This window comes from Lycium barbarum, chromosome 10 (assembly GCF_019175385.1).
Source record: "Lycium barbarum isolate Lr01 chromosome 10, ASM1917538v2, whole genome shotgun sequence".
Classification (NCBI taxonomy): Eukaryota; Viridiplantae; Streptophyta; class Magnoliopsida; order Solanales; family Solanaceae; genus Lycium; species Lycium barbarum.
This window is the reverse complement of record NC_083346.1, coordinates 8,046,886-8,164,544: the sequence shown is the minus strand read 5'-3', so window position 1 is coordinate 8,164,544 and position 117,659 is coordinate 8,046,886. Positions and strand designations below refer to the sequence as shown.

Below are 117,659 nucleotides of genomic sequence, written 5' to 3'. Positions count from 1 at the left end.
ATTTTGATTTCCCACCTCATGTTCAGTATTGTACCCTTGACCAATGCGGATTTGCGTTGCCTAAGGCGCATTTAAAGGTAAATGCTCCTAACCAGGATTTTTTTTCATACACAAGGCTCGAACCCGAGACCTCTAATCAAGTATAGAGGGATCCTATTCATGTAATAACAACTCTTGGTGTTAAGTCTAATTTTTTGCTAGTGAGAAAAGAAAGAACAAAGAAAAGGCTACTGAAGTAAAGAGAGAAGAAACTTGTGTGTTAGGACTGGATTTTTATTTTCTTTTTCAAAAGTTAGAAGACCTGGAATTTAATGATTCTTTTCAACTAAACAAAATTTTCCTGCATTTGTTTTATTTTGGTGCTTTCTTAGAATTTCATTGGACTATTTTAAATACAATTGTACTTAGAATTGGATATATGTATAGTGCTAATAAACGGATTACTTGTACGTGAAGGTTTCTTCAAATTAATTATTTATTAATTCTAATTTTCATTCATTGGACAATTCAGAAGAATTTGATGTGCATCCCTTTATGCAGCAGTTTAATGTTTACCTTACAAAATCTCAAACGAAAACTTTGACTTGATGATAATGGAGTGGTTTCTTAAATTTTTGCTCTAATAATCCAAATAAGAAGCACTAAAATTTGATCTATTGCTGATTTTTGTTTGTATAATGTATAAACATGTATTCAAACTTGGTTTCAGCTGGCAAGTAAGTACTCCAATCTTGGAAGTGCACGTAGAGATACCTCAACTACGAATTAAAATGTCTAGATGTGCATTCTCAAAGTTAGAGTGTTTAGTTACCATCTGAGGCTAAATTTGAGTGTCTATTTAGGTATCATGCCTTTTTCATTCTTTGACAGAAACCTCTACAGTTAAAGTACTTTCGAATATTATATGAGCATTTTTATTACTTTATCAAAACGTGAATTGTTAATTTTAAAGTAACAAAAAGAAGTCACTTTAGTTGTAATTTAGGGTGTGTTCGGTATGGAGGAAAATGTGTTCTTGAAAAATAAATGAATTACTAATTATTTTCTCATGCTCGGTTGAGTAGTGAAAAATAAATGAGTTTCTTATTTATTTTCTCATGTTCGGTTGGTTAGTAGAAAACATTTTTCGAAAAATATCACCCTAACCCCTGTTGCACCCTATTTTTACCAAAGGCTAAACAAAGCACAACTTATGGAGATCTGAAATAATTAATTATGTACAGAGTCGCCACCTAGCATTTAAGGTATACTAGGGTACCTATAAATTATTAATATATGCAGCTTAACATGGTCTACGAAAATAAGTGAGATTCTAGGTAAGGGTTCAAATTATTCCGAAGGGAAGGTGTTAGGCATCCTTCAGAATCCACAAATGTGGTTCCCGGCTTGACCAATTTAACTATACGAGGGATGTGTAAAAAGGCTTGATTATTATTTACAAAAATTAGTAGAATTTAGACTGAAGAATAACTAATATGACTATTCACATAAATAATCGTGCAATACGTATTTTATACATATGTGATATAATAATTATTTTAAAAAAAGTTATGTGCAACTTAGAAGCTTGGGTATGTGAAAAGGGTATAAGGAATGGACATGAAGTTATTTTGCACTCAAGGTGAGTTAACTAATTTAACTAGCTAAGTATGTACGCCTGATCAATTGATTATGAGAGTATATTCTAAAGCCTAAATATTGAGGCAAATCACCCTATTTATTCACTTAAGTGTGCTAAGCTATTGAATTAAAACTCTAGCGAAACATGATAACTATAAGAATTTTAGCTACAAAAATAATAACTGCCTAAAATTAATTTGTCTAAAACACATAAAATTTAAATCACCTAAGTAGATCATAAATAAATACAACCAACCTACACCCTAAAAAGTAAAGTTTCACTATATTTTATGCTTGCATAATTTAAGAATGTAAAAGAAAATATAAACAAAGAATTTAAAAAGCTATTTGAACTTCTTTTGAGTGTCATCTTCAAAAAGTAACTCCAGATACCTGCATGAGACTTAATAAAAATGTTAGTAAGAGAATAAATAATTATCGGATGAATTAAAAAAATAATGAATAAACTTAAAATAAAAACCCGTCTTTGTACATGGAAGGCCTTGGAAATCGACGAAAATTTCTTCATCGGCCAATTGGGTGTAGTATTTTCCCAAATGAATTTAAATAAATGCGATAAAAAGGGATAAAAGTATTTTATCGCCACCAAACGTATTTTCCGTGCACAAAATGAACAATTATTTAGTAAAATATTATGTCAAAGTAGTCCGTAGAGTAGCAAAACAGGGCAACAATAGTAAGTGTTGCGTTAGTAACTAATGGTCACAAGAACCCACCCCACAATAACAAATGTTAGCAAAAGTAAAAAATATTAGATAAAATGTACTGTAACTTATAACAAAACTGCAGCAAAGTAATAGAAGCAACATAGTATTTAGCGAGCAAGATATGCCGTAGGCGGAGCTCCGACAATATCAAAATTAGCATAGGGATGCCGGAGAATGGCAGCGCATAGCCTGATTTTCATGTTTTCCGACGAGAAATAAAGCAACGAGAGGAAGATGAGGGCATTGGAATAGAAGAAGGGCTGTACAGTGGTGTTTTGTTTTTGAAGGTGTCACTGAGGTGGTGACTGGCCGGATCCTACTCAGTTCGCCGGTGGTGGCGCTGAGTTAGTGACGAGGTGAAGAGGAAGTTGTGTGGCGGAAAGAGAGAGAGGACTGCGGGCGTGTGGTGGAGCGGAGTGGGAGCTGTTGTTGGCTGCTCCGGTTCACCGGAGATGGAGCTCCTCGCCGGAGCAGCGGGAGGGGGAAGAAGGGAGTGTCGTGGTTCGTGTTCGCCGGAGCTCCGAGCTCCGGCGTGAAGGGATGGTTTTGTGGTGGTGGGCAGCGGCAGCTGTGGAAAAAAAAAATATGAGAGGAGGGAAAATGTTTAGGGTTTCTTTTGTTGGAAGAGAGTTAAAAATCTGAAAATTAAGTGTGTATTATGTAGAAGATGAATACCCCTCCTTTTCTTATAATGCAAAATGGCCCCTGTTTTGTCCAAAGAATAGAAGATTGCACCCTTTTGTCTCCTCAATGCTTACCTTAATCCCCTTTTTTTTAAAAAAAAAATGATGAAACCTTGACTTGATCAGATTTTACTTTGCGTTGAAAAAAATTAATTACTCCGATTTTCTCTGCACTGTCAGACTGTACTAACATATAATTAATTAATACATGTATAAATAATAACGCAAGTATAAAATATAAACCTTAATGTCTATGATATGAAAATGTATTGCTATAAAATTAAGAAACAATTATTAATTGCACAAAAATGATAATATTACGCTGTACATGTGCAAAATAATGATTCTTGAAAAAATGACAATAAATTGAGAAAATTCCTAAAATAAGGATAATCATCAATAAATTGTTGAAAAAAATGTAAAAATGTGTAAAAAAATGTATTTTGTGCTCTTTAACGAATCAGGGCCCCCCAAAACGTTAATTTTAAGCACGTCGAGCCAAAATTAGGTGTCAACAACTTGTCCCTCTTCGACCGGAGACGATGAAAGAGTTTTCGGACGAAGACGTTGACATGTAGCCTATTTTGGCTCGACAAAGAATTGTTAAAAGAATATGTACGGAGAAAGAGGCCAGACGTTGGTAGAGCTTTGACAATACTCTCAGTCTGTAGGTAGGGTTGCAATGAATAGATAAATGATAAAACGGAAAGGATTGTTCAGGGCCGAAAAAAAATGTTCGCATACCCTCGTCGTCGCTTCCAAAATTGCCCCCAGTATCGAGCTACGAGATACTGGGACGGTGCAAGATTGCATACTTGCTGGGGAAAGAATGATTCTCGTCCCGATGTGACCGAACTCTGCATAGAACTTCCTACATATCTCGTCAATCACGAGAATTAGGTTAATGTAGTTCGAAAGGTGATAACTAATGGATGCTGTGGAAAATTTTGATCGTCCAATCAAAATTTTGCCCCAGTGTTGTTAGAATGGTCCTAGCAAGTGTAGGATGAAGAACGGTCGTGCTATGTAACGCCTTTGCTTCGGCGAAGCATGCAGGTTCAGTGCAATGCGGCTGCGAGCATACGCAGGGGCATTTGAAAACAATAAAGAAATGCAGGTGCGGTGCAATGCGGCTGCGAGCATACGCAGGGGCATTAAGAAAACAATAATAAAACAAGGCAGATGCGGTGCGATGTCTTATGCAGAAATTTTCAAAGGGCGGTGCGCGGCCCGTGCAACATATGAAAGGCGGTGCTCAGCCTTATGCAGAAATTACAAAGGGCGGTGCATGGCCCATGTAACATATGAAAGCGATGCGAAGGGCGGTGCGCAGCCCGTGCATCGTATGAAAGGCGGTGCTCAGCCTTATGCAGAAATTACAAAGGGCAGTGCATGACCCATGTAACATATGAAAGCGATGCGAAGGGCGGTGCGCAGCCCGTGCATCGTATGAAAGGCGGTGCTCAGCCTTATGCAGAAATTACAAAGGGCGGTGCATGGCCCATGTAATATATGAAAGCGATGCAAAGGGCGGTGCGCAGCCCATGCATCATATGAAAGGCGGTGCACAGCCTTATGCAGAAATTACAAAGGGCGGTGCATGGCCCATGTAACATATGAAAGCGATGCAAAGGGCGATGCGCAGCCCATGCATCATATGAAAGGCGGTGCTCAGCCTTATGCAGAAATTACAAAGGGCGGTGCATGGCCCATGCAACATATGAAAGCGATGCAAAGGGCGGTGCGCAGCCCATGCATCATATGAAAGGCGGTGCTCAGCCTTATGCAGAAATTACAAAGGGCGGTGCATGGCCCATGTAATATATGAAAGCGATGCAAAGGGCGGTGCGCAGCCCATGCATCATATGAAAGGCGGTGCACAGCCTTATGCAGAAATTACAAAGGGCGGTGCATGGCCCATGTAACATATGAAAGCGATGCAAAGGGCGGTGCGCAGCCCATGCATCATATGAAAGGCGGTGCTCAGCCTTATGCAGAAATTACAAAGGGCGGTGCATGGCCCATGTAACACATGAAAGGCGGTGCGCAGCCTTATGCAGATGCAGTGCAATGCGGCCGCGAGCATACGCAGGGGCATTTGAAAAATAAATAAAGCAATGCAGGTGTGGAAGATAACGCCTTTGCTTCGGCGCGAACGAAATGCAGAAGGTAAGGTCCTTGGGCCATGAAATGGTGTCTTTAGGCGATAAGAATGATGTCTTTAGACTATGACGCCCTCGATGTCCTATTGTGGGGCTGGACGAGCCAATGCAGTGTCCTACTGTGGGGTCGGATGAGCCCGTGCCTTTTCTCTCAAAATGTGCCATTGGTGGAATTTTTTAGGGCCCCCTCAAAAATTCTGTCCCAGTTTAAACAAACAAAAATTCGCATACTTCCAGCGGAAAGTGATGTGCACTTGTTTTTTTTTTTTTTGTTTTTTTTTTAAGCTACTAAAAAATGTTCTCCCAATTTCATGCTTCAGCGGAGAAATACGAGGATCTTTCATGGTAAGACCAGATGTCGATACCTCGTAGAGTTAGTAACAACACAACAACATTGAACTATATTTACTGTGCAACGATAAAAAACAAAATTAAGAAAAAAAATAACAAAATCCCGAAAGCAAAATCCAGCAAAATTGTGTTTTTTTTTTTAATAATAACAATGATTGATATAACATGCCCCGACTTCAGTTGGTACCAACAATTAGTATTGTGCATAAGAATTCACCATTATTTATCGTCCAACAAACCAAGATCGACTTATTGGTAATTCCTATAGCTTCAAGTGGTACCTCAGACATACCTAAAGATCGACAAGATTGGTTCATTTTGCTTCAAACAAGGATTATGAACTATACTTATCCTCATGTTTCAAGTGCCCTCACCAGAAAGAAAGTCCCTTTTTCACACATATTCAGTATTTTTGAACTTTGAGACATCTAGAGAAGTACACTCAAGCTCAGAAAGATGTTCAATGCTTGCAATTGTAATACCATAAGCTTGGCCATCATGTAAGTATCCACTAATGAGAGAAACATTAGCATAGAATCACGTAGGGCTTGTTATGGTGTTGTAATGTAGGCTTGGGAAAAGGGTAGGATATTATTTGGGTAAGGAGTGACTAATCCTTCCCTAAGCGTTGCACTATGTCTGTGCTTAGTATTTGTGTGCTCTGACGCTGATCTACTTTGTTTTATTGTCCCTTTCTTTTGTACTTGTGCGACCTCTTTTGCAAGTTAAAGCCTTTTTTTTTTTTTGAGTTTAGGGTTGCATGCCCGAGACTCTGTGGGGATTAAGAGAATTGACCTGGGTTGTATGCCCGAGGTCTTGATACTAATTCCGAGTTGTATGCCTGAGTGTGAAAAATAAAAAGGAATAACGGGTTGTATGTCCAAGATCCCGAATGACTGAGGTTTTTTTTTTTTTGTGTTTTTTTTTGTGTGGGCTCCTTCTTGCTTTGGAGGTCGTTCTTAGCCTTTGTTTTTCTGGGACGGTCGAATCCCTTTTTTTTTTTAAGCTTCAGCTCAAATCTCTATCCGCGGTTGCACGTTTTTAGTGCGCTCAGGGAGGTTGGGCCAAGAGAGAGATAGTGCATGTAAGCACTCAGAAATGGTATAGGCTTATGATGTGGTTGTCAAAGAAAAGGCTTTAGGCTCAAAGGGGGAATGCTAGGGATAACGTCATTTGGTAGGCTAGAAAGGCTCAAACGGGTCAAAGAAGGCCTACGATCCTTTTCTATGCTGAGTGTTACTCATAATTTCGCCTCAACAGACATTCAGGCCAAGTTCTAGATTACAATGCAATGCAATTGAACGTTGTCTAAAGCTCACCACACAATGCACATGAAACAATGAGATTGGTTTTGTTCTTGTCTTACAAGCATGCAAGAGAATTTTTCAAGTGTCACTTAAAGTGTGAATGAGAGGTACCAAAAAAATCTATAGTTTACCACGAAGTCAGTCCTCCCCATCATATTGATTGTTACTTGTTTCTTTCCTATGCACATTCCTAACTGTGTTGGTACCAACCAAGTCAAAGATATGAATCTAAAAAATATTTTTGTATTTTTTGAATAGGGGTACCGAACCCGAAAAGGGTTGCCTACGTATCTCATCTTTGATGAGAATCAGGTGCGCGTAGTTCGTTCAGATAAGATAGAAAGAAAGAAATAAAAAAAATATTTTTGTGATTTTTCAAAAATAAAGTTTTTTTTTTTTGTGATTTTTTGAATTATGATTGTTTTTGTGATTTTTTGAATAATGAATACCGAACCCAAAAGGGCTGCCTACGTATCTCATCAAAGAAGAGAATCAGGTGTGCGTAGTTCTTGCAAATATGATAGAAAGAAATAAAATATTTTTGTGATTTTTTAAAATAAAGGATTTTGTTTTTGAATTTTTGAATAATGAATACCGAACCCAAAAGGGCTGCCTACGTATCTCATCAAAGAAGAGAATCAGGTGTGCGTAGTTCTTGCAAATATGATAGAAAGAAATAAAATATTTTTGTGATTTTTTAAAATAAAGGATTTTGTTTTTGAATTTTTGAATAATGAATACCGAACCCAAAAGGGCTGCCTACGTATCTCATCAAAGAAGAGAATCAGGTGTGCGTAGTTCTTGCAGATAGGGTATAAAATGCATGATTGATTTTTTTTTTTTTTTTTTTTTTTTTTTTTTTTACAAAATGCAGGGTTCAACACGAGTCTAACTAAAAATAATTAGATAAAGTGCTAAGGCAGTGCAAAGCAAATAACACAATATTTATTTAAAAACAAACATGTAACAAATAAAGAGTATGTGAAAAATGAAAAGAATGTTCGAAATAAAGGATAAAATTCAACCTAGCTAAAAACAACTGCAAAATGGAATGTACAGTAACCTAGGAATTCTAAGAGTTGGTTTTCCTATGACACAAGGCTCCCGAGCGGACTACTCGAGTGAGAAGGCTACGCGGTCCCCGTTACTCGGGCAACCCGCGCATACGCCAACTCTCCTAAAATTTGAATTTTACGAAAAAAAAATTCACGGGTGCGCAAAACACACCTCGCGTGTACGTGTGATAGTGTGAGTTTTCCAGAAGTGGAGGAAATATGAACGGAATGCCAATTTATATAAACCGATAACACGTATGAATATTAATATAAAACCACAAAAGATAGCAATTAAAGAGAAACAGTAAAAGCAATATGCATAATTTACAATAAAGTAAAAAATGAGTATGGTAAATAAAACTTGCTAGTAAAAAAAAGCAATAATACAGTGTATGAAATTAAACGCAGATATGTACGTAAACAAATAAGCGAACAAGGGAAAGTATATACATGACGAATAAATACAGGCAAGTAAAATTCAAATAAAGATAACATACCTCGAATAACAAATTGAGTCCATATGGTTAGAACCTAAGTGTCCCCAGCAGAGTCGCCATGTTGTTGCACCCTATTTTTACCAAAGGCTAAACAAAGCACAACTTATGGAGATCTGAAATAATTAATTATGTACAGAGTCGCCACCTAGCATTTAAGGTATACTAGGGTACCTATAAATTATTAATATATGCAGCTTAACATGGTCTACGAAAATAAGTGAGATTCTAGGTAAGGGTTCAAATTATTCCGAAGGGAAGGTGTTAGGCATCCTTCAGAATCCACAAATGTGGTTCCCGGCTTGACCAATTTAACTATACGAGGGATGTGTAAAAAGGCTTGATTATTATTTACAAAAATTAGTAGAATTTAGACTGAAGAATAACTAATATGACTATTCACATAAATAATCGTGCAATACGTATTTTATACATATGTGATATAATAATTATTTTAAAAAAAGTTATGTGCAACTTAGAAGCTTGGGTATGTGAAAAGGGTATAAGGAATGGACATGAAGTTATTTTGCACTCAAGGTGAGTTAACTAATTTAACTAGCTAAGTATGTACGCCTGATCAATTGATTATGAGAGTATATTCTATAGCCTAAATATTGAGGCAAATCACCCTATTTATTCACTTAAGTGTGCTAAGCTATTGAATTAAAACTCTAGCGAAACATGATAACTATAAGAATTTTAGCTACAAAAATAATAACTGCCTAAAATTAATTTGTCTAAAACACATAAAATTTAAATCACCTAAGTAGATCATAAATAAATACAACCAACCTACACCCTAAAAAGTAAAGTTTCACTATATTTTATGCTTGCATAATTTAAGAATGTAAAAGAAAATATAAACAAAGAATTTAAAAAGCTATTTGAACTTCTTTTGAGTGTCATCTTCAAAAAGTAACTCCAGATACCTGCATGAGACTTAATAAAAATGTTAGTAAGAGAATAAATAATTATCGGATGAATTAAAAAAATAATGAATAAACTTAAAATAAAAACCCGTCTTTGTACATGGAAGGCCTTGGAAATCGACGAAAATTTCTTCATCGGCCAATTGGGTGTAGTATTTTCCCAAATGAATTTAAATAAATGCGATAAAAAGGGATAAAAGTATTTTATCGCCACCAAACGTATTTTCCGTGCACAAAATGAACAATTATTTAGTAAAATATTATGTCAAAGTAGTCCGTAGAGTAGCAAAACAGGGCAACAATAGTAAGTGTTGCGTTAGTAACTAATGGTCACAAGAACCCACCCCACAATAACAAATGTTAGCAAAAGTAAAAAATATTAGATAAAATGTACTGTAACTTATAACAAAACTGCAGCAAAGTAATAGAAGCAACATAGTATTTAGCGAGGAAGATATGCCGTAGGCGGAGCTCCGACAATATCAAAATTAGCATAGGGATGCCGGAGAATGGCAGCGCATAGCCTGATTTTCATGTTTTCCGATGAGAAATAAAGCAACGAGAGGAAGATGAGGGCATTGGAATAGAAGAAGGGTTGTACAGTGGTGTTTTGTTTTTGAAGGTGTCACTGAGGTGGTGACTGGCCGGATCCTACTCAGTTCGCCGGTGGTGGCGCTGAGTTAGTGACGAGGTGAAGAGGAAGTTGTGGGGCGGAAAGAGAGAGAGGACTGCGGGCGTGTGGTGGAGCGGAGTGGGAGCTGTTGTTGGCTGCTCCGGTTCACCGGAGATGGAGCTCCTCGCCGGAGCAGCGGGAGGGGGAAGAAGGGAGTGTCGTGGTTCGTGTTCGCCGGAGCTCCGAGCTCCGGCGTGAAGGGATGGTTTTGTGGTGGTGGGCAGCGGCAGCTGTGGAAAAAAAAAATATGAGAGGAGGGAAAATGTTTAGGGTTTCTTTTGTTGGAAGAGAGTTAAAAATCTGAAAATTAAGTGTGTATTATGTAGAAGATGAATACCCCTCCTTTTCTTATAATGCAAAATGGCCCCTGTTTTGTCCAAAGAATAGAAGATTGCACCCTTTTGTCTCCTCAATGCTTACCTTAATCCCCTTTTTTTAAAAAAAAAAATGATGAAACCTTGACTTGATCGGATTTTACTTTGCGTTGAAAAAAATTAATTACTCCGATTTTCTCTGCACTGTCAGACTGTACTAACATATAATTAATTAATACATGTATAAATAATAACGCAAGTATAAAATATAAACCTTAATGTCTATGATATGAAAATGTATTGCTATAAAATTAAGAAACAATTATTAATTGCACAAAAATGATAATATTACGCTGTACATGTGCAAAATAATGATTCTTGAAAAAATGACAATAAATTGAGAAAATTCCTAAAATAAGGATAATCATCAATAAATTGTTGAAAAAAATGTAAAAATGTGTAAAAAAATGTATTTTGTGCTCTTTAACGAATCAGGGCCCCCCAAAACGTTAATTTTAAGCACGTCGAGCCAAAATTAGGTGTCAACAACCCCCACCATCCCATACCACACCAACCCCCACACCCACTCCACCCCACCCTGCACCACCCCCATCCAAATCTCACCCCTAACCAATCACCAGCCTCTAACCACTTCATCTACACCCACCCCTATTCCACACCACCACCCACAGCCCTCCACTCTATCCAACCCTCCCACCCATCCACCCCTTCCCAAACTTTGTATTTCATATATTTTACTTAACTTTATGAATAATGGAAATTTTTTTCTTATCCACCCCACCACCATCCACCCCCTACCCCCAACTACAACCCACCACCCACCTCACACCAAATTTAACCACGCAAACTTTTCATTTTTATAATTTTTTATAAAGGTAAAATTAAATATGAGGTAGAAAATTTGGAAAGGGGTAAGGGGTGTGGGGGGGTTTGTAGAAAACCAATTTTTTTTAAAAAAAAAAACTTTTCAAAACTTTCTTTTGAATTTTTTTTTAAGGGGTGATGGTGTTGGGGGACGGGGTGAGGGGAGGTGTCGTGTGTAATACCTCGTATCTTTAGACTAAGCTACGTTCATGATTCAAGACTTAAGAAACCAAGACGGGGAGGGTTAGGATTAAAATTCGTTTCAGTTTAGCGATCCCAGTTTTACGGACCGTAAATGGTTTACGGCTCGTAAAACGGACCGTAGATGGATGCTGAAAAACCTAGCTCACTGTAATTGATTTATGATAGGGTTTTACGGTCTGTATAATTTTTACGGACCGTACTTTTGTACCGTAAATATGGAGGAGAATTACTAAGTTTTTGTAACCGATTTACGATCACCTTTCACGGACCGTAAAAGGTACTGTATATCGACCCGATGACTGAACAGTATATGAACGCGTTTTCAATTCTTTTTCCATATTTTCATTCTCTCCAAGCCCTATAATGACCCTAAAAGGTACTGTATATCGGCCCGACGACTGAACAGTATATGAACGCATTTTCAATTCTTTTTCCATGTTTTTCATTCTCTCCAAGCCCTAGAACGAAGGTTTCTCTTCTCCTCATCCTATTACATCAAGGTAAGTTCATTCCAAGCCCTTTTAATGAATTCTAACATGTATCCATGATTCCTAAATAAGAATTCATTATTGCTAAACTAGAGTTTCAAGAAAACCCATCTAAAGGATTCAAGATTTAAAGCTTTTGGAATTCTTCTTCAAGTTCAGGCCCTTTCTACAAGTTTTGGAGTATTAACAGGTATGCAGAGTTTCTATCTACGTGTGGGAACATCATTGTTCTTCCGGATCCCCACACCACGTTCTTGCATAATTATATGAAATTCCACTAAAACTAGGGTTTCCAGCCATGTTCATGATAACTCTAAGTGCATGTACTATGATATACCCTGTTGTATCATTACTTCGTTATTGTGTTCTTAATAGTCCACTTTGGTTATTGAGAATCTGTCTGTAGTCCATAAAAACTCATACTTTGCATTCCCTGGTTCTTAAATGCAAGATATGAACTTTTATGTTTATTTACATGAACTTCTACATGCTTTCACACAAGTTATACTATATGTCTATCTTCATGTTGTAATACAATCGTGAATTATGTTTACAATCATGTTTATATAATTCATGGGCTGCTAAGCCAATTATATCCATGTTCATATTTTGGGAGTTGCACAAATTACCGAGAAGGCTCAGACAACCTGAAACTACGTATGCAAGCGTAGGATAAGGATCGTTCCACCTAGTTAGGACGATAACTTCGTGTTTACCCATTACGGGTTATTGGATCCACTCATGTTCATGTTTATGTCTTGTACCCGGCAAGGTACATGATGGCTTAGCTGATAGGGCAGAGATCAAACGCCACGTGCTCACGTGGTAGTTACATATCGGTTATACTAAGGCTCTCCCACTCAAAATGTTTTACTCATGTTATATATATATATATATATATATATATATACATGTCAGATGATACTCATGTTCATGTTCAGCTTACAGATACAGTTTCAGTTCTATTATTTCATGTGTCATGCTTTATTTCATTCAGTTGCTTTACATACCAGTACAATTCGAATATACTGACGTCCCCTTTTATTTGCCTAGGGTCCTGTATTTCACGATGCAGATTTACAGGACGACAGATCAGCTCGTTAGGACTCGCTCGTATCAGCTATTGGTGAGCCCCCGGTGTTATTTTTATTTACTTCATGTTAATTATGCAGTTAAGGTATGCCGGGGGCCTTGTCCCAGTAAACAGTTAAGTAGTCAGACTCCTGTCAGAGGTTTCATAGACTAGTCAGTTATGTTACGTTAGATGCTCAGAGTCGTATAGCCATTGTTGGCTCAGTATTTATCATGTTTATTCAGACTACTTCCGCATCATGTTTTAAACTAGTATTTTCATTACTATTATGAGATTTCATGCTTACTTAGATCATTGTTTTATATTATATTCCACATCAGCTCATGCCCCATGTTGATTCTGCAAGCCATGTGGTTCTCTCGGTCACATGCAGCAAGACACCGAGTGCCGTGTTATGCTCAAGTTCATACAAGTCATTGAAGGTACCTTGCACGAATTTTGTTGTTGAAATCTTTGATTTCTTCTCCATTCGAATCAGTCTTCTCGGCATGCTTCTTCATGTATTCGCTACTTTTGCTTAGGGTTTTGGCATCAACGTTTGGAAGCGGGATATGGCTGAAATCTTCCTCCACCATGTTTTTGATGGTCCCGCATTGAACGGCGATGGATTCCTCGCCGTCGGAGGATTTCAATATCAACATTTTTTTCCCTGCTCCGTTGTTGTTGATGATGATGCCATTGATTGACTGTGACTTTAAGGGGAATCAAGAGGAAGAAATTAAAAACCTAGAAAAAAACACCTAAAGACAGAATATGTGTAAACAGGCGAAGTAGTGTATTTATAGTGATTGATTTTTTTCTTTTCCCGTTTCCACTTTCCCTTGTCTATATTGGTTTATGAATATGAATTAGATCCATAGACGGAAAAGGAAAATTTTGGTTTTCTTTCCCATGTCTAGAAACTTATCAGGACGTTGGAGAAAAGAAACTTAGTAAACAAGTTTATCAAAACTTGAATAGTTGATTTTTAAAGTTAAAAAAAGAAGTCACTTTAGTTGTAATTTAATCTGTGAAGTACAACATGCATGATTCTGGACTGGACTAAATGGTGGGAAGAAAGTCCGACTCCCACGTGACAAAAATCAGAGACTATTTTCTTTTTATCATTTACTCGCTTGATTAATATGAATTCTCATTGCATAATTAGGGTCTATTAAAAAGGAAGCTCTTTTTACTCGACTTCCTTCGATTTCCCAACTCGAAGCCAAGATCTCTTATTAAAAATGAAAGAGACTCATTCTTTTGCAAATATCACATGGAGTGTACTATACTTTTTCAGGGCTGGCTCAAGCAGTGGCCGAACCAGGAATTTAGTAAAGGGTGTGCAATCTTTTTTCTCACTTGTATTAAGGATGTGCAACATTAAATATATACTCATAATAGCTAATATTTAACCTATGTACACCGCATAATTTTCTGACGAAGGGTGTGCACCAGACTACCCTTCACCTAAGGTGGTTCCGCCCATGGTCTCAAGGCTAAAGCCACTAAGAACAATGACTTTCCGCCCCCAAATTTTTGTGGCCCCATTTTATATTAAAATTTTACGGCTAATTTGCTTAAAACATTATGGGAAAATGACATAAGATACCTACTTTAGACTTTTTATTACAAAACATAAAGACAGTTTTCCTTGGTTACATAACAACAAATTTACAGAATATAACGGATTCTCATTTTCTATACTTTTTTAATTTATATATTATTATTATTTTTCGCTCAAAATCTAAAAAATGCATTCAAACTTTTGTATATGAAAACTGTATGAAATGTGTATATGTGAGCAAAATGTTTAATACAGTTTCATACACAAAATTTTGAGCGAACTCTTTAAGCCTTGAGCGAGATATACACAAAATTTTGGGCCAGTTTTTTAAGCCTTAAATATTGTATGAAAGTTTTAACATTTTTGTTGTAGTTGTCTTAATTTTATGGAAACACAACTTGAACTCTATACACGAAAGATATGAGCGAAATTCTAAGCCTCGAGCGAGATATACATATTTCATACCGTTTTCATACACAATTTTGAGCAATTTTTTTAAGCCTTGAACCAGATATACATATTTGATACATTTTCATACACAATTTTGAGCAAACTTTTTAAGCTTGGAGCGAGATATACACATTTCATATATTTTTCATATACTAAATTTTGAGTGATTTTTTTTAGCTATAAAAAAAATTAAAGTAATTTAAAAATATTTTAAATAGAGCTAAAATTATATATTTTGTAAGAAATATACTTTTATGTTTTGTAAACTGAAAAGTTCTGTTATATTTTGTAAATACTTTTTTTCATTATGTATATATAAGTTAATCGCCCAAAATTTATTGAGACTTATAGTATTTTTATGTAGTTTCTAGCTATGTGAATTATTTTTCAAAAAACTTTGTTATGTCCAAATTCACGATAAATATAAAGAAGTTTTACTCCCAAAATTCAGATTGTGTAACATAAGTTGAGATAGAGGAGAGGAGTGCACAATTTTATAAAAAAAGAGAAGAAATTGTTTTAGTCACATGATTGATTAGATATATTGTTAGTTGAAAAAGATATAGAATAAATTGATTTCAAAAAATTGTTAACCACTTTGCATTGTTCTTGATGATTATAAAATAGTAATTAATAATTTCGCATCTAAAAAAATTAGAAAATAGATTTTAAATAAAATATGTGACGATCTTTCCTTTTTTCTAAAAATAAATAAATAGGGTCTCACTCTGAAGTTTTGCTCCAATCTTGTTGAGACGATCCCGTACGTTTTATGTATTATGTTGTAAAATAATGAGATTCCCATTTTCTCCAAAAGGTTTTCTCGAGAAGATAGGAGAAAAGCATCACATCTCCTTCTTCGTGTATTTACTTTTTGGATCATAATATTAGAGCTGTCATCGTCAGTCTAATCCGCTATAAACTACAAAGATCACATCTTTTCCAATTTTTCTTGTGTTCCAATAAGCCTTATATGCTAGTACCATTGTGTAGTTTCATCAATGATTTTCGCTTGTTCTGAAAAGCAAAGAAAAAAGGCAAATTCCACATTAAATGAATTTGAAAATTAATTTAGTTATAGGGAAACAAACTATCCTTGTTTATATATCCCTTGATATAAGATGGCACGAATATATTTCATGTATATCAATTCTAACTATTGCCCTATTTTTCTTAAAGCTATTGTGTTCAGGTTGAAAGATAGATGAAAAAATATATCATCTAACCTTTTTGTGTGTGTCACTTTCCGCTCATATTCGTTAATTGATGCTAGTTCACACTTTGATTGTCTTAATTCTCTTACTATTCGTCAAATTATATTTCAAAAGAAACAAACAAAAATAAAAAAGATTATTCAATTCATATTCATTAACCATTTGTGCGTTTGACCTTCGGTCAATAGTTATATTCCATAAAAACAAGCAAATTTAAAAGATTATCCAATTTCAATTGGGGAAAAAAAAAACACAACATAAAACCCAACTCATGCATCAATTAAACAGTACCAGTTTTAAGTTTCCAAGAATCCATAACTGCTCTATATTCTGTAAATGTACTACTTCATAAAACTTGAATCCAGGAGTCAATCTATATAATATTAAGCAATTAAAAACCATAATAAGCATAGAAGTTTCGAGAAACTAATTAAAAACCCTAATTATTGAAACCTAGAAACATAAACACAAATTAATCTAATCAAGAGATTCGTCAAATTCTCCTTCTTCATGCGCCCATAGATGTTCCTTACGAACCTCTGCTTCTTCCTTTGGTGTGTAATCACTAGTGACATTGAATATCTCCCGAACAGCTTTTACCGACTTGTCCTTAATTCTATCGGCAATCGACCGGCACAACAGATCCATCAAACCACTATTGTGAAGGTAATTTGCTGCCAGTACAAGTTCAAACAAGTCGTTGATGGTACCTTGCACGAATTTCTTGTCAAAATCTTTGATTTCTTCTTCGTTCGAATCAGTCTCGGCGTGCTTCTTCATGTATTCCATAATTTTGCTTAGGGTTTTGGCATCAACGTTTGGAAGCGGGATATGGCTGAAATCTTCCTCCACCATGTTTTTGATGGTTCCACATTGAACGGCGACGGATTCTTCCAATTCAAATTCTTCGCCGTCGGAGGATTTCAATATCAACATTTTTTTCTGCTCCGTTGCTGCTGATGATGATGCCATTGATTGACTGTGACTTTAAGGGAAATCGAGAGGAAGAAATTAAAAACTCTAGAAAAAAAACACCTAAAGACAGAATATGTGTAAACAGGTGAAGTAGTGTATTTATAGTGATTGATTTTTTTCTTTTCTCGTTTTCCACTTTCCCTTGTCTATATTGGTTTATGAAAAGGAATTAGATCCATAGACGGAAAAGGAAAATTTTGGTTTTCTTTCCCATGTCTAGAAACTTCTTAGGACGTTGGAGAAAAGAAACTAGTAAACAAGTTGTTCCGAAATTAATAATGATGGACTATAATATTAGGATTAACAAAAACAGGATTATTCGGTGGACATATTTTTTATTATTTGTAGCTAAATGTTTGATTTATTAAATTAAAAATTGTGTATATATGATATATAATATAGAATGTGTGTTTGATTTAAATTAGATAAAGTGGATAAATTTTTATCTTCATGTTTAATCTAGAAATATATCACTTTAATGTTTAAGTTCACGATTGTTATGATCACACATAAAGTGTGAGATAAAAATAATAATGTAATTGTAGTATAAATAAAGTACCTATTACTAATATATGTGTTCTTGTTTCAAATATTATCTCGCATAAAATAACACATTAAATCTCAAATACCTTAATGCATGTGTTTATTAAGATCGCCAAATAAACGCTACATAAGATTACGTATGAATTATTATTTTCTTATCCGGCCAATCAAACACTACATAAATTAGGAGAGATTATTTTCTTAGTCCATCTCTAACCAATATTGATATTATTTTGTGCTTGCTTTATTCGGGTGCATCCCTCGTCATAAGTGTCAAAATTTATTTTATTTTTTATTTATCGCTCAAAGTTTCATTGTTGTGAAAGGATTACAGGGTGAAGTTTATCCCGAATTAATTATTTATTCTAAACAATTATATACCCAAACCAATGGGTAGATGTAATGTCTTTTCAGTACGTAGCCAAAGTTATTCCTTGTCTTCACACACTAAAAAAAATCCATATTTTGCAATTTCTCAAAGTGGGTAAATATTTATACACCTTATAACAAGGTCAAATCTATTGAACACCAGATGATAAATTTAAACTTTAGTTATTGAACATGAGATAAAGAAATAGCTAAAGAAATGAAACGTGTGTATACGCAGGTCTCACTAGGCAAATCAGCCCATGAACCTGTGATAATAATTTACCCACTTTAGCCATTCAATTTCACATTTATACTGTTGACTCATATTATTATACACCCCCATGAACCTGAACTATTCCAAGAAGATCAAACTCATCACAAACTACTTAATCTCAATCTTGAGTCTTGACCCCTGTGAATACATGTAATATGATATGTTCTATTCTGTCATGCTAGCTCATCTCCTCGATGACTGAATGGGGTGAGGAGTTTGATGGGAATTATCGTGACTTGTCCTCCATCATATGATTGTTAAGTGCGGGAATTTGTTGATCATGAGTCTAACAAGGGTTGCAAGAAGTTGAGGTGCTCGTTGGCGTAATTAACTGTGGCCGTTTCCTATCAGTAAGTCATCAATGGAGTTGCTAAAGAGAATGGACGTTGATGCAAGTATGATGAATGAGGAGGACTGCATGCGTGATCTGTTTAGAACAGCTTGGAGTACAGGAGCACAGAGAGTTGTTGTGCATGCCTTGCTCACACATCTTATGTAAAGCTCAAATCTGTTGAATGATAATTTAAAATTTAGCTATTGAACATGAGATAAAGAAATAGTTAAAGAAATGAAATGTGTGTATACGCAGGTCTCACTAGGCAAATCAGCCAATAAAACAATGGCGTGGGGCTTTTAATGCAAACACAAAAATTTGAACCACAAAAAAAAAATAAAAAAAAAAATAATAATAATAATAATAATAATAAGAAAAAAATAAATAAACTGACACTCATTCCTCCTCCGTATGAATTTACCTGCACCCGATATTTATATTACAAGACAGAAGATCCGTTGATGTGGTTTTTAACCGAATGGGGTCGGGGTAGCTGTCGAATCTTCTTCTGCCACATAGATAGTTATGTGGACCGATAGACTTAGCAACCTTGATTGTTATAAAAGATGATAAAATTATCATCAAAAGACTCAAATAAAGTTAATGATTTCTTGAGGCATCTTCGCTCCCTGAGCTCAACCAGTATTTAAGCCTGAATGAAATCTGCAAGCTGCCAAAAAATTCGAAAACTAGAAGAAACACTACGGGGACTATGCCAGGAGTAGCAAGCAGGCACGATCGTGGAGACAATTTTCCTTTTTTCGATTTCGAGGGAGAGGGTGGGGGGAAGGGGGGGGGGGGGTTGTTACACCTCGTAGTCGCGTACGTGGAATCTATTGGGCATTAGTTGGTTAAGTCTAGACGTGGCGCATTCATCTCATGGTTACGCGGGTTTGAGTTCATATAATAATCTAGGGAAGACTCAGGGACCAAGCAAATCAAGGAATATTAAATGTGTCGAAAAAATTTGAAACAGGATTTTTAGTCAATTTGGAGGGGTATATCTCCATGAATATTAGGAGTTTTAAGGTGTTTCAAAATTCTAAGATGAATTACGTCGAGTCTAGTTTATAATGCAACAAACCGCTTGTCGATCGGATATCGGAGTAGAGAATTATAGACATTACAAACTGAGCCCACAAACAGAAACAGTACTGTAGCTACAGTGCTGCGACCAGCCCTTATAAAAAGGGTCAAACCCTCATTTATTCATCCAAAAACACTCTAAAATATTCCAGAAATTTCAGCTCCAAAAAGGCTCTTAAATATTACATAGAAGTGAAGATTTGAGCAAAATTCTAAGCTATAAAGTACTAATCGAAGTCCGGACAGCGTATAGTCGCGAGTGTCATATCGTTTTGTGTTGAAGATAGATTGGAAACAAGTGGGTATTGAAGATCTTCCCACCTTGGTGAAAAATAAGGTATGAATCATTGAATCTTTTTCTTATTAACTTTGATTAAGGAATAGTTACAAGAATAAGAGTTGTAGTTTGTTGTATTGATGTTGTTGGCTTATGGATTGAGGTTTGAAGAAGATTTTGAGTGAAAATACATATATTTGTCTTGTAGAATGTTAAGAATGTGTTGTTGATGTTGTTGGTATTGTTTGGGAGTTGTATTGGGTATTTGGAAGAAGTCGACGATATAGGGGAAATGCTGCCCAAATTTTTGTAACCCAAATTGGACTTCCATAAATTGGTGCTCATGAGTTGATGGAAATATGCAAAATTAATTTTCCACAATTAATACTTATAAGTTGATGGATTTATGATGAAGGTGTGATTAATGATATCGTTCTCGATATATAGGCTCGGGTGAAGGGCAAGCGACGATATAAGGAATTCTTTAAGGGGTGGCTCGACGGATAAGGTATGTAAGGTGTTCGTTTCCCTCTTTCTTTGGCACGAATCCAATTGGTACATAAACACGAGCGTTCCATAACAAATGTCACTTCATTCCTATGCTTGTAATTTCAATCTTAAGGTCTTGTTGTTTGATTGGTTTGAAGACATTATTTCGCTCATCGTCATCGATTATCCCTTCGGACTCGAGATGAATTCCATAAAATATTCGGGGGTTAACGACCTTATGTCACCCCGAAAGGCCAAGAATCAGACCCTTGATTTCTCATTCAAAACCAGCCTCAGAACAGTGCTACGGAAGGAAAACAGAGTTCTGTGCAGAGAGCTTCAGGCATTTGCGCTTTTTTTTTTAGTCCAGCCCAATAATGGTATATACCTATATATATATGTATTGCACTATTTTACTACACCGTGCCGCGCTATAGTCGGCCGGGCATGGCGCGTAGATGCGCACACACTGCAGTGGGCATGTTATGATATTGCCCCAGACGCGGGCTAATGATGATAACACCGAGCCTTAAGGGCCGGGCATGATTTTACATATATGACACCGAGCCTTACGGACGGGCATGGATACTATTTATTATATACAAATATATATATATAAGCATACAAATGATTTTATCATGCATTGCATTTTGTGCTACTTTCAGATGTTCGGTTTTTCTTTTGCCTATACTAATGTCCCATTTTATCTTAATTGAGTTGTTGCCCTCCTGCCTTACATATTCAGTAATTTTATCCGTACTGACGTCCCTTTGCGCGGGATGCTGCATTTCGTGCTGCAGGCCCTGATAGATTTGTTGAAGAGCAACCACAGTAGGACTTCCCAGCTTCAGCGGTGCTAGCAAGTACCTCTACTCCGGGCTTGCTATCTTTTGGTATTTTTATTTTGGTGTAATATATGTTCATAGGTATACTCCTAGAGGCTCATGGACATTGTGGGATATGTAAATATTATGTATGGCCTTGTCGGCCTTGTTTTGGTTTCTTGATATGTTTTGATTGCCTTGTCGGCTTTGAAATGTACTTGATGTTGTAGCGACCTTGTCGGTCCGCATGTGTATATATATGTGTTGATTTATCGAATACCTTAATTTTGGTCCCTTTTTTCGCGAGCAGACTTTCTTGAGTCATGGTATGTGATTTCCAAGTAATAGTTAAGTCATGTGACTTCGGCTTACGAGTCGGAGCCGGTCATACTCCTCGTCGGGGTGTGACAGGGGTGTTCCAATATGATGAGATTGGAATCGAGGGATCATTTTAATAACTAAATTAAAGAAATAAGTTCTAGCTTTTCTTTTGCTTAAGGTGTTTTCCTAGTAAGGCGGCTCGTCAAAATGTCTAAAATCACATCGGGTGGGGCCATTCTCTCAAAGCAAAACTTGATGTAAGGCTTAGAATTTTAGGTGGGAACCTCTATAAATAGAGCTAAAGTAGTCATTCGTAATTCACCCTCAATATATTAAGGAGACCGACTGATTTAACTACAGAACAAATCTATATATTCATGTAAAGCGGGGACATAAGCCCACCTACGTGACGCTTTAAAAAAGCGGAAATCATATTTATCTTTTTTTTACAGTTTTTTGCATCTTTGCCAAGGAAAAAAAAGCCCTAAGGACACCAAAAAGAAACGTTTCGACATTCATCCGTCTCTCTCACCGATTCCAAACAATGCTTACAGAGCCCAACCAAATAAAAAACCTCTCTTCCCTCTCTCTCCGGGTATTATCTCTATATTCTCCCTCTAATTTACTAACTTGGAATAAGCCTAGAAAATCTTTGGCTCTTTAACCCAACGGTTCATACGAACGGGTGTTCCTCTTCCAAAATGTGGATTCCCAACACAAAAAAGATCATTGGGCTCTGTTTTAAAAGGTACGTAATATAAACTGGCAAAGCTCAGTCATGGTTTCATACCTAGTATACCGAGTCCGGAGCCTAAAGGGTATAAAAATACACGGTATAAACCAAAAGGGGATAGTCAAAAATTTACATACCAAAACTGGTATAACATGGACTGATCCACGTTATACCCCAAAAATAAATTTCCACTGTCAGAGCCGATCACCGGAAAATTAAAAAAAAAATTGAAACGTATAACGTGGACTGATCCACGTTATACAAAATTATTTGTATAACGTGGATCCGTCCACATTATACGTTTCAATTTTTTTTCCCCGGCGTTTTACAAATACTTTGTAAGACGTTGCCTCTATTTAAATCATGTTCGGCTGTGTTTTTAATAAAAAAAATTATTGATTTTTTTAATTTTTAAAGCATATAGTTAATTTCAGTGATTAACTCAAATAAATATTTTAACACATGCAATAATTAAATATGTGTTATATATGCGAACAGAAATAAAAAAATAAAACATAAGTTAAATAAACGTCACACATTAACTGAGTAGTAAATGTTAAATTACATACTAACTATTAAACGGCACAAGACATGTTATATATTCTTGGAAGATTACATAAGGAAACAACAATCGTACAACTTAAGAAAAAACAAAAAAACCAACAAGCTACAACAACTACTGATTTCTGTTGGGGCAGCGATTTTTGTTATGACTTGTTTGCTTGCACGTACTACACTTTCTAGCCATGCGAGCTGGAGTTATCTCCATTCATTCCTCCTTCTAGTTGTAGTCCGCGCTCCTGAAGTTCGCTCGTATTCAATGTTTGCAATTAAACTGAAGGGCGAAGGTGGCCAATATGCCTCATCACCCAACGATTAAAATTTTCCACTGTACGTTTTCTTGTAAAACTTGCAACTGTAGTACTTGCTAACAAAATTTAATTGCATGTGAACATGGCATATGGTAGTTTCTCCACTTCCAACACGAACACTTTTTCTCTTCGGCAGAGACTTTATGGATATTTCCGCCCTTACCTTCGTGTGCAAATGTCAGAATCTCAAAGACCCCTTCAGTTGCATTGTATTACTGCATGTCAGTATGCTTTACGGGACCTCTCCCAGTATTCGTCAAACTTCTTTTCAACAGCGCGCGGCCAAAACGTTTTATCCGCAATCAGCAAATCAGCAAGGGTGCTTCTCTCAACAAACCGATCAACAAGATTTTTAAACGTATAACGGACCATGACAGTAACGGGCAATCCACGAGATTTCTTCAATAAACCGTTGTAAGACTCGCAGACATTCGTTGTCATAGCCCCCCACCTATGACCGTTGTCCTTATGCAATGTCCATTTCTCCTCCAGAAGAGCTTTTAACCACAGATGCACTGGAGGTGACATTCTTTTGATTTTTTCCATCCTCATTTTATATTTCTTCTTCTGCTGCTCTGTAGCCGCCAACCACATTAGCTTCTCAAGGTCACTGCTGAGGAACTTTTTATTGAAGTTGCTTTTCAAATGCCGAACGCAAAACCTATGGTGTGTGGATAGTGGTTGTAACCAATCATATGTTTGGACACATTGCAAGATGCCCTAATGACGGTCAGAAATAAGTCCAATTCCTTGTCTCTCACGAACAATATGTCTCCACAACAACACAAGGAACCATGTCCAGGACTCAAATCTCTCACGTGCAACAATAGCATATGCAAGTGGAAAAGTGTTATTGTTCGCATCAATTCCAACAGCAATTAGCAGTTTCATCTCATACTTACCGTACAGATGAGTACCGTCTATTGAGATGACAGGCCTGCAACTTTTGAATCCATCGATGCTTGGTTTATAAGCCCAGAACAGAAACTTGAAGATGTGCTCACCTTGCATTGTAGTTGATTGGTGCTCCCACTCAACAACGGTCCTCGAATTGAAATATTTTAAGGCAGCCATGTATCGGGGCAATGTCTTGAAAGAGGTTTCAAAATCACCAAATACCATTTCTATAGCTTTCTATAACTAGGAGTAAACGTATGCAATCCTTTTATTTTTTGCTGAACTGACTTAATGCTGATGTATGGATCGACCATAATATATGGTATCAACGTAGTAGCAATTAGGTGACTGCTCAAATTGGAATGATCCTTTCTGTAATCATCCGTGAGACAACTGTGGTGGAGAACCGCTTTGCCTGCCTTCCACATACCACTTGAAATTTCTCTAAAACGGATCATCCACTCACATCCCAACATATGACGCTTGCAAATAACCCTCCAAAATTTATCTTTGGACTGATCACAAATGAACTCTTTCTTTTCTATGAGACAATATTGTATCACTGCGCCTTTCATTTCCTGCTTGTTCTGAAATAACATACCTAATTGCATAATACAAGGAAAATTATCAACCCCTTAAAAATGGGCCAACAAATAAAAAGAATATTCATTGCCACCATACTAACCTGATCTGATAAATTCAGGTTCTTTACAATCCCAAAGTGCAGATCGAACTGGACCGTCATCTCTCATGAAGGCAAAATTATCCGGGCCTTCTTCTGTGTTATCCAAATATGGAATCGCATTAGAATGGTAGCTAACGTTACCATCACTTCGAGTAGTAATGTCTTCATAAGAATAACCATCATCATCAGATGAGTGATCATCGTCTGTTTCTGTGTGATCTAATGGGATATCGCTATTTGACTCATTGGAGTGATCATTAGCTACATCATTATTTCTCACAATTTGTGTGAGCTGAGTTAATACGGGGTTTTCTTCAAAATCGTTACACCTACAAAAATAGGAAAATTCAAGGGGTTCAAATCTCAGAAACAATTAGTTAAAAGTCTCCTAGTTTAAGCGAAAAAAAACATCGCTATATTTACCTTTCTGTAAATGACTCCACTTGTGTAGGGCGATATCGAACTATACTCCCGCCACCTAATTCACTTGTATCTGGAGCACTACTCGGTCCAGGAATATCACAGCTCTGCATAGTCCAACAAAGTTATGTGACTGGCTACCAACTCCTACCATTGTTTCTTGTTGAAGTGTACTTCTTTGAAGCCCAATATTCATAGCGGGAAGATACGTAGTACCCCGAATATCAAACTCATCGTCAGTGGGTGCTTCAACATTAGTAGAGCGTTCAACAGTTGCATACATGTCAAGTGTCGCTATACTGATAAGATTGCTAAATATATCAGGACTTCGAAGAAATAACGATAAGGAGTCATCGTCCGAAATAAGAGTTTCCTCGTAAATGGGAAATCCCCTAGCCGTAATTGATGTTGGATATCGTCCGGTGATAACCACTGAAAGGTTAGGATCAGATATTGCCATTTTGCTTGTGAAAACACGTTGTAGACGATCGTATTTGAGGGAAATTGGAAACCTTTGTACGGCTCCCGGACGACGGTTATATCTCACTGAACCTTCTTCGTACACAACTTCACCACCCCAATATAAATTAACTCTTACACAATTTTCCGCCATATTATGTTCAACAGAATACAAAAGTAAAACTTAATGGAGAATGCAAGAGATAAGTTGAGAATTCGTCAAAAATGAAGTCTACAAGAGAGAAGAAGAGAATTTAGGGAGATATGCAGAATACAAATCTTAACTGGTATATAAAACAAATGATTCACGGACCTTTGAATGTCATAATGTTGATGTTGAAAAAATATATTTACTGTTTGATTTTACGAATGCACGCTTGATTTGACGATTGCATGGCAGATTCGACGACTGCATGCATTCTGCGCTTTAACACCAAAAATTTTACAACTTCTTGAGTAGAAAATATTTAGAGAAGTTCAGATAGAATTGTCAGAAAAATAGTTGGACTCAAACAGTAAAGTGCCAATCAAATAGGACAATTGCTATAGTTCTTTTGACTTAATTCGTTGCATCCAACAGTAGTTCCTTGGACTTTTACCATGCCAATCAACAATATAACATGTGGCATGCTTTTCTTTTCTCACGATTTGTACACTTGGGACATAAAGCCTTTGTTTTGTTACATATAAAACAAGTGATTGACGGACCTTTGAATGTCATAATGCTGATGTTGAAAAAATATATTTATCGGTTTTTCTTTTACAGCTGCATGCGTGATTTGATGACTGCAACGATTCTCTGGCGTAAAAAAATTTTCAAGAATCAATTATTTCAAGAATCAATTACCAATCAACAAAATGAATTGTTGCAAAATGTTGGCCTGCCAACGTTTTGCAACAAAACATTTTGGAGCAAAAACGTTGGCAGCCAACGTTTTACAACAAAATGTTTTGTTGCAAAAACGTTGGCTGCCAAAGTTTTTTGTTCCAAAATGTTTTGTTGTAAAACGTTGGCAGTTTTGCAGTAACTGATGCATGAAACTTTTTTTATGCACGTTTTAGCTGAGAATCCATGCAGTCGTTAAATCTGCCATGTAGTCGTAACATCAACAATGCAATTGTTTTTGTTGTAAAAAATTGTCAAGCATTCAAATCTAACCTTTATTTATTCTTGAAAGATTACATAACTATTGAGATTTGAGATAAATTTAATAATTAATAAAAAATTAATTTTTGTAGTGTCCCTTTCTCCCCCCCCCCCCCCTCCCCGTGCCACACCGAGTTTGCCGGCGCTCTCGTTTTGATCTACGTTGGTGAACCTCCTCTTGTATCACACCCGCATCCTGTAAATTCCATAAAAAATAGAAGTTATTTTTGTATGATAAATTTTCTTAGCAATTACTTTGATTGTCTACATAAAATCGGGCAGCATCTCCCCTGTAACAAGGACTTCCTCCAATACCATATACCAACACAAACAACCAAAGCAACCAAGACAAAACACCACATAACAACCACAAGTCTCCAAAAACTTTGAATTAAAAGCTAACTTGTGGCTCTAAAGACTGTACATCCGGCACAGGAATGTGTGAGGATCCAACATCAAATTTCATGGGAGACTATGCAAAATAAATAATATAGATACATAAGGTAGCCATTACATTAATGAAATTAAACAAGATACAAGCTATTTGAGTGGTTAGAATACTCACGTCGGTAAAACTCAGTCTCCTCCCAATTGAAGAGCTCTGTCTAGTGAATGCAGGTAAAGGCCCCTCAGTCATCCCATAAGAGCTGCTTATCTGAACACCAAACTGTTGGGCCATAACTGCGAGGCTAATAGGCTCAGACGATGCGAATGCCTGAAAAGGCCCCTCACTTCTGATTACCGCTGGTGATTGAACCTCGGGAGCAGACGTCGATGAACTGGACATAAAATCTATTATTGGGTAATATGCATCATCAGCTACAGGCATCGTTGAGCTGGGCATATCTTGATCAAAACGAACCTCTTCCTCATCAACCAACTGGTGATCCACGGGACCTCGACCCCGTTTGTTACCTGATTGGCGTCCTCTACCACGCGCCGCAGGTCTTGGTACGTTAGGACATTGATGACGAGGCACTTGTATAGTAGGCGGCTAAACATACTCTGCCGGTGGTGTATAATTGGGAGCGAAACTCAACATCTTCCCCAGAGAGGCAGCAGCCATGGACTCTATATTAATGTGGCTAAACATCTCTGCTATTTCCTTCACTTCATTAGACTTGGTTGGATCTTGGATAGTCTGCTGAGCCAACCTGTACGATTCTTGATGTCCTAAAGCCTAAAAAAAAATTACAAGATTTGATAGTGGTCTAAGACACATATAAAGACATCAAACATCTAATGGAATGTAATTTACGTACCAGTGCCTCATGCCTGCCTGACATGTGTTGGTATCCTCTATCCACTTTATGCGCAGGATTTCCTATGAAAGTGCGCGAGTGACGTCGATATCAACAAAAATACTCTGATAATGACTGTGGGTCTTGAGTTTCATACTCGGCCAGAATTACCCTTTGTCGACGATTCAAAAAGTCCGTTTGTGCAAAATTTTGTTGATCCTCAACTGTTATAGCATACCGCTTGTCACGTTTGTAATGAAAAGGATCAATCTCAGCACATGGTCCCGGAATATGTTGCTTCCTACCGAATTGTCTGAGAACGCGGTCTACCATGTGCCGCTCTCGATAGATCCCACAAATAAGGTGAACCTGCGCCATCCAAATAACTCGGCCACGCCGACACCACTCAGGGAGTCCATTAATGATGGCCTCTGAATAAGGCTGCCACACAAACTACGATAGAAAGAACATAAAATTACATGATAATAAAATAAATAAATTACACATAAGCGTAACTATTATATCAAAATGCCATTAACAACCATAATTATGATACAATACCTGACCATCTGTTAGGTTGTCCAATACATCCCTACATATGGGTAGCACAACACGTGCCTCATTTTCGCGAGCTTTACGATGAGTCCACTTTCGTGCAAGAGCCGTGTGTGGCTGAAGGGCCCTGGGTGGTGGCTGCATCGGTATAATTCTCTCCCAAGCCCAAACCTATATTAAAAATTTAAAATAAATACATAAAAACCTTATAACTATCAAATAGGACAACCAAATAAAATTATATAATTTTAAAGGTCACGTACCTGCAATAAGGAAATGAATCCGCACACATCCTTGGCTTTCCTCAACGAAGCGCGGCATAAACAAGTATGCAAATATGACAATGCAGCCACTCCCCAAGCTTGTCTACTCATTGCTCTAAGGTCACGCATGTCAAGCAAATAGTCTAAATTAAGTAAGTCACCGGACTTATCCGGAAATATCGTGCCGCCACAAAGCCATAGCAAGTACAACCTAACCCGCTGTTGCACATCAATTTCTGGGGTCTGATCTGTAATGTCATCTAAGCCTCTAATATATTCAATTAATTTATTTACTTCTAACCTACTAACACCATTAAAACAATCCAGACCGGGTGCCCAACCAATAAGCTCATGGATCAATTGTTGCCACCCAACAATACCTATATTTCTATCATTAAGATCATTCAAGGGATTACCATTAACAACCAAGACAAACATAAGCTCAATATCTTGTAATGTGATAGTCGCCTCACCTGTACGCAGACGAAAGGTGTGCGTCTCAGGACGCCATCTCTCTATATGTGAAGTGATGACTGCCCAATCATAAGATACACATCCTACCTCTACTACTCCCCTAAATCCACACAGGTCAAAGTAGTCAAGGATGCGAGGATGAAAAGAATAACGCCTCACGTGCTTTCAAAATTCGGTATCAGCGCGGCGAGGAAACAGGCATCCGGTCGGTCCTCTCAAGGCACCATCCCACACAGCCAGGGGCGGATATATGTGGAGGGCTGGGGATGCCACGCCACCCGGACACTTCGGTAGAAATTTCATTTATGTATGTGCATATGTATATAAAATTCAATATATATTGATCTTGCCACCCATACTAACAAAACAGGGAATGGTGCCACTGGCGAAGGGCATACCATACCACACAATTGACTGAGTTCGTGTCACGCCTCGAACCATGGCCTGGGCATAACACGGCACTCAGTGTCATACTGCATGTGACCGAGCGAACCACATGTTTGTTGAATCATCATGAGGCATACATGAGCGGAAATATAGCATGAACGTGATGAGCTTTTATAAAACATGAGATGTCATAATAATTTAATGAAATACTTGTTTAAATCATAAATGCGGAAATAGCATGAGTTGAGCCAAAGATGGCTAAACACCTTGCATGTCTAACATAACTAAACTGACTAGTCTATGAAACCTCTAATTGTGAATCTTGACTGGAAAACGTACTTGCTGGGACAAGGGCTGGGGCATACCTTTAAATGCATGACTAGTAAAATAAAGATAACTGACTAAACCCCGAATGAGATGGGGCTCACCAATGAGCTGATACGAGCAAATCCTACCGAGAAGATGCGGCGTCCTGTAAATACGTACCTGCATCGTGAAATGCAGGCCCCGGGCAATAAAAGGGGACGTCAGCACATTGAATGTACTTGTATGTAAAGCAACTGAAAGAAATAACATGGGACATGGAATAACATGATAAGAACTGAAACTGAAAACCTGGACATGAACATGACCATGAGCATGGGTACATATATATATATATATGATATAAGCAAAACATGATAAGTAGGGAGAGCATTTCATAAACCGACATGTGATATCACCACGTGGGTACGTGGATTCTGGTACCTCGCCGGACCAGCAGAGCCCTCATACCTTGCCAGGGTATAAGGTGGTAACGTGCCTGATGGATCCATTCAGTGTAAAATTAAGGTATCGGCTTATCTCGGCGGAGCAATCCTTGTTCTACGGTGGCTACGTAGTTTCAGGCTATCTGAGCCTTCTCGGTAATTTGTGCAACTCCCAAAAACATAAACATAATATAATTGGCTAAGAAGCCCATGATTTTCGTGAATTAACTTGTACTTGTCTTGAAATCATGATTTCACGAAATAACTTGTAAAACGGTTTCATGAAATAACTTGTAAATATGGTTTCATGAAATAACTTATATTTAGTATGTATGTATGTATCTTGTATCATAGCACGAAAGTAATTATATAATACAGTTGCATGAAAACTTGTAGACATATAGGATATTCATGAAATAATCATTCTTAGTCAAAAAACATGCATGCAAGGACCCATGGAATACAAAATATGGGTTTTCATGGATTACGGACAGATTCTCAATAATCATAATGAGTATCAAGAGCACAATGATAGAATAATAGTAATTCAAACATAATATAGTCATAGACATGGGCTTAGGGTTAACCTGAGCATAGTATAGAATAGAAACCCTAGTTTGTAAAGTTTCATACATAATATAATCATGGACATGGACTTAGGGTTATCATGAGCATGGTATAGAAACCCTAGTTTTAGTAGAGACTCATAATATTATGGATTATGAGGCGTGGGGAGGAACAATGATGTTCCCACACGTAGATAGTAACTCTACATACCTTAATCGCTCCAAAACTTGAAGAAAAGTCTGAATCTTTGAACAAGAATTCCAAAGTTTTGAATTCTTGAAACTTGGGATGGGTTTTCTTGAAAACCCTAGTTTAGGAACAATGATTTCTTGCTTAGATTATTAGAGTATATATTAGAATTGAGTTGGAAAGGTTTACTCAAGTTAGAAAGGGATTAGGAACTTGAATTCAACCTAGAATCATGATAAAACTTACCTTGAAAGGTTCTTAGGGCTTGAGACTTGTTCTTCCTGACTTTAGGGTAATTGTTTTGTGACTAGGGGTGTTAGGAAAATAAACCACAAGTCTTAAATATAACTTAAAACGCGTAAACCCGACTTTTGACCCGAAACTAGACATGTTATGCGATGGGCTCGCGCCACACAAGCAGTGCACGACCCCCATGCAGGTCGATATTCAGAGAGGGGGTTTTTGTGCCATCGGTCCACGACGCATGGCCATCGCACGCGTCCTCACGCGCTTGAAGAAGTGACGGGTGTCGGTTTCGCACAGTGTTCGGTAAAATGGACATAACTCCTTGTACACAGCTCTGTTTGAGACCCATAATATACCGTTGGAAATCTATTTCGAAGGGCTACAACTTTCATTGAGGAAGTTTTCACAAATTCCCAAATAATAAAGGGGTTATGGTCGCTGGAAGTAAGACCTTCTACAAAGTCACTTGAAAACATCCCCCGTAGAAAGGCTTCTGACTTTGCTTTGTCCACAGACTATTCTTATGACTTAATTTGTTTTCAAATTACTTCATAAAATCCTCATATTGGTTTCATTATATTATTATCTTATGAGTCAAATCTTCACCCGAAGCTACGAGGTGTTACAGTTCGAATCTCGTGCAGTACATATTTTTTGGCTTGCTCTTTTGCTTGCTGCTAATTACACGCATCAGCTCTATCCTTTTTCATTTTTTTTCTTCAATTCTTCTTTACTTGCTTTAATTAACTCTTGACCTTTTTTTTCCTCCCTCTTTCTCAAGTATTAATCTCTTGATATACGCGTTGCGTGCATATCCCATATCAATGAGTACTAAATTTTAAAATATCATATAAATATTAAGTAATGAAGATAAATAATATTATGATAAAATTTAAAGGATATTGTGATCTTTCACCGATGTTTGCGCTAAGTGAAGATGATTGAGTTAAAGCTACAATTCTTGATTCTTTCTCAACTTTGTATCTGCAACAACACACAAAGTCATTAGAGGATGAAGATATTGAGGTAACGATATTATATGGTTTATACAGGTAAGGATTTTAAAGTGGAAAATCTGTTTCTCTGTAAGTTTTATAGAATAAGGCATCCTGTTCCTACAATTTTTTTTAGACTGCTTAGATTTCTTTAATCTCAGAATATCTAGAAGAGAACACTACTAAATAAATTGAAAAAGATAAATAACCTGAACCGTAACCCAAAATCGAACAAACCGACCCGTTTATCCTATTTGGATGGTGTGGCACCCGAAACCTCCAAATCATGGATCCGCCTCTGCACACAGCCTGTGATCGATGCTTCTCCTGGAGTGTTAACACATCATATACTTCTGGCCCCGGACGTACGCATACCCGTAGAAACTCCATACCTTATATAAAAAAAAATGAAGTCCAGATCAAGCTATTTGGAGTAACTCACTATTAAAATATATATATATATATATTATTCCAATTTTAACAGAACAAATATGCACTGGCTAGATAAAGCCAACTTCCATACGCTTATTTAGAAACCACTGATAGTGGACTACATTAATACCTATAAGGTATAGACAAAATAATTGTCCACCCACTTAGACTTAGGTCCCATATAATAAAGCATTATCATGACATTTTAAGTATCCTTTTTTTGGGCTACTGAGGCATCAATTAAGTTTCACTTTTCTGGCTATATAAATATCACATTAAAGGTACAATGAAAAATAATTAGTTATTCAGATCTTTTATATAACAATCCACAAAAATAACAGTAACATAACAACAAATTTCTTCAAAAGTGCTACTAAACAAATCGGACCTTTTATATAATAATGCTTCTAACAATCATATCTTAAGTTCAAGTTAAAATAACACAAACATATATCTTATTAAAATAACATAAACGTATTAAAATAACACAAACGTATTAAAATAACACAAATAAAAAATAACAATTAAGATATATAAGACAAACAGATATCTACATCTACTATAAATATACAACATTATATGAGTTAGAAAAAATACCTTAATTTAAATAGCAACAAAAGATAAAGATGAAGAAGTTGCTCCAAAAATTAGACTGTAATGCAAGGTTTAAAAAGAAAATAAATGGAGGAGAAGGAAAAGGAGAATGAGATGGAGAGGTTCTGTAACTTCAAAAATGGAGGAAGAGGCGGAGAAAAAGAGCTGAAAATTTAGGGCAACAAAAATGAGTCGTTGAACTGTCCACGTTTTACAAATATATATTGTATAACGTGGATCCGTCCACGTTATACATTTCAATTTTATTTTTATTTTAATTTTCCGGTGACCGGCTCTGACAGTTGAAAAAAAAAATTGGGGTATAACGTGGATCAGTCCACGTTATACCCGTTTTGGTATGTAAATTTTTGGATATCCCCTTTTGATTTATACCGTGTAAATTTTTGGATATCCCCTTTTGGACGGATAGACTTAGCAACCTTGATTGTTATAAAAGATGATAAAATTATCATCAAAAGACTCAAATAAAGTTAATGATTTCTTGAGGCATCTTCGCTCCCTGAACCCAACCAGTATTTAAGCCTGAATGAAATCCGCAAGCTGCCAAAAAATTCAAAAACTAGAAGAAACACTACGGGGACTATGCCAGGAGTAGCAAGCAGGCACGATCGTGGAGACAATTTTCCTTTTTTCGATTTCGAGAGAGAGGATGGGGGAAGGGGGGGGGGGGGGGGTTGTTCCAATATGATGAGATTGGAATCGAGGGATCATTTTAATAACTAAATTAAAGAAATAAGTTCTAGCTTTTCTTTTGCTTAAGGTGTTTTCCTAGAAAGGCGGCTCGTCAAAATGTCTAAAATCACATCGGGTGGGGCCATTCTCTCAAAGCAAAACTTGATGTAAGGCTTAGAATTTTAGGTGGGAACCTCTGTAAATAGAGCTAAAGTAGTCATTCGTAATCCACCCTCAATATATTAAGGAGACCGACTGATTCAACTACAGAACAAATCTATATATTCATGTAAAGCGGGGACATAGGCCCACCTACGTGACGCTCTAAAAAAGCGGAAATCATATTTATCTTTTTTTACAGTTTTTTGCATCTTTGCCAAGGAAAAAAAAAGCCCTAAGGACACCAAAAAGAAACATTTCGACTTTCATCCGTCTCTCTCACCGATTCCAAACAATGCTTACAGAACCCAACCAAATAAAAAACCTCTCTTCCCTCTCTCTCCGGGTATTCTCTCTATATTCTCCCTCCAATTCACTAACTTGGAATAAGCCTAGAAAATGTTTGGCTCTTTAACGCAACGGTTCATACGAACGGGTGTTCCTCTTCCAAAATGTGGATTCCCAACACAAAAAAGATCATTAGGCTCTGTTTTAAAAGGTACGTAATATAAACTGGCAAAGCTCAGTCATGGTTTCATACCTCGTATACCTAACCCTCACTATAGAAATCGAGAAATTGCTCTAGAGCGTACGTAGCCGGGAAACGATGGCAGAGAACGGCGATGACGTTGAACAAGTTCTTGCGTCGTGTGCATCCAAAGTCATCAGTTCGTCTTAAATAATTTTCTCCAAACTGGTCGGCTTTTTGTCCCTTCAAAAGTTGTTTTAGTTCTTGGGTTTTTCCATTATCACACTATTTATTTATTTTATCAAGTTTATTGAATAGATTTTTTCTTTGTACTTCTCTATTAGTTGAATTCAAAAGCATTGTCAAGAGGATAAACGCACTTTTTAAGTACATATAGGTAAAATCCATCAATAGAAAAGAGTATATGCTCTGAAACAGTTGTAGTAATAAATTGTTTGTACTTTGTAAGGTTGTATACTGTAAGTGCCATTCCATATTCTTTATATGTTTTATTTACTTTTTATTCTGTTTAGTAAGTGCATCTTATCATCTGATATTTTTCATATCCCTGCTTTTCTAATGAATTTTTTTTGTGGAGATTGTCTACAGAGATAGAATCAGTCTAATGGTAAAAATATTGAACAATCTTAATCAGAAGACTTGCTTCAATTTCTCTCTATGCACGCGATCAATTTGGTATTTAAATTCTATTAATGTGTAATGTAGGTATTTTTTTATATTTAACTTGAACTTTCTTTATCTGCGTTTTCTTCAATATCCAAAATTTCGTTCACCGTTTGTATCGTAGTTTTTAACAAGTATATACCAACCTTCAGCTTCAAATCCCTGCACGTATTATTTGTCACCAACAAATGCACTAGAAATCTTACCTATTGTTACACTTCTTGAATAGTTCAAGAATGACAACATTTAATTCTCATAAATAGGATTCCCACACAACTAGCTTAATCTTTTCCCTTGAACAGTCCATTACGTGACAAAATCCTAATGCCCACAAATTTACAACACCTTATCAGACTACTTCACATGGCACCAAAATCCAACAAAAATTCCAGCCTCAATATTTTCTTTATTTTATACTACCTACGTTTATGAAAAATCCTCATTAATGTCAAGGAATTTTCTCTTTTCCAATATTGACTTTAACCAACCAGTGTTTATTTATTGGCGTCTCTTGGTGCAACAAAAAGTTGAATAGTCAACTTTTGCCAATAGATGAACTCTTATTTCATATTGGCCGTTAGTTGTGTTTTTTATTTTTATTTTGTATTTTCTAGAAAGTAGGTAATCGTCTTAGAAGATCTTTTCAATCTTTTTTCCACGTAAAGAGCAACATAACTAAGAAGAACCTAAACGTGCAAAAGGTCAAAAATGTTACATTACGCAAGAAATGAAGTAGAACTTTGTCCAACAACACGCATGAATAATTGTTTTCCTTTTGCACTGTTATTTTGGCTATTAATCTATTTTCTAAACTTATAGCTTTCGTAATTAAATCTGAATCCATCAGTTATTCTTCCACAATCTCAACTTATTATGACTTGAATGATTTACGTTTTTTATTAACTTTTGGAGAACTGAACTAGTTGTATCAGATTAGGAAGAAAATGAAATTGGTTTCGGATTCACAGCTTTTTCAGAGGGAGAGAATGAAATTGGTTTCGATTTTCGAATACTAAGCTTGTATATGTAGCCACTTCTATATTATCTGATATGTGTTTTATTTTTTTACCTTGAATAAGCTGAACTCTTTACTTATACCTCCTCCCAGCCCGTCATTTATGAATCTACTTATTCAGGCTAGAAAAGCTTTAAGAAGTGCAAACAAATAGCGTATTGCATTTACCCCCGAAGGTTATTTTAACATTGGAAAAACACGCTTAATCGAATTCATCTTGGGATAAGTTTGTTTCTAATTTATGGTTTTATTATACCAGTTGATTATTCTTTTTCGCTTGATCGAATTCATCTTGGGAAAGTTTGCTTCTATTCTATGATTTTATTATACCGGCTGATTTTCCTTTTTCTCTTTTACTAACCATCAAGTATCTATTGAATTATGGAGAATTCATCTGTCAATTAGAGGTCAAATATGATAATCTTTTAGTTGGCATTTTTTTTATTATTATTTTCCTTAATGACCGCGCGAAACATGGGCGGATTTCCTAATAAAACATAAACTTAAAAAAATACTATATAAAGAGCCCGCTCTAAAAAGCTGCCCTCCAATATTCATCCTTCAAACTGCCCATCAATCATCCAACATAAAAGAGAAATAAATTAATAGAAATGGATCTCTGAATGAAACAAAGTAATAAAAGTACTGGAACGAGCGAGGATCGTTATCTGTAAAATGAGATTAACTCAATGCGTGGCAAAAAGATTGGCCTTAGAAAGTACTCCCTCCGTTCATATTTAACTTGACACACTTTTTAAGAAGCAATAAATAAAATACAGTAGTAATTTTACTATATCACCCTTAGTTATGAAAAGTCATCGTCCAAAGTGTTGGGAAATGAATTGAAAATAATCTTTAGTATACAGTCAAACCACGTTACAATGGCAGTGCTAGTCTGAAAATTTCATGGCTACTCTAGTGAAGTGTTGTTGTATATGTATACTAGTAAACTTACTCGGAAGTGTTGTTGTATATGTATACTAGTAAACTTACTCGCGCTTCGCACGCTCATAAAAAATAATAATATATTTCTTTTTACAAATTTAATTGAGATTGAATTTGATAAAATATATACATATAAAAATTAGTTTAGTTCTTATTTCATATTTTTAATATATAAAAATAAAAAACTCCGTCTAACACCATTAGAGTTGACATTATTGTCAAGAGGAGCAAAAAGTGTATAACAATATTGAATATTCAACAGCTTAAATTTTCAAACATGCTAGAGGAAAAAATATTGAAAAGGAAAAAGAAAATGCATTCTTTCACATATTCCAAATAAATATAGCACTAATCCTTCTTCACAGGTCTTGCACGATCAAATTCAGCTATTTGTATTACATTTGTGCATCGCAGTATTCGGAGAACAACTATATCTTGATTGATTTCTCCATTGCGACATTATTTTCTGGAGTACTTCGTTAAATGTTTTTATCATCAATAACTGTAGTGTGAGCATATTTCCTTAGTGAATGAAGTTCACAATTCACAAATACATGAATAATGCTTCAATATAACTAAAAAATGGACAAAGATCGAATTTCACCTTCTTCAACGTACTCTATAACAAATTAAACTCTTGCCGCTTGATATCTTTATGTTCCACAATCCTGGAGTCACATTTTTCAGTCTGCAAACTTAATATTAAATTACATGTAGACAAACTTAATATAAAGACGACGAATGGAGATATTGGTTAACACAAAGAAAAACAAAGAACAAAAGTAAATTGGCAAATGAAACAAAAATGTAGAAATGGACATGGATTAACACAGAAGAGAAAGAATAAAACAAAATAAATTGGGAAATGAAAATGGAACTCTTACCAGAAATTTACTACATTGATGAGATAAATGTGATACGTTGTTGTCATGCATTAGACTTAGAATCCACAAAAGAAATTTCCAGCACCTGCACAATTGATTTAAAAATTTATGATTTGTTCACTTTTCAGATGAACATAAGGTAAAGGAGAAAGTGAAAATGTTACATCTTCTATTTTCTATTAAGATCGGTTACTAACACAAAGTGAATCCAAATTTGGGACATCTAAAGACCTTACAAGGAGAAAGAAAATGAACCATCCACTTAAAGGTTATTTAAGAGCTATTAAAATATAATTAATGTTATAGAAACTTCCCAAAATGAAACAGGTATAATGGGATGCAATAACTGGGGGGGGGGGGGGGGGGGGGGGGGGGGGAAACGAAGGGAAAATATGTACTAATATAACAATAAATACTCATTTAATTTGGAGCACCCATTTACCTAACACATAAATGACTTTTGAACTTTTTAATATAGCACATAAATAGAAAAAAATAGAAAAAAGACAAAAAAAAGGGAAAAAAAAAATGCCAATGGAGGTCATAGAGAGGTGCCACATTCGATTGTCTATGCCTAACTATATATTATATATTGATTGATTAGCATTTGACATTTAGATTTCATTTAGCTGTTATAAACAAAAGTACGCAAACAAATTATTTTTCTGTATTTTTTTATGTTATAAACGAAAACATAATATTTGTTAAATTTCAAATCTCAATTGAATTTCATATTTCATTAACTAAAAATTGAAAAGATTAATACATTACTAATAAATACATAACTAGTGGTACCATACCGACAAATAATTAAAATCTAATGAACATATGCATTTAAAATTAATAATTTTGTGTACCAAAAAAAAAAAGGAATGTATTTGTTAACCAATTTAACCAAAAAATAAATAAAAAGAGTATGAATGTGCAAAAAAGCATAAACGCAAAAACAATTCAAAATAAACATACGGAGTTGCATGCAGGGGGCAAAAAGTTACATTGGATATATAAGGTAGATTTTCTGTGTTTATCTACATATATTAACTTTTGAATACCTTGAATAAATGCAAAAGGTTAGCTCAAGCGGTTCAGGGTATTCAAAATGATCTCTAACATCCTAGGTTTGATTCCTAGGGACGACATTATTTTTATATTTTGGTTTTGTTATTTTTCCGAACCCCTTGAGTGAAAATCCTGGATCGGTCATTGCTGGCATGCCATACACAAAACAAGCACATTTTTTGCGAATCCTGGTGAAGTTATAACCATAACTGATGGGCAACATTTAAAAATAATTTTCCTTTTGATATTTGTACTTGAAATTTGTTATGTGCATGACATTAACGACGATTACCATAAAGATTTTAAAATTTATTTTTATAGATAATATATTTCTTACAAAATATTACTACACAATATTTGAGTTGGTTGTTATATAGAGATGTAATTTTACAAAGAATATACTTCTATAACGAATGTGACTACTGTTATATGTCGTGTTAAAGAAAAGTAAAATATAATATAAAAAAATTGATTTGGAGAAAATCAGGTCGTTATAGTGAAATGCTGTTATAACGAATGAATGTTTAAAAGAGGTTTGACTGTACTTAATAATAAAGGTAAAACAGATACAAAATAGTAAATTATCTCTTGATTTTTAAACTGGACAATAAAAGTGAACATCTATATAAAATATTATGAACAAATAAAAGTGGATGGAGAAAGTACCAAATCGTAGAAAAGTGATAGTCCCAGATACCCAAATATTTTCGGTGTCGTTCGTATTTAGTGTTCTATTACTTTAATTAGAATTAAAAAAACTATAAATTAATGACTCGAATAATCTCAGAAGGATATTGTTCACGATTTAATCAAATGGAAATTTTACTTTTCTTCCTTTCATGTCACTCATCAAATCGCATGCCCTTTTTAATGTAATGTATAATAAAAGTTGTGTTCAGGTTAATTTATGCATTTCTCGATGATAAAGCTAACACCAAATAGAAAAAAAATCACGTAACTCTTTTGCCTCAACTTGAGTATAAGGCTAATTACACTACTAAAAAACAGGCAAAATTCGATGGCCAAAATTGATGAACTGCGTCGGTTTTTCAGTGAAAACCGATAGGAAATCGACTCAACACAGTCTGTCGGTTTACATTACATCGGTTTTGTAAAAATAAAATTAAAAAAATTAAAGAATGAAATGTAGGAACTTGGAATCGAACCCGAGTATGTTCCTTGGCATTAAAGGGCTCTACTACTAGACCACTAATATTCTTTGTTCATATACTTATATTGATTTAATTTATACTGTTGTTTTTACTCTAAAAACCGATGGAATCCACCAATTTTTTAATAAAAAAAATAAAAATAAAAAACCGACGGACTTCATCGGTTTATTTTATAAAATAATATGAAAAATAATTATATTTTTTCGCGAATTTTTGCACAAAAAATAACCGACGTAGTCCGTCGATTTTCTTAAAAAAAGAAAACATTTTAAAAAATTATTGAAAAACCCGACGGAATCTGTCACTTTTTTCCATCGGTTTTTTTTTTTTTCTGTCGGTTTTTGCTAGTTTTTTTAGTAGTGTAACACCTCATAATTCTCCTTTCTCTTCATCAAATTCTGATATCTTTAAGGTTATTTTATTTTAATGGGTAGTACCACCTTTTTATTTTCAATCACACAATTAGATTGAAACTGATTGTATATAAATTAGAATTTTAATATATCAATCTCTAAAATTGAACACCAAATAATTAATAAGAATCCAGAAACTAATAAAAACTAAAGACCAAAGAGAAAAACTAAAAACAGAAATTTATCTAATCAAGAGATTCATCAATTTCTCCTCCTTCATGCGCCCACAGATGTTCCATACGAACCTTTGCTTCTTCCTCTGGTGTGTAATCATTAGTGACATTGAATATCTCCCGAACAGCTTTTACCGACTTGTCCTTAATTCTATCGGCAATCGACTGGCACAAGAGATCCATCAAACCACTATTGTGAAGGTAATTTGCTGCATGTAAAAGTTCATACACGTCGTTGAAGGTACCTTGCACGAATTTCTCGTCGAAATCTTTGATTTCTTCTTCGTTCGAATCATTCTTCTGAGCGTGCTTCTTCATGTATTCGATAATTTTTCTTAGGGTTTTGGCATCAACGTTTGGGAGCGGGATATGGCTGAAATCGTCCTCCACCAAGTTTTTGATGGTTCCACATTGAACGGCGATGGATTCTTCCAATTCAAAATATTCGCCGTCGGAGGATTTCAATATCAACATCTTTTTCTGCTCTGTTACTAATGATGATGACTCCATTGGATTGATGATAAATTTGGAAGAGATTAAGAGGAAATAAAAACCCTAGAGAAACCCAAAAGGCCGTGTGTGTTGAGAGAGGGAATACGGAGGAGTATTTATAGGCCTTGGTTTTATTTTATTTCCTTGTTCTTTTTGGTATATGAAAAGGGATTCTTGAGGGATAAGGAAAAAGAGAGTTGCTAAATGGCCACACGAATTTGATTCAAATTTGACCACATTTATGTAAAAATTACCATAACCTTTATTGTATAATTTTAAATTAAGATAAAATTTGAGAAGAAAAGATAGAAATGACATTAAGTAAACATAAATTATTAAATTTGACCTAAATAATCATATGAATTTAATCCATTTGGGCCATTGTGGCCAAAATAGTGTGACCAAAAGACCTTTTTGAAGGAAAAATATTTACTACTCCCTATACTTCCGGCCTTCTAACGACAACAATTATAATGTTCTTAATTTTCTGATTCTTAGGACATTAAATATTATGGTTGATCTAAATATTTTTAAAGTAACCCCCAACTCTCACACACATCTCCATGCTTTTTAAAAAAAAAAAAAAAATTCAAGTACTTATTTCTGATATAAGTTTAACCCGATGTAAGAAGAAATGACTATTAGAAGGTATAATATTTAGAGAAAGTAATACATCAGTTCTGCTGTTATTCGTTTGTCACTTTTTTCTTTAAATTATGTTTCCTCTTTCAAGATAAAAAGTTCAAAGTAAGAGAGAACTAATCATAACAATGTGAAAATGCATATTTTTTATTGTCCACACGAAGGAAATCGAACAAGATAAATATTCAAATAAGCATCTCTAGTTATAGATAGATATTTAAAGTTGATATTAATTGCTAGATAGACATTTTAATTATATTAATGATCAAATAAGCATCTCTAGTTATTAAAAATGCCTCTCAAATCCTCATACACTTACATGACGAGATGTATGTTTTTCACTCAATTTAAGTGTGTGAAAGCGCTTTAATCTTTTTGTTTTGTTAATTATATTTGCTCCATGTACCCTCCTCATACCCAATGGCGGAGCCACATAGAGCTGAGGGTGTTCATCCGAACCCCCTCGGCGGAAAAAAACACTATTTTTACAAGGTTAAAATTATTTTTTATGTATATATAGTAGATGTTGAACTCCCTTAGGCTTCTTCGTATATTTACTTTTTTATATTTTGAACCCCCTCGACGGAAATCCTGGCTCCACCACTGCTCATACCAATTCTTCCTCATTTTTAAGATGACCGTCTTAGGCAAAGAACAACAAATATCTTCAGAAAATTAAATCGAAAAAAATTAAATGAATACCGTAACTTTAACCCTGAAAGAATAACAACAGAAGAAACAACACAGATGATTAATTGATCCCTATGCTAGTAAGCTCCTTTTATGAACTCACTGCATAATCATCAAAGGTTGTGGTGGGATGGCGATGACAGTTCGTTAACAAAACCTCAAAGTTATAGATTTCAAAAATCTTGATCTAACATGCTGTTAGAGAAATTGCATGCAGAATATGGAGAAGAAATAAATCAATGTTCCTAGCGTATTCATCATCCTTAAGAAAATTAAGCTTCCCATTTCATTGTTGTGGGAATCATGGCGGAGTTTCTGTAAAATTTTACAAAGCCAACAAAATTCATGTTTAGACTCGAATTTCTCACAAAAATAGAGTTTGCGATTGTAGAAAGTAGACAGAGAAAGTGATAGAATCCTAATATGTTCTATTTTTAGGAGAAATATTCATTTATGATACCTTTCATGATTGTTACAATTAACTCATAAATCATTTCATAACACATATCTTTCAAAACTCAATAGCTATCTTGTTTAAATTTACAATTTGTTAAAAAAAATAAAACAAAATTTTTGCTGTTAAAATAAAATACTAAATTAGAAAGGGAAAAAGACATATAATGGCCAACAGGCCAAAGTAATCCCACGTTGGCCCACATTTGGGCCTAATATAGTGAGCTGGCCGGCCGGCCCAAACTATTCCAAGCGCTGGCCGGTCCAGTAGCCCAAACACCTTTTAAAAAAAGCTGACTTTCTGTGGCGACTTTAGTCTCCACTAAAAGTCTGCTACAAAAAAAAAAAAAAAAAAAAAAAGGGAAAGTCGCCACTAAAGATCAACTTTTTTTTTTTTAAGTGGCAATTAAAAAAGTCTCCACTAAAGGTTAAAATTCATATTGAGCCTTCAACAAATGTTTCAAAACATGTATAATATGTGTATACTTATACAGTGATTAAACTCTAAAAAAATATTCCAAAACATGGATACATTTTCTATACATATACAGTAGGGATACATATTCTATATAACAATGATACAGTTTATATACTAAAGTAATCATCATCGAAAACTTAACAAACTAAAATATATCAACTACAAACTAATAAAATTAGTAAGTATACATTAATTATACATTTATTAAGCATAAATTTTACGTTAATTATACATAAATTATACGTTAATTATACATTTATTAACACATATTATACGATAATGATACAATTTCTTTAAATTTTCTATACATATACAGTAGTGATATATATTTTATACAAAAATGATACGGTTTCTATACGTATATGTATGATATATTTTTTATATGTATGATACACTTTATATACAAGAATCATACAGTTTATTTACATATGCTGGAATTATATATACACTTTCTATACAAGAATGATACAGTTTATAAAGACTTTCTATACAAGAATGATACAGTTTATAAACACTTTCTATACAAGAATGATACAGTTTATATATCATATATGTATGATACATTATCTAGACGTATGATACACTTTCTATACAAGAATGATACAGTTTATACATAAATTATACAACAATGATACGTTTTCTATACTTGTGTATGGAATATGTATAATATGTGAATCATTAGTGTATAATAAATGTATAACTAATGTTTAATATATGTATGATTAGTGAGTAGATGTTGATGATACATTTATTAGACACAAATTACACAACAATGATACAAACCTATGATACATTTTCTATAGATATACGGTAGGTATATATATTCTATACAACAATGATACTTTTTTATACGTATGACACATTTTCTATACATAGTTGATTTTTTGTGGCTTTTATGGAAAAAAAAACTTAATCTTTAGTGGCGACTTAATAGTCCTCTTTTTTTTTTTTTTCTTTTTTTCCTTTTTTTGCAGCATACTTTTAGTGGCGACTAAAAGGTCGCACTAGCTACACTTTGAGTTGGAGAAACATGGGCCATCCGGTGGGAATAGTTTGGGCCGGATGGCCCTTTATGTCCTTTTCCCAATTAGAAACTATGATCGAATAAATAATTTCGGGCTACCGAACCAAGTGGCCCAAATGACCAAATGCACATCTTTAATTATTTAACTATGTTGTTAAACTTTAATTTTCCTCCAAAAGTTTCCTCAAAATTATTCAGACCAAATATGATTTAAAAAAAAAAAAAAAAAAACACGTCCACCTTCTATTATATTACTTGCGTCTACAAAGGCTCGCTGCTGTGAGACTTCCAGTGGCTCGAATGTCTTTCTTCAATGTCATTGGCTTTAAGGACTATAGTATTTTAAGTTTAAACTATGAGAAATGAACTGATGAAGAAAATGGTGGTCAGATTCCGGTGATCTGAAGATATAGGGGTCCACTACTAGAAATAGAGGCCCACCAACGTTCAGTGAGAAATTTATACTATAAAATATGATTTTCCCACCAAACTAGATCACTGGAAAACGCATGGTGGAAAATAGATTCCTATTGAAACGTTGGGAAATTTTCTAATTTTTCTAATGTAAAAACACTATTTTGTTAATTTTTTCCTCTAACATTCAGTGGAAAAATAGAAATTTTCCAGTATTGCTCGTTGGATAACGAGGGCTTTGGGGCTGTGATGGACGGCTGGGTAACACTGAAGAATCTGTCGAACAGTTCGGGCCAAATTATGAACAAAACTAAAAGGTACTATTTGATGAGCATGTGTAGTACTAGGTAGTTGGTCAGAGAAAAGTTCACCAAGCCAATTATTCTTTTTGGATTACCACTTTTTTAAGCAAGGTGAGGGGTGTTTATTACTGTTCTTTATAAAATTAAAAGTTTCTTTTTTCTCTTTTTCAAATGACGACACACTATCATTTTTCATTCATTCATTTGTTACAGGGGTGCACAAAATTCGATTTAATAGACAAACTGAACAAACAAAAAAATGTTATTGATTTATCGGCATCGTATTATTGGGTTAATGAGTTTTAAATGATTTTGAAATTCTTTTATCGGACTATCAGTTCGATTTTTTATTTTTAGGTTTAATTAACGGTTAAACCGATAACCTAATAAGGTCCTATTAAATTGCTTTTTTATCCATAATTATATTAAAGTGGCATTAGAGAGATGATGCCATGATGATTGTATTTTTGTTGCGAGACAGTGTGCTTCAAAGGTTTGTATGCTCTATTTGGTTTTGTTTCTGAGACAAGAAACTAGTATGTTTTCACATTAAACTTTGGACTTAAGACTCTTCACTTTTGCTGGTTTCACAGCATAGTTAGAGCATTATAATCTGTTTTTTGTCAGTTTAATTTGTGGTTCTTTTCTTGATACTTTTGATCATTTTAACCTGTATTTCTCTGGACAGCTTTTTGATCACAGAGGAAACAGAGAAACAGGAAAATGCTTCATATTTGTTATTGATTTTTTCTTTTGTTGTCTTTCTTGAAATCTTTTGTGGATTTGAGATCAGCAAATGAATGTGTGAAATAATGTTTGTGTGCTATTGTAGTTTGTCACGCTCATTTGGAGCTTGTTCATTATATGCTCAATGGTAGTCAGTTTTGGGGTTTTATGCAGAGGCGTGAATGAGAAATGATCCTTTGTATCTTTTCATGGAAAAGGCTTTACACCTTTTCACTCCTTTACTTTGTTGGATATAAATACTTAGTCATTTCCATCAGGTTTTCAATACGAAAATACTGAAATACTCTCCTCTCTTTATATGCATTATTTTCAAATAAAAGACAGTCAATATCGTGTGATTTTGCTGACGTCTGAAAGTTCGCTGCACACCGGCGTTTGACTTACCGCTACACTGGTGATGGTAATTCGTTCCATATTGGGAGGAAATAATTTGTGACCTCAGGTACTTGAGGTTATTAAGTTTCTTAAGGACACGCCGTGAATTCGGTGGGCTCGTATTTATCCATCGTTCATCTTATTCATTTTATTTCTGTATTTTCTATTTCAGATTATATGTGTGAAATCACTTAATCTGCGATGGTTGGAGTCTTGAGAAGACAACGAAACCAATTGCATTGATCAATATTCATACATGGGATTTTGTTTAGTAATTAATATGCATTTTCAATTTGCTAAAGGGGCAACTGACCTAAAGTCAGTGGTTTTGTGATGCCTGCAACAGCTTATGCGGTTATGCATCCTTTGGATTGAACTTTGTTCTCTCCATCTTCTGTTGTGGTCTTAGCATTAATTATCCTAGGAAATTCATGCACATATGGAAAGAGATGAACAGATATAGAAAATTTTCCTCGTTCTTGTCTGGTTGAAACAGAATCACACAAGGATATGGGACCATATTTAATAAAAATGCAAAAGTTATTATAGGAAGAAAACAGTGGTTTTGTTTTCCTTTCTCAATCGAATATTCAATATTTGTGATTTTGGTGATTTCTAATTTCATAAATGTTAAGTAAAGAACGGACCGATGATTTTGAAATGCATTTCATAATCATTCCAATAAAATGTAGTGATAATTTGTAATGGATGTGTCTCTTCATTAAGAGCCACCTTTTTGAAGAACTGGTCATGTGACGCTCCATTGATTTTCAAGAAAATTAGTGTCTACTATTGGGAAACTTATTCACCTAAGATTCCCATGGTTTAATCTGGTGAAAAATTGTCATCATCATTGTCACATGAAGGAAAAACTACATCAGAAAAGGAGAAAGTTTGTGACTTTCTACTCGTTTTGTACTCGGCTTGAAGATATAAAAACTTCACCGAGTAAATTTTTCTGATTTGTAATTCAATTTGAAGATATAAAAACTTCGTCGTTTTATTAAAATCTGGTTAATAAAACAGGCACAAATAAAAACTGTTCTGCGACAAAACAGTTAATATCGTTCTGGTTTCTTCACCGCTGCTATTACTACATATGTTGGTGTGGTGGATCGTAACGTTGAATTTTTTGGTGACACTAAAGTCTTCGACGACGACCAAGATTGTTGTGGATGCAGATCAGAGACTTTGTGTGAGCCAAGCGTTTCTCAAGTATCTTTGCTTGTCACTGCAATTTAGTTTCCGTTGATAACTCAAACATGAAGATAACAATGGAATTTATCAAATTAGTTGTCTCAAATTGTTGAGGAAGGCGAACGAAGTGACTAAACACATGTTTTGCAGTATAAAGGCACAATTTACTATGGGGCAGTTGCTTTATTATTCACAGCTTTGACCAGGGGAGGATCTAGGGCCCGGGTAGGGTGTTCACCACCCTCGGCAAAAAATTACACTGTATATACAAGTTTTTTTTTTCTATGTACATATAAATTTCTTGAATACCCTAAACCCAAGATAAAGAGGTTGGTTCAGTGGTTTAGGAAGTTCAAAATTCACCTTGAGGTTCCAAATTCCAAAATATGTTTCAGGCTTTGGCAATTACAAGGTTGAACTTGTTTCCATGGACTTCACTTCAAAGATGCCATCTCGTATTTGTGACGTCTTCAAATCATTGGGATGTTTACAGCCAGCAATTCTCACTTTAAAGCAATTACAAAGATGACAATGATAGTTATAGATTAGTTCAGAGTAGTGTGATTGACTGATTAAGAAAAGGAAAATGAAGGACACTTGCAGTTGTGGTGGTTATCTGAAGAAATTGTATCTCAATTGGAGGAGCGCGCTGTTATTTTCGGATACACCACTATATAAAGATATCTTCACTTCGTCACGTAAAATGGCGTTCAAGTTTGATTGGATTGCTGATAGAAAATTCTGAGTAAATTTATGGTATTTTGCAAGCCGTCATGCTTCATGCGGCGATCTATGTGAATAATATGGTTAAGCTCTCGTTCAAGTATAATGGAGATTGACTGTTATTATGGTGGTTACATTAAGTTACACCAAGAAATAATGCCCATTTTCACTACTAACTCATAAACTTTCACAAGTTGAAGTAAGCTTTTAGTCCCCTCAGTTCTCACAGTTATATATAGCAGGACGCCTCGTGGAAGAGTATCGCGATTACAAGATCAGAATAATCGTAATAAGAGAGCATAAAGAAGAGAACGAGAACGACTTCATATACATAGTATTACAAGCATTTGGAGCTATCATCATTGATAGTCAAGCAGCAGACGGGCGTGGCAATCTCTTGGCAATTTCCTGCAGGTAAAGCCATCATCAAGTGAATATTACCCAATATTTGTGTTAAAATACAGGCCAAGAGAAAAATAAGGCATAGTGAAAGATAAGGACCTACCACAAAAGGATGTGGTGCAGCGGATGGAATTGCTCCTCCCTTAATCAGACTGCTCAGGTTTGAGCCCTGTGAATGAAAAAATCCTTCATAGATAGCGCTTCCCCCTAATGGGCCCTACGCGGCGCGAATCCGGAATAGTTGGGCTCCAATGCGAATACCGGATAGGAAACTAAAAAAAAAAAGGCATATAAGGATCTATATATGCGGCTACGTACTAGTATGTTATCTTTAGGTTCTATGTTTTTTAGGAGTCTTTGAAGTCCTGTCAAAGATTTATATGCCATTAAGAAATATAGAGAACTTCGGGTACTTTTTCTTTTTATTTTGTATCATATTGATATGAGATTAGTAATAAGTTAAACAAAACTAATCTCGGGGAACTCTCTTACACATACTTAATATTATCAATATATATATATATATATATATATATATATATATATATATATATATATATATATATATATATATAACTAAATCCACTCTTTATTGCTGCAGACTGTATAGCCAGAGAAATTTCACCATTGATTCTATTTCCTCTCAAAGGAAGATGATTACATTACGTTCAGAATATAACAAAATTTTGACAGCTTGAAACTTGAAATTAAGAAGATAACTTGTTGGATGTATAGCTGGTTCATTAATTACGTGGAAAAAAAGTTCATGTGTCACAAAAATATTAATGATGATTAAAGCTCCAAAAAAATTTCGAGGTACTACAGATTGGATTCGGGAAATCACTGTTTGCTTATACATTAGATTAATGGTATATAAATTAGAATTACAATGTCAATCTCTAAATTTGAACCCGGAATAATTAATAAAAATCCAGAATTGCTATACTCTTGTCAGTAAAACTCAAAACCCTGAACTACATAAAACTTAAGAGAAAAAAACATAATAGTAAAAACCCCTAGATTTAAGTTAAGCTAAAAACACAAATTAATCTAATCAAGAGATTCATCAAATTCTACTCCCTCATGCGCCCACTTATGTTCATCACGAACCTCTGCTTCTTCCTCTGGGGTGTAACCACTAGTGATATCCAATATCTTCTTAATAGCCTTCACAGACTTGTTCTTAATTCTATCGGCAGTCGACTGACACAAGAGATCCATCAAACTGCTTATGTGAAGGTAATTTGCAGCTAATACAAGTTCACATTAAAGCTCACTTTCATGAATTCCTTGTCGTAATCTTTGATTTCTTCTTCGTTCAAATCCGTCTTCTCAATGTGCTTCTTCATGTGCGCGATAATTTTGATTAGGATTTCTGTATCAACGTTTGGAAGGGGGATGAAGCTAATCGTCCTCCACCATATTTTTTATAGTTCCACATTGAATAGCTATGGATTCTTCGATCTCAAATTCTCGTGAAAAGGATCCCTAGAGGGAAACGAAACTTCTGAAGTTAATAAGAGTAATTTTTATTTTACCTGCTTTGGTTATACGAGTACCTTTTTTTTTTTTTTTTTTTAATGTTTTCCCAAACCTTTACAAAGCTTTGTTTTACAATTTCCTAGTCTTTCCGCCTATAATACTTCAAGTGTTTTGCTTTGGGAACAATATTATGATGGAGGTACAATAGGAGAATCAAATAATGAGAAAATTAGTTAGTGGATATATTTTTATTAATATATGTTTAATTAATTGAATTAAAAATGAGATATACCAAGCCTTATACGAGTACACTTTATGATATAAACTGTATTTGTTAGATTTAAAAAGATCATTGATTACTATGGGAAAATATCATCTTACAAAAAGTAATTAGTGGTGACAAGACATACTTTTTCGTGGCTGATAATATTTATGCATTGGTTAATAATAATTAATGAATAATTAATTCCAAAGATTTTGTGTTGCATATTATAACACTTTCGTTTTTCAGCATTTTTCTGTTTAATATCATGTTGGTTACTGATGGCTAACTTCCATTAAACTAGAAATGTATACTATTTCTTTTTCTTCTTCCCCTCCTTGTTATACACTTTCAGGAACATCTCTTTATCAATAAAAATAACCAAATTTCATATCACTGAATCATTCAAACATTTCAAACTTTCACAAGTTGAAGTGTGCTTTTAGTCTCCTCAATTCTCAGAGTTGTATATAGCAGGATGCCTCATGGAAGAGGATCGCGATTACATTATCAGAAGTCATAACAAGAATGCAGAAAAGAAGAGACCGAGAACGACTCATATACATAGTATTACAAGCATTTGTAGCAATCAGCATCGATAGTCAAGCAGCAGACGGGCGTGGCAATCTCTTGGCAATTTCCTGCAAGTAAAGCCATCATATAGTCAATATTACCCAATATTGGAGTTACAAATGCAGGCCTAGAGAAAAATAAGGCTTCATGGAAGATAAGGATCTGTATATGCGACTACAAGGAGTATGTTATACTTTAGGTTCTATGTTTTCTAGGAGTCCTTTTAGTCCTGCCAGAGAGTTGTATGACAGTAGGAAAATAGAGAACTTCTTATACTTCTTTTGATTCTTTATACTTCTTAGTCGAGGTGCGCGCAAGCTAGCCCGAACACCACGGTTATCAAAAAAAAAAAAAATCCAAATCAAAAAGTTGCAGAAACAATGTAGGTTGATACAATTGGAATTGATTGCACTCACCTATAAAGGTCTCAATTAAAATTCATGCACCTTAAAAAGTTGTAATTTCGTTTTTGAGAAATGACATTAGGAACATACCTCAAACAGCTGGTTGATATTATCAGCCGTCTTAGCAGATGTTTCTATAAAGAACATACCATTCTTTTCAGCACAGTCACTTCCATCCTTCAAAAGTAAAAACCACAGAAAGATCAGTAAGCCAGAAGTAATTTTCATGTCCAACAGCGCTGGTAAAGACTTAATGAATACTCACTTGTGTCGTTATTTCTCTTTTTTCGTCGAGATCAGCTTTGTTGCCAACCAGAGCCATGACTATATCAGGGCTCCCATGTTTTTGCAATTCCTACAAATGCCAATCAAATTAGCAGTACTAAATAGAATATTTTACACATGACTAAAATTTCAGGAAACCCCAAATCATTTAGCACAAGCTTGTCCGACAGAATGACTAATCACATGGGAAGTGAAGATTCATAAAGCCAACCCTACCTGCTCGGATTGAGGTGTAGTAGTTATTGTTGTTATTTGTCCGACAGATTTAGAGAGAGAAGAAACACCAACTGAATTGGACCCCGATAAACATGAATCGGCAAACGTGGTGTTATCCTTTGTGCTGATCTGACATCTTTAAGATATGGATCTCATGCAGACACCTAAATCTGGTAGAGGGTACACATATTTCACAATTTAATGTTTTTGGTCCTAAACTACAGGTTTACTCCTACTGCAACAATGTTTTTGAAACAACTACTGTATTTTCTTCCCCATGTCCATGTCCCTCAATCTTAAGATTTAGGTGATGACAAATCTGACTTCTAGATCCTCACCCGCCACCCTACCCCCCTATCAGATACCCTCACCTGTATCCACGTAAGATAGATAACTATTTGCTTGTAGTAAATGATGATGGAGTGATTACGTAACCATATAAGGGGATTGGATTCTTTCAGATATAATAATAATCAACTCCACTCAAACAGAACAAATCCCTTGGCATATCAAGTCACAAGAAAAGGTACAATCTCAACATAAAAGCCTAATCCCCTGCTATGAACAGTATTGAAAAGGAAGCAGCAAGGCAATCATTAACACTTTCATAATTTGGCACAGCAGAACAAAAATCCCTTGTCCCCCCGCCCGAGTGGATAAATAGAGCATTAAAATTAAAATGGAATTGTCACTTACACAAACCGGCTAGCAAATTATTTCCACAAAAAAAAAAAAAAAAAAAAAAAAAAAAAATTGAGAAAAGAAAGAAGATTATTGCAAGAAGAAATCAAATGGCATAGATTAATAGAGTTGCTATCATCTAATGCAAATACGAATATCAAACAAAAGGGACAGAAGGCACTCTTCCATTCTTTAAGAGAAATACCTTGACCCAGTATTGTGCTTTGGCAAAAGACTCAGAACTTGTAATATCATACACAACAACTGCAACAGCAGCACCTCGGTAGTATAATGGTGCAAGTGCTGCATACCTGAAAGCAAGGCACACAGACAGAACTTGAAGGTCTTCTTTACAATTATATTTTGTCAATCATTAGAGACTTCTCATTTTTATTCCGAGTTAAGGGTTGGGCCAGCGAGCGCACAGGGGATTTCTCGGTTATCGGAAAAAAAAAATCAGAGTCAAGAGCAGCAAGAGATAACTTCAATATGAATTTTCACTGGCAATACCTTTCTTGACCTGCTGTGTCCCATATTTCAAATTTCACTGTAGTAGAGTCCTGTAAGGCTATTGTTTGAGACAGAAAAGAAGCTCCTACAGTCACCTAAAATCATCAAAGCAACAATTATATATTATATTTTGAAAAGCATGCATAACATAAACCAAAAGGGAAAGAAAAAGGTCGGGAGGGGGAGGGGGGGGGGGGGGGGGGGGGGGGGATAAAATAGATGAATGTCTCATGATATTAGAACACATTTATGTTACAAAAGAACATATTGACACCTTAGATGTCGGATCAAATTGACCGCGTACAAAGCGCAGGACAATACAACTTTTACCAACACCAGAATCACCCAAGAGTACAAGCTGCAAATAGTGTTTGGAGGAAAAAGAAATATCAGTATCACAAATAGGGTGCAAGGGACATGATAAATCATATTGTGACAAAATGAACATGAAAAGATTATATTCTTCTATGATAAGTAAGACTATTATGAGGAATATATTCGCCAGTTAGCTCAAACTAATATATTAACTCAAACATTGACCTTCAACAATATCCAGTTAACCAGCTAACTAAACTAACAATCCGTTCCTCATCCGAAATAAGGAATGACACAAAAAATGAATGGCAGTCATCATGACAATCAAGAACCTTCATCCTCTAGAGTAGATATATTAGCCGGAGTAAGAGATTAGATTAAAAAACTATGATACAGACAGAAGTCATCCCTTCAAAGATTGACTATAATATCTAAGCAAGATACTCTATGCTAATCAGCTTCATGAACCAAAACCTCACCAATGATAGCTCAACTGTAACACCAGCAACTCCAACCCCTTGCCAATCTCATTAACTTGAATCATTAAAGCAACAGATATAGTATCAATTGCTATTGTTGAATTTTGTGAGCCGTCCCATCTAAGAGCTTAAGCTGGCAGAGAGAATACACCTTTACTAACTTAATTATTTTTTAACACTCCCTCTCAAGTGCCGGCTTGATTCTTTTTTATGAAAAGCAATTGATTTAGCGGGATGCTGCGTGCAACGGGCTGCCCTTTTTTTACGTCGCAATCAGAATTGAACCAACACTTCTCCCTCCTCTAATACCATACTGAATTGTGCGATTAAGGTAGAAGAACTAACACACGAACAGAAAGAAAAAAGGATGGAATATAAGATTGAACTTGAAGCTATAGCTAAGATAGAAGAAACTTCATGGACAGATGTCTCTTATTTTGCCTATCAAAAAAGGAAGTCTTGTTTCTAGTTTGAGATTCCAATCTGTATAGTTTTTCTACCTTTTGATATAGTTCTTGTATAAGGTAATTTTTCCACATGAATCAAATTATTTACTTCATCAAAAGATTCATAGCAAAAGCAATGCCATATGGACATTAATAATCTACTATCACCAAAATACCCAAGCCAAGGTATCAGAATTGTAGAAACAGCTCTCTTTGTCCCAATTTTGCTGACACTACCTGTTGAGCATGGACTTTAAGATACTTATAGCCTATTTTCCCAAGCTTTTGGGAGGCCAAACGTGCTTTTTTTTTTTCTAAAAAAGTGCTTATTTTAGAAAAGTGAGGTGATTGGCTAAGTTTTGAGAAAAAATAAGTATTTCTGAAGAGTAGCAAAAACTATTTTTCAAAAGCTAAAAGAAGTAGCTTTTTCCCAAAGTACTTTCTTGAAAAGCATTTTTGAGAAAATACACTTAGAAGCACTTTTTAAATAGCTTGGCCAAACACTAATTGCAGCTCATAAGTGTTTTTTTCAAAAAAAAAAAAAAAAATTAATTGGCCAAATACAAACCGCTTCTCGTCACAAGTATTTTTTCCAAAAAGCACTTTTGGAAAAAGCTAATTTTAGAAGCTTGGACAAACAAGCTATTAATTGACTAACATACTTTATAGGTGGAAGGCAAGACAACTACCAATGTTTAAATATATCATCTGATGAAATCCATTGCATCAAAATTAAAATTTGATTAGTTAAATCAATTAGATCGCTTGTGAAATTTGTATAAATAACATTATTTGCTAGAATGATGTCAAACATACTGAGTTGCCCAAAATAGAAAGAGTAACATAAATAACATATGTACTAATTTTGTATGCATATACTATAATAGCATAATAAACATCAAAGATTATGTCCAATTTGAAGCGTACTTTACCATAGTACAAAAGGGTCCAGCTCAAACTTTACCTTCACTTTAAGATTTTTAGGGTCACTGGCTCCACCATTATCAGGATTAAGTCCAGCAGCCCGTCCTTGATTCCTATCTACAAAAACAAAAGGAAGTATTAAACACAACAATAGCTAGTACAACCATCTTCACCCTACTCCCAACCACAACACAGCTTTTGAAAATATTTACGTCACATAGCCCAATTTACAACAATAACATCCAGTGCAATCCCACAAGTGCGGTCTGGGGAGGGTAGGATGTACGCAGACCTTACCTATACACCATTATACAATATTATAACTCATTTTATCTTGGTGGGGGGGGTTTGATAATGTATCAACCTTGTATAATTGTGTATAAAAGATGTTTATACACAAATATGGGCTAAATCGGGTGTTCACACACAAAGTACGGGCTCAAAAATAGACATTAGAGCGTAATTTTCCCATGGGGCCGGATATATAAATCTCCACTTCTTTCATTTAAGCTCATTTCATATCATCGTCATACTAACCAGTAACCACAACTAGATAGAAATACAAAAAGATAAAAATAAAAAGAAAACAAGAATCAATTAAAGGGTGCACATATAAAGAAAATTAGGGTAACTAGTCAAATGAACCCAATTAAATTCAATTAAACTCATTTATATCAAAAATTAATCCAAGATTTAACAAACCCAGATTAAAAAAAAGGGTTTTAAACCCAAAAAAATGATTACCTGCAACTGAAGATGAACAACCCATGACCAATCAAGATCAATAGGGTCTATATATATATATATATATATAAGACTTGTTTGTAAAATTGTATCAAAGGGTGTGTAGACTTTATTTTGAACAGAAAATTAAAGGGAAAACTAGGGGTAAAAGGATGTGTGGTATTATGGTAGTCCTATGTACTAAGAAGTGACCTCAATGATGTCGGAGGACAGACAGGGATGGAGAGTTGGCAAATAATTTTTGGAATTTCTTAGATGTCACGTTTCTGTCGCTTTCTTAACACGTTTTTTCAATTACATTACTCCTTAGTTTGTTTTCGAGAGGTGTTTTCGGGGCGAGTTAGGGTTCGGGGCACAAATGAAAGGGCGGCCCGGGCGTACATTCTGAAATTTGAGGTAAAAGCATACACCTTGGGCGTTAAAATTCTGTGTTGTTATCTTTCTTGAATAACAATTATGATAATTTGTGATTTATTTTGCAGAATTTAATGAAATACTACTTTTGCTTATTTTCTTACTAATGAAATTATAAAATTGAAGATACATGAGACTTATGCCTCGTAGATCTATGAGGTTTATATCTCGTGTTTCGGGGCTTATGTCTCACTCCATGTTGCGTAAAACGTCTCGCCTCAAGCCCGCGCCTCTTACTGGCTCATTTTAGTTTACATGACATTGTTTTGTTAATCCATTTAACGACTATAATAATACACACAGAGTATAATTTCACAAGTGGGATCTGAAAAAGGATGTGTATACGCAGAACTTATTCCTATTTTGTGAGGGTAGAGAGGTTGTTTCCAAAGATTCTCGGCTCAAGTAAAGTATATCAAAGCAGGTTTGGAAAGAAAATACAGTAATCAAAATAATGAAAAAAGAACAATATCAACATTAATAATATGGAATTGGAGCAAAGAAAATAATAGATAATAATAAAATTGAAGAATAAGATAGCTGGGGAGTAATAATAGTAATACTAAGAAAACTAGACAACGCTCGAGTACCTACTAACCTTTTACCGTAATCTTCGATCTCCAAATCCTCCTATCTAAGGTAATTCCTAGATGAACTGAAGATGTGTCATGTCCTATCTAATCCCCTCTTCTTAATACTTCTTCGGCCTTCCTCTTCTCCTTAGACCCACCATAGTCAACCTCTCATGCCATTTGACTATAAACTTATATATTTTATCCTTCGATGAAAATTTTACACCAATGTTATCATATATTTTAAATAAATTTAATTTTTTTATAACCTTATAAACGAGAGAAGCCGAGAACCGTTAATTATAAACTATAAACTAATTGTATTAATTACCGCCATATAGCCAATTTGGGCCAAACCGGATAAAGTGGGTATAGTTGGGCCACAATTAACAAACTAGATGTCCTGATAAACACACAGCTTAATTTTTTCCTTTTTTTTGCTTGCTAATTATATCTCTTTTGTTCAATTTAAATGACAATAATCTATACCAAAAGTAGTAAATTAAGTATTTTAAAAACCAGTAATTTCAATCACGCAGTTTGAACAGTAGAAATCAACATTACGTTTTATTACATTTAATCTCATTAACAAAAAGATTGTGCGGATTGGCCTTCATATGAACTGGTCTTAATTTTTGTCCCTCAAATCGATGGTCTTTAATTTTTGTCCCTCAAATCGATGATCTTTAATTTTTGGCCCTACTTCTCATTTAATGAAAAATACCAGAGATTCGGGTCCGAACCCCAGCAGAGGCAAAATAAATAAATTGCAAGACAGAATTTCGTATCAAATTATGCCTATTCGGGAAAAAGTTATGCCTTAATGCCTAACTTTTATATAATCCTACAGAATTATGCCGGACAAAGGCTAAAGTCATAACTTCTATCTAGAAACTATGCCGGACAAAGGCTAAACTATAACTTCTATATAGTTATGTAGGATGACTTAATTTCTACATAACTACGCCTTAAGGCATAACTTTACCCCAATATGCATAGTTTGCTATGAAATTTTGCCTTACGATATTTCTTTTTTACTCTGCTGACACTTTAAGTGGCCGAAAATACTCCTGAAATTCTGGGTTCGAACCCTAGCAGAGTATTAAAAAAATCGCAAGACAGAATCCGTAGCAAATTATGCCTATTCGGGTAGAAGTTAGGACTTAAAGTGCCAAAGGACAAAAATTAAAGACTAGTAATTTGAGGGATAAAAATTAAAGACCACCCCTCGAAAAAGGGCATTTGTGCGAATGACCCTCTCATTAACACCTTAATTAAACTTATGAACCATTATTTATATGATTAACTTTCATGTTTAACCTTTTAAAATTGTGTTGCAATTGTAATCTTATTATATTGTTTAATGTTTTCTAATCATACTATTAAAGTCAATTATTTATATGTATAAACTTAAAATAAATAAAACAAACCCATTTTTTTTTCCGTAACTAACCTTATTTATCTTTTGAAGATTTCACTTAGAGCCTCGGCAACAAGAACTCCACAATTGCTAGTGAATTTTCTATAGAGTTGAGGGTCAAAAACATATCTCTAAGTATTAATTTTTTGAGTTTTTTACTTGAACTATCATCTAGAGTTTATACCTAAACTATCACCAACTTATTTGCTAAACATACCTCAACTATCAGTTATTCACTTTTCCTACCCAAACTATCACCAACCAATTTGCAAAACACACCTCATTAAAGTGAACAATTGATAGTTGAGGTGTGTTTTGCAAACTAGTTGATGAAAGTTTAGGTAGGAAAAGTGAACAACTGATAGTTGAGATGTGTTTTGCAAACTAGTTGGTTATAGATTTGGTAGAAAACTCTCACACCTGATAGTTCAGATATAAAATCCAAAAATGGGTGATACTTGAGGTGTGTTTTTAATCATTATCTCCTTTCTTTAACATTTGGATATTTTTGTAGTACAAATCTTAGGATTAGGAAATAACCAAAAAAATATCAGTTCACTAACAATAATGAAAAATCAAGTGGAGCCCATGAAAAAGTTGCAAGAGTGTGTGAATTACGAGTTTCAAAGAGATAATCCTTGGTTGCAAGCAAACATGTCTACGATCAATTATGTGTTTCCAACCTCTTATAATAAATAGTAAAGTAATGATAATGTGACAAGCATGTCGATGATCAGTTGTGTGTTTCCAACCTCATATAATAAGTAGTAACGTAATATAGTGTGACAAGTTCATAAAGAAAATTATATTCATATACCGCTTTTGTACTCATACTTTCTTACTCCCTCGGTCTCAAAATCGATCAGTGTCTATTCGTAAAAATAATTTGTCCCAAAATAAATGCCGCTTTAGGAATTCAAGACAAAATATAGTAATTGTTCCAACTATATCCTTATATTAAAAAAATTACTCATTCTTAATAGTGTCTAATTCTCAAGGAACATCTAATAAATAGCTAGGGGTAACTTAGTAAATCATGCCTTGTATTTATTGTTTTTCTTAATGAACGTGAAATGAGATAAAACGACATTTATTTTGGGGATGGAAAAAATAATTGGTAAATTATCGTCATTCATCAATCTTGGAGTGAGATCATAATTTCATTCTCCAACTAATTATGATGATCATAATTCATAAAGTCATGGATAATTGTCTTGTGTGTCATTTATAGACACATCACACGTTATGCTTATAAAGTAAAGACATTCAAGTTTAATTTAATGATCCCTCTGGCTTATTCTTTTTATCTGTCACTTTAGCTAAAAGGAATTTGGTTCAAAATCAGTAATTTCAATTTAAATCATGCAGGTCGCACTCGTGCAAGCACGGGCCCAAGTCCTGTTCTAGTATTTTCATTGATTTTTTTGCTTGCTAATTTTATGTTTTTTGTTTAATTTAAATGACAATAATCTATATACAGAGTAGATTAAATATTTTGAAAATCGTTAATTTCAATCACGCAGTTTGAACAGTAACAACCAACACTACATTTTATTACATTTAATCTTATTAACAGCTTATAACTTATGAACCATTATCTATATAATTAACTTTCATGTTTAACCTTTTAAAATTGTGTTGCAATTGTAATCTTATTAATTTGTTTAATCTTTTCTAGTCATACTATTAAAGTCAAATATTTATATGTATAAACTAAATATAAATAAAACAAAACCAAGTATATATTTTGTTTTGCAGATGACCTTATTTATCTTTTGAATATTTCAGTTAAGGCCTTGGAACAAAAAACAAGAAGAACTCCACAATCGCCACTGTGAATTTCCTTTGACATTTGGATATTTCGGTGGTACCAATCTTAGGATTTGGAAATAGCCAAAAAACAATTGGATTAGGAAATTGCCAAAATCAAGTGGAACACATGAAAAAGTTACAACAGTGTGTGAATTAAAGAGATTAAGTGGGCCCTATACATTTCAAAGAGATAATCCTTGATTGCACACATGACGAGGTAAATATTTACTCACATCGGGTGTTTTAAATCAAATTAACATAACTTACCGTGGTTAAGTGATTTAATGAAGTGAATACATGCATTAATTAGTCATTAAGTGATAATTGTATATATTCAAACACATGTCATGCATTCATTGATTTGGTGTAAACACTCGGTGCGGATAAGTTTTTACATGTCGACGATCAATTGTGTGCTTCTAGCTTCTTACTAGACGGTCTATGTCCGTGCTGCGCACGGGCCTAACACTTTAGATTATAGTGCATCTATATGTATGTAGTTGTGTTTGGATACTGTTTTTATGCATATATATATATATATAGATATATCTGTATATATAGATATATGTATATGTATGTACTATGTTCAAAACACGATTAATATAACATTGTAGTTTGTGCTTCGTATGTAAAACTTTATTATATTAGTGTTTGCTACAAATACAAAATCGGCAAATTTATTAATATTTTTTAAAAGAGAAGACTTGTTTAAAAGAAAACTATTTTCCTCTCTTTGAGATAAAACAATAGCAATATTTAAGCATCAGTTGATACTTTCAATTTTAATTCGATTAATTTAAAGGTGTAAAATACTTATTATTTTTTATCAAATTTTGATTTGGATAATTCTAATTCAAATTATTAAATTAATTTTACGTGTTTAAAACGAAACAAAGTAGAAATTGATTTTTTATTTAAACGAAGAAATGCTATTTTTTAATTTTTGGTAAATATTCTCGGTTTAGCTCATTTTACTTGTCATGTTGTCTTTTGCATGGTTTTTTAAGAAAACGTCGATTAGAATTATAATTTGACTAATTTACCTTATTCATTATTTCATCTCCATTTGATATATATGTTTACGACATTAATCTCTTTTCACATTTATTAGAGTAAGAATAAAAATAAAAAAGTAATTAAATTCTATCTTATTTTAAAATATAAATATTTTAAGTATATTTATATTAGTATTATTTGAGTATTATTCTACATAAATTATATGTATAATAAAGCTTTTTTTAATAAAAAAAATATATAATCTTATTTGCCAAATATAGTGTATAGGTAAAAGTAAATAAATAATGTATTTTAAGGAGATAAGATAATTATTTTTATTTATATAGATGTATCATATTTTAATTTTCATAATAAAATAATAAAATAACAAAGAAAATTAATAAGACATTTTATTAATAGGTGAAAATTATTCATGGAAGAATGGAACAAACAATATATACATTGTTAGTGTAAAGAAGTTTTTCACTATCAAATTTCATTTATTTATTGTGCGTAATCTGCCTTATTTTAATATTATAAATCTCATTTGATATTTTTTGAATGATGTGGATAGGTGAATACCTTTTAAATATTTATTAGTATCTTGTTTATTATTCTATTACAATTACTCTTTTGTATGGTAATTACATGTGCAAATAATAGTTAATTTTAACTTTTCTGTGTACATTTCGTTTCAATAAGATAAAATTAGAAATATCACCTCATTAAAAAATGAAACAGAAATGAGTATCATCAACAATGACACAAAGCATTTAAGAGGAGCACTTGTAGTGGGGTAACGTGGGGCCACGTGAGATGTCACATCAATTGAGACACACTTGACATTTAGAAAAAGAGGCTTGGGTTTTTTTTTATCATAAGAAATTTAATTATTAACTTATATGCCAACTCTTCTTTCTCCTTACTTTGCTATGAAAAAACCTTCGATTCACTTGATATTGTAGTTAAAACTATATGAGAAGATAGAGATGCATCCTGTACGTACACATAGACATACATATGCAGCAACGTTGGTTAAAAAGGGGAAAAAAGAAATATGAGAAGTACACTTTGTTGTTCCCAGACGGACCAAACCTCTATTACTTAACTGATAATATGAACTCCGTAATTATGAAGGAACATTAAGAATTTATGGAGACTTTTCCATAGCAACGTGTTAACAACATGTAACACATATCCAAGTATTGCCACCTAATCAATTTTCAAGAAAAGATATCAAAACCAAATTGGAAAACAAAGAAAGTAAAATAGGCATCCTTCCATTAGCTTACACGTAACTAATTGTACATGTGGGCTTGGCCCACTTCATTCATCACCTTTATATATAGTTAAGTCTATTCACTTAAAAACAAATCACAAAGGGGCTTCGGGTTTTTTTGTCATAAGAAATTTATGTCCAAGCTTGAGGCTTAAAAACACAAGTGTGCAATGCATGAATTTTTGTAAAATGACTGTGATGCCCCTCAAAATTGCCAAGCAAGCATGTTGACGATCCTGCCAAGTGTTCATAAATTTAAGCTAGTGTTTGGCTATAAATTTTGGATCAGATTTGAAAAATATATCTTTAAACATCTGCTTGGTCATAAATTTTGGATTAAATTTTGAAAATCTTGTCTTGAAAAGAATTTTAAAGACCTGTTTGGCCAAGCTTCTAAAAACAGCTCATTTTAAAAAGTACTTTTCAAAAAAGTTTTTTTGGCTAAAAGCAGTTTGTGTTTGGCCAATTAATTTAAAAAATACTTTTGAGAAGCAATTAGTGTTTAGCCAAGCTTTTAAAAAGTGTTTCTATGTGTATTTTTCTCAAAAGTGCTTTTGGGCAAAAACTATTTTTTTTAGCTTCTGAAAAACTGCTTCTGCTACTCCCTAAAAGCACTTATTTTCTCTCAAAAGCTTGGCCAAACACCTCACTTTTTTTTTTAAATAAGCACTTATTGAAAAAATAAGTACTTTGGGGGAAAAAATAAGCTTGGCCAAACAGGCTATAAGTCCCAAAAACTGGTCTCCGCTCACAAAACTTCTAAATTTTCCAAGTCAAATGCATGTTTACACAACTCAAAAGTTTAAAAAACACAATTCAAAAACTCAAAATTTTCACTTTTAAAATTTCAAAGTCAAAATCTATGGCCAAAAGGAAGCCAATTTTTTTAAGCGGAGTTAATTAAATGATTTTAAAATTTATGTTCTAAAATAAGTTATATATTTGTGTGCTATTAAATCATGTCATTAAGAATCAAACAAATATCTGATAACTATTATTAACATGGGTGAAAATATTATCCAGAACAACAACAATTTAATAATCAATACAAATTTATTAACTATTTCTGAATAATGTGTGATAAAGATTTTTAAAAAATTAGGTTAATCTGATTTTTTGGAATAATTTAATTTGTAATCTATTTCTGATCTGTCTACCTTAAATGTTGTGTACTCGAGCAAAGCGTAAATGAGTTTGTTTCTTTAATCTATTTTTTTTTCATGAGTCTTTATTAATTTTTGGGAATATATAGTTAGTACTTTGGTTTGAGAAGTTAAAAAAGAAGAGATATGCACTGTCATTACAGTGACATCATCAACTTAGGGGAATGAAACGAAAAAGAACAAATTGTGGGCCCACCATGAAATGTAATCTTTCAACGTGCTAAATGACAAAAATGCCCCTCAAATATATAGAAGGACGGACGACGATCACTGACGACGAAAAAAAGCACCGTGCTTATATATAGTAGTAATATTAAGCAATACTATCTTCTTCTCTTTTTCTTATATTTTTATTACTCTGATATTTCTTTAGCTTCAGTTATCTTATTATCTTGCTATTGTTTCTGCTTGTTGATACTGTCTCTTTTTCTTCTTTCTTTGGTCCAAGATTCTATTGGAAACAACTTCTCAAAGTAGAGGCCAGGTCTGCGTATACTCTACCCTCCCCAAACCTCACTTTATGAGATTACACTGGGTATTGTTTTATTGTAAGTTCATAAGAAAAATTATACTCCTATACCACATCTGTTCTCATACTTTGTTAATTGGTAAACTATCACATAGGTCATCATTCAACAATCTTGGAGTGAGATCATGATTTCATTCTCCAGCTAATTAAGCCCTAAAAGGAGTTCCAAAGCTAATTGGGTTGTGACAAACTATCGAAGCATATGATTTAGTAGGATCTCATAAGTCGTGGATAAGTGTCTCGTGTCTCATTTATAGACAAATCACACTTTATGCTTATAAAGACAATCAAGTTTAATTAGTGTAATTTAATGAACCCTCTGGCATATTCTTTTTATCTGTCACTTTAGTTAAAAGGAATTTGGTTCAATATATTTGTTAATTTACAAAACCAAGAAGCAGGCTACTAATCTGTTCTCTAGTTTCACCCTTACTATTGTAAGAAGATATATAATCATTAATTACTCATTCAAAAAAAAAAAAGGTAAGGATAATTTAATTTGTAGATACCCCTCATGATTAATATGAGTATTAAATGATTTTCTCAATATGTTTATTGAAACTTTAACGGAAAAGTCTTTCTGCCACACTGTTTCCACCAGAATAACCATATGTTAACATTTCGTCCAACTTCAAATACTAGCCATATGCGTTCCTAAAGACAAAAGAAACTCCTTTTTTTATTTTTTATAATCATTCGGTATTTAATATTTATTGGCCCAATTAATTTAAATTCATCCGTATAGAATCCATTAAAGGGGAAAAATCCTTGTTAGTTGGAGTTTCTCCCAAAGCTCAAATTCAAACTGTCTAATTAAAAGTGGAGGGGTCTTATCTTAATTTAAGTATCTATATCTATAGTGTCGTGTGCCACTTCTTGGAGACACTTGGTGGCAAATATTAATTGTTACCAACTTTTCTTTTGGACCACTGTTATTTTGCTTTAATAGTTTCACAGCTCACAAATTCAATTCACGAGCTATAGGATTAGGATTAGGATTAGGCAGGTCGATAAAAAAGATACAGAAATAAAGCCAACTTTTTGTTCCCTTTCTCTTAGTTTCTTCTCCTTTTGCATGTCTCTTGCTCTTCAAATAGTGATAATGTATTGCTGGAACTTAAAGGGAAAGGACATGCATTATTTACTTGACTTGAAAATATAACAAGCTAGTTTACTTAATATTTTTTTTTCATTTTGCAGTATTAGTATTATAACACACTATATATCTTCCTTTGAGTATCTTTAGTACATCATAGCCAAAAAAATAAAAAAGAGTTTTTTTTTTTTTTTAAATACAAATATGTCAAGGAATTGAAATGACAAAGTACTATATGTGTCACATTTTCCATAAATTCCATCTACACTTGAAGTAATTTAATCAAACATCATGGTTTATTGACCTTCTTGCTTGATGAACAAGATGTTGAACCTGATGTTTGATCGTTTATGTATCGACTAGGAGCAGACGATCTTCGAATACCCTTTGGTAAGCAATCCTCCACACCTTGATCACCATGAAAATTACCTTCTTTTCTTTCATTAATTTTAGGTTTAAATCTTGTTGAAGCTTCATATTTCATTTCTCTAGTGGCAAGAATAGTAGGAGAGAAGAGGAGAAAATAAATAATAACTGCTAAGAAAAGTGAAGGACTTGGCATTTTTGAGAAGTACTTGTGTTTAAGGAAATGTAATGATTTTGGAGATGTTAAAAAATGAGAAGAAAATTGGCCCTTATATAGAAGTTGATCATGAGAAATAGAAGTAATATTTGTTTGACCAATTAATTTTTGAAGGTTGTTGGAACTTAGCTTTTTGCAAAACTGCAAGTTAGGAAGCTCGTGCACTAGTACTTCATTGCTGGTTGGCAAATTTAATTTCCTTTAGAAAAGTCAAATTCCTTAATTTGATGAGCTTACTCATTAGATTGTTCTTTTCTACCTATAATACTGTGAATAACTTGGGTAATAAAACCTTCTTGACAGAGCCATAAAATAAATATAAAAGATATTTCCTTTGTCCCAGTTCATGTGGTACACTTAATTTGATTGGACATAAAGTTTAAGAAAAAAAAAAGATTTTTTTAGACTTGTGATCTAAAATAGGTCATAGATATTTGTGCACCTATAAATGTCTCATTAAGGGAAAAATGAGAAAATTAAATATAATTATTTTTAAATATATAAAGGTATCATGTCTTTTTTGAACAGATTAAAAAGAAAGATCACATAAATTGAAATAGAGAGAGTAATAAAATTGGTACACCTTAAATGAAAAATGGACTTAAGTTCAAACATCAAAATTATTTTATTTTGAATTTTACTCGTATACCGACAATATTAAGAAAAAATTAAACCATCAACCTTAAACATAATCGCAAGTGACCGTTCAGAGAAAAGAGAATTAATTAGTAACCTGATAAAGAAAGCAGATTATTTACTCTAACATGTTAAAATACTCTAATGTATAAAGTTCTATGCAATGATATGTGCCAAAGTAGATCCATTTCATGGAGAGATTAAAATAGTGAGATGAGTTAGGAAGTGTATAAGATGGTACTATGCAATGCCTGCACTTCCAAGCTCATGATCACTATATTTTTCTTTATTGAGGGCCTGAATGATTTAGGTATCTAATTTATTTGGTCAAAGAAAATGGTGGAATATAAAACTTGAGGATCTTAACGTCTACTATTACTTTTAATTAGTCGCCTGAAAAAATTTCACCTATCTAACCGTAATAATTTGTATGCTCAATGTATATTCAATGTACAACAAGTGTATAATGTTTATTATTTTTTTGTTTATAGTTGTTTCCCTTTTTGATATGTCCCGACGTTTGATTCACCAAATTATTTCGAACAACTCAGCTAAGTTGGAAAAGGAGTAGATCACAATATTGCAAGTTTGTGCTTCTTAAATTCACGGGAAACTAAAGTTTAGAACAAGTTATGTAAAGAAAATCAAATGGCACGCCAGTTTAATAAATAAGCCCCACTCACATATAGGGGGAACAAAAAGAGATCAAAATTGACAAATTTAAAGGTACAAAAAAACTATAAATACTTATGGTGTTTAGACTATAGTTATATTTTCCTTGTTAAAGTGTATTGCATATTTAAATAATTTTATTGATCACTTTTCGAACCTATCTTTGAAAAAATACACATGTACTATAAATTAAAATTCTACAAGTGAATTTTACCCTTAGTTTTCATTGTATTTCTAGCGTCTAACACTTCTAAACAATACTATATTTTACACTTATTTACAACATTTCTCCAATATATTGCATAGTTGTTTTTAACTGCTAATACAACCAATTTCGTTCTCTACAGAATTTTAACAATAACCAAAAGAAAAATAAAAATACATATCAACTAACGAAATATAATTAAAAAAGTTCTTAGTAAAGCAAGATATAAATATTAAGTGATAAGAATTTATACACAAAAAACACATCTTAGATTAAAAAAAAAATCACAAAGAACCATCTAAAAAGGGAAAAGAAATATTATTCTGTCAAGTTAATGCAGTCAACCTAACCAATAATGTATAGAAATTTGGATACATGTAAATGGTGCCACATGTCATTAGTAGCTTACCTATTTGCCAACATTATCGTTGCCACGTGGCTTCCTCTGAGCAATAAATTGTTGCCACGTTAATCCTCTGAGCAATAAATTAATGCCACGTAGAAAATACCTGTCCAAGATATACCTAGTAAAATAGAATCTAAGTCATGCCCAGGATACGGGAGAATCCCAACTGCCATAAAATTGAAATCTCCTTTTGGATAACGAACCACCTATGCATATCTTGTAACTTTTTACTTTGATCAAAAAGAGCTTTGATATTTAAGTAACACGTTAACTTTGATTTTCTTTTGGATAATTGGCACATCAAAATCTAAACAAAATATATCAATGAGAGGAGAGAGTGGGAAGTGTTTGGAAAATATTGTTAAGAATAGAAATATGTTTGAGGGGTGTTAAAAACACTATCTGTAAGAATATTTTGTCCACAAAACAAATAAAATAATCAAGCTCGCAGAAACAACAAAAGTTTAAAAGAGAAAGACCCAACAGAGGAGATAGGAAGGATTAGAAAAACTATGTTTATATCAGACAAGGTAACTAATATCATAATGTGTAGTTGGAAAATAAATATTATACTTGCTAGTTTTGACTATTTCAAAGTTAAGGCAAATAAAATAATAAATATTAAGTAGATGTAAGAAGAATAATATTTTAGCAAACTGTGATCAAGTTAAACTTCACGTCTATATCGCGCGTAGAGTGGTGGGGCGGATGGGAGAACCAACCCAAATTAAACTTCACGTCTTTACCGCGCGTACGGTGGTGGGGCGGGTGGGGAAAACCAACCCACTTTGCCTCGCGGCCAAATTCTCATGTGCGCGTGAGCCAGCAAGTCGCCTTTTTGCTCGTTACTCGCCCAGCAATAAGGTAATTGTTAATAGAATGAAAAAAAAAAAAAAAGCGTTTTCACAACAGATGAGGGATACTCTTCCATTTGAGATACGACCTCCTTCCAATAGGTAGCATGAGAAGGTAAGGGGTACAAAAGGTTCATATGAATCCCCTTCTTCAGAAAATTACACTGTATATATAAGATTAAAATATATTTTATCTATATATATAATAAACGTTGAATTCCCTTAACATCTTTGAATGTTAATATTTTCTGAATTCACTTAGTGAAAATCGTAGCTTCAGCTGCTAGTAACTAGAGGGAAGCAAGAAATCTTGATTTACGCATTCACGAGGTGGCAAAAAACCTATATATAACTTTAAGGGATAGATCTTCGAAAACGTTGAGCAAAAATTTTGCAGAACCACCTAATTTATCTATAGTCAAAAGATGAACACATTTTGTACCGTAGCTCATTTAACATTTTAATCCTACGTCCATCCTCCCTCTAAGAATTCAGTATTGGAAACGAGAATTCCTTAGCAAATGCTTTTCACAATAAAACTAAATCCACTACAGAATTGGGGTAACGTTGAATTTTTAATTTAGGGAGATTTTAATCATTTATTTTTAATGATTCATTTTTCAAAATAAATTTCTCTCTCTCTATCTCACACGGACACACACATGTGTTTGTATATATATATATATAATTCTTCGTACTTTACTGCATACAATTTTCCTATCTCTTTAAGGGCAAAGTAACATGTAGCATGTTGGCTGGTCGTTTGAAAAATATCTTCGTGGCTTTAAAAAAATAAAATTTTAATTTTTTTTAAAATGAATCAGATCCGACCCATCGGGAAAAAATTATCAAGTGGCTTTAAGAAAACAAGTCTACTAAAAAAATGGGTAGATTTATTTTTTAAAGCCACATGACATTTTTTAATTAAAAATAAGCTAATGTTTTTTCTTAAAACTGTCAGCGAAAAGTATATTTGCATCGTTTTATTAACACAAGATATATTTGCTCTAAATCGCAAAATTTTGAGGTGTATTCGTACTTTCAATGACTTGCCACTTTGTGATAATGCGTGACGAGTTTGGGTCCATTCATTAGTTTGGGCTCGGAAGTTCAAGGGAAGAATGGGCCGCGTCTCTGTCAGAACCTTTAATGGGCCTAATTTCACTTCTCAAGCAGAAAGTTGCTTGATTGCTTCCATTTCTTAAGACATGAGGCATTTTATGTTGGGCCTAATAAACGCATGCATTTTCGAATTCCAACATCTGCCCTGCGAATCTCAATTTATGCCTAGCGATTTTTTATTGTTTTTTACTGAGCTTGAGTTCAAACCCAGGACCTCTGGGTGTGAAGTGAAGGACAAATATTAAAGACCACAAATTTGAGGGACAAAAATTAAAGACCACCCCAAAAGAAGGACAATCTGCGCAAAACAATGCTACAATTCTGCGTACGTCACTACATACACTTTTTCTGTCTCTTCACCATGCCAATTTAACTTGCTACGTGTTATTTTCAAAGGGAAATTCGCAGGAATGTCCTTATTTTGGGGTGGTTTTTAATTTTTGGCCATTAAATTGGTGGTCTTTAATTTCTGTAATTCATTAGAACCTCTTGATTTCGGGTTCGAACACCCGCTCAGTAAGAAATTTTAAAAAAAATTATAAGGCAGAGTTTTACAAGGTAAAGTTTTGCATACTTTAGGCAGAGTTTCAAACTCTACCTTAAGGTAGAGGTTTGAAGGCAAAATTCTGCCTTGCAAAATTCCTTTTTTTTTTAACTGAGCTGGGTTGGAACCCAGAACCTTGGGATATTAGGCGAAGGCCAAAAATTAAAGATCACCCCAAAAGAAGGGCAATCCGCGCAAGATTTTCAACGACTTGTCACTCTGTGATAATGGGTGATAAGTTTGGGCCTATTCACTAGTTTGGGCTCGGAATACAACAGAGCAATGGGCCGTGATTTAGTAATGACAATCTGCATGTGCTTCTAACGTGTTTTAGCGTGTATTTAACTAAAACATTTTCAACAATATCATGAGAAAAGTCCTCTGGTATAATATCAAATCTAACACCTAGTGCATAATGTTTAGAAATTAAAGTATGATATAATGCTTGAAAACTGTACCTTTTACTGAGAGATTTCATGAATGCTTTTGACGTTTTCACAAATACTAAAGATTCAAAGTTTATATGTATCAAATTCCAAGTTGGTGCATAGGCAACCATTTAATTAGGCACATCTAAGAAAGTGCCTAACTATAGTTGTACAAATATATTATTAAACAAATATTGATTACTGTACTTTTTAATAATTGGATGTTCAAACATTTCAAATCCCAAGTTAGTGCCTAGGCCACCATTTTGGCACGTCTAAGCAAATCAAATTAACGTGCGATTATGTTAAATAACTATATTTTTTTTATGAGTATTTTTGACATTTTTACTAATGCTAGAGAACCGAAATTCAAATATCGCAAATCCCAAGCAACCCTTAGGCACTAAAGCAAGTGCTCGATAGCCGATACAACTATATGTTACTTCTACAACTTTGTACTATGAGATCTTATGCGTGTTATTGATGCTATATAATGTATTGAATCTTCACCAAGAATATGCAGCTGTAACTTTTGTTGCAGACAAGTGGAGTAATCAATATTATAAATTATATTTGCCAATATTATTATTTTCTCCATTGGCCTAACAGCATGCTTCATTGGAACTTTCATTGTCCACTTAAGAATATGGTAAATAAAATCAATTATTGGCCACCAAGGAATTGAAATCACAAAAAAAAAAAAAAAAAAAAGGTGGACGGCTGTTAAAAAAAAGCGTGTTTCCTTTGGATATTACTCCCTCTGGTTCTCAGAGAATGCTCACTTAGCTTTATGTTTTAGTTCAAATAAAGAGTATTCACTTATCAAATCAAGAATGAATTAATCTTATTTTTCTAGATTTTTTTTTTATTAAGTGTTAAGTGATCAAATCTTCACATATTTAATTAGGGATAATTTAGTCAAATAACTTATATTTATCTAAGAGTTAGTATTTTTTAAGGAATGTGCAAATAGCGAAGTAGACACTCTTTTGAACCGGATGGAGATCTTCGCTTGTTAAACAAAACAAAGAAATACAAAATTTTCCGTCGTAACATTGCAGGACTCAAATATAATTAATAAACTCACAAATAATTACTCTAATTGTGTGAACAGAATCTATAGCCAGTTCAACTCGGAAGCTGTAGCTGTGTGAAAGCTTAATTATAAACTCTTAACTTATCAGACATATAGAATATATTCTATAGATATACTTGATGTAGGGTTCACACTTTACCGGATCCACGCAAAGCGGACGAGTAGATTGGACAGAAGCTTTGTCACAATGGTAATTTTGCCCACTGTAGAGATCACAGGTTCAAATCATGGAAATAAAAGAGAGCACTTATTTGATAATGGTGGCGGTTTAGACTCACCTAGGCATCTCGGTCTCATCTAATTCCATGTTGAAGTTTGAGATGATCATATAATCTAAAAGCTTAAGATATTCACTACAAAGAAATGAGTAATTTGCGGAGGTTGAAAATTACAATTCGTGGAGGTTTTAGCCTCTATTAGTTGCTAAAAGAGACTAAAACCGCCACAAATTGCAACTTTAAACCTCCACAAATTACCCATTTTTTTTGTAGTATATTAGAGATTATACTTTTATGTATTTACACATATATTCACATGCACTTGCAGAAATAAGACTACGTACAATAGTGATCGGATCCTTCCTTGTCTTCTCTTTAGTACAAGTGGAGCTTCACCAGCTACCATTTACTAACAATTCAGAGACAATCAATGCCTAATCGTTGATTTAGTAAAAGAGTTCATGTGTATCTGTGAAGTTCCAACGTGAATTGGACAGACTCAAGTATTTTTGATAATATTTACCATGAAGGGCTCCTATGACCATAGAGAAATTAGAAATAAAACGTTAATCCTTACAAATTTGATCTATAGTACACTAAAATAATATCAAATCAAATAGCTAGTATAAATCAAGATCAGTTAATTAATCTACATATTGAGAAATTTTACACGATGACTGCTGATAATTAATAACTATACCTTTTAATGAGAGATTTCACGAGTAATTTTTATATTTTTAAAAGTATAAGAGACAATCAACTTGGAACCTAATAATTAAGCCACCTTAAGGCACTCAAGCAAGTACTCATGAACTGCGTTAATAACTTCACATTACTGTTGAACTACGTGCTATGAGATCTTATGCGTTTTGATGTTATAACATGTATTTAACTCTTCAACCATTTTAAAATCAAAAGCAAATTAAAAGTAATTAAATCAATATAACGAATAAGATTAATGGCTTGATATATTATATAAAATCGGGACTTTTACACTCAACTTTATTCATTCTACGCGTAAAAGATTAGACCGAATATTCTAATTCTTTTTGACCTATCTACGAGCACTTGCGAGAGAGCGATTGACATATCAACAATATTACTATAGTAAGAAAGAATAAAAGTATCTTTCAAAAGTTCTATCTCTTTTGTGCGCTCGGAATAAATTAATAAAAAGTTCTAAATGATAAAAGGCTCTCAATTGATTGATTCTAGTGTCAATTACGAGATTATTATAGTTCAATGTTTAGTGATATAACTTTCTTTTACATTAGTTGAATTAGTTGAAAGTTCAGAGTCTTCTTCTTTTGAATGAGACGAATTCGTGTTCTAATGGAGTCTTGTGATTTAATGAAATGATTAACTACTCCATTTTCTTAAAGCTCCATTAGATGTTTGATTTTGTAAAATGTTAGTATTTTTCTTCATTTTTACCTTTTTAATATTTTCAAGTATAGTATAATAGCATTGTTTTTTTTCTTTAAATGCAAAGAATAAAGAGCGAAACTGTCCTTGGCTCCACAAGCAAAAGACACTAACTAGTGGATAACCATTTCTCCATTTCCGAAAAAGGCTTAAATAATTAAATAAAATTACTATTGCAAGTTTGCAACTAAGATGCTTACACGATTGATTTATGCTAACTAAGATGCTTAATCAAATATCCCAAGGTTGAATCACGCAAATATATAACATATGTAAGTTAATGTTGCACTAGAACAGTAACCAATGAACAAAAAAACATTACAAAATCTATGATTTTGGTTCACATTACTACGTACGCTAATAAGAAAGCAATTGTATCTTCTTGTGCGATATATTATTCTAAGTAGACGTTTAGACATGCGGTTTGAAATCATGAAATAAAATCAGCGTTTGGACATGCATTTCATCTCATGGTTTGAAACCTCAAATCATCCAAAAAAAACATGATTTGGGGTTTCAAACCATGATTTCAAAAAATTTAAATAAAAAATTTGACCCACAAGTTTGTAAAAGAAGACCCATAAGTTGGTAAATATCTTTAACAATTACTCGCACCAACCATTTGTCAACCTCATTAATTTCCACCAACCTTTATTTATGTTTACCAACCTCATTACTATTTATGTTAAATTTTCGTTTTTATTGAACTACAGTTTGATCAATTGATGTTGTATTTTTTAGAAATCCCTTCTAGCAGCGTATTAATTTTGTCATGAACTATGAGTTGCTCATTTAGTGAGATTGTATAAGAATTGAGAATGTTTTAATAGTTTTCACAACTTGTGAAGTTTTTATGTCTATAAGAAAAAATATAACTTAAGATATCTAAATTGCATGTCCAAACATGATTTGAAACTATGTCCAGACGGCTCCTAAAATCATGACCGAAGATCCTACCTTCACTCTAATAGAAATGCAATAATAATTTGTATGATATTATTGCTGTGTCAGATCACGACCAACAGATTATCCTGATCGTATCAATGGGAAATGCTTCTTTGATGACGCTCCTCTTCGGTATTGGATGTGGGGTTCAATTAAAAGATTGAGGCCAAAAGATAAAATAAAAAAGGTAAAAGTAAAACGTAAAAACGTTGAATACTAGAGTGAAAATTGATCCCAAAGAAGAAAAAGAAAAAGAAAGGAAACTAAGTGCTGGCATGACTTGACATGCGCTTTATAATTTGTCCATCAAGCCGCAAAGACCTTGAATTTTTTTTACGATTATATTGTAGTTAATTTTTAAAACTTCAGCTTTTACTCAAACAAAAATTTAAAGCAAAAAGAGTAATCTATCTGTCTATCTATATATAATATAAAGTTAGACATAGAGAAAGTGATCTGACATCTCTGTATGACCACCATTGGTATTTATCTTTTTTGTCATTTTTTTGACCTTTTTCTCTTATAATTTCCTCAAAATATTTGCTGAAAATTAAAATCATTCCATCAATAAATCTATAATTATCCACATTCATTGCTCAAATAAAAATAAAAGTCATTTAAGAACTATCAATGACTGCTTTTTCATCTTGTGTATTCTACGGATTTTGCTCATTTTTACCATTCATGTGCCAACGACCATTTGAATCTTCAATTAAAATGAACAATTACTACACATTAATGTCTCTGCCTTTTTATCATCTAGCAATTCACTAAATAAGCTTAAGCAGTTACCGGGCAGGAAGTTCTTCATGTATAAAACATAATTTGATCATATGATCTCAATGCTAAGAAAATGGGAATAGGAGATCCATTGCTTCACTTTACAACCTTTCTTTGAAAGCTATAGTAGCTCCTGCACCTCATTTAATTGAGTACTTATCCAGTTTTTGTGCTTGGTGATTACATGAATAGTTACACCGAGCAGAAGTTTCTACCTAAACAGCCAAGATCCCAAGCTGTTAGAGCCAAACTCTTTTATTTTGAAGGAAAATCCTCGAGAGATGGAATAGTTGTAAGTGGCCGATATTTTTTTGAAAGCCCCAAGAATTTGAGGGGCCCAAAATAATTACTATCTCTCTGGATAGTATACAATTTGTATAATTATATATTTCTCATCATTGCTGAATATATTTCTATTTTCATAGTACTGTTCAATGATTTAATTTTTCTCTCTCACGAAATAGTACTCCCTCCGTCTTAAATTTAAATGTTATAGTTCGATTGGACACAAAGTTTTTTAAAAAATAAATGGAGATTTTTGAATCTTGTGATCTTAAATTAAAAATGTGTGTAGTCCTTTAAATTTTGTGGTCTTGAACTTGCCATGTAGAATGTTGGAATTGAAAAACTTACCGAAAGAGACACTCTCTTTGGAATAGACTAAAAAGGAAAATAAAACACTTAAATTGAGACGGAGGGACTACCAATTAATTTAGTTGAATTATTTTTTGCTATTCACTAATTACTCACTTAACTCTATCTAATGATCCAACTTATCATTTATTTTTCTCACATAAATTGAAAGTTATCTGGGTTTTCTCCTTTCAGTTGTGATGCAATCAAGCATGCAAGTGTTGCAACATTTAATTTATTCAATTATTTTGTAATATATAAAACCAAATTCTTATATTTTTTATTTGTCATATTCATTTGTCTAATTTCAATCAACAATGCTCACTATATATAAGGCCTCTTATAAAGATTTGGCTTTAGGCCTCTGATGCTATTGAGCCACCCCTGTACGTAGGGTCCCATTCAGGAAGAAGTGTTCCCTATTAAGAATTTTTCCATACCAATGACTCAAACTCGAAATCTCTGATTAAGAAAGGAGTAGGCCCATCCACTGCACCACATCCTTTGATAGTAAGATGTTATTTCTTTTTCTTTTTTCCTACGAGTTGGGTTTATAATTAATTATGTCTCCTAATTAATAGGATTAGAACTCTTACTGGTTTTCTAGATAAAACCTTCCCCTTTACCTATTTAGGTTGTCCTTTATATGTTGGTAAAAAGAGGATTATTTACTTTCAAGAGATAATCTCCAAAATTGTGAAAAGACTGAAGGGATGGCAAGGTAATTTTCTTTCTCCTGGTGGTAGAATGATTTTGATTAAACACGTATTGCAAGCTATTCCTACTCATATCTTTGCAGCACTGTGTCCTCCTAAAGGGACCTTATCCTTGATGGAGAAATATTTTGCTAGGTTCTTTTGGGGATCTTCAACAGAAAAACCAAACAACATTGGTTATCCTAGGATAACCTATGCTATCCTATTGATGAGGGAGGTGTTGGTACAAGAAATATGCATGATGTGTATAATACTTTAGCAACAAAAAGATGGTGGAGTTTTAGGACAAGTGATTCTCGTTGGGCTGATTTCATTAGAACCAAATATTGTATCAGAGGGCATGTTGTCACAAAGAAGTGGAGATCTGGGCAGTTCCATGACTTCCAGAAACTTATGCAAGTCAAGCAAGAGGCAGAGAAATGCATTATTTGGGAGATCAATAAGGGGGATAGAAGTTTCTGGTGGGATAAGTGGACAGGGCTTGGCCCTTTGTCCAACTATGCTGAAAATATTACTAAGTCTGGTATTCTTAAGGTGGATGCTTTCATCAGAAATAGGAGCTGGATTATGAATAAACTCCATGATTTGTGGTTATTTTAGTATTTGAATAACTGAAAATATTTAAAATTTAAATTTAAGATCTTTTATGGCGGACATTTTCACTAGAATTACTGTAATAAAGATGACCCTTTGAACGAGAAGAAAATCCTCTGTCTTATTTTTACGGATGATATTCTATAAAAAGGTCATATAATATAACTAAATAATCTGTAACAGACTAGGGGCATGAAATTAAAAGAGACTTTTGAGTTATTTATTTAAGAATTTAGGACTCAAGTTCTAAAAATTAGGTAAAAGGGACTCTATCCCCCTAAGTTTTTTTAATTTACACAAAAACCCCTAAGTTTTTTTAATTTACACAAAAACCCAAAAATAAAAGCACTTTTTACCAAAAAAAAAAAAAACTGTACGTTTTTCTCTTAAAAAATACGCAAGCAACTATTGGTTGCTAAAACAAACACTGGTTGTTTCAGAAAATATCTAACTATTTATACTAGAAATTATTTCTCGTTAAAAAATAAATTTTAAAAAATAATTGTTGCTTATAATAACAACATTATTATTCAGGCAACTCCACTTCGCCGGAAAAGTTAATAAACAATTGTTTGTTGCGGTAACAAACACTTGTTGCTGCTAATAAACAACAAGAAGTTGTTCAAGCAACTCCTTGTTGCTTATACAATAACCTTGTATCTCATTAAAACTAGGTAAACAACTAGTAGTTGTTTAAATAAATAAAGGTTGCTTATAATAAACAACACGAAGTTGTTTAAGCAACTCATTATTGCTTATACATGAACTCAATTGGAAATTAATTGATTGATCACAAATGAAAATTAACTAATATAAAAACCTTGTTTCTTGTAAAAACTAGTCATTTGATGAGTGATTAAATCCAACTTATTAATTTTATCATCAATTGATTGACTATACTAATAGTTTAAACAAAAATTTACTGATCCAGTGATAATGGAATCAATGTTGTTTGATTATATGAATATTAGAACATCAACTTATTGACTTGATAACAATTAAATATCAAACGAGTCGTTCAATGAGTTATTAAACCCAACTGATTAATAATATCATAATTGATCGCAAAATTGATTGACTCTACTAATAGTTTAACAATAACTTACTGATCTAGTGATAATGGAATGAATGTTGTTTGATTATATGAATATTTGAACATCAACGTATTCACTTGATAACAATTAAATGTCAAACGAGTCGTCCAATGAGTGGTTAAACCCAACTTATTAATAATATCATAATTGATCGCAAAATTGATTGACTCTACTAATAGTTTAACAATAACTTATTGATCTAGTGATAATGGAAATAATGTTGTTTGATTATATGAATATTTGAACGTCAACGTATTACTTGATAACAATTAAATATCAAACGAGTCGTCCAATGAGTGATTAAACCCAACTCATTAATAATATCACAATTGATCGCAAAATTGATTGACTCTACCAATAGTTTAACAATAACTTACTAATCTAGTGATAATGGAATCAATGTTGTTTGATTATATGAATATTTGAACATCAACGTATTATGCTTCTATTGAGCCGATGGTCTCTCGGAAACAGCGATCCTACCTTGGTAGGAGTAAGGTCTGCGTACATTCTACCCTCCCCAGATCCCAAGATGTGGGATTTCACTGGGTTGTTGTTGTTGTAACGTATTCACTTGATAACAATTGAACATCCAATGACCCGTTCGATAAGTTCTAATGTAAACAACCAACAGTTTCATAAACAACTTCGTGTTGTTTAACATAAACAACTACTATTTGCTTAAGCAACAATCGATTGTTTGCTAAGTTTTCACAAGAATTGGGGTTCTGTTGTAAGCAACTAGGAGTTGTCGAAACAACTTTTTGTTGTTTATTGTAAGCAACTTTTTGGGTTTTGTTAAAAGTTTTTGATCTTTTAATTTTCGGAAAAGGGCCAAAATTACCCCTGAACTTTGAAAATAGTTCATTCATACCTTTCGTTATACTTTAGGGTCAATTATATCCTTACAGTTATACTATGGGGTCAATTATACCCTTATGTCTAACTACTACCACGTGGCATCATCCCAGCCCTTCAAAATTTTTTTACTCTCAAATAATTTTTTACCCACTAAAATAACTCAACCGGACTCGAATTTTTTTTCCAGCAAAACTAATACGGATAATTTTTCCAGCAAAAAATAAAATAAAAATAATTCCGTATTAGTTTGGGCTGGAAAAAAAATCGGGTTGGGTTGAGTTATTTTAGTAGGTAAAAAATTATTTGAGGGTAAATAATTTTGAAGGGCTGGGATGATGGCACGTGCCAGCAGTTAGACATAAGGATATAATTGACCCCATAGTATAACGGTAAGGGTATAATTGGCCCTAAAGTATAACAAAGGGTATGGACGAACTATTTTTCAAAGTTCAGGGATAATTTTGGCCCTTTTCCGTTTAATTTTTTACCCTAAGTTTACAAATATTTTAATGGATGGGATTTTGGGTTTTGTTAAAAGTTTTTGATCTTTTAATTTTTTACCCTAAGTTTACAAATATTTTAATTCAATCTCATCTTTTCATAATTAACCCCTAATTAAATGTTTATAGCAAAAAAAAAAGAAAAAAAAATAGAAATTCCTTATTCTTCATTTCACTTTTTTTTTTTTTGATTCTTTTTTTTCCTCTCCCATTTTAGGAGGATTTATAGTGTTTCCACAGTTCCCCTCCAGTGTGACTTGAACCCAGGACCTACCGGTCGTGAGTGGAGGTGCTTAACCACTGAGCCATCCCTCACTTGTCTTTTTCATTTCACTTAAAAGAGCCCTTTTAGCTCATTTTGCCAACAGACTATGACACCAAATCTCAATTGGAATTAAATAAAGAGTTAGTGCGAGTAAGAAGGAAAAGAAAGATTGATAAGGACAGAAATATCCAAGGTACTAGGTTGTCTGCCATGATTTCTTGTTGGAGTTCTTTTTTTTTTTTCTTTTTTTTTTAATAGGAGGAACTACTAGATATACAATATGACAATACTGCAACCATAGGCTGATGAAGCACTATAACCAAACTTTCGATGTGGAGTATAAATTTATGTGTAAAAATTTATTAAAATTATAATAAATAGTAGATATGAATCCATAATTACTTTAGAAATATAATGGTTTAATGTTAAAAATTTAAAATGTTGAACACCCAAAATTTTAAATCCTAGATTCGCCTCTGACTGCAACTTAGCGTCATGTTTGGCAAGTAACCCCCAACTCTCAACGGCTATTAACGGTATATTTTCTGGAGAGTGAACACACGCTCCAACTCCATGGAGCTGCCGGAAGGCTCTCCTCCTGATGGAACGACTCATAATGCAGAAGAAATCCCTTTCAACCTCTTATATGGTAAGAAAGTCACAGCTCCCTCTAAACCTTCAATATAGAACAACCCAACCTGCCAATACAAAGAAAAAATTAAGGCAATTCAATCCAACCACAACGGAAAATCAGCCGTACTCTTCAAAGCTAATGATTATTACGGTCAAATGGCGGAAAATTGTTGATACACTCTTGTAGGAAGGCTTCTCAAAGCTAGGCCTCAAATAGATAAAATCAGGTCCCAATTCAAAGGAAGAATTGTGCTTAAAGGTGCTGGTACGATTGGGGTATTCGACAACAACCAAATATACAAAAAAAGTATACATTATCATGTATAAAATATGTATATTATACATTAATATACAAAAAATATATAATTGTTGACTATTATTTTAGTAGACGATTATTTTTGTTAATTTTTCTTTGTAATAATTTGAATAGAAAAAAATGATCTTACAAAAACAATCAGTCTTTTCTTTGGCCAAGCATCACTTGTCATCAATCCTCCTACATTGTTTGCAAGTCACATCACTATAGGCGCAACGTAGCGTCATGAAAGAGTTAGCTACATGTGAGTCTCAGAGCTGCATACATATGCCAGCGAGTCCCTATGTGATAGCTAAACTCAGAGCGAGACTCATATTTACTCGACGTTTCTAGTACCCAGTGAAACACAACGAGAACTAATTCTCCTTACCTAAGTCAAAGAGTGGATTCTTACTATCCTGTTAAACAATCGCGTCGCCGACCACCGTATACCTTAGTGGTGGCACTACATAGATCAACAGATTAAGATTTTTTGGAACTTTTAATTGTATATAAATGTATAATATACATATAATTTACATATTTATACATAAGTAATACTTTTTTTTTATTTGGCTAACAAATATAATTATTTCTGCCGAGGGGCCCAATTTGTTAAAAATTATAAAAAAAAAAAAAAGAAGGGAAAAGGCTCAAATATGCCATTCAACTATCAGAAATGACTCATTTATGTCACTCGTCAATAGTTTGGCTCATTTATGCTATCGAACTATAAGAAATGACTCATTTATGCCACCCACGAATAGTTTGACTCATTTATATCATCGCATGTTACCAAAATGATTCATCCATTTCATATTTCATTAAAGCTGGTTTTACAATACCATATATGACTCGTGGCCTCCAACTAGATTATGGTTGTGGGTGGATAAGGTGTATGGGTCGGATTTTTTATTAATTTGGAATTTAAAATTAGGCTGATTTAATTAAACGACGTAGACCTCTAATTGGAGGTTACGTGTCATATCTGGTATTATAAACTATGCGTTAATGAAAAATGACATGGATGAGTCATTTTGGTAACGGGCGATGACATGAATGAGTCAAACTATTGATGAGTGGCATAAACGAGCCATTTTCTATAGTTCGATGACATAAATGAGTCATTTCCTATAGTTCGATAGCATAAATGAGTCAAACTATTGACGAGTGGCGTAAATGAGTCATTTTTTGTAGTTGAATGACATATTTGAGTCTTTTCCGTAAAAAAAAATTGTGTGTTTTATTTTCAAATCTTAGAGGTAAAAAATTATTATAAGAAAAACCATAAAACTAAAAATAAATTTATAAAGGGCTGTAAAATGAGTTTGACGCTCAAAAAGGTCTAAAACAAGTTTCAAACTTTTTAAAAAGTAATGAAAGAAGCAAAAAAGAAGCAGATCCTAATTTGCCTATGCGTCAATCTGATTTCCGTCTTAACAATCATGACAATTTGTTCATAGCAGTAAAGTTAATAAGACTAACATATAGTAAAAAAAAAAAAAAAAAAAAAAAAAGGACTAACCTATAGTATATATATGAGGATCATCTCTCTGATTCGTCTGCTTCTGGTAATGACATCAAATCAAGACTGTTGCCTTGTATTTTCTTAGTCCAACTACTAATCATAACTAGTTACAACCTTAAAAATCATTACTCTATCTATTTTAATTTGTGTAATTTACTTTTCGTTTTAATCTGTACAGAAAGATTTTTTTTTAAAAATATTTTAGTAAATTATTATTTTCAATATTTTATCTTTAATGACATGCACTACTTATAGGAATGACATGACATGTTTGAAATTATAAGAGTCAAAGAAAATTTTAAGTATTATACACATCTTTAATTTTAGGATAACAAGATCAGAAAGTCTTTTGAATTTTCTTAAAAATTTTGCTTAGTCAAATTTAGACACATAAAAAGAATAAATACTTTTCGCAGAGGGTGTTTACACCTATTCAATAAATACATGACACATATTTTCATAAATATATCACTAAATCATAATTAATTAATACACATTCTCATTTTAATTTATCACTTTATCATGATAAATTAGCATGATTTGATGTAAAGACCTGGTAGATGTATAAGTTTTTAACCACAAAATGAAACGAAGGGAGTAGTAATTTTCTACTAGTAAATATTATTTCATTGGTCAGTATTAATAGAAAATAAACATCTAGCTGTTGGTGGGGGAGGGAGCCCGGGGTGTGTGTGTGTGTGTTAATATTGTGTGTATATATAAGCATCCTCAACCTCTCTTCTTCTCCCACCTTTTCCCACTGGGTTTTGCTTCACTCCGAAACCCTAATTTCCTTTAACTTTGTTCTACTCACAATGTATATATAATTTGCATCTTTTAATTCTTTCCCTTGAGTCTGTATTTTTCTTGAGAAGAATTTTTCTTTCTTGTTTGGCATCCCAAAGATTTTGATAAGTTGCGGTGATGATAAAAAATAAAAAAAATATATAGGGTTTCAAGCTTCTTTTCAAAAGATTTAATTGACTTAACAACATCTTGGTATTTCCTTTAATTATGTTTTCTTTTCACTGTCCCTCTTTTTATAATCAATTCATTTTTAACTCAATCTAGATTCTTCAAAACCCTTTCAATTTGCTTTTTCCTGATCTATTCATATCCTTTCTCCTCAAATTTTTAGATGAAGATTCTTTGTGAAATATTTGATGGTTTCTTCATTTTGTTTTTGCCAACCTTTCCTATGCTTTCATTCCATCTCTATCAGTAGATGCGGTTTCAGGATTTGAACTTGATGCGTGATCAAGTTTTAGACACTTAGCTCATAGCTCATTATACTTTTGAAATAATAGGTTCGAAATTTTTTATTGAAAATATAGTACTTTTCATATGTACATCTATGTTTCGTGTCGAAAATATTTGGTTCAGTTTGGTCTCCGTCCACCAGACTCTACCTTTTTGTTATATAAAAGATCCCACAATTTCACCTTTTTTTTTTTTTTCTCTTTTGACTTCCATTAATTCTTATCGAAGGTGCAGTGATTGACAGATATATACAGTTGTTAGTTGCAGCTGCAGCATTATCAAGATTCACATACAAATTATGTGGAGCAGAAAAAAATATTGCTTCTAATAAAATCTGCTCCCCAAAATTTGAAAATGAGAATCTTGATGATGCTGCATCAGCAAATGATGACTTCTCTTTTCCTCAAAGAAAATAGCCACAGAAAATCGTCCGTACTATATTTGGTTGGTATTATGAAATGAATGAAAGAAGTTGGCTATACACTACTACTAGAAACAGAGGCTTTTTCAATCGACGAATCAGTGGGAAATTAGTGTGGAAAACATTATTTTACCTCCTCATTCCCATCGAACTAGCTCATTGGGAAAACGCATAGTGAAAAATAAATTCCTATTGAAACGTAGGAAACCTCTTAATTTTTTCGTGTGAAAACACTACTACTATTTTTTTTTTCTCTGATTCAATCAAAATATCAGTGGAGATATACAACCACTGAATATTTTTTGGTGGGATAATAATGATTTTCTAGTAATTAGAGTTCTAGTTACAGATGCGGCAAAAGAATTCATAAGCTTTGGTCAATAGATTTTATGAGGTGCCTCATTTGGGTTGTGATCTCATGTGCTAAATCAGTTACTGCTTTGCTTAATTTCATAATGTTTTTGTTTTCTTTAGACGTCAAAAGAGGGAAGTTTTCCGTCTTGATTAGTTTCATTTCTTTGAACTTGCTGTTATAGCGAAACGTGCCATTGCTTGGTACGTACATGAATTGTTAATTAGTCAATTGTAAAAAGAGAGATGCATTTCGACTTTGTGTTGTGTTTTCATACTAGTAAAATGCTACTTGTAAAACGATTGTCAAGGCCAGTCATTCATGACTCGATTTTCTCAGTGATTCTGCTATTGAGCCTCCTATAATGCCAAAGACGTTGCTAGTGACATCTTAAAGATGTTCGGACCTCGAATCAGATACTTGAAATGCTAAAGGTACTTATTGTGGTCCTGCTTCAACTCCAAAGTTGACAAAAAAAAAAAAAAAGATGAAGAAAACCAAATGGTGTTTGAGTCTTGTATCTCTAGGTGTAGGATTCTAAAGAGCATTAAATTGGAAGAATTAATCATTCATTTGTAGGATCTGGATTTTCTCGAATTCCTCAGTGAAATAATCAGATACATATGGAACATTTTGGTGTATAACTTGAAGGTTTATGATATAATCCTGATTTTACAACATTTTGTTTTTTTGGATTAAGTACTTTCCTATTATTTGTGTACCGGCCTATTTAATTTTTCTTCTTCCTCTCGTTTCTCTTTGTTGGATTTACTTGTTATTTTAATTTGATGGAGGAGTGAGGGAGAACCAATATATCTTATAAGAGATTTTATGAGTGTTTTTTACGTTTGGTGCACACAGATCAATAATTAAATCTTTGAATGAGATATTTCATGAGTCATTTTTAATCCAAACGAACCAATATAGTATCTTATAATAGATTTATAAGTCTTTTTTATGTTTGGTGCACACAGATCAAATAATTATATCTTTTAATGAGAGACTTCATGAGTCCCTTTTAATGCAAACAAATCAAATTATTGTATGTTTAATAAGAGATATTATAAGTTTTATTTACGTCTGGTGCACACAGATCAAGTAGATCTACCTTTTAGTAAGAGATTTCATGAGCCTTTGTTACATCTAGTGCGCACAAATCAAATAATTATATCTTCTAATGACATATTTCTTGAGTCATTTTTACGTCTGGTGCACACAGATTAAATAACAGTACCTTTTAGTAAGAGATTTTTTAAGTTTTATTTTACGTCTGGTGCACACAGATCAAACAGCTGTATCTTATAAATAAGAGATTTCATGAGTCTTTTCTACATCTGGTGCACAAAAATCAAATCATTGTACCTTTTAATGAGAAGTTTCATGAGTTATTTTTACATCTTAAAAGAACTAGACAATTTAAAAGATGCAAACATCGTAAATGTCGTATAACTTTTACATATAGTATGAGATCTTATGCATAATCAATCTCTTCAAAGAAAATTAATGTGATCTAATAGATATTTAGTGTACAAAGTGTAGGATTTTCATAGACATGGGATGTAAGTGTTTGATTTTAAAATACATGAGGTCTATCCGTAACTGAATCATAGTACAATAGTGTTAGCAGGAATTAATATGGTGAGGTCAATACTGCAAACTTCAGCTAATAAATCGGAAGGTGGATTGCTAATTAGGCTGATTTTTGAACTAGACAAGTCAAAACTATGTTGGAATTAATCAGTACTAGAAGCTGGAGATTGAAAGCTCTCAAACAAAAATTGAATTATGGTATATAAAAGGGAAAGAATATATATATATATATGTAGGATTTGTGCATGGTGTGTAGATTGAGAGGAACTTTTCTTTTTGAGAAGAAGAGCAAGTAATGGCAAGCAATTGCCAGAGATTTGGCCTGTGTATGCAGTGTTCGAGCACCGACCAGACTTAAGCTCTTAGTCTATAGTCTTATGAACTGAAGCTGTTTTGCTATTGTTTTCTGTGTTTCTTTTTAGATGACTAGCTAACTTTATAGCTAGTAATGGTACCGGGATAATGCACTTTGGTGATTAATAGAAATCTGGTTACCTAAAAAAAAGAATTGGTACAATTCAAAATCATGGAAAGTTGTCGAGGATTTGCAGTGGTGTACACAAGATTTTTGATAAGCGGTGTTACATTTTATAATGAGAAAAAATAAATAAAACACTATAACATCATGTTAAAAGAAATCTAGATAAAACAATTTACGTATATTACTACAACTCTTCTCAATGAGTTTTTCTTTTTTCAAAATGTATTTAAATGATCGCTAAATGATTTATTACAAGAAAGAGTTGTGAAAGGAAAAAGAAAAGAAAAACAAATAGTTGTAAATGCTGCAGTGGTTTGAACTCGCGCCCTCTAGCTGAGGATCTAAGCGCCTGACCAAGTGAATTGCATACTTCTTGTGTCTAGAAGTGTCATTTATCTTATTAATTTTGATTTTTTTTTCTGCGTTTTGATTATATATATATTATGTAAAATTTTCTGACGAAGTAGTGTCACGTGACATCCCCCGGCCTAAGGTAAATCCGTCCCTGAGGATTTGAATCCAAAAGGAAAGTAATTACTATTGAGCATTTAGATATTAGTCAATGCGCACCTAAAAGGTAGCGACTACAGTTTCACTCGTCAACAAGAAAATTAAAACAATCTAGTATATGTTTAAATGATAGTCATACACTTTCATTGTACTCAATTACTTGAAGTCCTGGGCCTATTTGGATAAGTTTATAATTTATGACTTATAAGTATAAATCATAAGTACTTAAAAATATATTTTATCTTATCCAAACACAATAAAAGTGCTTAAAAGACATTTTTTTTAACTTAAAATCACCTAAAATAAGTCAATACAAACAAGCTCTCTCTGAACTGTACGAATAGTTAGTGTTAGCTTATCTGAGTTCTCTATAAAGATTCGGTGGGATGACTAGTTTATGGTCCGCTTCTAAATATTTAATCTTTTTTTTTTTTAAAATATATAGTTGAGAAATAAAAATATCGCTAGCTAAAATTACAACGATGATTAGTGGAGTTTGAACATTAATCAGTTCAAACTCCATATAAGATTATCCTAAAGTTTAAAGTGATCAAACTCATCATCTTTTTATGGAGTTTTGAACTGGCACGGTTTAAAGTTCAGAGACAAGAAATATTGGAAATTACTTTTGTTACACTAACCACAGAGAAAGTACTTACTGGCTCCAAAACAGAGTTGTCTCCTTTGTTTTGTTTACTTTAAAATTTCAAGATTCAAACCTAAATGAGTTTAAGTTTTAATAAGGGGCAATTCCATAATTTACTCCAAATTTAGCAAAAAATCATTCAAATAGAAGCCTTATAACTTAGTACTAAAATATTCAGTAAAAGATAAAAGATCGAATGACACATGTCAACAGAAACAATAAGAAGTGTTGTTAATGAATGAGAACTATTTATTTCTTTTTTGTACTTAACTCTTGTTTTAATAGTAATTATAGATATCTATATATTAATATAATATTAAGGTGGAGGTAGCCCATAGTTTATGTTCTAAACAGCTTTAAGACGAATTAAAGTTTCAATCATCTACCTCTTTTAATGATGGAAAGCGGGAATCAATCTCCTTGTCCATAGATTCAAACCTTTTTATCAATAAAGAATAAACATCTCTATTTCGGAACATGGCTAACATGTTGAGTCTATCAAATATCGATTTACTCCATCTCTGTTTTTATGATGAAAAGCGGGCTGAATAAGTCTCAAATCTTTTTGTCAATAGTTTTGGATTGAACATCTCCGTGTGGGAATACTATTATATATGATAAGTCAGATATCAAATTTGGGTCTAATCTGTCTTTTCAATTATCTTTCACTTTTTAAGGACAAAGAGCGCAAATCAAGCACAAATCTTTATACATAGATTTGGACCTTTTTATAAGTTAAGCATCTGAATGTCGGAACACTATTATATATGCTAAGTCAGATATCGAACTTCGATCTAATCTGTCTATTGCAATTATCTTCCTCTTTTTAACGACAGAAAGCGTGAATCAAGCACAAATCTTTTGCACATAGATTTAGACCTCTTTATAAGTTAAGCATCTCCATGTCGAAACACTATTATATATGCTAAGTCAGATATCAAATTCGGTCTAATTGGTCTTTTTCAATTATCTTACTCTTTTAATGATGGAGAGCGTGAATCAAGCACAAATCTTTTTGTCCATAGATTTGGACCACCTTTTATCAATAAAATTGAACATCTCCATGTCGGAACACTATTATATATGGTACGTCAAATATTGAACTTCGGTCTGCAGTCTACTTCAACCTTTTTAATTATATTCCCCTTTTAATGATGGAGAGCGTGAATCAAGTTCAAATCTTTTTGTCCATAGATTTTGAACTCTTTATCAATAAAACTGAGCATCTCCATTGTAACACCTCGCATCTTAGAACTCATGTTAGACTCGTAACGTTAGAGTTTTAGAGAAAAAATTTGAAACTTTGTACGTATTACCAAAGTGGTTGACCAGCCTACTTTGGGCACCCGTAACTCCTTTATTAGTTGATAATTTGAGAAAACTTAAAACATGAAAGTTGTAGCCCTTTGAAATATATTTCCAACAGTATCTTGCGGAGCTCAAACGGAGCTCTGTGCTAAGATTTATGCCTGTTTTACTATCACTGGTTGGAGCAGAATTTTCAGATTTTGGGTTACATTTTTAGCCTTTTCCTACTCGAATTGGGACTCCTTATTTTATTATTGTATGAAGTAAAAACGTCCCTAATGTTATACCCCATTTTAACAGGGTTAAATTAGAAGTACAACATATTGGTGATTCCTGTTTTTTATTTATTTTAAGGAGTCGCCACCTAATTATTTATGGTGAATTAGGACACCTAATGGTTAATTAAAGTTAACTCCGTTTTAAAAATCTGCGAAACTTAAGATTCTAGGTAAGGGTTCAATTAGTCTAAAGGGAAGGTATTAGGCACCCTTTAAGACCCATTAACAATGGTTAACCGACCAGACTTATGATTAGTTAGGTTAAGTGTAAATATAATATTATAGAAAAGGACGTAGCTTTGTAAATGTGGCTAAAGTTATAGATAGACCTGTAAGGATGCTATTTAAAATAGGACTTGTAGAAAATAATAATTTGTATAAAAGAGTACTTCTAATGCTATTTTAAAAATACGACTTATAAATATTGTTAAGGCTTTAAACGAAAGTATAATAGTGTTGCTTAAAATAATACTTGTAGAGGAGATTCAACAAACGTGAACTTTAGATAAAAATTATATTGTATAAATATTGCGATGTATAAAAGCCTAGACTTTTTTTTTTTTTTTTTAAATATGATGAGAAGGGCATGAATTTTCTTTCTCTTTTTATCACTTTTATTTAGCATTATTTGGCTGAGAAACAAATACGTACAATTGGATGAAGCTCAAGAGAATGTTTATAGAATGTACTTAAGTTTATATTTGCGTATTAGTGATGTTTTCAAATTTCTAATACAGTAAGAATGAAAACGTGATCTTAATTCAAAATATGTGTTTATGACTTCACGTCCTTGAAAATCAATTGCTTTAATATAGATAAATATTATACGTACTATAAATAATTTAATATGCAAGATGAAAATGAAACTATGAAATTAATTATTGGTTCTTCCTACCCATTTTACTAAAATCAACCCCACTAATTCCGCTAAGGTTCACCTAATCTAAGCAAATAAAACAAGTAGAGTGTTAGTCATGTAATTACAAATTAAATGCACAAAACAAAATAAAATAAAATAGAAGGGTAAAATGATTTAAATGGGCTCAGCCCATTTTAGGACTGCTACTGTCCACTGCTGTTGGGCTTCGGCCCAGCGAAATTTTAATAGAGGCTGCGGACTGTTGCTGATGGGGCTGACTTGAGAGGAGGAGATCACGTTGGGCTTTCAGCCCAACACCGAATACGGAGGAAAACGAGTCCTTTGGACCCGTGCGCGATAGTCATGCATAAGAACAAAACAAAAGGATTAGTATGTAATCAACGGGTGAGGTTAAAACATGTAAAATATAACTCAAAATCTATATAGCGATTAACATTTGTACAACTCTAACATGCTTGGAGAACAAAGAAAGTCACTCGTTGTAATATATAATTTCATGTTTTGGAGCTAAAATACTCAAAGGAAGAAGTAAAACGGGCTGAAACATTAGGCAATACCCAATCTCATACTAATCTAAGCTTGAACATAAGCTAAATCTCATAACATAAACTTATCGATGAATGCATGAGGATTTTATTAACAATTACAAAGCTGGTATTTAACCAAACAAACATTTTCTACCGAATTGAGCATACTGGAAAAGAAATAAACAGCAAAGGGAAATAAACTCATACTTTTCACTCAAATTTAAAGGAAGCTAAACATCTAAACCTGTAAACTTAATCATGTTGAATTTCAACAAAAATCAGAACGACGCTAACAAACATGAAATCGAGCCCATTAACTCATACTCACACAGAATTTAAATAGGCAGAAAACTTAACTAGGAAAATAGCTAAAAACGACACAGCCAAACAGAACCGGAAAATTAAAAAAAAGAAGGAGAATTTCTGCTCATAACATTGTAGAAATTCGGCTCGAAATGCAGCGACAAAGAATGGTTAAACTACAGCAGTTCAGGGGGTATTATGGTGTTCAGGAACACATTTTCAGTTCATATTCATCATATTGACAATGCAAAAACACTAATATCTACAACAAAATATCACTACTGCCAATGGCTCACAATACCAGAGTTATAGCAAAGTATCAGCACCTCTTAATTCACAATTTTACGATCAGTTTCTCATTTATCATGAATATATAAAGAAGGAAATAAAACAACGAGTCACAGACACAACACAGACAGACAGGGTAGCAGTTGACTGGAAAAAGAGGGATCTTCGACATGTCATTTCCAGCTTTGATTATGATCACAATTTTAACAACCAAATCAAGTGATGTATCTTCTTTATTAAAACTGGATCAGGCTAAATGTAGTACAACTCTTCAACCAATGAAACAAAGAATCTATATTGGCATAGCAACTGGTCATGACTAAAACTGTCACACCCCGATCCTACTAGGGTGTGATGGGCACCCGACCCCATATTCGGAGCCGAGCGAACCCGCTGACTCTTACTACACATATAAACTTGTGAATCAATTAAGAAACAAATACACAGCAAGCTCTCCAATTTTTTTTTTTATAAGTAAAGTCTATCATCATGTGGGACCCGTGACATGAAACATAATAACATATCGACTGGCGAAGCCGTCTACAAAGCTGACACTCTATACCCACGACTCTGTCTGCAAAGTCTCTAACCTCGAACATAGCGTCATAGTACATATACTCTGACTTGGCAGCACTCCAGGACAAATGGAGCCTACCAACTCCGCTGGAACATCTTCTATGCTAACTTCGCATCCTTTGGGTGTACCTGCGCAGCATGAACGCAGCCCCCGAAGAAGAGGGGTCAGTACAAGTAATGTACTGAGTATGTAAGGCATAAATAGTAACATAGTAAGAAATATGCGTATGAATAATAACTGCATGGAAACGTAAAACATATCATAGGATAAAAGAGTGACCTGTACATATGAGTGCCGCTGAGGGCGAGTACCATGCATGCTTGTCTTTCCTATTGTAAAAATATTTCTTTTTCATAGACATAGAAAATAGAACTTATATCATATCATGTCTTATCATATCGTATCGTATCGTATCATATCATATCATATCATATCGTGTCATGTCATAGCATATCATGACATATCATGTCGTGTCATATCATAGCATATCATGTCATATCATAGCACCGAACAATGTCGGCTCGCCCACATAGCGCCGAAATACGTCGGCTCGCCCATATATCCCGCGTCCGGGATGATAAGCCAGCTGACCAGGTGGCAATGAAACATGTTTCCCTTCCCATTCCCCCATGTATCCCTTCCCCCCATCCCAGGTTCATATACATATCTTATATTTATATATATATATATATATATATATATCTCATATACATGTGTCATATAAACATGCAGGAGAGCCCAAAGGAAATCATATATCCATCGGAGTGACGTAAGGTCAATGACCTCCGATTGACATTATGGAATAATCGTGATCGCTTTGTTTCACCTTGAAGGGATGAGTATTTTACGGTGAGACTATCAACGGAAAATAGTATTAAAAGTAAACATAGAACGAAATCATGGGCATCATAGACGTTAATTCATAGGCCTTGAAATCCTTAGAAAATAGTGTCATAGCTAAGAAATAGAAATAAGGTTCAAGAACTAGTTTATCGCCCTCATGTTCACATTGAATCCTTAGTTTAAAAATCTTAGTCATGGAATCATTCTGGTTGTATTTGTCATAGGCATATTCTCTTTTCTAACATCGTCGTTATCATTATCGTCATAGAAATATTGTCGTTAGAGTAATTATAGTACTTGTCATTTGGTAACGGAATCAGGATCAAAGGTTTCCTTTGGATTCAACCTCAAGTAAGTCAAATAGAACTATAAGGAAAAATCCGGGAGCAACGGGCCCACCTCGGGCCGAATGAGGTAGCGTATACGATTTGCATATGTTACATGTCATGGCGTTACTTGTGAGGGTTTTAGGGTAGTCGGGTCCTATTTGTGCAAGTTCTAGATGTTTAGGCAATTTTTCAACATTTCATACAATATTTAATTCAATTCTACTGAATGAAAAAGGGGAAACTTTGGGTGCGGATTCCGGAGAATAGAATTGTCCCCGAGGCTTGTATCCAAATTATTACGTCTAAGACATGCCATAGAAGGAAGGGTGAAGCCTTACATACCTTTCCCGCTTCATACACGTCTCCAAAATCAAGTTTCAAGTTCGCCAAATCTACAATTTGGTCACAATTACCAAATGTTAATTGTAAGGCTTTAAGATTTCAATCTTAACCAATACTTGTCTACAAAAATTTGGGCAGCATCTCCCCTATAAATACACCATCCCCAAAATTCAACTTAGCCAATTTTTTTATCAACAACAATCCGAGAATTCAACCCGGCCAAACTATCAACACAATGACAACAACCATGACTACAAAACACAATATAACACAACTAGTCTTCTTTCCAACATAATGCAATAGCTTTCATTCCAACTTCACATTTCCAAACCAATCTCAATGTTTTTACATCCATTACTAATCAAGATCATTACAATATAATTCGGAAGCATTTCATATCATTTCTACAAAATATTCACAAGATATACAAAATATACAAACTTTCCACCAAAACCATAATCCATCCAAAACTTCTAATCTTCAATCTACATATTCATAACATATTTCCATCTTCCAATTTCATCAACCATAATCATAATTTGCACCTTAACAATTTCATTTTCATAATTACATAAATCTACCATAAAATCACAAAACTTCTCATAACCACTTAACAACCAATCTTTCATGCCAATATGGACTATTATCCTTCCAAATTCACCAACTAACATAATAATTCACATTTAAAACTCCACTTCCATAATTACATAAAAACTTCAATAAAATCACATAATTTCCTATAACTATTTCCAATAATTTTCCATGCCAACTTGAACCATTTTCTTCCATTTCCAATATAAGGTCCACCACAACTACAACTAGAATACAACATAAAATTCAACTCATCTTATTCACACAACCTTACATACACATGTACACATGCAAACCCACTTTGTAAACTTCCATATTTCCATAAATTCTACTCATTTCTACATACTACAACATAAACCAACCTTCATAACATAATAAAAAGGAATTAATTCTTATCTTTTTCTACAATCTTCTTCACTTGGCCAAGTTGTCAACTTGAAGAAACAAGTGCTCTTTCTTCCAAAATAATTACACCAAGTTGTAAAGGACCCTTGAATTAGTAGGAATACCATAAGAAAATAATTTTTGGGAGAAGATTTCAAAGGGACAAAAATTGGAGAGCATGGCCGTATGCCATGTCTCCTTTGCTCTTCATTTTTTTGTTTTTCTCCTCTTCTAATGTTCTTGAAACTTCTATATGTTTCAAGACAACTAAATGACCCCTTTTATTTAATTATCACATGGAAATTAATTAGAATCCATGGGCTTGGGCCATTGTATGGCCGGCCACCCCTCTTTTGGGCCTAATTTTTCTCTTCATTTTTTTTTGGGCCAACCCGGTTGGTCCCGAGTTGAGCCTAGCCCACTGACCTTTCGACCTTAAAACGTCCATATCTCCTTGTACCGACGTCACCTGGGAACCCACTACCTATGGTTGGAAAGCTAATTCAATTATATACAACTTCTATTTCTTGGTATTTTTCCAAATTCCAAACTTATAATACCGTGTTTGCCCCTAGAAGTCAGATCACCCGAAAACGTTTTCTTAAAAATATTCGTTTGGAGGGCTTCCACTTTGATTTGGCTCAAGGGTCCTTCTTGAGTTGTGTTTAACTTCACATATGTGATTCATATGACTTGTCACATGTTCCAAAAAAAAATCTTGACTTGTGGGCCCCACCCCATCTTACAAATAATTCGACGTTCAAAATACGGGATGTAACCAAAACGACCAGTGGGGAATAAGAAACAAACACTGCATACCAACACAGATCCAATACATTACTGGACAGACCGAATCAAACTGCAAATTGATGCCTTAACCTCATGCTCAGGTCACTATGTCAAACTAATACTTCGATGGGCATTTAAACATAACAGACGGGACTGAATTAAACTTTCAGTGATTTAATGCAATCTCAGGACCTAATTGGTACAAACATATGCAGTAGCAAACTCTAAATCACAGAACAACAAATAATCAACACTCACTGCCACTGTTTCATATTAGCGAAAACAGAAAACTTAAACTTACAGATGAAAGACAATTATGGAAATGGTTCAGTGCCGATCTGTTTTAATCACATACACAATATACCTAAGATATACACACCACGGTGTGTATATCAGATGTATATCGAATGTATATCTTCTTCTTACCTTGATAACCCACTGTATATCCTATGTATATTCGACTTTAAATAGGTTCTAAGTCCTGGAAATTCAGTCTAAACATCCAAACTACAGTATACGTCTTTCAAATTCATTTTAGCAGTTATCAACCTATCCTAACAGCTCCAAACATTAAACAAATAACATGACAACAGAGAAATTACATAACTAAAAAATGGCAGAATAGACTAAAAGTATTAACTATAGCAGAAACTAAAGACTAAAAGCGATAAGTGTATCAAGGTTTACCTTTTTTGTGTGCAATGAACTGAGGCGTCGGGATCTCGAATCTATGTTCGAACTCGAACGAACCCGAACTCGATTAAAGTAACTAAAGTTTCAAAACGAAAAAATGAAAATAGAGTAATTGTTGGTCGGGGCTAAAGTTCACCGGAAAAGGAAAATCAAGTTGGAAGATAGTTTGTGTCCCTCAAAACACTGAATAATTCCCCTTTTCAACTGAGTAATCCATATCCCTTTATAGAGTGAGGAGAGAGAGGAGCGTATGAGAGAGGAGCGGGGGATAGAGAGGGATGGAGGAGACAGAGGCGTGGGGGGAGAGAGAGGAGAGAGAGGAAGAGAGCGTGAAAGAGAGAGAGAGAGAGAGAGTGAGGTAGGGCTGAAGAAGGGATTAGGTTTAAAAATAAAAACAGAATTTGGGCCGGGTCGGGTAATTATTCGGTTGGACCGGGTAGGGATAAAATATGGACTGATTTAGTTTTAATCAAGTGGGCTGGTCTGTTGGGCCATGTATTTGGCTGAAAGCATTGGCTTTTCCTTCTTTATTTAATTATCCCTGCGCTTCTAATTTAATAACTAGTATAATATATACTATGTGAAATTAATATGTAGAAAATAAAAGGATTCAACAAAGTGTTGTCTTGTAATTAATTTAACGAGTCCAAACCCGAAAATGAAACGATGACGAATCATTTAAAATTTGTGATATAGTAATGCTAGTAATGTTGATAGTAGAATAGTGAAAATGAAAGTAATGATATTAATAGTAGTAGCAGTAAAAAATAATAATAGTGAAAATAAAGTGTTTAGCTCGTCAATGAAATTAGAAGCTCCAGGAAATAAATTGAAATAAAGGGGGGATAAAATTGGGTGTCAACACCTAACACTATTCTAAACCCTAAGAGACTATTCTTTTTCTCTCTACCTCCATCCCTAAAGAATCTAGACACTTCAATCTTGCAATCAAGAAAAATCAAGAAACCTTCAAGAATTTGGTTTGGCAATCCAGTTTCCTAAGGTTTCCTCCAAGGTAAATATTTTAATCAAGAACCTTTGTATTTTACAAGATTTATCATTTATAAAGACCAGAATAAATCCATCCATGTCGTTACCCTATAAAAATCAAGAGTTGTAAAAAGTTGGAGAAAATTCTAGTATTTTTCTGTTGAGTTTCATTCTGACCATCCATATTAAATTGGTGTTTTTCGATAATCTAACCGTTGGATCGAGCCCAAATTTTAATTGAGTGTTCATAACACATAATTCTAAAATGTGAACGGTGAAGATTATATTTGGAGGTCCGGAGCAGTACCGTTTGAGCCACGAACAGTAGCTACGAAAATAAGTGAAAATCCTCTCAAGGTTTCCAAATTCAAAGCTTTTGGAATTCTTCTTCAAAGATTCAGACTTTTCTTCAAGTTTTGGAGATATTAAGGTATGTAGAACTTCCATCCACATGTGGGAATCTCTACGTTCTTCCCCATGCTCCGTTTGTTGATATCCATGAAGTTCAAACCCTAGGGCATTAAACCCAACATATTGGTAGCCCATAGTTATGCATTTATGTATATGAATTTTGTATCTATATTCGTTATTGTATTCATAATCTTCCATTACGGTTATTAGGAACTCTAGCTTAATCCATGAATCATGAATTCTTCCTCATGTGTTCTCATTATGTTTATATGAAACTTTATGATTTTTATCTAACAAGTTAATTACAAGCATGTTTTCCAGTCAAATATATATATAATCATGAACTATTGTTATTATTCATGAATCAAGAACATGTTTGCAAGACTATGACAAGTTATCTCATGAAACCATATTACAAGATATTTCATGAAACCATGTTTCAAGTTGTTTCACGAAAATCATGAGCTTCTTAGCCAACTACATCATGTACATGTTTTTGGGATTTGCTTAGTTAACGAGAAGGCTCAGTAAAGCCTGAAACTACGTAGCCACCGTAGGATAAGGGTTGTCAGCAAGGAGGCAACATCTTCATTATGCAGTTTGGATCCTTACATGCTTATTATTACTTAAATCTCATATTCCTGGCAAGCTATGAGTGTTCTGCTGGTAGGACGCAAGTACCAGATCATGTTGTCGGTTATACTATAGCACTCCCCATGTTACAAGCAGTTATATATACATGTATTTCCATTGATTTACTGTTTTCAGGTTCACTTCTTATCATGTTATTCCATGTCCCATGTTATTTCTTTCAGTTGCTTTACATACCAGTACATTCAATGTGCTGACGTCCCCTTTCTATTGCCTGGGAGCCTGCATTTCACGATGCAGGTATTGATTGACAGGACAGCAGATTTGCTCGTTAGGACATTGCTCGTATCAGCTTTTGGTGAGCCCCATCTCATTCGAGGTTGTATCTTTACTTCTATTTATGTCAGTTATGCATTTAAGGTATGCCGAGGGCCTTGTCCCGGTGAACATTTTAGCAGTCAGATTCGTGTCAGAGGTTTCATAGACTAGTCAATTATTACGTTCAGTTGAGTTGGCCTTAATGGCTACATTACCATAATTCCGCATTCATGATATAATAATAATAATAATAATAATAATAATAATAATAATAATAATAATATTTTCAGACTTATGATTATTGAACTCCATGTTTTCACAATTCATGCATGTTTATTTTATATTCCGCATCATTTCATGTCCCATGTAGACTCAGCAAGTCATGTGGTTCGTTCGGTCACATGCAGCAAGGCACCGAGTGCCGTGTTACGCCCAGGCCATGGTTCGGGGCGTGACATCCAAGTCTAATATTGAACTTCAGTTTGCAGTCTACTTCAACCTTTTTAATTATCTTCCCCTTTTAATGATGGAGAGCGCGAATCAAACTCAAATCTTTTTGTCCATAGATTTTGACCTCTTTATCAATAAAACTGAGCATCTCCATGCAGTTAGAACACTGTTATATATGCTAAGTTAAATACAAAACTTCTATCTACTCCATCGTTTTCAATAATCTACCTTTTGTAAAGATGAATAGCACGAATCAAGCTCAAATCGTTTTGTCCATAGATTTGGACCTCTTTATCAATAGATTGATCATTTCCATGCCAGAAGAATATTATATATGCTAAGTCAAATATTGAACTTTGGTCTACTGTTTACTCCATCCTTTTTAATTATCTTCCTCTTTTTAACAATGAGAGCGCAAATCAAGCTCAAGTCTTTTTTTTAATATATTTTGACTTCTTTGTCAATAAAACTGAGCATCTCCATGTGGGAACACTATTATATATACTAAGTTAAGTATCGAACTTCTATCTACTCTGTTGTTTTAAAAAATCTACCTTTTGTTCAAGATGTAAAGCCAAATTAAACTCAAATCTTTTGTCCATAGATTTGGACCTCTTTATCAATAAAATTGAGCATCTCCATGTTGGAACATTATTATATATGTTGAGTCAGATTTTGAACTGCAATCTACAGTGTACTCTATCTTTTTTAATTATCTTTCTCTTTTAACAATGGAGAGCGCGAATCAAGTTTAAATCTTTTTATCCATAGATTTTGACCTCTTTATCAATAAAACTGAGCATCTCCATATGGAGACATTGTTATATATATTAAGATAAATATCGAACTTCTATCTACTCCATCAGTAATCTAGTTTTTGTAAAGATGAAAAGCACGAATCAAGCCCAAATCTTTTTGTTCATAAATTTGGATCTCTGTATCAATAAAATTGAGCATCTCAATGTCAAAACGTTGTTATATGCTAAGTCCGATATCAATTTTGAATTACTCCATCTTTTCCAATTTAATATCGTTAGAATAACATAAACGATCGAATGACACATCAACAGAAAGAATAAGAAACCATATATAAAATACAGTGCCTATCCCAAGAATTTCTCTCAATTTATAGAGGAAACAAGATGCTTCATTCTTAATTGGTATTGACGGCGCCACTCCTCACGTTCTGTTAATTAGTGTTTCTTTTCGTACTTAATCTGGTTTAACTATAGATAAAACCTTATTAAAGTGGAGAAAGCCCATAGTTTATGTCTGTAACAGCTTTTAGACAATTAAAAGGAAGCCCTAGTTCGGTTCAGTCTCAAGTCTTTTTGTCCATCATAAAATAAAGCAAAAATGAGCATCTCCATGTTGGGATGCTATTATATATGTTAAAGTCACACATCGAACTTCGGTCTACTCTATCTTTTTCAATTACTATCTCTTTATGATGATGGAGAACGCTAATCAATCTCAAATCTTCTTGTCTATAAATTCACACCACTTTATAATACAAAAATAATGGGAAAAAAACTTAAATAGACAAAAATATGATAACATTTACATATTGTTAGCAGGAAAATATAATTAACATTCTATGACACATTAAATAAGAGTTCTATTGTAAACAAATTGCAACGACTCCAATTTCCTCGTTTGTCTCAGATTTTGTGCACAATAAAATTATCTTTCTCTCTCATCTAAAGAAGCTTGCATAGAAATGATTATTTTTATTTACAATTGTAATTTTACCTTCTTTCTCTTCTTTCAACCTTCTCTCTCTTTACTATATATTCATCTTTTTTTTTCAATCATTATTATTATACTCATAATATTAGTGATATAATTAGTAATATAGATTATTATAATCATAAATATTACTGGGATAATTATAATAATGTATATTATAATTATACTCATAATATTATTGATTATCTTATTGATATAATCAATAATATTACTAGTATAATTAATAATATACATTATTATACATAGAATAATATTCGTAAAGTTTTGTTATACCTTGTATAATAATTTTATATACCTTGTATAATTAACTTTATATACCTCGTATAATTTTTTGTGTGAACTAAATAATATTGTATGCAGTAATACCTCATATAATAATTATTTCAGATGTATAATTTTTTGTGTGAACTAAATAATATTGTATGCAGCAATACCTCATATAATAATTATTTTTAGGATATGTTTTTTTATGAATAAAATGAAAGAATGGAGGAATGAGTAATAGGAGATGGAGGATATATTGTTGAAGAAGATAGATAATTAGTTGGTATATGTTTATCCTTAAATCAGAGAGATAAATGATGGTTTATCTATTAAATGATGGATAAATGAAAATAAAGAAAACAAGATATCACTCTCTAATTTAAGGGACATTCCCATTGTCACGTATTTATTTTTAAATGTTATAAATGTAATAAATAGTGTTCTTTTTGTAGAATATGAAAAGTTGTGCTATTTATGTTCTTAACTCTTGTATAGTGACCTATGGTGTAATTATCTCAAAAATAATTGAGCTTCTCCATGTGGGTATGCTGTTATATATGCTAAATCTGATATCGAACTTCCATTTACTCTATCTTTTTTAATTATCTAGCTGCAGCTTCTTTATAATGATAGAGAGCGAGAATCAATCTCAAATTTTGTTGTCCATAGATTTGGACCTCTTTGTCAATAAAAAAAAAAAAAAGAGAATCTCCATGCCGGGTCGTTGTTATATATGCAAAGTCAAATTTTGAACTTTGGTCTGCTTCATCTTTTTTCAATTAAATATCTCTTTTTAGCGATGGAGAACGTGAATCTATCTCAAATCTTCTTGTTTGTAAATTTGAACCTCTTTATTAATAAAAAGAATTGAGCATCTCCATGTGTCGAGATGATATTATATATGTGAAGTCAGCTATCGAACTTCGATCTACTCTATTCTTATCAATTATCTTTCTCTTTTAACAATGAGGAGTGTGAATCAAGCTCAAATCTTTTTGTCATAAATTTTGACCTCATTATCAATAAAGTTGAGCATCTCGATGACGGGATACTATTATATATGCTAACACCGATATCAAACTCTGATTTACTCCATCCTTTTCAATTATCTAGCTACTTTTTTTAATGATGAAGAGCGAGAATCAATCTCAAATCTTCTTGCTCATAGATTCAGACCTATTTTTCAATAATAAAAACTGAGCATTTCCATAGGGATTATATTATATATGCTAATTTGACATTGAACTTCGGCTCATTCTATTTTTTTCATTAATTAGCTACCTCTTTTTAAATTATGAAGACAAATAAAGATGCATTAAGAGCACCACAAAAAGACATAACATGTAACTTAGCATTCTATGTTTGTCCAACTAAAATGTCCAGTATTTGTTTGAATCCTTAGCTATAGGAACTATGAGTTGCAAGAAAATTCAGCCTAACTAGCTACAATTAAAGTTATCAATCATTAAATTTTCTTCAAGCCATTGGATTCTAAATTTCCTTTTCCTAAATATTATTCATTCTTTTAACGTTTAAAATTTAGAATTTAGCTCCATTATTTTCCGACATTGCACGTACAATAAACTGGAATATCACATGAAAATTCTGAAAGATGTCAATATATTGTATAGTGCAAAAAGAGAAAAAGTAAGGAAAAAAAAAAGACATATTAACTAGTGGATAACCACTTCACCAAATTATATACGAGTTTGGAAATAGGATTAGTTTACCAACTAAGAAAAAAGGTGTAACTTATTAATTAAGCTGCTAAAAGTCACTAATTGAAGGGATTACTTTGTAACTAAGCTGCTTCGAGGTTTACTTTATGCTAATTAAGATTCTTAAGCTACAGTCCCACGGTTGTATCACAATACTAGTTTATGTCGTGTTACCACAAATTAATAATCTATGAGCAAGGAATATCACAAAATCGATGTTGTTGGTTCACACCACGACTAATTTAATAAAAGAACATCAGCATTTTCTCGTATTATGATGTTGCTGAGTCATATCACAATCGATAGGTTACATAACCCCTTTAACGAAAGTCTAATAGTAATTTTTTTTTTGGTACGATATGATTATTGAGTTAAATCACAACTGACAGAATATCGTGATCGTATCAACTAATCAAATAAATCCAGGTGGAAAGTCGCTTTAATTTGTTGGTGCTCCACTTGAAAATTTGGTGGAGCCCAAATACAAAATTAAAGCAATAAAAACTGGAAGGTAAAACACTGTAAAAGGTGAATTTAAACAAAAAATTATTAGGAAAAAAATGTAAAAAAAACAAAAAAAAAAAAAACATTCAACAACAACATAACGCTCTCTTCGAGACATGCTAAGTTGGCATGACTAGACATTCAAATTGAAATTGCCTGTCAAAATTTTCTTAGGGCTTTAAAAACTTTTGCACATACAAATATGATTTCCAAATATCCTTCATTTCCGAAGGAATATAACCATGTAATAATGCTTTATCAATTGTCCATTACCAAAGTTTAAAATCCATATATGTAGAAATTTCTTACATTATAGTTATAATTTAATTTCTCATATAGAGTCTAGTTTACTAAAATAGAGTCATAATTTCAGTTCACATATAGATTCTCTTTATAACTATCTGATCCGATACTTATTTGGTGGAATAATTTAAATTTTTGTCACGTAAAATTTATTAAAAGGAGAAAAACACTCCTAACAAAAGAAAGTTTCATTCTCTAATGCTCACGTACTGGTATGTAGGAAACTATTAATAAAAAATATATAGTTGTGTTGATTGAATACCCAATTTCAAGAAGTAATAATTCTAAAATAAAAATAGTTGAGTACCTCTAATTTATAGATTCTGAATTTGTTATTACTTGAAACTTTTGATTAAAGGTGAAAATTCATCCAGTTATCCCATTGTATATACTATTTAGTGATCAAGAAAAATTGAACATGAGAAAAATATCCAAAGGGTAGTTGTTGTCTTCCTTAAGGCATCCATGCATGGCCCATACATTCAAGCAATTATTCCTGAATTGTCCTGGTTTGAGTTTTATTAATGGGAATGATAAATTCTATGTAATACTTACGACAAGTTTTTTATTTTAGAACTAAAAGAAAAAAAAGTAAATTGACATCATTCTCTTAATCATTAATCATATTTTTCCATGACAAAAATGCATAAACTCTCATACCAAATATGGTGTCAGTGCGTCTCGATGACTTCAGTTACAAAATACCATTAAGGGTTGTGATGAAGTGGTAACTACACCTTCATCCTTAATCAGAGGTCTCAAGTTCGAGCCCTACTAAGTACGGATTCATTTTGCTAGGGAATGTTTTACCCCCAACGTGGGGCTTTTTGACACGAATCCGAATTTAATTGGGCACCAATGCGGTTACTACACACAGAGGATGAAAAAACCAAATAAGACTTAGTTACAAAAAAACAATTAAAGTTGATGTATATAATTAAAGGTGCTGACATATTTCAAGTGGTAAACTTATCTACGTAATGGACGTTTGAGAATATACACAAATTTAAGGAATTACCGATGTTTTTCATTTTTTTCTTGAGTAACCAAATCTGCGTGGCCTTTATTAATAAGTAATTTTTTTGTGCAAGAGAAACACTTGTGCTAGTTTTAGAGAATTGTTTTTTTTTTTTTAATCCCCTAGCCTTCTTTGATTCCCCTTTGTTGGAGCTATTGCTTCTTTGGTGACTGGAACTCACAATCCTGGGGTTGCAAGTGAAAGTGCTGACTATTTGAGCAATCCCTCTTGTCAGAAAATTATTCTTTGCATTGCATTAGTCATTAGATAGTTAAATAATGATGGAGTGATAAGTATCCTCCATCAATATATAATTAAAGGTTTCATGTTTAAACTTTGGAATGGAACTGATTTTGCTAGGTAACACTTTACACTTAATATGGGACTTTCGGGAGGAAGAGAAAATCCACACTAATTGGACTATAAATAAGTATCGGATACTGATCGTTGAAAAAAGAAAAAGAAAAAAAGTCATAAAAAGATGAAGTCTAGAATATTCTAATTTATATTTTTAGCTACTCATTGTAGCTATTATGCTATTAGATGCAGGAGAATAGAATTGTGTGTATATCGTTATGATTGAGATCTTTATTTGTGAGGATGAGAATAAGCATGAGATTCTTAGTATAGTAATTATACCTTTGTACTTTAATTTTAGATAAATAAAGGAGAATTTTTTCTATTAGCTGAGGATTCTTCCAATCAATCCTGATTATATATGCAAATCGCCCTAGTTATCCTGGGTTTGAATTACAAAAGAAAGAAAAAGGAAGCACTTATTTCATATGGAGACGATATGTCTAGCTATCAATTTAAGTACTGCATATAATTTCACTAGATTTTAGCCAAAATTAATTCACGATTTCAAGTATTTATGATTCATGCAAATTGGTGAAAATAAAAAATATGAATAGTGTGTACATCTCGATTTTGGTATTTCATACACCATTTTATACGGCTAGGATTAATGAGATGGGATATGTTGATTTACCTTATTATCTGAGTCTTTTTTTTAAAAAAACATATTAGATGAGTGGTACTGAAAAAATATTAATGTAGTATTGAAAACTTAATTTAAACGAAACTTTTGAAAGCTAAATATGTTATATTCAAAAATGTCTTATTTTAAGAGAGTATCTGTTCGCGATAAATTTTGCTAGCAGAAAATAAATAACTGCAATCGTAAAATAAAAATGAGAAAAAATTATTTTTTATTGATTAATTTGTTAGTACAACTTTGGATGTATCCCTTGATTCTAATCTCTGTGTTGTTTGCCTTGATTCGAGGGCCAATGTAGCGTCTTTCTCGAATGAAGGATGGACTTGTGTTGATGTGTTGAATCTTAGAAGAACTTTGAGCAGCACTGTGGATTGTACTTGAGGGAAAACGTCTCTTGAACTCTCCTTCTTGTTGAAGACCTTTGGAGAAGACTTATGTAGATGTTGTTGGTCTCCTTTGCCTCCAGTTAAAATGTTATGTAACTTTCAAGATGTCTTTAAAATGTGATATATGACCCCTTTATATAGGTTTGAGCTAGAGCTAGGGGTATTTTGGTCTCTAAGTAATTCTAGCGGACTTTGGGCTTGAAGAACATGGATTGGGCTTCTCTTGTCAACTTGATGAACTAACCCAAATGCAATTTGAAATTCATTCTCGTCATGTAACTATTTATGTAAATTTCACAACAATTAATCCGACTTTATTAACCAAAATTTGACTTGGTCAACATGTCTATAACTTATAATTTAATCCAAATTTTGTATGGATTAATTCAATTAAAATTTCAATGTCGACAGTATCATATAAATCAATATAAAAAATAATTAAGTGGGTTACGTAATATGTGTCTAGCTAGCTTTATCCTTTATTGAATCCTTTTCTTTCCTTTGTATTAATGAATTTATTTGATGATATTCCTTCTAAATTTTGCCTTCTCCCGTTTCTTGGTTGTACACTTGTACTAAGATTATATCATGCTTCCATTTCTATAATTTTAGCTAATAATTACAAATATCATTTGTCTTATTTTTACGGATTATCCTCTATAAAAAGGTTATATTTAAATAACGTTTGCAACAGACTATAACACCAAATCTCAGTTGAAAATAAACAAAGAATAATCAGTGCGAGTAAGAAGGAAAAGAAAGATTGAGGACAGAATTATCCAAGTGTCCTTGGTTGTCTGCCATGATTAGTGGCAGTATATATTTGTGCATCATTACAAATTAAATGGGTATCACAAGCAGTACAAATACCAGTTTGTTCAAGGAAAGATTACAGTTATTCCTAAATATCTAGCAAAAGTGGTTCCTAATTTATCTACTTCCATAGCTAAATTATGTATTCAACATGACTATACTGCCACTAATTAGGGTCATCTTTGGCTAGCATTTTGAATTAATTTTGCCGAAGGGTCAAATGTGTTAAAACCCAAGATGTCCTGATAAACACACAGCTTAATTTTTTCCTTTTTTTTTTTTTTTGCTTGCTAATTATATCTCTTTTGTTCAATTTAAATGACAATAATCTATACCAAAAGTAGTAAATTAAGTATTTTAAAAACCAATAATTTCAATCACGCAGTTTGAACAGTCGAAATCAACATTACGTTTTATTACATTTAATCTCATTAACAAAAAGATTGTGCGGATTGGCCTTCATATGAACTGGTCTTAATTTTTGTCCCTCAAATCGATGATCTTTAATTTTTGGCCCTACTTCTCATTTAATGAAAAATACCAGAGATTCGGGTCCGAACCCCAGCAGAGGCAAAAAAAAAAAAAAAAAAAAATTGCAAGACAGAATTTCATACCAAATTATGCCTATTCGGGAAAAAATTATGCCTTAATGCCTAACTTTTATAGAATCGTACAGAATTATGCCGGACAAAGGCTAAAGCCATAACTTCTATCTAGAAACTATGTCTCAAGGCATAACTTCTACTCCCTCTGTTTCAATTTGTTTGAACCTATTTTCTTTTTAGTCCGTGCCAAAATGAATGACCTCTTTCTTAATTTGGAAACAAATTTACTTTATGAATGATTTACAGCCACACAAATTTTCAAGGCTTATTTTGAACCACAAGTTTCAAAAGTCTTCCCTCTTTCTTAAATGTCGTGCCCAGTCAAATGGGTTCATATAAATTGAAACGGAGGGAGTACATAGTTATGTAGGATGACTTAATTTCTACGTAACTACGCCTTAAGGCATAACTTTACCCCAATATGCATAGTTTGCTATGAAATCTTGCCTTACGATTTTTCTTTTTTACTCTGCTGACACTTTAAGTGGCCGAAAATACTCCTGAAATTCTGGGTTCGAACCCTAGCAGAGTATTAAAAAAATCGCAAGACAGAATTCGTAGCAAATTATGCCTATTCGGGTAGAAGTTAGGACTTAAAGTGCCAAAGGACAAAAATTAAAGACCAGTAATTTGAGGGATAAAAATTAAAGACCACCCCTCGAAAAAGGGCATTTGTGGGAATGACCCTCTCATTAACACCTTAGTTAAACTTATGAACCATTATTTATATGATTAACTTTCATGTTTAACCTTTTAAAATTGTGTTGCAATTGTAATCTTATTATATTGTTTAATGTTTTCTAATCATACTATTAAAGTCAATTATTTATATGTATAAACTTAAAATAAATAAAAACAAAACCATTTTTTTTTTGGTAACTAACCTTATTTATCTTTTGAAGATTTCACTTAGAGCCTGGGCAACAAGAACTCCAATTGCTAGTGAATTTTCTATAGAGTTGAGGGTCAAAAACACATCTCAAGTATTATTTTTTTGAGTTTCTTACTTGAACTATCATCTAGAGTTTATACCTAAACTATCACCAACTTATTTGCCAAACACACCTCAACTATCAATTATTCACTTTTCCTACCTAAACTATCACCAACCAATTTGCAAAACACACCTCATTAAAGTGAACAATTGATAGTTGAGGTGTGTTTTGCAAACTAGTTGATGAAAGTTTAGGTAGGAAAAGTGAACAACTGATAGTTGAGGTGTGTTTTGCAAACTAGTTGATGAAAGTTTAGGTAGGAAAAGTGAACAACTGATAGTTGAGGTGTGTTTTGCAAACTAGTTGGTTATAGATTTGGTAGGAAACTCTCACACCTGATAGTTCAGATATAAAATCCAAAAATGGGTGATACTTGAGGCGTGTTTTTAACAATTATCTCCTTTCTTTAACATTTGGATATTTTTGTAGTACAAATCTTAGGATTAGGAAATAACCAAAAAAATATCAGTTCACTAACAATAATGCAAAATCAAGTGGAGCCCATGAAAAAGTTGCAAGAGTGTGTGAATTAAGAGTTTCAAAGAGATAATCCTTGGTTGCAAGCAAACATGTCGACCATCAATTATGTGTTTCCAACCTCTTATAATAAATAGTAAAGTAATGATAATGTGACAAGCATGTCGATGATCAGTTGTGTGTTTCCAACCTCATATAATAAGTAGTAACGTAATATAATGTGACAAGTTCATAAAGAAAATTATTGTCACGCCCCGAACCATGGCCTGGGCGAAACACGGCAGTCGGTGCCTTACTGCATGTGACCGAGTGAACCACATGGCTTGCTGAATCATCATGAGACATAACATGAGCGGAATATAACGTGAATGCATGATGAGCCTTTATAAAACGTAGTAAGTCATAATACTTAATAAAAATACTTGTTTAAACATGAGTGCGGAAATAACATGAATAAGCCAAAATGGCTATACTACTCCGAATGTCTGACATAACATAACTGACTTGTCTAGTCTATGAAACCTCTATCATGAGTCTGACTGGAAAACATACTTACTGGGACAAGGCCCCCAGCATACCTTAGATGCATAACTAATCATAAAACAAAAGTTGACTAAACCCCGAATGAGATGGGGCTCACCAATAAGTTGATACGAATGTTGTCCTACTAAGCAGATGTGTCGTCCTGTATATCAGTACCTGCATCGTGAAATGCAGGCCCCCCGGGCAATAGAAAAGGGACGTCAGCACTTTGAATGTACTGGTATGTAAAGCAACTGAATGAAATAACATGGGACATGAAATAATAATGATAGGAACTGAAACCTGGTCATGAACATGAATACATACATATATATATATATATATATATATATATATATATATATATATATATATATATATATATATATATATATATATATATATAACATGGTAAAAATATCATAAGTAGGGAGAGCAATAACTTATAACCGATCCATGGTCTGGTGCTTGCGTCCCGCCAACAGAACACTCAGTCCTTGCCAGGGAACATGAGATTTAATAAAATATGAAAGGATCCAGTCATTATGAGAGATGGTCCGGGACATGGGTGGAGCGATCCTCATCCTACGGTGGTTACGTAGTTTCAGGATATCTGAAGCCTTCCTCGGTAATTAAAGCAACTCCCAAAATCATGAACATGTAAAATAAGTGGCACTTGCTGCCCATGGTTTTCATGAATATAACTTGCTTGTACATGGATATCATAAATTATAGCTTGCTTGCATGGACTTGTAAAACATGTATAGTATTTTCTTGAAAATAGCATAATATATCATAAACTAGCATGCATGAACCCATGGAATGACATATATGAATTTTTCATAGATTACGGACAAATTCTTAATAATCATAAAGAAATATTAAGAACTCAATGATGGAATTATAACAATTCATACATAATATAATCATGGACATGGACCTAGGGTTATCGTGAGCATGGTATAGAAACCCTAGTTTTCGTAAAGAATCATAATTTATGGATTATGAGGCGTGGGGAAGAACAATGATGTTCCCACACTTAGATAGTAACTCTACATACCTTAGTCGCTCCAAAACTTGAATTAAAGACTTGAGCTTTGAAGAAGATTTTCAAAATCTTGAATTCTTGAACCTTGAGATGGGTTTTCTTGAAAACCCTAGTTTAGGAATGATGATTTCTTGTTTAGATTATTAAAGTATATGTTAGAATTGAGTTGGAATAATTAGAGTAGGCTTACCTTGGTGTTCTTGATGATGGAGGAGGGTAGGATGTCGTTCTAGGGCTTGAAGGAATGAAAAATAATGATTTGAACTGATATGGACGAATATATACTATTCTGGAAAATTGAATTTTACGTCCAGCAAAATACTGGCTGTATTTTGAAATACGGGCCGTATTTTGAAATACGGTCCGTATTCTGTATGGATTGCACTGCGTCTCTTCAGTAAAATAGCCATAACTCTTTGCACATATGTCCGTTTTACCCCCATAATATACCGTTGGAAAGGTATTTCAAAGATCTACAATTTTCATCAAGGAAGTTTTCCCAAATTCCAAATATGTTTTGAAATACGGGCGTCGTATTTTGAAATACGGTCCGTTTTTAACAATGTAGCCTCCAAATGTCAAATTCCAGAATGCTCAGAAATCTTTGGTACCAGTTTACGACTTGAAATACCGGCCGTATACTGAAATACGGTCACTGTTTATGGGCGTAAACCGCCATCTTACAACTGAAGAGGAAATTCCAATTGCCACATTCTTTATCTGGTTTTCTAAGTCTAAGATCATGGTCAAAGCTTAGGTTAAAGGTACGAGGTGTTACAATATCTCCCCCTTAGGATCATTCGTCCTCGAATGACGGGTCATGGTTAAGAATATGGCTGGACATGGCTTGAATATGTGAACATGAAAGAAACATGACATAAAACATAAGAGCGTGACATGGTTACGTGGGAACATGGTCATGGATCATGAGAACTGAATACGTGATTACATGGAAACATGTACATAGGGAACATGAAACTGAGTAGCACCTACATGAATGAGAATCATGAAACATTTGCCCTCGATTTATGACTAGTGGTTAAGAATCGGGACTAACTCTGGAATCTACAAAATTTATGGTAGGACTTCCTTCATCATTCGGACCCTCACGACATTTCTCAAACGCCTGCCAGCAAACTAAAGTACCAACACAGAACCCACAGGGTATCTTAATAGGCATGATGTGACATAACGTGATTACTGAATCTTGAATGTAGCTAACATAAATACTGAACTGCTTGAACACATGGATATTGGCTGAATGATTACATGATTACTATACATGGGGTTTGGAAGAAAATCCGTAGGCACGAATGACATGAGTACTGGAATAGGCACGAACATGACATGATTACCTGGGCGTGAGACACATGACGTGGGACATAAATGCATGAAGACTGGATGACATGGATACATGAGTGCTAAACTGTCATGAGATACGAATATGTGTAAACATGGATATCGTAACATGGGATCTGAATGTCGAAAACATGATTGTTACAACATGAGGGTTGAATACTAAGCGCGGGTAGGATTTGGATACTTAGAGACTTGATCATAGACGTTCGTATGTCGCCATGGTAATATGAGATAGGAGTATGACTTAGGCTTTGAATGTAAACGCAACTCGATGTGAATGCGACAGACTTGAGTCGTATAACAAGAATATGATCCTAGCATAGGTATTCATAAATATCTAGCATAGGCATGACATGAATACGTCGAATCTGAGTAGAATACTCCTGAGATAAGTACCACAGGGTACATGAAAAGATGTCTATTTGAATATAGGAATGCACCTTACTTCTGATTATCTTGCTAGCTGTTAATCATAATTATGAATACCTTAGCCCATCTTGCTCATTCTCGTGAGCGAATTATAGAGGACTGAGAGAAAAGGAATTATTAGTACTATTCACATGAGATACTTTGCTTTAGAGAACAAACATGACATGGTGCATTGTCCATGGAGGACGTAACGTGGAACATGCGTACATGGGAACGTGATTCATATGGAATGAAACGTGAATAGCATGACATGGGGCATGGGACTATGAAAAATATGGAGTTTATATGAGTACCTACATACCATGGCGTATGGACTTGAGTTCATGAGTATTGAAGTAAGAGTAAGGCATTAGTCTGACTTGCATAGAGCACAAGTTGCAGGCTAACTCTTGGGTACTCAGAGACGTAAGGCATGGATAAAACATTACCCTTAGAATTTAGATATACCGAAAGAATAGGACATGGTTCAACATAGCTTACTCGTATCACCGTGAGTAAACGCCCTTGTTATAAATAAGGCACGTGAAAGAATGGATTATAGGCATGTATAACTCGTTCCTCGAGCATCTAAGACATGGGTAGAAAGTCACCTTGAACATAACGAGGCCTAGATACTTAGTGAAAGGAAAAAGGAATGAGCACATAGCTTACTCGTATCCATCTTGGTTCACCTTCACTATTATCTCACAAAATCATTATTACGATACCGCTATAAGTGGAATGCATAGCGAAATGAATTGGGGCACGAGTATGTGGTAACATGGATAACATAATCATAGGGGTCAAGATCATCATCAGATTTGAAAAGCACTTAGATGCTAGAACATGGACATGAGTATAAAAACATGATAGATACGTGAGACCTGAATGCGGTTTTTAACTTTAGACATGAGCACACCAGAAGTGCCAGACATGAAAGGACATTCCCTTGCATAACTTACTATCGTATGAAGTCTTAATTCTTGTATCTTAAACGCGGAGTATCAATCTCTAACATGGGCATGATATGGGTACGAAAGGCACGAGTAGAGTACGTCTGGGTATTAGTATCACATAGTACATGAATTACTCTGGAATTGGAACCGTTATACCCTTAAAACCCGCTATTCGCTCTAGAACTTTATCTTATAACATAATTACCTAGTACTTGATCTCAACAGCATGACAAAGATCACATTCTACGCACCTTATCTTGGCTACATGAAAATGTGACCCTCTGACATAATCTTCTTAACACCTATCACTTACAAAACACATAGTTTATATCGGCACCTTATCGCACGATCTCTCCCTTAGTTCAAAAGCTGACGTTTAAAGACTGTGGATCCCTTAAGTTAGCGATAATTGGTCATCTAGTGGTTCTGCTAATTGCATCTAAAATACTAAAGACTCATTTCTTCTGCTTACTTAAAGCAAGTCTTACTTACTGGGAAAACTGGATTACTTAAATGAACGGATTTCTAATGTACATAACTGGCATACTAGCCTTGTCAGTCTTGGGGAAAACTCTTTTCTGATAACTCTTAAAGGCTCTTCTTCTGTAGGTTGCTCTCTTACTGCTTAGATGGTTTTGTTCTTTCACCAATTTCTATACCTCAAATTTAACTTAAACCCTTTGGGTTCTAACACGCCTTCGGTGTATTCAGACAGTTATCCACTTAGTAGTGCTAACTTGACTAAGTAACTCAAATCGTACTTCTACTAACTCTGCTGAAAATTTCTAAGTCATTGTATCTATTCAAACTTACTCACTATGCTTCTGTTAACCACTTTCTAGCATCATATTCTCTAATTCTTCTCTGAGTACTAATGTGAAGCATAAGGTTATTTCTAACTTTTCCTCCTTATCTGACTTTATTCTGGAGTTGTATACTATCTTTCTGAACCATAGACATGGATCACACTTAGAGAAATTTCATCTGTCTCAAACAAGGAATTGGAATAACTAACCCCAAACTCCCTATACACTTTCAAAATTATATCATACTATACACATCAGGGATAAATACTTAATCACATAACCTAAGAGGGAATTGTCATATCTTTTATCTCATAGTAATATCTGCTCCTTGTAGTAACTTACTAACGTCATACTCTCTAGGTCTGATCTGAATAAGCTTAAATAATTTAAAACTAACCCTACAAAAAAATTCAATATCGTCTGCTCGTGATTTTCTTATCGCATCAGTCCTTCCTAGTCATGTACATAGATCATATGGAAAATATATATATATATATATATATATATATATATATATATATATATATATATATATATATATATATATATATATATATATATATATATATATATATATATCCTTGAAAAAGTCGAGACTTTCTAGTATTACAGGTGGTTGACTCTTAGGCTATTTCCTGCTCAAAACTACCGTGGACAATTTATGATTGCTGCAGCTAATTTCATAACATGTTACTCCGTAGGATCTTAAATCTGAACTATCATCCTTATATTGTAGCTCTATGGTCAGATAATCCAAATAAACTTATTCTGTAAGGTATATAACCTACGTGTACTACCATGCCGAAACTTGTTTTTAAAATGGTATTATCACCTGATAAACACACCATGCACTATTTAGTAAGTCTTGGGTCTCGAATTTTCCTTCTCGTCGCTTACGCATTCGATACGTTTAGAATTCAATGGAAAGAGAAATGTTACTTACTGCTCTAAGCTTTAGAATAATTCCTGATGCCTCCATCGGAAAGCAACACATCAATAACGACTAGTTTTAAATGTTCCTCATCCATTGAGACTAGGTGTATTCGGTAGAATGGGAAACAACACATGAGTTCGAGTGATTTCTTAGAACACAACTCTATTGCACGATCTAGAGTTGAAAGAAGTGAGACAATCTTAAATGTCTTGGTGGTCAACCATTTATATGTGTGGCGCACACACACATATAAAAATGATCCCACTGGACACGGTTTCATAGACTCCCTAAGACACTTGAACCTAGGCTCTGATACCAAGCTTTGTCACGCCCCGAACCATGGCCTGGGCGAAACACGGCACTCGGTGCCTTACTGCATGTGACCGAGCGAACCACATGGCTTGCTGAATCATCATGAGACATAACATGAGCAGAATATAACGTGAATGCATGATGAGCCTTTATAAAACGTAGTAAGTCATAATACTTAATAAAAATACTTGTTTAAACATGAGTGTGGAAATAACATGAATGAGCCAAAATGGCTATACTACTCTGAATGTCTGACATAACATAACTGACTTGTCTAGTCTATGAAACCTCTATCATGAGTCTGACTGGAAAACATACTTACTGGGACAAGGCAGCATACCTTAGATGCATAACTAATCATAAAACAAAAGTTGACTAAACCCCGAATGAAATGGGGCTCACCAATAATCTGATACGAATGCTGTCCTACTAAGCAGATGTGTCGTCCTGTATATACCGTTGGAAAGGTACTTCAAAGCTCTACAACTTTCATCAAGGAAGTTTTCCCAAATTTCAAATATGTTTTGAAATACGGGCCATATTTTGAAATACGGTCCGTTTTTTACAATGTAGCCTCCAAATGTCAAATTCCAGAATGCTCAGAAATATTTGGTACCAGTTTACGACTTGAAATACGGGTCGTATACTGAAATACGGTCACTGTTCATGGGCGTAAACCGCCATCTTACAACTAAAGAGGAAATTCCAATTGTCACATTTTTTATTTGGTTTCTAAGTCTAGGATCATGGTCAAAGCTTAGGTTAAAGGTACGAGGTGTTACAATTATATTCCTATACCGCTTTTGTACTCATACTTTCTTACTCCCTCTGTCTCAAAATCAGTGTCTATTCGTAAAAATAATTTGTCCCAAAATAAATGCCGCTTTAGGAATTCAAGACAAAATATAGTAATTGTTCCAAATATATCCTTATATTAAAAAAAATTACTTATTCTTAATAGTGTCTAATTTTCAAGAAACATCTAATAAATAGGGGTAACTTAGTAAACCATGACTTGTATTTATTGTTTTTCTTAATGAACGTGAAATGAGATAAAACGACAGTTATTTTGGGGACGGAAAAAATAATTGGTAAATTATCGTCATTCATCAATCTTGGAGTGAGATCATAATTTCATTCTCCAACTAATTATGATGATCATAATTCATAAAGTCATGGATAATTGTCTTGTCTGTCATTGATAGACACATCACACGTTATGCTTATAAAGTAAAGGCATTCAAGTTTAATTGAATGATCCCTCTGGCTTAGAGCCCGTTTGGATTGGCTTTATAAGTTGGCTTATAAGCTGTTTTCAGCTTTTTTGAGTGTTTGGCTGGTCAGCTTAAAATCATTTTATGTTTAAAATAAGCTCAAAAAAATAATTGGACCCATTTAACTTAGTTTATCAGTTTATCTAAAGTAGCTTATAAGCTGAAAACAGCTTATAAGCCAAAAAAAATAAGTTGGACTACTCCAACTTATTTTTTTCAGCTTACAAGCTGCAAACAGCTTTAAGCTGTAAGCCAATCCAAACGGGCTCTTATTCTTTTTATCTGTCACTTTAGGTAAAAGGAAATTGGTTCGAAATCAGTAATTTCAATTTAAATCATGCAGGTCGCACTCGTGGAAGCACGGGCCCAAGTCCAACATAGAGCTTAGTGTTCTAGCATTTGCATTGATTTTTTTGCTTGCTAATTTTATGTTTTTTGTTTAATTTAAATGAGAATAGTCTATATACAGAGTAGATTAAATATTTTGAAAATCGTTAATTTCAATCACGCAGTTTGAACAGTAACAACCAACACTACATTTTATTACATTTAATCTTATTAACACCTTATAACTTATGAACCATTATTTATATGATTAACTTTCACGTTTAACCTTTTAAAATTGTGTTGCAATTGTAATCTTATTAAATTTGTTTAATAAAAGTCAAATATTTATATGTATAAACTAAATATAAATAAAACAAAACCAAGTATATATTTTGTTTTGCAGATGACCTTATTTATCTTTTGAATATTTCAGTTAGGGCCTTGGAGCAAAAAGAAGAAAACTCCACAATCGCCACTGTGAATTTCCTTTGACATTTGGATACTTCGGTGGTACCAATCTTAGGATTCGGAAATAGCCAAAAAAAATTGGATTAGGAAATAGCCAAAATCAAGTGGAACACATGAAAAAGTTACAACAGTGTGTGAATTAAAGAGATTAAGTGGGCCCTATACATTTCAAAGAGATAATCGTTGATTGCACACATGACCAGGTAAATATTTACTCACATCGGGTGTTTTAAATCAAATCAACATAACTTATCGTGGTTAAATGATTTAATGAAGTGAATACATGCATTAATTAGTCATTAAGTGATAGTTGTATATATTCAAACACATGTCATGCATTTATTGATTTGATGTAAACACTCGATGCGGATAAGTTTTTACATGTCGACGATCAATTGTGTGCTTCTAGCTTCTTATATTAAGCAATA

General features: G+C 33.6%; 3 protein-coding genes and 1 pseudogene across 3 annotated transcripts; all 4 read right to left on the bottom strand.

Annotated features, from left to right (window-relative positions):
* Nucleotides 1–16,547: 16,547 nt before the first annotated feature.
* LOC132614647 (SKP1-like protein 11) lies at nt 16,548–17,327 on the bottom strand. Its single transcript, XM_060329154.1, has one exon. The coding sequence runs from the start codon at nt 17,166–17,168 to the stop codon at nt 16,674–16,676; it is 495 nt and encodes a 164-aa protein (XP_060185137.1). The 5' UTR covers nt 17,169–17,327; the 3' UTR covers nt 16,548–16,673.
* A 23,662-nt stretch (nt 17,328–40,989) lies between these two features.
* On the bottom strand, nt 40,990–42,545 carry LOC132615255 (SKP1-like protein 11). Its single transcript, XM_060329822.1, has one exon. The coding sequence runs from the start codon at nt 41,767–41,769 to the stop codon at nt 41,272–41,274; it is 498 nt and encodes a 165-aa protein (XP_060185805.1). The 5' UTR covers nt 41,770–42,545; the 3' UTR covers nt 40,990–41,271.
* Nucleotides 42,546–50,035: 7,490 nt separating this feature from the next.
* On the bottom strand, nt 50,036–51,538 carry LOC132612678 (SKP1-like protein 11; annotated as a pseudogene).
* On the bottom strand, nt 51,307–56,851 carry LOC132614429 (ras-related protein RABF1). The gene is made up of 8 exons (XM_060328884.1): nt 56,520–56,851; nt 55,816–55,892; nt 53,886–53,969; nt 53,612–53,706; nt 53,307–53,412; nt 52,185–52,274; nt 52,010–52,096; nt 51,307–51,583 (listed from the first exon to the last, which is right to left on the bottom strand). The coding sequence occupies exons 1-8, from the start codon at nt 56,542–56,544 to the stop codon at nt 51,545–51,547; spliced, it is 603 nt and encodes a 200-aa protein (XP_060184867.1). The 5' UTR covers nt 56,545–56,851; the 3' UTR covers nt 51,307–51,544.
* Nucleotides 56,852–117,659: the final 60,808 nt, after the last annotated feature.

Coding starts and splice junctions, on each gene's coding strand:
- LOC132614647 (XM_060329154.1), bottom strand. CDS start 17,168: ATGGCATCATCATCAGCAGCAACGGAGCAGAAAAAAATGTTGATATTG.
- LOC132615255 (XM_060329822.1), bottom strand. CDS start 41,769: ATGGAGTCATCATCATTAGTAACAGAGCAGAAAAAGATGTTGATATTG.
- LOC132614429 (XM_060328884.1), bottom strand. CDS start 56,544: ATGGGTTGTTCATCTTCAGTTGCAG. Junction 53,413..53,611: donor GACACAGCAGGTCAAGAAAG/GTATTGCCAGTG, acceptor CCTTGCTTTCAG/GTATGCAGCACTTGCACCAT. Junction 51,584..52,009: donor ATATCAACCAGCTGTTTGAG/GTATGTTCCTAA, acceptor CTTTACTTGCAG/GAAATTGCCAAGAGATTGCC.